Here is a 144179-nt window from a genome sequence, read left to right as displayed (position 1 = left end):
AATGTGAAAGGATGAAGAAACAACAAGAAAAGGCAGGAAGAAAGAGGATGAAAGTGGTTAGGCCTCCAGCTTAACAGACCAGAAATATAGAACTACCAGAAGCATTACAGGGAGGCCCTTATTGATATGAGTGTTATTTCTGAGACATGCTTTTGTCGCTGCTTTACAAACAATACCAAGAAACACTAATAGAAATAACTTTTTGGGAAAGTTCTCCAGGGGCCAAAAGATTTAGAAATATGTAATATTGGAAGGGAAAAAGAGATAACGAACTTAGAAACATTCATCAACAAGATGGAACAGTAAAGTGTGCTACGACTGGTAATTCAATTTAAACAAATATAAAGATCTTTTAAAACACAAGCGATTGAAACAAGTCCTCTACACAGAATCTGTAACCTAGCTCAGTGCAGAGGCTCTTATTCCTTTATTTTATTGATTAAAAAAAATCCCAGAGGCACTAAAACGTACAGTCAATGATTAATGTCCCTCTCAGAAAAAGAAATTATATGGAATAAATTAAACTACTGCAGCAGCAAATTGAAAAATAAGAATGTAAATGAGCTTTGAATACTTAATATCATAGAGAAAAATAGGCAATGAGGCCCAAAAATGATGAGGGATTAGCACAGAAACATGACATTAGCTCTAATGGCAACGAGTAGATTTTCTCTACTGTCAAAATTTAACTGTCGCAACTGATTTTCTGCCAGGTAAATGAAAAATGGGAGACAGTGTGTCACAATCAAAAGCTGTAACCTTGTTCACTAGGTGAAAAATTTGGACTCAGAGCTGCATATCACTACTTCGAGTCTGAAACAAGATAATAGAAAAATAATATGATTTGAAATACAATTATAGGGACTAAGTGGCACTTACCCATTCTACAGTATTGCTGTGTAGTGTACTGTGTGTTTTACAGCTGTAGCATTTGCAGGAATACCAGGAAAAAACTAACTAATAAATAAGAACAGATCGCATTTAGAAACTAAGTGATATTAACCTCTTGTAGCTTTATCCTTTCTTTTTCTTTCAATGCTATATTCATATTGGCACAGGAAGAAACAACCTCTGCTTCAATCCTGCATTTCACATTACTCGTTTAGTTATCCTGCAGAAGAGAGGAAAGGTGTGAACTGCATCAAGCCAGGGTCTCTCAGTTGGAACCTTTAATTATAACTTCACAGTATCAGTTACAGCAACTTGCGCAGATGCTAAAACCGTCAGAGGCTTGGCTACTCTACCTCACTTAATCTGAGCGAGACGCAACGAGACAGTGCTGTACCATCAGCCAGTTCAATCAGAAGCTAGGAGTGCATCAGGGACCAATCATAGCACAAAGCATTTTAAGTCACGTGACCTATAGCTACTTAGCATCCTCCACGAGCACCCATTTTCTTTTTTTGCACTGGCAATATTGTTATTTGCCTCTTTCACCCTGCCGCTTGCAGCCTCTCTCTTTCCGGAGAATATAGTGAGGTCTGTGCGTGCAGAGCTAAAGATGCTATAAAAATTGCTGAGGTATAAAATCGAAAGTGCTCAAGCTGTCTGCGACTGGAATTGCTGGCTGGCTAAGGCCTGTTGGAGGTGGTAAAGGATTCCCAGCCAAGACCTGCTAATGTTGTAAATCAGAGAAAGTTTGGGCTTGTTTGTTTACATATTTCAGGCTTTACAGTGGGCCCACTACAGTACACAAGGAGCTATGCTTGGCCCAGGCTATTGTATGGGTCATAAAACTAAAGAACATAATGGCAGTTTAAACCACCCACTCCTGCACTTGTTCACTTGTAATAGGGTTTTGTTCAGATTGGGAAAAACTTGTGTTACAAGAATAAACAACAAAAAATAGCAACAAGGGATTCTATTAGCTGCCTGGGTAGGATTTTTTTCTTCCACAAATGCTCAGATTGATTAGTTACAAACTGGAATAAAACAACACAACTACTCCAAAAATACATAAATGAACTAAACAGCTGATATTTTGTTAACAAGTCATCTTTGTTTTTTTAGTGCTGGTAATAATTAATCGTTATTTAAGTAATAACAATAAAACCCTTCTTTTTTCTAATTTGGGCTAAACAAAAATGCATAATTTGTCAAAACTTTTCAAGCACTTTCTTTAGACAGTTTCTTAGAAGTCAGGAAAAATCTCTCAAAAACCATACAGAACAGGGGAAAGTATTATAAATGTGTGTGTGAAAGGGGGTGTAATCCCTAGTTGGTTCACTGATATATATACGGCTGTACCATGGTATACAGTATGTTTTAAAAACATCCACTCAGGTGTTACCATGTCTTTCCAGGTGCACTGTGAGCCAAAGCACTTATCCTTAAGAGAGATCAAGCTTGCACGCTATCTTATCAGTGCTTACAGTGGTACAAGTACAGTAGAACTACACTCAGCTGCTCATGCAGACCCTGCTTACAGAAGATCAAACGCAGGTCAGAGACTCCCAGCATACTCCTGCTTATAATCCACACTGGTGTGTCGTCTTATGTATGTGTATAATTGTATGTGTTTGTGTGATAGGGAAAGAGAAAGCGCGAGAAAAGGGGAAAAAAGGTAGTAAGAGAGCTCGAGCACTTTTTTTCGTGTGTGTCAACAGCAGCGGTCTGGTCGTTTTGTGACAGTCATAGGCAGAGCACAGGAAATGTACCACGATGTGGCCAGTCACAGTTGAATTTCTTCAGTGATAAGGACAGATTTTTTTCCCCCTCAGAGGCCTGACAGTTCATCCTTACAGTACCATAATGCATTTTTCTGAGGTTTGATCAGTAAAGCAAAATACACCAGAAAATGTTACACATATTCTAAAGTTACTAAAGTCAGGAGTGGCTTCTTTTTTTTGTTACAAATTTAAATTTTGATTTTGATTTTATCTGGTCTAATTTAAGAGTGTCAAGCCTGACCTCACACAAAGTCATACACACTCACACACACACAAAAGTGTGTGTGTGGGGGGGATGAAGGATGGAGGAAGGTGACAGGTAAACAAATTCAATGTCATATTCTCCTGCTGTCTTCACTGTGCCACTTGGCATTTTAATGGAAGGGAATCTGATGTAACATATAGTGGTAACTACAACAGCAGCCTCGTACCAGAGGGGAAAACTTAACTCCTCAGACCTATGCATTAAACATATTGTAGAATAGAGTGTAACATTTATCACTGTCATTCCTAGAGAGTTTGTGTAAATTTAAATGCGCTCAAGCGTGCTGATTCCCCCCCCCCTCCACAATGTATGCGTACAATGCCACCCCAAAGCCCATTTTCCTGAAATCCCTCTCATTGTTCTGCACGACCATACCACCAAACAGCTATTCATCTTTGGGGAATATGCTGTACAGAAATGTCTTTGTATGTGGGCTTGTTTTTTTCTGTTTCTCCGTTCCATGTTTAATAATGCAGAATCTGTCCACCTAGATTTCATGGTTTAATATAACAAAAAAAAAACTTAAATAAGAAACAAAATAAAATATATCGAACAAGATTATACTTTTATTTCTCAAATTTGAGAGGTGATTTCAGCAAGATAAGTTTAAATGACTACCTGAAAATGAGTTTCTGTTATAAGAAATATTTTATAGAGGTTATGCATTTAGCCATTTTATAAAAATATATGTTATATTGATTTAGTATATTACTGGATTTCAGTTTTTAAAAAATGCCTATAGACAATTAAATAAGGCTGAGGTTTATTCATGACAAGTACTTTTCCAGGATTGTGAGCTGGAGTAAAATGGAACAATAATGCTTTTAAGTGTGGAATATATCGGGACAGCAGTGCACGGAAACACCAGATGACACATGAAACATTAAAATAAATCACCTAACCTTTACAATTTGCAGTGCCAATAACAGGAAAAATGACAGATCATGGGTTATTATTCACTGAGAGATCTTATACATAGTAATGATGTCATCAATAATGGCCACGATATCATGGCTCTTGCAGCTTTTAAAAAACATTTAAGGGAATTACTTTATTTAAAATCATCGGCCCAAGCCCAGGCCTCAACCAGTCAGCTGGAAAAAGGACAGAGTCTTTAAAGGTTGCAAGAGAGACAGAAAGAGAGCCACAAAGAGGGAATAAAGAGTGCTGAGAGAGGACAAAAGAAAGAAAAATGTGTCACGTTAACTTTCTGGTACCAAAAGGAAGGCATGAGTCAATTCCCCACATCATACATCTAGAGTGTTACCTTAACACGTGAGGTTGTGAGAGATCAGCAAACTACAAGTATATTTCATCAGACTAACAGAATTAAAAGAGTTTACAGTCATTTGTGGCCTTTCAGTTTTGGCTAAATGGAATACAGAGCCTGTTAATGTCTGTCTACATTATTATGCTTGTTATGGTTTACTCTCCTTTTCTGAACACAACACATGCAGTTATTCATGTGCTGCATAGCTGACTGCATGTATATACTTAACAAAGGATTGTTGGAATAGATGTGTGAGGTTGCAGTCATGTTTCTAAATTAACTTGGAGGGAATCAGATTTCTACCTTATTTACAAAATCACAAAATAAAAGCATAAATAAGCTGAAAAACGTGCCTAAAATGTTTGCATTTTACTAAATCTTAAATCAAGGTCTACTCATTACCTTTTTTCAAACTTTAAACCACATCCTCACAGTTAATAGTTTGCTTTCACAGAAATTAGATAGCAACGTACATTTATCTCTCTTGTCCTGTTTTTTAAAATTGACTTTTTCTTTTATTACATCATTTAAAAAGCTAAAATTTCTTCTCTACTTTCCAATGACGCCCTACTGATTGATGCCTTCTGTTCACACTGATCACACATTATAGAACACATTACAGCATATTGTGCATTTCAGGAAGGGTCATTTTCAGAAAGCCGTTTACTCTGCCTCTGCAGAAAATCTTTAAATAAATTTAATTGTCTGCATCCACCATCAGAAATGGCTTTATGCATTTTGCTTCATAATTAAGAGCTTTCACATCCATAAACTTAAATCACTGTGCACAGCTGTTGAGGTGTAATTAAAGCATTAAATATGTGAACGATCGACTCCCACTAAACAAGATGACACCCCCGACACAGAACTTAGAGGTGAACCATAAGCTAGCTGGGCTTTTTCTAAAACTAAGACCCAAGCTCCCAGAGTGTTTATCCTGTTTTCCAATTCTCAGATGTCATTCCCATAAATCTTAGTGGTTCGCCTCAGCATTAGTAGCTGAACTGATGCTAACACCATTAGCTGATGATTTAATGACACTGTAGATGAGGACAGTCATCCTCTTTCTATCATTCTTTTTTTTCCACCCTTGCCTCCTGGCTGAAGATACAGTGAATCTGTGTGTTTTTGAGGATGTGGGTGGTGGCAGTCGTATGTCATCTACCTCCATAACGCCAAGGTCACTCCGTTGCATTTCTTAATGTGATCAAGGAAAGTGTCACTTTTGCAGTTCTGTGGCAGTAAATAAGATCTGGCTCTAATTTGAATGTAGTGTACCAGAGGCCCTTTATGGGTTGTTAATTTAGTGTTTAAATACATTTAACAGTTGAGAGAAAGTACTGATTAGACTGGCTCTCCAAAGTGAAGGCTATTTTTCTCTCTGACTTGCTGTAGATTATTATTGTTATGATGTGACAGATGAATGCCAAGACTATTTTGAATTAAGAGGAACTCCAAAGGCAAAGAGAACATTGAAACCTGCCCTTTTTATTAGGTAATTTTCATTAATTCACCTTTAAATTCCTTATTTATTTTTGTTTTAACTAAAAGGTACAAGCTTTTTGCATATACTATTGCTAGGTGTCTCGGTGACCTATACCTGTCATAATGCCAATTGATTATAATAGCTCCAGTTCATTTCATTATTGTATTAATGTATGTATTAATTTATGTATGTATTAATTTATGCACAATGTATTTTTTTACTATGTACCTGCCCATATCAAATACAGTATAATAAACTTTAGTAACGTTCAAGCACTCGAAACAATTAATAAATCTATAAAATTTAGGAAAAGTGGTAGTTGTGCTTAAACACTCAAAAAGTTCATGACTTGTAATGTAATAATAAATGTAATAATTTTTTTCTAAGCTTAAAAGCCCAGTGATTGATGTTATAGTATTAAACCTTTTGGTATCAATTATGTGACCCTGTGTCAATTGAACCAAAATAATTTAAAGCAAATCTACAGTGTTGGATTTGGTAAAACCACAGAATATATTGGATACACCCCTGATATCTCATAGGGATGCCATGATACTAGAATTTTAAAAACACAAAAAATACAAGAAGTACTTAAACCATTTAGAAAGAAAGAAAGCTTTATTGGTCACATACACAATCATACAGAGTACAATATGCAGTGAAATGTGTTGTGTCCGAGCTGCGTTCAGGCTGCAGACATAGCCATGCCGTTCCAGGGCTTGATGTTTGGCATGGGGGGCCTAGCCAGGACCCTTACTGGCTACTGGGAGAGAATCGAACTTGTGATTTCCGCTCCAAAGGTGTGTGGTCTTCCCACTCAGAGCGTTCTCACTCCCGAGGCGTAACATGTCGACGTTTTGTCACGTCCCGCGGCGTTCCTGAGGAACGCGAAAGGAGACCTTCAGCGTTCTTATGGTACGCGGTGGGTTATGGCTGGAATCCAGTGCAATGACGCTCCCGCGGTAATAGACGTTCCAGCCCTAAACCTAACCTTATCCCTAGCCCTAACCATAACCTTATTCCAGACCGTAACCAGGACTTTAATGATGTTAAATAGCGTGTTTCTAAGCGATTTGAAGAAAAAGAGCGAACATGTGTAGGTTCAGTCCAGACGGTTCTCATATTTCCTCTTTTTCCGAGGTCGTCATTTAGGAACGTGGTGGGTAGCCGAAAACGTAATATGGTGACGATTTGTCACCTAGCGTAAAATGTTACGCTTTGGGAGTGAGAACGGGTTGTCCCACTACACTATCCAGCTGCTGTCCAGCTGTCAGCTCCATTTGAAGTAGTGTCATGTCTCTGTTGACTTGGTACCGTCTTTTCATTGCTGATCAAACAGAGTTGCTAAAATAGGTAGCCACTGTTTATGTCTAGTTGCTAGCAGACTTTTCTCTGCTTCAGTATGGGACTTTAGCAAAAACATGACAAGTTTTAGACACAAATAATTTTTCTTATACTGTTAAAGTTACACTCTCTATTAATGTTACAGAAGGGAATGAGTGCTAATGTTAGCTGTTTAGCTCTCACATGACATTGTTTCATTATTAGCCATAGCTATTAGCCTCTGACTTAATAATATAAGCCAGCTATTGGGTAATTACTAATAGTTAAAAGGCTAATGTTAATGGCGAGGTTAACATTTTTGATAACTGCATAATATCTAAATATTGCCAAAACAGGAGCTTTACTGACCTTTAGAAAGTCCTCCTAAAGTGTTGTTTAGGGTTGTGAACATCAACGACTTTGGCTGCAATTGAGGGGAGGGACTGTGTGAAGTCGCAGATGGCACTGTTGGTACTGATTCTGTTGTATATAGCGTTGTTAATCTGAGTATTCGTTTTTCAGACAGTCCTAAAGTCCTCTAATTTTATATTAGTAATGATCAATAATGAATTTGTAGATATTTATCAACAGACTCATCAACAGACTAACATGGCAAAATATACATTTTATATACAGTATATATATGTCTATAGAGAGATAGATAATTGACAAGCTATAAGCCGAAAGAACAGTCAGCACTGTTTGTTGCTCCCTAAGAACCAACCAGGAGCAGCATGATGAAGTCCTTGAGATTCCATTGTCTTTTATTATTTTTCTGTAGCGCTCCACTTTCAACTACTCCCTCCACCAGCTGACAACACACATTGGCCATGAAAGCCAATAAGGCCCGACCAGCCTCCTCCACAACACAGATTTCTCCTGACACCTAATGCCAGTTATGAAATTGGGGGATAAGTTAATGTGTCACAGTACCATTGATTTTTCATTTACTACTTGCTGCCCTCAGTCCCAGAGCCAACCCGGGCCTTTCCTCCCAGCTTCAGAATGAATTACTGTGGCCCCCATCAAAACAGAGGATCGTGGGGTGACACAAGAGCCAGAGTGGGTGTTCATGAAAGGTGCCATACCTGATTACAGATGACTTCATACCATTGTCATGTGGCATACCAGGACTTCAGATATCATGATCAGTTTACCCTGTATCAGCATAGACCAACAAAATGGTCTGCAAAATATATGAATATAGTATATGATACAATATATAATGCACATTTTAAACTTTTAAAATGTAAACTTTGATGCAAGTTATTTTCCCTGTCTGATCTATAAAGTGTGAGAAATTTGAATAGTGTCTATGATATATAGAACAATAAAGGAGGCTGCTACAGTAGGGATAAAATGAGAGGTAGAAAAAATCTGTGGCTGCTCCCTATGAAAGGAAAAATACGCTCACGTAACAACAACATGGTGCTCAATGAGCTATGTCCTCAGTTCCATATGAGATTGGTTAATACAAAAGCTTGGTGGTGAAAAACATTGTCCTGCTCCCAGTGACAAAGACAAAGTGCCTGTGTTTGGCGTATGCGAGTCAAAGGGACAGGTGACGACAAGGAGGGAGACCAGGGAGGGAATTTGAATTTCACATCTAGGAGGAGGCAGCATGTCATTAAAAACCCTAATTTCAGTGTCAGGTAGACTTACAGGTGATCCATCATCTTGTCAGTATAATTTTATTTTATTTCAAAGGAGTTCAAAGCAGGCTTTCCAGACTTTTTAGTTCAGTTTCAATTAGATTTAAACCCAATTAACAGAAAAGTCCCATGAGTGCATTCAACAGATACCTGTTTACTCAAGCAGATCCGGGGGAAAACAACCTATAGTACAACTGAGTGCCAAACATTCAGCATAAACAAGAACGTAAAAATAAATATATAAATTATCCACCAGCACAATGAAACTATAATATAATTAATAGATTATTACTACCTTCAAGTTAGATATGACAGTTTTGCACAGGAAGCTACTGCACTACTCTTCATGTACTACCAGCAAACTGCATATCAGCACCCATGAATGCCATTTATTGGTACATTTCTAAATGTTAACGCCTGTCAACTCCAATCTCTCCGAAGGAGGCACTCGGGGAAATAAAATACATCGGAGGGGACCTGAGAGTAGGACACACGTTAACCCAGATAAGCTGTGACAAAACACCATTACCCTCTCCTGTTCACACAGCAACATACAGGACAGCTAGTAGTCCCCTGTCCCTGAGAGGAATCCATCTAAATGAGAGACAACACACACAATCATGCACACACGTTCATGTATACCATATTGTAAAAAAAAAGATCCATCCTGTATATATATATATATATATATATATATATATATATATATATATATATATATATATATATATATATAATAGTATCTGTAACTACTTCTCAATATCTTTTCAGTTGGGTTTTTGTTTCTTTTAGTATTGTTTTTAATTTGAGATTTTCACTCATATGTAAGTCTCATGCTGGTGGAAGTACAGTAGTATTCAGATTTTGCACCAAAACTAAAATGGGAAAAGTGCCATTAAAAAGTACTGAAGATATATAAAAAAGTACTTGCAATAGAGAAATTGTGTTGTTGCGTATTTATATGCACTTTTATAATTTGCTACTTTAGATTTTGAACTTTCAGAAGAGGTTTTGGGTAATTTACTTGAGATACACTACCATAACAACAAGACATTACAGATATAGTTTTAAATTCCAAAGTTTCTCTAAACAGATTTATTAGAATGAAAATATTTTTAAAGTAAACAATCTTATGCAGAATTATTGTATTTAAGAACTTTAATGTTGTAGCTTGTCAGGGTGAAGCTAATTTACGTGTTGTGTGAATGTGAAAGAGATGTGATAAAATAGAAGGTGTTAAAATTGTATAAAAGTACAGGTATGGACTAATATCACCCAGTGGGCTTGATTTGTACCAATGCTTTATGTTTTCTGACTTTTTTTGCCTTTAAATCTTATAAATTATTCAGAATAAATTCTATATGCTAAAGGCTACAAAATTTCAAATGTAATGTAGAGGATTAAAACGCAACATTAATAGAGTGGAAGAGACAAGTTCTTAGTTGCAATACTTTTAAATTTAGGTATGTAAGTAGTAATATTATGTTATTTTATATGGAATGTGCAAAAAGAGCTTATTCACTCTGTAGTTTCTTTGTTAAAAAGAAGAAGCACAGTTTAATATACAGTCCCAGATCCCCCGAGTGCTGAATGGTGACAGACCTCAGATGGATGTGACACCAGCAGTCCAACCACACTGTGCTCCTGCTAGTGTCGTAACACTGGATATATAACCACTCCCGTCCGTACATCAGGCTGGCTAAATGGACAAAAATGCCAGGGCAGCAAAAAATGGCGAACAAACGCGAGGCTTCATTAGCAGAACCTTCCCGGCATGCTTTGCGATGACAAATGATTGACTTGGAACAATATCTAAGGCGATCAGGATAAAGTACCAGCCATTTCAAGGCTCAGCAAAATTCAAATTCTAATTAGACCTTGCACCACATTCCAAATAAAAATGGGTCCCTAGGTGGTTTACCCAATCAGGTGTCTCTCCCAGACCACTGAAACAAAACGAATAAAGAAAATGATTAAAGCGATAACAAAGGCATAAAATTCAAATTATGGCAGCATCACATCTGGGATCTGTATGTCACTGCACTACCCATTCTGCTCTCTACTTCTTTTTCTCGGACTCTCTTTAACCTGTTCACACACACATACACAGTGCATTCCTTTCTTTCTGCATGAGGGCAACCAAAGAACAGAAAAAAGACAGAGGGTGTGAAAAAGCAGGGAAATTAAAAGGTAGAGAGCGAGATCGCAAATAGGCTCTCAGCTTTAAGGTTATTAATGACTCCTCAAAAATGTGCGACTTTTCCAATCTCTCTGAGAAGCGCTTGAAGGAGCCTGCAGATGAAGCTGACCTTCACAATGTTCTTTGGTCTTTAGTTAAGAAATTCACTCACCATTATGGCATCATTAGGGAAACAAGGATAAAATTACTCCATGGTTAATGACCTATAGGATCCCCACCAAAATTTGTTTCAGATCTAATAAAACTGAGCTTAACACACTTGAATGAATTATGAGGAGTGCTACGCGGGGGTATTAAAATGTGGGGAAATAGATTTTCTGAAGCTAGGAGGACTGGACTTTTCAAATCAGATAGTAGAATGGAATTTTCTGGGCAATAAATTCTACCATGTCTCAATTTCATTTTTTTTACCTCACAGAATTTTTCAGGCTGTGATGGAATCTGTGAGTGGGATGGCCTCTAAAAATTCATTGCCAATTGCCGTCTCCTCCTCTATCCCCTTAAGGTAGATAGATTGATGGATGAATGGCTAAATGGGCAAATAAGTGGAGAAAAGTATAACCGAATGAAAACTCAATGTATGATGGAAATAAATGATTAGATACACATATAGATACTTAAAAAATCCCAGAAGGTGCAAAAAAGAAGATGCGATAAGCTAAAGAAAAATCTCTCTAAAAGGGTATCAAAATCTGCATCGGTGCTTATTATTTTATGTGTTTACATTTTCTCTAGCTTGCCGCTATATTTAGTACATGCCAGGCTAGTCATTAACATAACGCAGGGGCAGTTGAGAGGACACATGGAAACTCATTAAAGAGGACAACATAAAGCTTCAGGCGACTTTGCCTGTGCAACACGCAGCACATACATGCTTTAAAGAGCACACGCTACTACACCCACGAAACTTTGCATGTAATATGGTGAATACTTTTTTTTTTTTAATAAAAAGGCCATTTTAAAATCAGAATTGGTTTAGCATGGTTTGGTTGCAGCCCTGGAGAAGGGGTTTGTGAGCTAATGGCATTTGCTCTCTTTAAACTTTAATCTTTCCTATTAATTCCCTGCAACTGGAGAATGTGCGAGAGTTAATGTTCCATGAACGTGTTTCTCACTCTGCAATCTCTTCAAGCTAATTACCTTCAGGTGCTAAATGGGGGGAAATTGCAATCCATTTGGAAGGGAGAAATTTCACCTCCCCTTTGCCTATGTAACACTGTGGGTGCAGTTAAAAAGAAAGAAAATCAAACATAAGAAGCCAGGTCTAGAGCACATTTAATCAAAAAATGGACACTCAGGCAGAGCCCTGATAGGCTCTGCCATTCCAAGGTAGCTTTGGGAGAGTAAATTGCTTCCTGTAGCTTCCCGCCTCACTGCTTATTTTGCAGGTCACCTAGAGGTCAGCAGGTGCAGCAGTGGACAAAACACTGAACAGATGTTTGATTGACAAAGATCACACAGATTGGCAATCAAAGTTTTCAGATGAGAAAGGAGAGGCTCACTGAACGGTCATTTCATGAAGGAGATGCACAAGAAGTCAAAATCCAAATTAAAAGCAGAGTCACAGATGAATGCGCAAAACAGTAAATCTCACAGAGCGACATGGTATTTGTCAACGACAGAATCAAATACATACTAATGGCTCCGGAGTCAATCACTAATCAGTAAGGCAGGATGAACAGGCTCGTTGCAGACAAATAGCTTTGATAAGTTTTATCTTTTCAGGTCTAGCTTGGAGAAAAGTGAAGAGGAAGTGGAGAGAGATATGGTCAGGCTGAGTGAACAGTGGGGGCTCTTCAGTCTACCCAGAGGTGTCTAGAGCGTGGAGGGTCTCTTTGTCCCCCGTTTGATCTTTGTCTTCTGATGACACAGCAGGAAACTGAAGAAGAAAGGAGGTTCGGACTACTGTCTAATAAACACACAGACAGAATACCTTTATTTTCTGCCACATATCCGGTCTATATAACTGGATACATGGGTGATTCAACCATAGACCTGTATTAGCCAAGCTGTCCTGAACACAGTGTTCTCAAGAGAGCAAACTCTTTGCGCAATATCAACTTTAAGAATGTAACTTTATCATTACCGCTTTGTTTTTGCATTCAGTAAAAAGTTACAAATGAAAACTGTCCGTGCCAACATTTATTGTTTTTCTGACTCATTGCGACAGTCTTTTCATAGCAAGGCACACTAAATGGTATTTTTCAGTCATTAGATACAGTGGCTGTGTTTAATTCATCACTGAAAATATTTTATGAGCATATTTAAGAGATACAATGATTTGTATCAAAAAATGTCATATCTAATTTATGTTACTGACTCCAATAGTTAAAGGGAGGTGATGCCCTGATGTATAACAAAAACAGAAACACGTATATATTTTTTTTACGCTGCCATATCTCTTGTGTGTAATAATAAATGAATTAGTTGTGGGGAGTACTACAAATAGTCCGTGTCTTAGACAAACAGTCATACTGACGGCCCTGAGCTCCCACTGTGTTGAGGAATCTCCCACTAACAGCACTCCCTCCCATTTATCTCAGTGGCTGAGAGAAGGAAAAAAAGAGCGTGGGCTGGGAGCTGAGGAAACATCAAAAGAAGAGCATCCCTGATAACTGTAGCTCTGTTTTTCTAGCACCTAATGAAAAACACTTCTATGCTGGTAACTAAAACCCAAGAAGCTAGATAGCTTATTCGTTTGCACTCTGTGTGGCCTTTTGTTTGATGATTTCATGCAGATTGCTTGAAGGCAAAAGTAAACCCTGAATGGCTGCAGATGTTTTCTTGCGTTTTTATTTTTATTTTTTTTTCTGAATCTCCGTTAGTGTTCATTTTATCTATCTAAAATGCCAAAGCTATTTGGTAAAATCATTAGAGGTGTTATGGTCGCAGAATGGCTCAGTCGAGCAGCATCCTTGTGTAGTGCTGAAAGGTTATTTTCTTCATGAACACTTGAGGGTCCACTGATCCCTTGTAAGTGTCTGTTGGAAAATGCATTGACATTTTACATGAATGGAAAAACCCTCCTCAATAGACTCTCTTTCATTGCTCTTCAGGTTTCAGGTCATTATACCCGCAATAGGGGACCACTCAACCTAGTTTGGTATTACCTCAGAGAAAACCCTTATGCTAGTTCACTTACTCTATTCACAAATTTAGTTTGGAAGTGAGAGATGTAAACCTTTGACCCGAACATGTAAAGGTGTTTGTTTAGTGTAAGCATCAGTGAATATTTCGCAAGATCATAAAAGATGGGCATCACCTACTGTAAAACAAAAAAGAAAAAAACTTTCTATCATATTTGTCAGTGGCTTTAGGCAACTATATATGTGCAAATACTGGGAAAGAATTCATGTGCGTTTATACCTGGATATGTGCTAAGAAGAGTGGGGAAAACAGCAAAATTCATAAAAGACACACTTTTTTAAATAAGGGTCGAAAACAACAAAAATATTTTTTAAAAAAAAGTTTATGTATAAAATATTAAAAATTATAAATGTAAAAATATATTTGATTATAGGTAGATTAAAGTAGATTAAAATTTTGCTGGAGGCCGAGTGCCGAGTAATAATGTAAATGTAAAAGTGCATATTATGTGGACTGGCCCCTTAGACAAGGCTTTATGTTAATATATTAGTAATTGTGGTAATGAGTTTTTTAAATCTTATATGTATTCAGCATCATAATGCACTGATTTGACAAATTTATCATAAAAAATAAAAATTATAAACAGCTACACAAGTCTTTTTTTAAATGTAGTTACTGTGTTATAGTACATTTTATAGGTGTCAATGTCCTCATTCTTTATAGCTGAATTTGGCAGGTGTGTAAAAAAGAAAAGTTACGGCAAAGTTTAATCAAGCAGGGTTTAGATATAGTCACAGGCACCAATCTGAATAGACAAGTCCATTCAATGCAAATGCTGCACCTGCCATGAGTTGGTAAAGCTTTTGCGATTTCAGTGAAAACAGGGTTCTCATCATTTGGAAAGGTAGACTTGCCATTTCACGCACCAGTATCCCAGAAATCCGTAAATACCTGGAGACATTCCTCGACAGGATTAAAATTTTACGATCGCCAGGAAAATGACTTCAGAGCCAAAAAGTCATCCTTTCCCTATCTGCTTTTCTTACTTTGTCCTCCAAATTTTGATTTTAACTGCCTATATGCTATTTCTAGCACATAATGTTTTATCAGTATATACCATACTCAGGAGTGTGAGCATCCTTTCTCCTTTACTGTAAGTAAAAATGTCACATATCTTCTGCAAATCAGTAAATAACTACCAGATCAATTAAGCAAACTATACTTCAGGTGCCCACCAGCAGTGAAGAGAGCTACAATACTGAGATGGTCAGAAAGTGTATGGATAGCAGTTGGCCAAGCTTCCCAGTCCAGTCAGGCTGAGTCGGCTCACACTGATAACGTAGGTAATGGTGTTTCTGGAAGAGTGAGGCCAGATGAAACACACCACACGGACAGATACCACAGGCATACTGGCCCCTTCTGTTGTAAAATTTCATTTTTTCCGGCAGGAAGCCATGAATGCTGAGGCTGAATCCAAATCCGGTTTTCCGCATGTTATCAGCGTGTGGCCCACCAAGTGGTGAGATGGCGGGGGAAGTGAAGGACTGAGGGGGGAGCGAGTGAGGTGCGGGGGGGGGGGGGGGGGGGGGGGTGATCCGCTCAGCCGAGACCCTCCACTTTAATCCAATTTACAGCCTCCCCCAGCAAAAGATAATTACAACCCTTAAACCAGCTAGGAGAGGGGTAGAAGAAAAGGCCTCACTCACCAAAACTGTGCCTCTGGCCCCTGAAGTCTCCACCTAGAGACAGAGAAGAGGGGGGCACTGTTAGCAGGACTCAAGCAAAGGCATTGTGACAAACTAAGAGTGTGTGTAGCTAATGAGGCAAAGTGATTTTTTTTGCAGCAAATGGATGCCTGCTGGGTAGCAGTAGAATGTACCCCAGGACTTCTTTGCTAGCTGATGTTCACCATAGACATAGGGGAGGTATATTTTAGGTTGTTATTTCAGTAAGTGGGCGTGTATCAGTGTATTTCAATAATGCATATTAGTAAATCTCTCTGAAGTCTGTGGTTATCTAAGTCATGCTTGTCTATTTACATGTTATTTTTATGTTTACTTTGCCAAAAGATTCAGTTATTCTTCTTTATTTTGCCGTTGCTTTCAGTGAACATCATTACTTTGGAATGAAATAGTTTTTTAAATGCTTTCAAATTCAAGCATTAATTTCCTGCTTTTTTCTGTACTTTGTATTTGCCACTGGTCTTTGAAGTGAGAATGAAGGAATGGGGTTAATTTTTGCAAAAGAATGCGAAGAAAAAATAATGGAGGGGCACACAGGGGAGCGGAAACGCTGGCCAGTCCTAATTAACAGAAGGAGAGACACTCCCAAAGTCTCCCATTCACAGACTCACAATGGACTTCTCCACCAAGCAGAACCTGGAATGGAATATGGGAGGAGTGAATGGAAACAGGGCAGAAAAAAAAAAGAAAGAGACTAAAGCACTCGTCTCTCTTATTGTATTTCTATTTTATAGCATTAGCCCCAGGCCTAAGGTCCTATAGTCCAAGTTCTATTCACTGAAACTGTGTCCAGAGATTCCCACTGGTCAGTTTTGTAAATATGGGTCCTGGCAGTCCAGTGTAGGCCTCTTTCAAATACTGCTCCATCCCCTCCTCACCCTTTCTCACACTCTCTCTGTCAGGTGCATTAACCGCGGTTAGAGTTAAGAGCAACGTAGCCTATGCAGAGGACAGGCTTATTTTACCACAAGTCAAGAGGGGAGGGGAGGAAAATAGGAGAAGTGTGGACCCACCTGCCACTGATTATCCTCCGAGTTAGAGGGTTTAGTCTTGACCTCTGAACTTCAGAGCTGCCCCACACCACTAATCTGTTAATTAACCGAGAAATACCCTGGAAAAACTTTGAACAGCCATTGTGCATATGCGTGTGTGTATTTAAGTGTGTAAAAAAGGAAGAGAGAGCAACAGAGAAGGAGAGAGAGCCGAGCACAGTGTGGCATGTGCTAACTGTGGGCGTAGCTGGCAAATTCTCTCACTGCTGTTTTACTGGATAAGTAGGACACATCAGTCTTTTTTCTTTCTTTCTTTCTTTTTGTTGTCTGTATCTGTGTGTGTTGCCAGGTTATGGACACCTCCATCCCTTCAGCTTGATAGCACTTCATTTGATTGTACGCAAGACCTCAAGAAGTATCTACAGGGCATTTATAGACTGCATTTTTTTCTGTGACTTACTTTTTGATATATATTACTTATACAACTATACAACTATTATCTTTACATTTTGTAATACATTTGTTACTATGTTTTTATGCATATATACCAAGCTTGAATTTATGTAGGTTGGGATCACATGAAGGTCTTAATGATAAATCTGAGCAGCTACAAGACAAAAAAAAAAAAATCACCATGTGATATTTTCTAATGTTTGATATATTATTGTGATAATCTCTTTGGATGCTTAAATTATTCAAACTACACAACACAAGATTAAGTGTTCATTAAGCAATTGAGCATAAACTGACAGGTAGTGTACTGACTTGCATAAAACAGTGATAAACCCAGAAAAGTGAAAAGGTTAGTTTATCCTTCATCCCCCCCAAATAGGATATAGATATATATGTGTGTGTGTGTGTGTGTGTGTGTGTGTGTGTGTGTGTGTGTGTGTGTGTGTGTGTGTAAGGATGAAGGGTATGTTACAAGTTATGTTTATGTCTGACATATTTTCCAACACTGCAACAGCATATTTCTTATGAGTCCCAGTGGGTCTGTCATTCGACTGTGCATGACACAATAAAAAACATCACTAACTAGCTATAAAGTGCAGCAGGACATAAATAAAACAGCATCTATTAATTCATTTGCAAATGTGAACCAAAATCTGAACCTTCCAGCTGTGTTCCTTTTCACCTGTCCTCATAAAAAAGCCGATATTTAACTGAATTTTACACAATAATGCATTTTATTTATATATCTAGATATATATATATCATGCGATAAACATAGTAGTCCTGCTGTAAACAGTCAAAGGTGGCTTTGCTGGTGTGGATGCTTATAAGTAGGGCAACAAAGTCAATTAGTTCTGTGTTTATTAGTATGTGACAGGTGCTGGGTCATGCAGATTAACTCACAACCCTTGGAGGGATGGGACAACAATAATGGTGAAACATGCCCGTCCGACCAGAAAGTAAAGGTAGCAAAAGGAACATAGCAAAGCCTGCTCAATTAATTATGGGGATTAATGAAGTTCTGCTTGATTAAATGTCAATGGCATAAAAAACGCCTATTTTGTCTCCCCAATGTGACATAATGGACACTCTTACATAAATAATGGAATCCTTCATGGTTATGGAAACTAACCCATTATATGTTATAAACCACTCCTCCTCCTGAACACTCAATCGATTAATTAAAGCTATTGCCCTTGATTATCCAATCACAGGATTCATAAAGGTTTGACCTCTAACCTTCAACCTTCCCTGACTGGAAGACTATTGATTGAGGTGAATGGTTTATTTTCAGCTACTGGAACAAGAATGACTTTAAAAAGAATAGCTGGCAGACTTTCTTTTCATTGACTTCCGAGAACTGTTGTGGCTATTGTTTTTGTACTAAGGTTGAATGAATGGCCGAAACATCAACTGCACCCATTTAGACAACTATTACATTAAATTATTGTCAAAACGAAGTGAGGGATCAATAACAGGCACTCTTTTCTAAAAGTCATTGATGCAAAAAGTACCAATCCTGTGTTTCCAACAAAATAATACCTGGTGTTTTAATTTAATAAATAAGTTTGGTTTATTTTACTCTGTGTTTTGCATTGCTTTTATAGTATGTCCACTGTATTGCTTTGTGCCAGTTTAGTAGCTAATAACACATCTGATGTTTGTAACTGCAATTACAATTTTATACACATAAAAAAAAAATCTGTTCTTCACATCATCCTGACATGAGGCCGCTCGCGACTCAGTGAGGCATAATAAGCTTGGTCAAGATATGGTCAGCCGCAGATTGTCAGTTTCATGGGAACACTGAGGTTGAATCAATAACCTGATCTGGGTTTGTTCACACATCCTTTAAATCAAAATGTGATACACAAGCATTAAATGAGCTCAGCAGGAGTGTATAATTAAAATAAACCTCATATGTGATGAACTTCCATTTATATTAGTCACATGCATGTTTCTCTGAACTAAGTGTAATTATTCATTATCACCATGAGATCCAACTGTAAACAGCACGAACATGTTAATATTTAAACAACCAAAGTCATGACACAAACTCAAAACGTAACTAGATTTGGCCGTCCAAATATCAACTTTTGGGTAGATGGTTTACTAAAGGTCACATGTATCTGCTTTTTTTAAATTTTATTTTAGATCATATCCACCAGGGTGACTAAAATATTAGTTCTACTGCACCAACCCCAAATGGTTTAGAACAGCAAGGATTTGTGTGAACAAAAATCCCCCTGGCAGAATTCGAAACACCACTGATGTGTCAACATATCAAATAACCATTGTGAAATGCCATGGCTGTATTCATTCCTTGTTTTGGTGCTTGTTGAACACGGTGGCGTGGGATTGCTCTCCCTCACCCTGTGGTCTGTCCTCTAGGACGCAAGGAATATAAGTCACTCACTGCACATCAGGCTTTTCCCCCAGGGGCCCTAGCACTGGCAGAGGCAGGTTAACAAACTGTAAAAGCTTCAACTGAGCAGCACACAAACTGTTTTCTCTCCACAAAGGGATTGGCTCCAACAAATGTCATAAGCCTATAATGAGATAGCTGATCTCGGTAGTAAAGAAGAAAAGAAAAGAAAAATGTTTCCCCTCTCCAGTCAGTGGCTATTAGAGTCAGTGAGAGTAAAAAGGGGAAGCTTCCCCATTTTCTTGGAAGCCCTTGGAGGTTGGCCAACATGACAATGCTGGTCAATTAATTGGTGAAAAGTGAAAATCCAATTAATGTGTATCAAGCTGGCAGTTTTGCATGATGATGGCTCATTAGGAGTCCAAGCTGAGGGTGGAGGAGCAGAGAGGTGGAGGGGCTTAAACCCCACTCATTAAAGCTCTGTCTTTCTCAGTGGGGTTTTAGAGACTGACTTATTTATGCAACAGGTTCTAAACACAACCCCAATGTAACGCTCATTTACTAGATTTGAAAGTGCTGAATTCCTAAATGGCATGGGTGGGGATTCTTTGCTTGTTGACATAGCTTCTGTACTTACACGGCCTATATTCATACAGGTGGCAACTCACAATAAACAATTTAAATGCACACACAACGTAATGGTTTAAACAACAACAAGAACAAAAATTGCAAATATTGCATAACTTTTTCAATTTATCCCCTTTTTCAAGCAGTAGTTATACAGAAACCAGTATATACAGCAAATGTACTAAACACACTTATCTACACTCTCATTATAATTTGGTGTTTTTTCTGAACATGTTTTTTAGTCTTTGTTTGTTTAGCAATATCTATCCTAACTTTAGAAGCCGTTTACACTGTGGCCTGAAGCTTTTATTTTCTATGTCAGCCCAGCTTTCAGCTCTCTCTAAAATCTGTCCTGTGTTAACAAGAATAGTAAATTAAATATGTAACATCAGTAACATCCACTACAGTTCAATTCTATAACAGTTACGCACAAGGGGTGGTGCTGAAATACTCTAAAGTAGGTTTTGGCCTCATCAGTGCATCGTAAAATAAGATGATGATGCTCTCACTGCTATTTCTGAACTTCACTATATACTGACAAAATAAAGAATGTGCTCCCATACCGCTGCAGCCAACCCGTGTTTGTGTAGCCTCGGCCTCTATGTGTAAGATTAATACTCTTGCCACACTCTCATAGAATAATGTCACTTTAATCTTGTTTGGGGCGAAATTCGAAGTGGAGTGTGTCTACTTGTTTCCTGAGATTACTTCATCTTTCTTTCGGCAGCAGTGTGTGACTCTGCCGCCTGCTGTCCCCTGGCGTTGGATGTCCCATTACCCTTCACACGCTGCAACTTTCTGCTGTTTGCACAACACTGGCCACAGGACCCAACAGGAGGCCAGTATACTATTGATGTTTTTAGTTTTTCTTTACTAGTGCCAAGCTCTTTTTTTAGTTGGGCTGCTATAGAGGACGATCGCCAGTAGCTGAGACGCTGTGAAAATTTCAGCTGCTTTAAAGTGTTTCACATGTCAAATAATGTTATGTACCGGCTGTTTCTCCTAAAAATTGCATTCCCATCCAAATAAACTGCACTTCTAATAATAGTTAATGTCAATTTTCTAATCAAGCTTCTAACTTGCAGTAGATTGGGAAAGAGTGTAATTTAATCCTAAATCCTCTTTTTCTAAACCTAACCAAACAACAAATAAAAAAAATGTTCTTTCACGTTTCCAGGTCAAGGTTGGGAGAGGGATTGGAGCCTATCCCAACGGTCAAAGGGCAAAAGGCAAAATACAAAATGGCCCTTCAATGCAGGCCAGTGAATCGAAGGGCCAAAACCAAAAAGTATGTGGAAAAATTCAGGAAAGTCCAAGTCTTCCCCGCTCTTTTTCTTTCCTTCTTTCTTTCTCCCTTTTCTTTTCCCCAGTCAAGTCTGTCCCATGTTCAGCAAATGAAAATAAATAAACAATAAAAGGAAAGGTGAATCAAATAGACCAATACGGCAAGGCTGGGATGGTCCATTTTTTTTTTTTTTTTTTTTTGCCTGTCCCGTTGGGCATCTTTCTTTGCCTTTAGACAACAATTCTGATGGCAAAAGAGCCAAACGGGACAGGCAAAAAAAAAAAAAAAAAAAAAAGGAAAGTCCAAGTCTAGTCTTCTGAGTTAAAGTGTTGTAGCATTTGCCTTTCCTGCCACAGCAACCACCTTAAGTGAAGCTTGTCTGTTTTTAATCAGAATGTCTTTGTGTGTTGAAAAAATAAGTAAGCTACCCTGGAACCTTAGCGGAGAATGTTGGGATGTATTTTCATGGGGACAGGGCTGCATATGCTGCTCTTGTTGTCTGTAACAGGAAACATGTTTACCAGGCACAATAGTGAAGCTGTTAAGCAGTGATTAAACTCTGTTGCAGACACGGACAGCTAGAGACACCACGGCCAAGTAGTCATTCCTGTTATACGTCTTTGAAGCACACCTGAAGGGCTCATGTGTAGCTGGTGCATTGTAATATAGAGCCTCTGTGGATGAGTCTGCACAGTCCCACACACACACAACAAAGGGCAGGCATGCAAATGTCTGCTCAGCGCCTTGCGCCCGCCGTCTGATGATGAACTTTACGTCACTTAGACTCGAGTGGACCCAGCTGATCACAGAACTACAACACTGGCGTTACTGTTTTCATTTTGTGAGTGTATATGTTTGTTATCATGGCAGAAAGTGAGAGACATCCACCATAGAGGGAGGTTTGGCAGGTGTATATTTTTGGATTATAGCAGCATAGGTTATAGAAACATTGCGGACTACAGACTTTACACAGACTTTACAAGTAACTGCATCAGTACAAAATCACACAAATGACACTTTTTTATTTTTGAAGTAAATACAGGTGTATGGTTGCAGCTGATGTGATGGCGTTGCAAGATGGTCATGACTCTACTTGCTTTCTGTTTCATACACTAGTAACATTAAACTGAAATTGTGCTAAATATAAAGAAAAGTATTGTGTAACTTTCAAACTGTACAGTTTAAATAACATTTGCTAAACTTATTTTTCCAGTGACTGAAGAACAAACATCTTTGAAACTTATACCTTTAACTTTTTAAGGCAACCCAGGAAAACAGTGAAAAAGCCAGTGTACAGGTATACGGAGCCACAAGGTTTCTTTTTCTGATTCTGAGCCCATTTGCCATTCAGTAACATGTATTTGTGTACTCTTCATTAGTAACTTACAGTAAATATGTTCATTCCTTCCTATTATGTTGACCCCACATTCTGAATGAATGAGCTACACTGAGTCAGCTATAAATCTCTAATGAGACTCAATGTAAACAAGACAATACAAACCACATAAATTCTTTACGCTACAATCAAGCATTTCCACCTTTTACAAACAGACACAAAACAACCTCTGGTCCAATGGTTACAATTAAGATGTTTATTGAATGTTTATGGTCTCCCATGTAATTACCGTGTTTTCAACCTGCTCTTTAAAAACTGTAAATAATTCATTTGTCTTGACTAATACACAGTAGGTCCAAATGTATTTAGATAATTAAATGTTTAATATTCTTGTTAGTGAATATGAGTTACGATTTATGCCAGCAAATGGACAATGCTGGTATCGCCACAGCTTCTTTATGTCTGAGGCAAAGAAACACACTTTGTATGGTAAGCATTGTGCTGTTTGGAGAAGCAGTGTGTTTTTCCCCTCACTTCCTAATAATCTATTCTGTTCAGCCAGCTGCATACATTGACAAATGTTTCCAGCATTAGGTATTTACCCGGTGAAAGGTAATAGATGCAAGGGTTTAAAAATGCCTGATGCAAGAAACAGCAGGCACATTGGCAAAAAATATCACAACAGGAAACATTTGTCTTTCCTTTGCAACAGTCTATTTGCAAAAGACGACTTTAAAAAAAATTATATTACAAAAGCAAAGAAAGAAGAACATCATATAAAATACTTGCACAAAGCTTTGTTTTGCTTTTTCCCCCTTCTAATTTCAATTGATTTTATTTTTTTCACATTTTATGACATTTACAAAAGTGTGCACTGTTTTATTTAAATTCAGTATCTGACAGTATAGAATAGACAGTATCTATTGTGTCCTATAAGGGAAGAAGACTCTACATAGAGAAATGCTCAGTGTTTTTTTTTTTTTTATCGCAAGCTGCTCTGTGGTTCTCTTTGACAAACAAGCTAATACACTGCCACACGTAAAGTGAAACACATCATCTCAATAGTTAAGTTTTTCCTAATCTGTTGATTGTGATTTAGTTGGTTTGTTGTAATTTTTTTTTCTTTTACATCTCTTTCTTTCTGGTTTATATTTGTGCACCTTGTTCCTGGGAGTTAATGAAAGCTGTGACGGTGCATTAATGAGGCTGCTTATTTCAACTGTATTCCACTTCCTCCATTTACCTCCTTCACCTCATTCTCCCAGTCCACATTTCCTTTGCAGCTCATGCATACTCTGTGTCATGCTGTTGCCACTTCTTTACATTTTTATTTCATATCGTCCTGAATAATCTCCACATTTACTGCCTCTGACTCATGTTGCATTCTATAACATGAAACAATCTCACTAATAGTGTTAGCAACATAAATAAATATGATGCTGAATAATGTAATGAAAATAGCTGTCAGTGTTTAAGATGCTCACAATGAGATTTCTGATCATCTATGTGTCTTCTGGCTTACCGTTTATATAATGTGTACTATGTGCTATATTAATATATCATTGACTATTACAAAGGGAGGATTGCCATTGTTCCATCTTTCTCAGTATACTGTACACACACACTAGTGGAGAAACAAAAGGTGTGTATCATGCATTTATATTAACATTATATTCAGAGTGTTTGATTAGATGTTGTCTAAATGCTGCCTTAAAACACTTGAAACAAGTACATTTAATAATGTCATGTGCTACTATCTATCAATGTCATATGTTTTAAAGATTATAATAACTAAGAAGCTAAAAGTAAAAAGCATTCAAAATAAATGTCTCAACAATAAGAGATTTCTTCAAATGCACAAACTCTGCTAACAAGGATAAACACAGTTACTGAATTAAGAATGAAAGAATCTGTTGGTGTCGTGTGCTCGTACTCTCAGCCTGCTGGGATTAATGAATAACCTCAGTAAGAAACGCCTCTGTTCTTAGGCAAGGCAAAATGACCACAGGCAGCCAAAGAATTTGGCGGTCAGTAACTGTAGCTGTTTCCCATACATATATTATTATAGCAATAGCAGCAGTGGTGATTGAATTTCTGACCTTTTGTTGAAATGGAAAGGGGGAGAGAGGGAGCGCATTTCAATTTTTGTTGTGTCATTCATGTCTTAAAATAACTACAGGGATGAAAGATCGTGGCTTGATTCAATTACAGTGCTTTGTAAAGGCTAAAGATTACTGTATTCTACATGGAACCTCACTTGTATCTGAGATAAATATAGATGCCGATATCACACACATGCAGTGGAGTAAAATAGGTTAAGTGAACACTCTTGCTCTTTGGAGCTACTTTGAAGTCTAGAAGTTTTAAATTACAGTATATACTCCCACTCCACAGCTAGGGGGGAAAAATGAAACAACACAGTTTTTTCACCCATAAATAAATCCAACACATGGCTCAGCCACTGACATTAAAGCGTGATGATAGAATGGACCATAAGTCCGAACATTTTGACGACGACAAACCTGACACTCTTAACACTCACCATACAATCCACCCAACACTGGAAAAAGCAGAAGCCCCAAACCAGAAAAGTTTGGCATTAGAACCTGGCTGGACAACTTTGCCAATCAATAGCAAAGTTCACATTAAAAACTGCTGACAGCTGGGGGAGAGAGTTCCCACTTTCATCTAGCGCTGGCCCTCTAGCTAACCTCACCGTCACCCTCTCCCTTTGCAGACCTCTTTATTAATCTATGTCGCATCCCACAGCCTGACCCAAAATACTGCCACATTCTGTTTATCAACAAAGCTTTGTAAATATATATACAGACTATATATAGTCTATAAAACAAAATACTTCACAAAGATGCTTAATTTGATAGCCTTGAACCAAGGACCCTCCAGTTCTACAGAAGAGAGCCCACCCAGCAGCTGTGTCACCATATCAACCTGTTTACTGAAAGGACAATGAGCCCTCTGAATGAAGCTTGTGTGTGTATGACAGAAAAAAGAAGATTTGTTTTCCATTTAAACTTACCTTACTTGTTCTTCCTGTAAACCTCAGTTTAGTTCTTAGCTGGAGACCAGAATATAGAGATAAATACATATAAATAAACTCACTATGATGACTAATGAATAAATACTTTGACTTTAATAGTTGAACCGATTGAACTTTGGTCCTTTGTTCCTTTTTTGTTGTATTCATGATCATGAAAAAAAAACAGAGGGCCCTACTTGACAGTCTTTGCTCAAAGATGAGCTACCTTGAGTTAACACAGGTCTCTGCTGCCCCTTAGGGGTGGAAGGCAAAAAGAGAATTTAAGGACTTCGATTAACAACCAGGGAAGCGCAGAACCAAAATTGTTTTTATGTTGCTACGCTGATTAAATTTCACTTTGAGTAAACTTCAGATCTTTTCGCTCGGGTGAGTGAGGTGTTGGGTGTGAGCATGGCAGGTCTAATCACGTTGATGCTGCTGAACCTCGGCTTTAGTTTGCTGTCTCTCTACCAAACCATGTCAGGGCTAGGGGCAAAGCATTTCTAACATAATCCAGTAAAAGGAGATGTCTGACATAGGAAGTGCTGTAATTGTTGCAATTTCCCTTAGTGGACAAAGTAGTCTCTGATGTACAACAACAAAATTATTATATTTCTCATCCTGTGTATGCACACACTGATTTTCGTAACAACTGAGAGGCCCTGGAGATCAGACTCAAATAGTGCATCGTCACAACTGTGCATATCAAACCAAACACATAATAGAAGAGTCTGCGATCATAGACTGAATCAATGGCTGCTCATCAGAAATTGTTCTTGGCAGGACTGAAAGGAGCTCATGTAGTTCTAATTTTAACTATGAAAAGATGACAGTGTTGAATGCCTGAATGTCACAGAACACCCAACTGGATTTCAGATACTAAGGCAACCACAAGGGTTTTGCTTTCTGTTTTTTGTGGGTCTGGATGAGATCTGCAACAAAGTGGAACTATCTTTTTGGAGAGAATGGATTGGTGAAACCAGTACTGCACACACTTTTCTTGTATGTTAGCAACAGCAGCCCTCTGAGTATTAGCATATGAGTCTCCTAAACCTGGGTCCAATATGCTAGTGTTTAGACAATGTCTGTGCTGTTTGGGATCTCACATGTGTTCTCATGCACAGTGTGACGACAGGACCACAGAAAAGGTTTACAGCTGAAAGCCTGGAGCCATGGCATGATTATTTCCTGAAGAAAAGGTAGTTTGTCCAAGTAAAATGAAGGTTGGCCTACTAGTGTGACTTTGGATTTCTGAAGGAATAATTTATGAGAGAGCTTAAAAGACATTAACCTCCAATTAGGTGCTGTAGTTACAGTATTATGAATGACATAATGGACATAGGTGATCAATGGGCCTTTCATTTTGCCTTTCCAAATTATGTAAGATGATAACACGGTAGTTGTGCTATTTAACGCCGGGGATGGTGACCAAATGGAAGGTCAAGAGGAAGTATATGCAGGGTCATTATATTCTGGTTTTAAGTTGCTTTTTGTGAGTATTAGTACATGCACTTAACCTTCAATCCCTGGGCATAGCCCCTTTGGGCTTGTTACCTAAGAAATATGTCTCCTCTTTTCTCTCCTCAGAGAGGTTCCCATGAAACTTGTCAAGAAGACAATGTAGAGGGAAGTAAGAGATAAAGTTGCAAGGCTTTCTTTCTGTGCAGTGTTTATTTGCTGTGTCAAAAATTGAGAGATTACACCATTTCTATGCAGCAAGGGAAGAATCTGGTCAAGCATTTCCTCGGGCTAAAACCTTCATTTGGAGAGGCAGAGGAGGATTACTGACACCTGCATTTAGAACAAAAATTTGGCCCATTGGCTTTGAGTAGGCAGTCATCATCAATCATTTATTTTAAGTGTGGAGAGGCCATTTCCACTGTAGAGGCTTTATTTTGGGCTGGCATGGTGGAGTCCGCAAGGCAATTAATAAATCTTTTTAAAGAGTTTTTGCAGGATTCCTTTTACTGTCAAAACACTGCAATAAACATGTTATTGAAGATTATTTAAAATCTCAGCTTGATTGTAAGCATTTATTCAAAGTAGATTAATTCATAGGTTAAAATTCATATAATAAAGCAGATTTTTGTTGATAGATGCCAGGTAGTGTTAAGTTTGTATGTCATTTACCACACTCGTGCATACACTGTGCAGCTTTCAAACACATACTGGCATATATTTGATTAACACATGTAGACTGATTCTTATTAGTTGTTGCCTGTCCTGTGTATTGAATCTAAATGCCCACTCTGAGGCAGCAGGGATGGTAACACTAACCCTCATGCTGTCAGCAGTGTGATTGATCACCAGCAGATAAACATCAGATCACTGAGAGAACAGGACAGACATTGATCCCCAGAGGAAGAGAGGACTTGTCACACATCAGCATACACAAACCTCTGTCAAACATCTGTCAAAATACCACAACGAGGACGACAGAGAACTGTACCTGTGTGACTAACATGAGAACCCACGGATGCTGTCAGCTGTTTGGGATGCTGGTTGATGACCAAAAAGTATAACTCCTCACTATACCCCAAACATTATTCTGATTAGAGAGTTGTATTTTTTTAATACCTCACATGCAGAATTAGACAAATAGAGAGTGAGGATACTTTCTAATTTTATCCTGCAGAATAATAGGGGAAACCTCTTCTTGCCCTTAGGCACACAAAACAACAGAAGAGCATGACACATTTCCTGTGTTGTTCATTTCAGCTGCCATAAAGAATCCCCTGTGGCAGTACTGTCCCAAACAGAACACAAAACAAAGCAGGAAATGTGTGTTTTCACTAAATGTCAGTCCCGACTGGTCACATGAAAGTCTTTCACCTGGCTGGGCCCTGAATATGTTTTTCCCGTCATTAGCAACAGACCTCATGCAATGCCATACTTAAGAACAGAAGAAAGAGGGCAAGAAAATCAATGAGAAGTGAATGGTCAGTGCGACAAAAGGGGGCCAGCCTTGCGTTGACAGGAAGAAAAGCATTAGCGCCCTTTATGTGCATGGTGGCGGATTTCCGTGTGCTACACTGTCAGTGTACTTTCCCCTTAATTAAAACAGTCACAAGTTTCATTGAGCGGTGAATCAAAGGGTGGCTACGCCATAAAGCAGATTCAACTCTGTAACCCTGTGTGTGTGTGTCTCTGTGTGTGTAGAGTTTGGGAATCAAACTAAAGCACACAGAGTGACTAGGATGAAGGGGATTTAAGCTGTGCTCATTCCCATGGTCAGTCACTCAGAATTGGTCATTACTGTCCTGCTTGGAGATGAAAACACAGCGATTAAGAATTACTTGCCCATTTCTAAACATCCCCCTCAAAGACAAGAACAATGTTAGGTTCCTTTGACCTGTTTTCTTGGCAGTTCTTTAGTCAAATAATATAGTTGGGTGTATAAGCTGCACATGAAGATAGATAGATAGATAGATAGATAGATAGATAGATAGATAGATAGATAGATAGATAGATAGATAGATAGATAGATAGATAGATAGATAGATAGATAGATAGATAGATAGATAGATAGATAGATAGATAGATAGATAGATAGATAGATAGATAGATAGATAGATAGATAGATAGATAGATAGATAGATAGATAGATAGATAGATCATTTGAATCAACCAAAGCCAATAACTCATTAGAAGTACTAAGTGTGGTTACACAGGTAGGACATTTCTCTTAAACCAACCCCAGAAAGGTCAGGTTGACACTAACATTCAACAGTGAATAGGGTAAAACAACACGACTGAATGAGCAGACTCAATTGAGGGAAGGGAAAATGCTGGCCCTGTTTTAGCCAGTGATGGTGAATTGTCATACGCAGCTGACCCGCACCATTTCATTTCCTTGACAGTGGAGGGGCAAACCTGCAAGCCCCCAATCATACCCTCATCAATTATAAATCATCTAGTAGTTGGATAATTAAAAATGCAACATTATTTTTTTCACTTGAGACAAGGCCTCTAGGATTGTTAAAGAAGGGTGGGATTCCCCTCTCATGTTCTCTCCATCCCACAGTTGGAAAGAACCAAGAGTATGAATTATGTAGGAAGGATACATAATGGCAGAAATTGCTAATCATAACGTATGCAACTCAAGAAGGTTGGACTGGCAGGCTGATTGACAGAGGGGTGCAAAGGAGATGGTACAGGATAAGGTAACAGTGAGAATCTCCAGAATGGATTTGCTTTGGGCTAGCCTTGATGGGGAAGACCCATCACTCAGGGTGTGCTGAGTAGTACTAAACAATGATGGCACTTGGGGTTTGGACAAATGGGAGACTTGAGACTTAAAGAGGACTTAAAATGACTGATGGGATAGAAAAATATCATATATTTAATTTTAAATTTCTTCAAACTTGTGATTTGATGTCATGATGTCATCTTGTCTTGCAGAATAGTTGTAATAACTAAAAATGACAAATTTATCACCTGGATCTGCTTTGCTGAGCTTTATGATAGTTTTAAACTATGCCTAGTTTGTTAGCTGTTCTGCCAGTAACTCCGTGCCTTTGCATCTTATTCAGCCTCGATAAGTTAATAAATACAACATAGTCTACTTTATTTGCTAAGTATCAAATTGCAGGGAAGCATGCTTAACAACAAAGCTGGTGAACACTGTGGTGCTTTCAGCAATTAAAGAGCCAGAGATTTCCCCTTGGGAGGTCATAAAGAGACCAAAAGAAAGGCTAAAAGAGTAAACATTGTACTTCAAGATGTGGCAAATGACAGCCACATGACCGTCAGCATTGCTCTGTCACTTCTCCTTGTGTAAATTACCAAATCTTTGAAAAGAATTTGTTATATCAGTTGAAAAGATGATGATTTGTCAATGTTTTGTTTGCAACTTGTTTCCCCTGCCCCCAAGTGGCTGGACTTATTTCTTAATTTATTTGTTTTTGGCTTAATTAGAAACATTACCAGCTGTTACCAAAACCCCGAAAAACCTGTACTGGGGATTTAAAATCGTAAATATGGCGCTGACAACTTATTATCCAATTATGTGCTGTTACAGGTTTGTCTCTGTACAACACAAAGACAGGATAAAGACAAGGTGGTTTGTTAAGCTGCAAAAATGAAAACCTGTAATGAAGAGAATGGGACAAGTGCAAAATATGAATCAAGCGTACTCTGCTAATCAAGGTTCTATATACATTTTTGCTCTCTAATGGAAGAAAATGGGGTTATTTGGTTGTGAGCATTTGTGCCATTTGTTGCCAGTCCTCCCTGTCACAATGATGGAGTGCCTGTCTGACAGGTGCTGTGATTTCCCTGACCCCATTGTATTCAAACAACACAGACTCCTCACACAGGAAGAGCAGAAGAAACAATACAGGTGAGTCTGGAAGAATTCCCCCTGAGGGCCTGTCCACCTGACAGTTAAAAGGTAGAGGTGTGTGTGTGTGTGTGTGTGTGTGTGTGTGTGTGTGTGTGTGTGTGTGTGTGTGTGTGTGTGTGTGTGTGTGTGTGTGTGTGTGTGTGTGAGCCTTCACACTCAGCAGCCTCAACAAAATAACAAAACATAAGACCCGACTTTTTAAAGGTGTCTTGAAATCCGTTTCCCTTCTGTGACTCCCGTGACGGTTCTAACTCATCTTTATCAGAAGTAGAAGTGCTGTACAACGACAACCTCATGAGGGACTGCTCTATACCGTCCCAGATTATAAGGGGACATGTGTGTTAAACTCAACCCTGCCTGCCCGTCATTATTTGCGGATTAGTGCTGGCCTGCACCCTCTTTGATGTGGACATGTTTCACACTTCCATGCCACTGAGCTCCAGGGATAAGGTGAAGGGAACAGAAAGCCCAACAATGGATTGAGAAAGAGAAGCAGGCATAAGCAGGAGCCTTCTTCTGCTTGTTTCGAAGCAGCAGGAAAACTTCCGTCTAATGAGGAAGATAATGCGTCACAACAATTACAGCTGTACGGATGAGCAGTCACCAGAAAGAGGCCCCACAGACATGCAAATGCAAATATGCCCACATGCATAATAACGCATACATATATGCATTTCCACACTGCTCACACACATATTGTACAGTCGTATGACACCGACACACACACACACACAGAGTCCCATACAGGAGACGCACGTTGATCCTTTGGGGTCTACTGCCCTCTGCAGGACTAAAGCAAAACAGCAGAATTTTATAATATTGTTATGGATTCAAATTTTGGGGATGGATACAAGAGGAAAAACCAAAATAACCACACTGGTCCGGCCGGGTTGAGTCAAACGATGATTTTAATGATCACACGCGTGGGAGATGGACACTGTATGCAGACAGCATCAGATCTCAAAATGGTGGAGCATTGATCAAACTCTTATAGCCGCTAGTGGCCCCCACCTTATCATACAAGCCTAAACATTCACATTCTTTCTCTCACAAGCTACGACCTTGGCTCCTGTGCGATGTGTTCACTGCAACAGATACACATGTGGTAAATGCAGACTACAGATCCCATGGCAGTGCCAGGATTGTGAGTGATTGCTGAAAATGTTGAAATGTACTCACTCACTTTTTATAATTATTTGTAAAAATGTGTACAAATGGTTGATTTTTGTACTGTTTTTATCAATAAATCTCAGCAACAAAGGACATACACCCATGTGTGTTGATTTCTCCCTAAGATGGCAAACTGAAACACTCCAAGTTGGTGACTTTTGGAGATTTGTTTCCCTGGATGATTGAGAATGCATCAAGATGAAACAAAAGGAAGCTCACCGCTTTTAGCAGCTCCCCCACCCCTCATCCAACACCCCCACTCCCCTCCTCCAGAATTCCCAGGTAACAACCCAATTTACATATGAATGACTAGCCAATTTAGCTTCCACTTGCCTGAAGCTAAAGCTTAGCTAAAAGCCTACCAGCCATTTGGCTGCTCTCCGGGTTTTAAAGGTAGAAAAGACAAACAAGGCGATGACTTTCTGCGAACAGTATTTCTTATAACTCAGCAGTATAATGCATCATAAAACAATATCATTCATTCACAATAAATCAGCAGTCTAATGTAATGCAAATCAGTTTAACAAATGCAATAATTATCACCTTCTTCTAATTCAGGAGAATAATGCAAACTAAAACTACATAATAATTCACAATCTTTAATTAGGGGTCTACCATGGCATAAAATAATATTATAATCTCACACTCCCCCTGTTGAGCTCTTTAGAATAAAGAGCTCACCTACACCCTGTAATCCAGTGTGGCCTGGTTCATTTCTTCTCACTCCAGAGCGTTCTCACTCCCGAGGCGTAACATGTCGACGTTTTGTCTCGTCCCGCGGCGTTCCTGAGGAACGTGAAAGGAGACCTTCGGCGTTCTTATGGTACGCGGCAGGTTATGGCTGGAATCCAGTGCAATCACGCTCCCGCGGTAATAGACGTTCCAGCCCTGTATTCCAGCCCTAAACCTAACCTTAACCAGGACTTTAATGATGTTAAATAGCGCGTTTCTAAGCGATTTGAAGAAAAAGAGCGAACATGTGTAGATTCAGTCTCTTTTGCGAGATCCCGAGTTAGTTTTGCGAGATCTCGCAAAAGTCCGTCTTAATTTTTTTTTCTCCCATGTCCCCTGCGGGGCTCCGTACAATGCTCCATCCTTATTTGGTTTGCGACATTATGTTTATCTAGAACTCCACTCTGTCTCTAAATGTTTGAAGAATTTTTCATATTTGGGGTCAAATTTTAAGAATTTGACCATACGTGAAATTTATTGTGTTATCACCCCCTTCGGGGCTTACTTTTCCCAGTGTTGATGATATTCCTCCCTATTCTTTGCAAGTGCCCCCTTTTGGTGGCGAGAAACTGTTGGTGTGGTCAAGTGGGTGCTGTAAAAACAAAAGCTCAGGACAGAACAGTTATCAGTCATGTACTCACACACAAAATTAGCATATATCGAATTTCATATTGATCCTCTGAGTGTAATGGTACATTTTAATTTGAATTTATCAAAGATAAACACAATAATTTTTCTTTGTTTTGCTCTTGTTCTTGTGCAGCACCACCTCCTATCACATGCCCCTGTCGGTTATATCTGTACTTTTCTGAATTATTGACTATTTCAATGAAAGCACCAAAGCACCAAAAGACGGGGACCAGTGTTTATTATTACATATCTCCATTTTGAATGTGACAAGCCTACCATTTCCCTGTTATCCATAGATTTTAATAGAGTTTTTTGGCCTTTTTTTTCCCTCTATAAAAGTTAATTGACTCTTTACAGTGGCCTGCTATGGTTAATAATAACATGTTCAGTCATGAGTGAAATCAACCCTCTTCTTCCCTTTAGCATTTAACATTCCCAACAATATACTGTGATACATTAATCGAAACAAAGCTACTAAAACACACTTTTCTTAATGCAAACATCAGTAACTCAAAATTAGCAACCAAAGGGTTAAGTCTGCAGTTCACACTCCTGTGAAGCTACAGCCTCCCCCTTCAGTCCCTGTCATCCTTCTGTTCTTGCAAAAACAAAACAAAGCAAGACAAAACATCCACCCTTCTTTTACAGGCTGGGTGAATTGTTTGTGGACATTTACTAATCCTAAAGTCAGTACCGTTTTTTTTGTCTCAGTATCAAGTCAGTTAAAACTTTTAGTCGTCAGTCCATCACAGTCCAGTTACATGCATACATCCACACACATTCATACCAGAAGTTGCTGATAATGGAGTCTCACGCGCAACCTAGTTGAGCCTCCATCACCAGCAAGATGACGTCATCATTTTAAAGGAAAACAGTTCCTCGTTTTTTGGACTGGATTGACTCGCTGCAATCCTTTTAGGCTCAGGACTTCTCATGTGATCAATGTCCCATATAAGTGAATCTCTTCCAAGCCCATTATAATCATGGAGAAAAATACTTTGCGACTGTTTCCAGTAAGAATATTTTATAGCGCTTTAAAGTTCTATCTCTCAGGCCTGGATTAAAGAGCTGATTTGTTAAATCAGGAACTCACAAAATACCAAAATATCACCACCGGTGGATCACACCTCTCAGATGTTCTTATTTCAGTGCACTGTAACAAAAGCAAAAACAAACGTAACCAATAAAATACTCATATAATAACAAATACTGGGGCCCATTGCATGTCCAAGCATAAAACCATCTTTCTCTCTCTTAGAGAAAGAAAACAATCCAAACCTCACTGATAAAATCAACCTAGTGTTAAGCAAAACCCAAAAATCAACCAAAACTTCACCAGAAGGTTTTTCTCCCTCCCGGGACAATATTGTGTAGGAATACAGGTACCGTAACTCGTTTTTGCACTAAAAAAAACATGTTGGATTTACTTGATTCAATAGTGGACACTGGTTGCACACAGATGTTTTGCTTTGGCAGAAACTTAAACACCTGAGTTAAATCAACACAACCTTTTCATATTCAGTAAACCTGTGCATGTTGTGTTCATAAAACACGATTGAAACATGTTCAGATGGAGTAAGTTGAGCTCTTGGAATATTTTAATCCTTCACAATTCTGTCAGTTTATTTCAACACTATTCAATAACTTTTATGCATGTATGCCAACAATGTAGGAAATACAGGAAAGCTATGATTTCCTGTATTTGAGGCAGAATTCTTTTGTTCTTGCCCTTGACAGGTTAATCCACAATAAATAGCAATAGCATGCATGGGGTGTGTGTGTCGTTGTCTGCCTCTTATAACTCCACTGATTTTCCTGTAGTTTGAAATCTTATGCGGTGTTGTGAATTCTGTGAGTTCAGCAACTAACCACTCTTATTAGATTATATCGTGTCATCTCAATGAGAACAAATTGAGTTGTTGGATTTCGTACAGATCTTTAAAGCCTGAGGCAGTTGTGTTAAATACACGCGAGATGCTTACGTAAATCCAAGGGCTGGCCCCCTTTTTTTTTTTTTTTTTCAGTGTGTTCCTCCTTCAATTAAATCTCAATCACAAAAATGTGGCGCTCCGAAATAAGGCTCACACCGTTAATTCATCATTTTCCCTCTGTACCACTGCTCCTTATCAGGCTGTGTGAAGCACAGTAAACAATTCAGTGGAGGCCTCAAGCCATAAACAGACATCACGCACACACATTGTTTTCATAACCAAACTGCCTTAGACCTTGTGCCCTAAATCTACACAAATGCCCTCTGGGTGATATGAAATGTATTTAACCAATAAACAATCAATGGCTTCGTGTTGTTGCAACAGATTCTGTATTTGGATGTTTGTGTGCAGCATTTTGCGTGTCAGCATAAGCATTTGTTAGTAAAGCATTCTTCATTGCATCAGCGTGTGTGTGTATCACTCTTCATTGCACAAGCATGTGCGTGTGTGTGTGTGTGTGTGTGTGTGTGTGTGTGTGTGTGTGTGTGTGTGTGTGGATCACTTCTCAGTGAATTGAATCAGCATTTCGATTTGTGCACGTGTGTGTGTCATTTCTCACTCAATCAACAAGTGCATATGTGTTCATATGTGTGTTTCTCTTCATTCTGAGTCAGTGTATGTAGATGTGTGTGTTTGTGTGTTTGTGTTCATCACTTTCCTGTTCTGGCGTTCTGGGTAAACCATGGCCTGAAGCGTGCCCTGGGGTCCTGCCCTCCTCCATTTCAGTCTGTTTGCATCCATTGGTGCTGCTGCTCAAAGTTCTGTCCATACTGGTTCTGGCCCCAATTGAGGCAGTCCTTTTCTCCAGTGTCCTGCATCTTCTCCTTGTTCCGCTCCTCCTTAACTTGACCCTTTTGCTTCTGTAGCTCCTTCAGGGTTTGCTCCTGCTGTTGGAGCTTTTTCGTCAGGTTTGGCGACCTCCTGCTCCAGCAAGCTCCGGCCTGATATCAAGTCCTGTGTCTGGGACTCCAAGCCTGACTGATGGGTTTGATTATCAGCCAGCTCCTCCTGAGCCATGCTCAGTTTCTGCTCTGATGCCTTAAGCTCTTACTGAGGGCAGAAACCTCAGAGTCTTTTCCGTACAAGTCAGATTGAAGTCCATTGATGTTTCTCTTGCTTTGCTTCCACGGCCTTCTGCGGCTCTGCTGTTCGGCTCTTCTCAGAGGTCAGCTCCTGGCCGAGCCCCGACACCTGTGCCTTCAGCTTATTTTCTTCTGGTGCTTTTGTCCATTCTGAGGTGCCTCCTGACCTCAGTTACTCCTCCTGTCTCTGGCACGCCCTTTTTGCCGCCCGATCATCCGTGTTGATCTGTCACTGTCCTGTACAGTTTTAATGCAGAGTTGCTAAGGTCAGCATTCTTTTGCTCGGCCTCACTTTTCATCTGGGCTTAATGGGCGTCTCGTCACAGCTCTGTCAGCTGAAGCTGTCTGGAAATCTCCCCCGTGTAGTGAAACAGGCCTTGGGTTTAATGCTCTCCGTCTCCGCTGCATGAGATCGTTTTCCTGCAGCAGTGTTGACATTTTCAGGTTGTTGTTGTGGGTCCAGCTGCTGTAGCATTTGGTCAGGGTCACATCAAAGATGGTAGAGGAGAGAGCAAAGATGGTAGGGGAGAGCAGGAGTCCAGGTCAGCCTCGGCTTTCCGGGCCGACAAAGCAGCCTGTAATCAAGCATAAAGAGAAAAAACAAAAACAAAACAAAAACAGACGAACAGGAAAATGATGTTGTGTTGGCTGTGTTATTCAGAGAGGGGAGAAACAACCAGGCCAGGCCCTGTGTCAGCCTTCTCTCCCCCTTTTTTTGTTTTTTCTGACCTTATAATCCACTCATGACCCACCAAGTTGACAGGACAACACAGGTACATGTTAAAATTCTTAAGATCATGTTTAAAAGCCCAAAAAAGGAATTTTCTTTCATTCAGTAATCATTTGTATTAATCAGTCAGCAGAAAACATCTCACAATTTGAATCTTCTAACCACTAAATCTGTCGTGTCATCACTGGTTGGTCAGACCAGTGTCTTTTTTTTTTTAAAGTTAAGTTGTTGTCCTGCAACCCAGAGAGTTTATTTGTTAGTAGTGGATAAACTTTATCATTCAACAACAGGTGTATGTTAAGTTTCGCTGCTTTAACCTTGCTGGAAAATCTTCACGTGTTCATGAATGTAAGCTGTTTCTTCATTGCATGTGTGTGTGTGTTGGTAGGTGGGTTATTTTAACTTTTTTCTCAAACAAGGCATTTCTCTAACACGTGCCTTTCTTATATGTTTCTTTGGTTGTGTGTGTGTGTTTTTATTTTGTTTCCCAAATTTTGATTTCCCACCTTAAATAACAGCATTCCATGTCTTCAGCCAGGAGTTAGAGCTTGCTTGTGAGATTCAGGGACACATGGTGCCAATAACAATTCAGCCAAAAACTTGCCTGAAAATTTCCAGTGATGGTAACCGATAACTGGAGGAGAAGATGTCCTTTAAGCTTCTTTTCCGGGTGGGGACAAAGACGTCTTATATTTACAATTACTCTCAGGCCTGACAGATTTAGCGCCTACACAATTTTGACAAATTTAAGTTAACGGGTCCAATCGAAGAAAGTCCAACTTTTTTGTGATCAATTAACCAGTATCTGTCCAACAGTTTCTGGCCTCATCTCTAAAGTCCCTAACTTAATTTAAAAGTGTCCAACACCCAAGGTCCAACCTTTGCTGCCCAAAAAAGCGCAGATACCGTTCCAAACGGTAAAGTGGTCCAACCACTAGTTATTCTGGAGTACCCCAAGCTCCACAGTGACCAACTGACTATCCCTCAAAGAGGACAGGGCCTAGGCGTCCGCGGCCTTGGCAAGCATTACCTCTGAGCACTGCGCTTCTTAGCGGTCCAACCGCCATTCTATAATAATTTATAATACTTTGAAACAACAGTCAACACCCCAAAACAAGTGTATGACTGACGCAGGTCCAACCTGTCTGACCAATGGGGACTCTAACCCACAAAATGACCAATTCCCTATCAAACTAAATTCACTCAGCAGTCCAACTGCTTTAACTTCAATCAGCAGTCCAACTGCTTTAAATACTCAGTACTGTCACTTTCAACGTTTCATTATCATTACTTCAGCTTCAGTTCTCATGAGATTTTTTCATCAAAATCAAAACAGGCCTTCACCAGTAATTTCAGTGAGTAGACTTTAATTTTATCATGTCCAATTTGGCACACTTTGGAAATAGATTCAACAGGTAGTGCCTTACCTTTGTATAAGCCGGCTTATGCCCACTCCCGTCAGACCACTGGCTTGTGCCTGTCCGTTCAACAACCTCGGACCGTCCAAACCTCCAACTTCCACCCCAATACCACAGGACGAGCCCCCAAACTGTTACGGATTCAAATATTGGGGATGGATACAAGAGGAAAAACCAAAATAACAACACTGGTCCGGCCGGGTTGAGTCAAACGATGATTTTAATGATCACACGCGTGGGAGATGGACACCGTACGCAGACAGCATCAGATCTCAAAATGGTGGAGCATTGATCAAACTCTTATAGCCTTTAGTGGCCCCCACCTTATCATACAAGCCTAAACATTCATATGCTTTCTCTCACACGGCGCCTAAGCTACGACCTTGGCTCCCTGTTTATCTGCTCCTACTGAGATGGGGCAGAAAACTCCAGTATGTTCTGTTCTCTTCTAATCAGACAAACAAGGCGATGACTTTCTGCGAACAGTATTTCTTATAACTCAGCAGTATAATGCATCATAAAACAATATCATTCATTCACAATAAATCAGCAGTCTAATGTAATGCAAATCAGTTTAACAAATGCAATAATTATCACCTTCTTCTAATTCAGGAGAATAATGCAAACTAAAACTACATAATAATTCACAAACTTTAATTAGGGGTCTACCATGGCATAAAATAATATTATAATCTCACAATATGTAGCCAACATAGATATATCAAAGCTTTTATTCAACATTACATATCTAAAATTATTATTGCATGTAGCTAAAACAGGAGAATATATTTTAGAATAGGCCAAGTTTATGTTTAGACTGAAATCATATTCATAAGGACTCTATTGCTATTTAGAGGTGGTCCAACAGAGCACCATTTCTGTTTGTGGGCAGGGAATGGTTGAGTGAATCTACCTTGCTGAATCAAACACAAGGCTTCTTTCAGGCACAGTACCTCCAGAGCCATATGAGGGCACTCAGTGTTCCACCCCAACCACGGGATTTATTTACCTTCCAACGACAGGCAGCCAGAAAGAGGAGCCTGAGTGTGCTTAAAGAAAAGTAGGGGTGAAGAAAGTGTGTGCATGAGGGGTGGAGGGGCTGGGAGGAAGCATAAGGATTGTGTGACACAGAATTAAAACGCTAAAAAACTATGTGTCATAATCCTTAAGAAAAAGAAAACTCAACATAGGAACAGAAACAAAACCATGTGATTTCAATTGCGATATGAGTCAAGTAAACTCCCCTATCTGCTGAAAGAAGAACAATTCTCAAAGGAGATGTCTGAAAGAGGAGGAACATGGATAAGAGTTCGAAAAAGTTGATAAGGTGGGGGTGTGTTTCCTGTTGCATTAGCTCGCTCTCCACCCCTTCGTTCTCGAGCACAAGCTGACTCATTGAATCTGTGTGTGAATAAAAGCCACTGTGTGAAATGCTGGTACAGTAATGGCATGACAGTCTGAAGCAAGTGTCACGCTTGAAATTTCAAATGTTAGCAATTAAGTGTGGTAGTAATAAGGTGAACATTAAGGTTGTTATGAATTACAAATATCTAAAAAATAAAAATAAGTGCATCTTTACAAGCTACCAAAACAGAAACTCATTAATAATAATAATATCATTATCACAATTGCATGTTATATTGTAAGGTAGACCGTACAATAATCCATATAGAGAAAACCCCAATAATCATATGGCCCCCCTATGAGGAAGTAGTGGCAATAGTGGGAAGGGAAAACTCCCTTTTAACAGGAAGAAACCTCCGGCTGAACCGAGCTCAGGGCTCAACCTCGATGACCGGTTGAGGGGAGGGGAGGAAGACAAGACAAAAGACATGCTGTGGAAAGGAGTCAGGTCATTAAGATAAGATGGGGCCTGATTATTCAAGACCTTGTATGTGAGGAGCATTTTGAAATCAACTCTGGATTTAACAGCCAATGAAGGGAAGCCAATATAGGAGAGAAAGGCTCTCTTTCTAGTCCCTGTCAGGACTCTTGCTGCAGCATTTTGGATTAACTGAAGGCCTTTCAGGAAGTTTTTAGGACATCTTGATAATAATGAATTACAGTAGTCCACACTAGAAGTAATAAATGCATGAGCTAGTTTTTCAGCGTCATTCTTAGACAGGATATTTCTAATTTTAAAGGTGTTGCGCAAATGGAAGAACGCAGTCCTACATATTTGTTTAATATGTGCATTGAATGACATATCCTGATCAAAAATGACTCCAAGGTTCCTCACAGTGTTACTGGAGGCCAAGGTAATGCCATCTACAGTAAGTATCTGGTTAGATAACATATTTCCAAGATTTCTAGGGCCAATAACTTCAGTTTTATCTGAATTTAGAAGCAGGACGTTAGATGTCCTCCAGGTCTTTGTATCTTTAAGACATTCCTGCAGTTTAACTAATTTGTGTTTGTTATCTGGCTTCATGGATAGATAAATAACAGTGAATATGTATGCTATGCCTTCTAATGATACACCTATAATGCAAACAGAACTGGTCATAGCACAGAGCCTGTCGACGTCCATAAATAACCTTAGTGTGTGAAAAGGACTTGCCATTTATATGAACAAATTGGAGTCTAATAAATAGATATGGAACAAACCATTGCAGTTCAGTACCTGTAATACCTGCAGCATGCTCTAATTTTTCCTTATAGAATATTATAGTCAACAGTATCGATTACACAACAGAAAATGCTTATATTTTTACATTCAAAACATTATATTTATGATTTTATTTAATGCCATTAATGCATGTGGCCTGCTATCTCAACATTTCCCCACATGCAAATGCTGAAGAAATCCAAAGAATTTCTTTTCTGTGCTCACTTTGAGCAATGTGATTGAATGCATTGCAAATTACAGTTAAGAGAACCTAATTGTGTAATTTTACAAACAGAAGTTCAGATCCCAGATCATCAACAATAATAACCCAAATAATAATAAAAATAATAATAACCCAAAATACAGCCTTATAGTATGAGTTACTTGCTCCTCCTCAAATCTGTGTTAGTCTCCAGTTGTCGCACCAACAACCACGAGTAAACTTTCCAGGGTAGGTGGACAAAACCAAGCAAACAAATTGCTTTTGGAAACAATCCATTTATTTTCAGAACTTGCACTCAGTTATAGTCAATAACTTAAATCACTCAATTATTTATTATTTTGGTCATTTCACCGAGTGAGTGAGTGAGTGAGTGAGTGAGTGAGTGAGTGAGTGAGTGAGTGAGTGAGTGAGTGAGTGAGTGCAACCATGTGAATGAACATGATTCGAGTGGGTGATTCATGGTGAAATCTGCGAGATGAAAAATGGGTGGCTGAAAACCGTCTCACATCTTGTGAGGGAATGGTGCATGTTCAGTGATTCATCCTCTGAACATAATAGTGAATCTAAGACCTGAGTGATAGCCAGGGGCTTAAACCAGGCCCAACAAGTCGAGTGTGTCAGTTAAAAACACTTGAAACCAAAGTCAGGAAAACTTTCAAAATATTAGCAATTATAAACACATGGCAAAGTGAAAAGACAAGGTTGTATTTCAGCTCAGTGAGTGTAACTAAGTTGGTCTGAGTTCTGGTCAAAAACACTGGATACCTTGAGAAAACCTGACACATTGCCAGGTTCAACTCTTCAATGACCCATTGTGGAAACCTTTTCTCATTTGCAGGGAAGAAACAGCTGCTGCTCTGCTGTGGAAATAACATCAGGGAAATGATCTGGGAGAAAATCAGCTTGACCAACAGCTGTGCACTCTAAAGTGCTCTCTCTCAGTTGAGATGTGAGGCAGATAGACGGAATGCAGGCCTGAATGGGTTCCCTGTTTCTGCTTTACTCACACTAAGCCTTTAGAGGATCACAGGCAGCAGCAGTGTGTATTTTAATATGCAGCTGAACTACATCAACAATTCCACAGAAATTTGCATTTTGGCCATTTCATTCTCAAACTGCTTCCATTCCAAGCAAAATAAGCTGATCGGATAGTTGGATATCAAAGCAATGACTATAGTAAACATAGTGCCAGTGTTTGCTTACCAATTGCATTCTGTACAACTTACTGCTCTATCGTTCTGTCAAGTCAAGGTTTGTCAAGTTTTCCACTGTTTGGTTAATTCAGTAAAATGTATCTAAATAGAACGCAGACGTTATTTTACTTTGTTACATTGCTGATAACCAGAGGTTTGTGCTTAAGTCAGATTTAATTTACAAAAATGCCAACTTAATACCTGATTCCCCTGAGCACCAAATCATTTCTTGAAATTCAAATATTTATATGCCCCCTTAAATTAGCACTTCAATGGCAGACTGTGCATTTGAAAGAACTACATCTGAGCTGTAAAAAAGAACAATTTTAGTATTTCAGTATTCAAAGAACTAAAATGTGCAACTAACTAAATTAGCCAAAGTAAGGCTTAAGAACAGATTTCCTTTGGTGAATTGACTTAGACTCAAACTTTTTCTGATTTTCTTTGTTTTTTTTTTTTGCCACAACAAAAACTTTGAAGTTATGTTGGCAATAGCCTCTGTTCCTTATTAACCTTTTTGCAATCATCCATAAACAGGGAGAAACTGCACATCTGTATTCCTCCCCACCAAAAAAAAGGAACTGCATGTATTCCCACTCTGAATAGCTGCATTAGTTAAATGCATACTATGTTGCACTGTGACTACACCCACTGTTTGAGCTACAAAATTGGTTGTTCTGGCTTCAGTATGTCACACATATATATGAATTCATATGTTTTTAAAATGAAGGTAAGTGAAGCTCCGTGAAATTCTGAAACATATGCCTTTCACAGCTGCTTCAATGAAGCCACAGTGAAACTGAGCACAATATTGCCATTTATCTGAAGTCACAGTGCTTAACTTCATATTTTATCAAGACTGACAGTTAAGCCAGCACCACCTGGGTTTCACTTAAAGTCATAGGCTGTATACACTCATCAGCCACTTCATTAGGTATATCTTGCTATTACTTGAAACTAGGGCTGTTCGATATAACGATATATATCGGATGACGATATAAAAACGTCTATCGTTTCAATTTATGCTATCGTTTGTTTCGTGGTGTCACAAAATAAACTGTTTACGGCAATATTTTTTCATCGTTTTGATGGTCACTGTAGTGGCTATATTCATTTCTTAAAGTTCTCTCTTTTTCTTATATTTACTATAACCACACTACAGACGGACAAGCGCCTGTCGTTAGCAACAACGACGGTAACGCCATCGCGTGTCCGCTTGTTTATGTTCCACATAAACCTTTCACAATAGAGCTCAAGATCCTGTTAAGACTTTTCAAAACTGAATCACGTGAAAGAGCAGATTATTTACGGATGAGAAGTAAGAAAGAGCCGCCAGGTGCTAAAAAAAAAAACAAACCTTAGACTCAAACGTTAGAACAGGCTTTTCCCCGCAGCACGTTGTGTAATAAATACTCACAAAGAAAACGGCGGCCGTTACAACTTATGTCTAAAAATGTATCGTTTCATGCATCAGTTAAAACACTCGACTCCAGGTACGCGACGCGCAGCTGGAAACACTTCACGCAAGTCCAGCTGCCCGAGAGTCACAGAATTTACAGAAAATGTTACATTTTTGTGATTTATATCGTTATTGGGACGATAGAATTCTTATATTGGGATATGAGATTTTGGTCATATCGCACAGCCCTACTTGAAACTGCTTTAGTTCAATGTGTTATAGATTCAACCGGATGCTGAAAGCATTCCTCAGAAATTATGATTCATATTGCACTGATAGCATCTCATAGTTGTTGCAGATTTCACATCTGTGATGTGACTCTCACATTCCACAGCATACCAAAAGCAGTGGATTGAAATCTGGTGGCTTTAGAAGCCATTTGAGGACAGTGACATGTTAAAGAAACCAGTTTTAAGATGATTTGAACTTTATTACATGGTCCTTCTGTGCTGGAAACAGCCATCAGAGGATGGACACATGGAAGATGGTTATCAATAATGCTCGTGATCAGCAACAATATTCAAGGAAGCCTGTGGTGTTTAAACAATACTCAGCTGGTACTAACAGGTCTAAAGCATGCTAAAACACTATCCCCCACACCATTAAACTGCCACCACCAGGCTGACCCATTGACATGAGGCAGAATGAATTTATGCTTTCAGGTTGTTTATGCCAAATTCTGACCCTACCACCCAAATGTCACAGCACAAATTTAGATTCATAAGATCAGATAACATCATTTTAAAATATTTTTTGCCCCATAGCCTGAGTTTCCTGTTTGTAGCTGACAGGATTGGCATCAGATGTGGTTTTCCACTGTTTTGACCCATCTGCTTAAAGATTCGATGGGTTTTCCACATGCTCTTCTGCATAGCTTGGCTTCAATGAGTGTTTGAGTTACTACTGCTTTCCTATCTGCCTGTCAGCCATTCCCCTCTGGCCTCTGGCATCAACAAGGAATTTTCTTCCAGAGAACTGCAGCTTACTGGATATTTTCTCTTTTTCAGATCATTTCCCCTCAATCCTAGAGATGGTTATTGGAAAAATCCCAGATCAGTTTCTGAAATACTTAGACCAGCATATCAGCACCAACAGCATGAAAGTCACTTAAATCACCGTTCTTCCCCATTCAGATGCTCAATTTGAACTTCAGCATACATAACTAAATGCATCAAGTTGCTGCCATGTGAATGGTCGATTAGATATTTGTGTTAACAAGCAGCTGAACAAGTGTGCCAAATGAATTGGCCAGTGAGTGAACCTACACAGGTCATATCAAAACACAACACATCTTTACAGGGTGGATTCTGCAGGTCTTAATATTTTTGGGTGATTTTATTACTTTGAGTTGTTGTGTGATTTAAAAGAAAACAAAAAAAACCTTACATTTAATGACCAACATAAGAACAGATCAGCTCTCACGCAAGCAACAAAATTAAACAAAACCTACTTGGACATTTAGAGAAGTGAGAAATACTTTAATACAGATGCAGTTAAGGCTGCTGGCTAGAAATAAAAAAAATAAAATAAAAAATAGTTGAGTAGATATTTCATATAGATATATGAGTGTTACTACTTCTCATATATCATCTTTAAATTGATAAATAAATCTTAATTTATCTTCTCTAATCTCAGAGTTTTCAAAAGAAGAACCTATTCTCTTACACGGCACACTGTTGAGAAAATATCAATGCTTGTCATCGAGACACAACATACTTTTCCTGAGTAAGATTTGTAAAACTCTATCACAGCACATCATGTCTACTCGAACATAACTCTAGCAAATGCCTAGACTAATGCTGATGTATAAAAACATGAAACCAGCCAAACTGGGTGTTATTAAGAAAAGGTCTTAGGATCCTCTAAGACAAAATTTCCCTTAGATAACATATGCACATAACTTTCACTTTAAGTTTGTAACATGAAATTCAACCATGAAGATTTAACAAAAATCCTACACAATAATCTGTCACATTTGGCCTTGATATCAATGCTTGTTTCATTTCTAAATGAAATAAAGAGAATGAAACAAAGTTTAATCTTCAGGCTACTCAGTGAACACAGTATGCAAATAAATACTTCCCTTTATCAAGTAGTTTTTCATTATTTCAATGAGGCACATCATTGGCGAGCATCTTACTGTATGGCCTACATGTGAGGCACCTTTGTTTGTATTTTTATGGCACCTTTGTTTAACAGTTTTGATCTGAACAGTAATTGCTTCTGCTGGCTCACATGCACTGCATGCCATGCAGTATTGTGCAGTTTCACAGCTGTATGTTGACCTCCTGATTAATTAAATAATCTATCCTCAAGCAAACTAATGGACTTGTTGGTCAGTGTCGTTTCATCATTCACAAATCTGTACCCGAACAGCTTCATGGTGGGTCCACACACTCTCTGAACTACCTGAGCCAATGTAAAGGGAATTGTAAATCTCCATTTCTCTGCCTGCTGTGATGAGTTCTTCTGAGTGGAGTAAATCCCGCTGGCTTTCTGTGTGGTCTGGGTGTTCCTCAGTATCCACTCCCTGGCCAGGGAACTAAATGGTATCCCTGCAAACTTGTACATCTCCTCTGCCTTTTGCATAGGGTAGAGGGCGATATCCTCATAGCGGACCAGCATGTAGCGGTTCCTGAGCCAGTGAGGTTGGCTCAGTCCAACCTCTGCAGACATCCTAATGTGATCACAGTTTCCTTTGAGCCTCTTCACCTCCTCATCATCTTCGGGCACCTGGCCGTTCTGCGCCCAGGCCTTCCACGTGTGATATTTTGAAGAGAACGCCACCATGCGCGATGCTAAGATAGCTCTTGGATCTCGAACTAGCTGGATAACTTTGATATCCAAGCGAGGGTCCTCTACCAAAGGCTGCAGTGTGTCCAGCTGATGCACACGAACAGTCTTAATGGCATGGTGTTGTTTGGAAAGGCAGGATTCAGATGCAAGAGTTAGGTTCAGTGGCCCACAGCGACGACTCTTACAGTGATACCTAAAACAAGACCATAACGTTTTTAAATGATAAAAAGCATTTTACAAAACTGAATAGTGGGAATATTAATATTTCATGCATATACTAAATTAATATTTTTTCTCTGTTGTCATGCAGAAGAACATTGGGAATATTATTAATAAGGCACACAGACGATAGCTTAGTGTTAAAGTAGTGTCATGACCATCAGGCCTTCCTTTTGCAGCTGCATAAATAAAGATTACAGGCTTGATTAGCAGCACAGGGATTTGTAACTTATACAATACCTCTCAAAAACATCTCTGATTACAGGACTGCAGACCCGTTCTTCACAGAGTGATAAACTAGACTCTCTGCGGAAAAGAGATGGGGTGACATGGTCCTGAGGTGGGGGAGAGATGAACTTCTCAAGAGGTGAGAAATCACACAGGAAAAGCCCCTGGAGTACATCTCGGTAAATTCCCGACAACACTGTCCCATTGTTTGCCTCTGCAGCCGGGGTCAGCATGCGCTCGACATGCCACAGTGGCTCAAACAGATAGAACATGTTCTCCCCGTGCTGGTTAAAAAATTCCCCCACAAATGAGGAACCTGTCCGTGTGGTGGCCAAGAGTAATACGTGCTTACGGCCACCGGCGTAGCTGTATGTCCCCAAATCATCTAGTTCTTCCTCCTCTTCTTCCTCTGAGAAATTTGAGTTATCCCTCTTTGTACCAGAGAGTCGCGACAGCAGCATTTTGAGTGCCATCAGGGAGCCCTTTTGTGTTATGTTGCTGAAATCCTGCTGCTGCGGAATCTGCCTCTGGATCAATCTGTCAGAGACCCTGACAAGATAAATAGACTTCATTATAAAATATCCATTGGCAAACCATAAGGTGTTACATTTTATTCTTTTTTTTTATATATTTTATTTAGCTGATAGTTGCATTTATGTCTGAGTTATAACTAAAACAACCAGCAAGGGTGAAAGCACTTTTGAGGCACAGAGGATTTTTATAAGGTAAAAAGATATATATCTGTATATAGCCTACAGGAAGGCAGAACCCCGATCAGTTATCAGTGACACTGACACATGAGGCCACCTTCCAAAGCATGGTACAACTACAACCCAGTCCTTTCAAAATAAAAGTACATAACAAATTAAAACAAAAGAAATTATAAATTTCCTTCACAAAAACATGACTAAAACACACAACAGTACAATAACACAAAATATTTACAACTGCTAATCCAAGCAAACCTACCTAAAGATCTACCCTTTGGCCCCCAACTTGATTCATAGATGACCGATTCAGAGAAGACCATCTCTGAATCGAGGAGGCGGCCTAAGGATAGATCTTTCACCATCTTACAATGCTGTGATTGCAGCCATTCCCCAACTATCTGTGAATGGTACTCATGGCCATTGATCAATGGCCGCTGATCAATGGGGTTGTTGATCAATGGTCATGACAGTTTGCATATTAATGATCAATGAACTAACCTCACAGCCCACTGTTCGTCAGTGGTGCTGGTTTCAGTCATTGTGCAAATGTATTGTTTATAAGGTTGGGGACACCTGCAGTCCGCTGAGACTAAAGAAGTCACTTGGATGAGTGCCAAAACGTTTCTCCCACTGAAAACGCTACGTCCAGATGAACAGACTCAACCTTTTGGAATTTACTTACCTGGATGATTGAGCATGCATCACGACATTCAATCTGAGTTAATTATGTTCAGCAGTGTCTTGTCCTCAAGTCTGCCTCCTCTGGCCTACCAGCGCTTACAGTGTATATTTTTATATTTCTGTCTATTTGTCCTTCTTTTGTGTGTGTGCCTTCACAGTGAAGTGGCTAATACATTTTCTTGGCAAGCCTCAGATCACTGGTTTGATTCCAGCTGAAAGTGTCCCTGCATCTACTCTGGCGTGATCCCTGTTTGAATTCAGTTTTCTTCCCTTTGACCTAAAAAATGTTTCATTTTTTTTATTTTGACAACCTTGAGTCCTGCTTTTGGCTCCTTACTCTCTACACATCTTGACACTGTACCATTTTATCTTTTTTAGATAGGGTTTCTTATCTATCTTATCTATCTTTTCATAATTATCTTAACACAGTTTTCTCAAAAAAACCTTCAGCATGGAAACAAAAGCTTAATATGATAAAGGCTTGAAACTCTCCCTGTGAGACAACTCACACCTGAGAATTATATCCTCCCCGGCTTTATGCTGCTTTAGGGTTAAGATTATTGTTCTTATGATTGTTAAATCAAGAAGGTGCATTCATCTGAAGCACAGAAACATCTTGGAAAGCACATCTGGGCAGGGCAACACCACATCTGAAGTCTTTACATCAAGGCAAGCTAAGCTAAGGTAGACTGCTGGGTCTTAATATGTATTTTTATTGGTAAGAAAGGAAACACACCTCCCAAAAAGTACAAGATCCCTTTAGCTTTCCTCAGATTTGCACAAATATAATATAAAATTTAGCAGATTATTACACACTCTTCTCCATACTCTTACCTAGAGAGGATGTTGCTTTCCTTTTCAATGATGACCAGGGCCACAATACAGATAAAGACGATTGCATACTTGGTCTTCATTCTTAAGTCTTCCCTTTGCAATGTGAGCTCTACAGTGCTGTTCTTTGGGTCATAGCTTGTCATGCAGAGGCTTCATTCTAAAGAAAGAAAAAAAAAAGACAAATAAAAATAGGATCTTAGTTCTTGTGCTATTTGTCACAGAGCTTCCTTAGTGCTTAAAGACAAACCGAAACATAACCAGTCTATTTTTAATCTCTAACCAATATGTGGTTGCATTTGTGCTGCTCTGACATTTCAACTATATTGAGGTGCTTGTGCAACAGCAACAGCTTTTACAAATTTGTTTGTCTTATTTCTTAGAGCAACAGAAAATGACACTATTGGTTTTCACCAGGATTGGAGAATGGCATAAGTTCAAAGACAAATGTTGGAACAGGCAACAGAGACCTACAGCCGAGGCCTGGGTTCAAATCTGTCTCACTCTGCATGTGTCAAATAAAGGCTAAAAAAAAAAGGGGGGGGGGGGACAAAAACAGGAGGTACAGGGGCTAAAACAGTCTGACTGCAAAGTAGTCCTTTAACACTTAATTCAGCATTAAGCCAAATACAAGACATCGTGGGAAACTGAGTAGAGCTTTACACATATTATAACTGTCTCTGTTGATGAATTGGGTCATCTTATCATCATCTTATCACCAGCATGTCATTCTTAGAAACCAAAAGCTTTCCCATGCCGTGGAGTAACCTTTAAGACACAAGCCTCAGCAGGTTTTCAGTTCAGTAATCTTCAATTCTAACTCTCAATTTTTTTTTTTAAATTTATCAGCATAGACAGCTGGGTAAGTCGGAGCATGATATTTTCCAATTCTATTCAGTGTCATTAGCTAAAGTAGTAATCCTTCCATGCTTTGGGAATATTGAGCTGTGCTGGCATGGATAACAAGGAAAACCAGTTAGGAAGACATACCACACTGGTGTCATAGTGCTCCTCTGAAAACAAGTTAACCATATTGACAATGAATTTTAATTGAAATCATTCAGCACAACAAATTTCTTAACTCTGAATAATGCCGTTTCCGTGTTGCTGAGAAAGAAATGTAGACACGCACGCACATGCCATTTGGTCCTGTCAGGAGAGTGAATAATTTCTACAAAGCATATAATTAAAGGAAAAAATACAATTTTCAAGTAGTTTGTGAAATGATTGTGTGCTCCGTGAGTAAATATCCCCCAATTATCTTAGTTTAATACGGCAAAGCCGTCAAACTGTCAGGCTGAAGCGCTTGAGATGAGCACTTTTACATATTCAAGAGTCACTGGAGCGTTTGGCAAATCTGACTATCTGCTCAGGCAGAAACACACATCACTCTGTTTATCATCTCACTACAAATTACATTAATGGCTGCCTTCAAAGCCTCCGAGCAGCATCTCATGGAGATGTTAAAAGCCAAAAAGTCTCACTGAAAGATTTGCTGTTCCTGCAGGAGTGCAAGTGTAAACAATAAGGTGCTATAGGCAAATACTGAGAGCCATTATAGTTTGCACAGGTGTTATTATTTCTATGTAACTGACTGACTTTAATTTCACTGTTTACCACTGTTTCACACTTGCACCCCTCTATGTGTGGTGTGCTCAACACTATGGCACTGGCAGTCGTTCATGGGGGAGGGGGATTTTAATTCAGTGTAATTTGTACCATCTACTGATCCAGAATAAATACAGACTACTGCATACTTCTGCACAGTATTAATACAGTATATAATGAGCAGGAATCAAAGCATTATTCCTTCATATATTCGATTTATTTAAATAAGAAATTGATATGTGTAATGGAAAGTGGGCTAAACGGAAATGCAGCTTATTGCAGCATATTTCTGCTGTCATCACAGAAAACAAACCGCGCATTTGAGGTTGAAACAATAGGTTAGCAAACTCAATTCAACATCCTTTTTAGCAAAAGGAAGAGGATGTTTACAAGCCCGTGCGATTCGACGGCTCTGCATATGCGCTGTTTAACCATTTCGCGATTTGCAGCCACTAAAATGAGAAGCGGGGATGTTCAGATGGTGTGTCTTACAAACCTTTGTTTGGCCTCTTGGTGAGTTCAAGTGAAATGTCCCTGATTTGTGAGAAATACCGTCCTTTCGTAGCATCCTGCTGCTTTGTCTCGGAGATGGACGCACGGCTTCATTGTACTATCCCCGGTTTCGGGCTGCTCTCCTCCACCAGATGTAGCACAGAGGCTTCGTACAGAAACATTGATATACGAAGACTAAAAAGAGTGACCAGTGCGAAAGCATATGTATATATATCCTTTTTTAAATGAAATCTGACTGATTTAAAAAAGTAAAGCAAAAAGAGAGGAAACGATAAACCGCATAAAAGTAATTAAGCACGGTGTTGCCTAAATATAGTTAAAGCGTAGTATTTCCTCTTACAAAACTTTTTCTCCAACTTTTCTCTCGTGCTGGACACCACGACACGAAGAGCGAGCTGGCCACGCTTCACAGCACCCCTAACTCTCGCCCGGACAGCCTGTGTTGGTTGGCAAGGTCACGTGATTCCAACGAACCTTTCCTATTAACATAACCTCCTGTCAGAGGTAAAGCCTCGTGGCGCTGCGCGAATCATTCATGCTAAAGTGGGCTATAGTAAAACTTATTGTGTACTGAAATAGCTCCTAAAAAATTTAATGTATAAATAAATGTACTTTGTTGATGTTTGTCTTTAAGTTGCAGTCAATGTGGTCATGACATGACTAAGCTGCTCACCACACCGGATCATCTGCCACCATTTCACCCTATCTTATCCTCCTCTGTGACACCAGTCTCCTTCATGTCCTCCTTCAGTATGCATGAATCTTCTCTGTGGTCTTCCTCATTTCCTCCTGCCTGACAGCTCCATTTTTAACATCCTTTGTCCAACGTATCCTTTATCCCTTCTCTGTACATGTCCAAACCATCACAGCATCCCTTCTCTTTGTCTTCATACCACTCAACCTGAACTGTCCCTGTGATATATTCATTTCTAATCTTGTCCTTGTCCCAGTCACTCCCAATGAATGAGCTGAGCCTATTCTTCTGCTGTAGACCACAAGAAAATAATTCAAACAAAGAAAAACGAGAAAGCACTCTTTGCTTTCGATTGTTGCAGTGTAAAATAATTCATTTCTTACAGGTGAGACTTTGCAGATGTACTCCTGTGTATATCCTGCTGCACTGGTTTGATTACTGTATAGCTATATTTGGTAGGGGTAGGTTAAGCAGCTCGTTTTATTAGCATCCTATCTTGCTACTTTGAAGAGCAGTGCTGACCTTTACACTGCAAGAAACAACAGAGCACAGCAAAAAAGGCTTTTTGCAGATGCTGTAGCTTTCATAAGCTATTTATTTCCTGTTATTCAAGCATGTCACAAAAGCAGGTGTGTGTATTTAGTTAGTATTGCCTCAATTTCACAGAGCCGGTCGATTTTCAAAGAACTTGCATGGAATCATAATGCAGTACTGTGTACAATGTACTTTCACATTGTCTGTGGGGTGCTGGTAAACATTGCTATTCTTATTATTGTTACGTGTATGCTGGCAAAAAGGTCCAGAACACATCTACAGATGTGGTTGTATAAGTATATAACAGCTGGATACTCACTACTACAGTTGACCCACTGTTTGAGATAGATGCTTGTGTTTTGTTTTGTTTTTGTTTTGTCTTGTCTCTAAACTGTATCCAAGCAAACGCACGCCAAATAAACAGACCTGTTTATTTTTACATGTAGTGTTTACCATCTGATTTGTACCACTTGGGGGCAGCAAAGTAAAAGCAGAGTATGGAGCAGTGCATCAGAGAGCAAATGCTTAGTTTGAACTCCTCCGTAGGCTCCTGTCAGGGCTTAAAGTGTTTAATTCATTGTGATTTTTTTTTTTTGTCAGATTGCATTGTTATCCTCATTAAACATTTTGGGTTTAAAAGGATCTCAAGCATACCAAAGAATCATATATTTTCATTCCCTGAAAACAACAAACTAGGTAAGCACACCATACCCATATTTTGTGCATTTTTCTGCATATATTAACATTACTTTAGGTTTTAGTTTAATACTGTTGTGAATACTACTTTTTTTTTTTTTACTGATGCTGTTTTCCTAGATATTTTTTCACTGCTAAACCCTCATTTTAATTTAAAAATTCTTTTATTTATTTATTTTTAATGTAGTCAGGACTCATCCATAATATGGAAATAAAATGTTAATAGATTATATATAAACTGCTTATTGTGCAGATGCTAATGATCATTTTAGTCCACAGTTACTCCAGCAGAAAAAAATGTGCCGTGTATTCATTCTGCAGTTTATGAAAATGAAAGGCTGCTAACCTACAGTATACTGTAGATGGAGAGATTAAAGGCATGACCCAGTTTTAGAGTGGACCAGGACTGAAAGCAAACCTTTGGCCTTGGCAAACCACACTAGAGATTATCAATAATAATCCAAAGGGCCAAAGCTGAAGTGGGGAGCTTGAGAACAGGTGCTCTTGTAGTGATACAAGTACTGTTCAGTTTATTCAAAGTTTCCCTTTCTATTTTTGGTAAATCTCCTTTTCCGCCCAGGTAAATACATGACTTTCCTTTCATTTATTTTTTTTAAGCAGGGGGGAAAGGGCAGCTTGTTTTAACTGGAATTTTATCAATTTATGTTAAACATATCAAGCTCTCCAGATACCGTATAAACCCACAAGTTTGTTTTCAGGGAATAAAAATATATGATTTGAGTGTATCTTTGGTATGCTTGAGATTCTTTCAAACCCAACAAGATTAATCCAAAATATTCTTCGTCTTAGTGATAAACATATCTACATGTTCACTAGTCCTTTTTCCAGACTCTCACGTTTCAGAGACATGTACAGAAACAGAGCCAAACTAGTTCTACATGTAGCTCTCTCTGTCAACATCGCATCTTGATAAATGGCCAAAAACGTGTTCTAAATATGAGCTATGTACTCTAATCCTGTACAACAAGCTGAAATGTTCATGGCAGAAACATTCAGTCATATGATCATCATTACATGGAATCTGAAATAAAATGTATTTAAATGCTTCAGCTATCATTTTAATTTTGTAAAATAGTCGGCTATAGTTTTAGTTTGCTTACTTTCTTTTGTGTAAATAAATAATCAGTGTTTTCATTTGGCATTTTATAATTTAGGGTTTATTTTTTGTCACTAGACAGTAGCTGCAATATGTGAAAAGAAAAATCCAGTGTAACTGTAACACTTTATGGAGAAATAATGAAACTTAAAGAGCTTCCCCTTTTTAATACTTGGTTTGAACGATTCTTCATGCAGGTGTTTTTCACATATTCAGAAGCTATAAGTGATTGAATCCATGTTTGACCTTTATTTTGGAAAGAACTCTCTTGCTGTGTTTGCTTCCCTGATTGTTTTGTGATACAACATGTTCGTCTTCTGCTGCTCTTTATTCCTTAAATGTATCTTTTTTATGGTTTCATCTTGATGCTAAATCTTTTATGTTAACACAAACCCATTCAAAAATGTGGTATGACAAATGTGACCCATCTGGAAGCTTATCATTGTCATTTGTTGGCAGCTAGTACAAATGGTTCAGGTTACACTGAGGCAGGTTTAGTCTTAGTGATTAGGCATGGCCCTAAAATTCCTTTGGGCATCCTTATGGTCTGTCACCAACAATCAGAAGCTTATCACATATGTCACAATAATTGAAATCACAATACTAGAAACTATAAAAGAGTGAACTTTTAGCCATACTTTTTACACTCATCATTGGGAAGATATAAAAACCTTCATATCATTCATATGACTATTATTAAATATAAGCACACATATAAAGTACTTGTTTTTGAACCTACATAATGTTACGTGCCATAACTCAGTTGGGCTTTTTTACAACCCCAATGTAAGTGCTAACTGTGCTTCATATTTACATCTGATGTAGTTTATATTACCAGAGTTAGGCTCCATGCATCACATGTGTACAGATTAGAGAACAGTGGTTTAATGCATGCCATCCGTCAGTATTACAAAAATTAAAGCTGGAGGCATGACCCTAAGTACCAACACAGAAGTAACTTGACATGTGACCATTTTCAGTAAGTATATTGTGTAAGAGTTTCAAAAGGCATGAAAATGATTGATCTCTTTGAATGCTGGATATTTACATGCCCAGTCTGAAAGCTTTCATCATATATGCTGAGAATTTAACTGCTGTCAGAGGTCAGTGATATTAAACTGTACTGATGCTCCAGATGTTCTGCATCTGTGTGTTGTGTTTTTCTGAGTGAAAACATTCGTGAATTACGCACACACTTAGAACATGTTATCCACTATAAGTTCTAGGACAAAAGCTCAGATTATATATAGTAGATTTAATATCAGCACGAGACTGGATGCTGAAATGCTTTATTCACGTGTGTAAATCCTCTTTCATGCAAAGTGTTTTAATGGTATGCATAGAAATTAAACAATGCATTTGTATACTTGACCTAATTTTCCAAGTGGGGAAGAAACATATAACATCTGCCAATGAAAAACAAATGGGATTTTTTTTCCTTCTTGTTTTTTGGTCTGCAATTTGAGCTTATAAAGTAGATGGTAGATAGCTATGCAATAGAAATGTGGATATAAAAGGCTATCTATAAACATACATCAGGCATAACACTGACTATCTCTTCGCTTGTTAGGGATACTGTTCCATCCCATATTAAGGAGCAACAGAACATTTTGTCCTAAAAGTTGATGTGCTACAAGCAGGAAAAATGGGCAAGTGTAAGGATTTGAGTTTGATGGCTGGATGATTGGGTCCGAGCATGTTGAAAACTACATCTCTTGCAGGGTGTTCCTAGTCTGCAGTGGTCAATATCTATTGCAGTGGTGAAAGAGCAACAGGGTCATGGGCAGCCATGTGAAGGCTGGGCTGTGTGGTCCGATCCAACAGATGAGCTACTGTAGTTCAAAATGCAAAAAACTTTCATGCTGGTTCTGATAGAAAAGTGTCAGAATACACAGTGCAATACGGTTTTTTGTGTATATATACCTGCAGACTAGTGAGGCCCCTGTAGTGGCCCCTGTCCACCACCAAAAGCATCAACGATGGACACTTCACCATGAGAACTTGCCACGATAATGGAAGAAGGTGGCCTGGTTTGAGAAATCATGTTTTCCTTTACATCACGTGGATTGCCCACTGTGTGTAAATCACTTACCTGGAGAACACCTGGCACCAGGAATAAGGTAAACTAGTAGACAGTGTGATGATTTGGGCTCCTGCCATCCATGTTGACATTACATTCACATGTACCACCTACTTAAGCCCCATTGCAGACCATGTACACCCTCGTACATTATATTAGGCCTCTTTCAGCAGGATAGAGACAGCGAGTTTGAGGTCTTTACTTGGATTTTTAAACATTACTGCACTCTAGAGAACTGAGAAAGAATTATTAGATTATTTGAGTCACTTTAAGTGATGATGACTGACTATTTGGATTAGTGAAAAAATGAATTTAAAACTATCAAATTTGGAAACATTTATGTTTTGTTTGTAAATATTTGTAAAAAAAAAAAAATAACTACCTTGGTAAAAAGAGGACCTCTGGCTAAGTATTATATAACATTTGTTTACAGGAGATTTCCACCTGCTGGAAAATGAGATTATCAATCAAGAAGATTAGCCCGCTTTAGTACTACATGTGATGTTTTTAGTTATAAAAGTTCAACATAAAAGCTACTTGCATAGGTAGTGAGGGTTTTTTATGTTACTGAAACATATGGTTGTAAAGTCTGCATGGCAGATGGTACCCTTGTCCAATATAAACAAATCACTGACTACAGTTACAGTATAGAATTTACATCAAACATAGTTGGTCACAATATTTTACGTAAAATGGTCATTATATTTAGTACGGGGTGGTTACATAGCTGAGACTGCGGTCATTCAGAGCAGATCATAAATCAAAGCTTTAAAACTAAAAAACAAAATTAACATCCTGATCGTTATGTTTCACTGTGACCAGTGATTGTAAAAAGTGCGATAATAGCTTAACTTTTATGAATTATCATTTAGACAACATCAGAATAAAACAGATTTCTGTATATTTCTGGCTAGTAATAACACAATTTACATTAAAAGTTGAAAATGTGAAGAATATAGCTGTACATCTACTGCAAAGTTGTAGATGTACAGCTTTTGCAGACAGAGTCATCTCCTTTGGCCTTTTGGTTGCTAAGGCCCAGTTGGAGACTACGGGGGCCCTGAATCAGCTCTTAAGATGTGTCATTGGATTAGTATGTGAGCATCTGCGTTTAGCCTTCTCCAGTTGCCAGAGAACACCTTGAGAAGTGTAGCTCATGTAGAGGTCTCTTGACGAAGCCGTCTTCATGGTGCGATTTCATGACTTTATTCTTTAGGATGAAGCATGTAAGGATACCACATTTGCTACTACTGTTTGTGTTTGTGCATGCCTGCTTTGGTAAGTTTACCTTATTGTTTGTCTGTTTACTGTTTACTAATCCTGATGCGATCAGATTGTGAATGATATTCAGACTCTGGGCTATTTTATGTATTAATTTTGTAATTCTGTCACTGTTATAAAGAACCTCCGCTCAGTTTTCAGTTTATTTATGTCCTGGGTTTTCCAAATGGAAATATAAGTATTTTTTTAAGATACACAAAATTATTTGCTTGTTTTATGAAATGAGTTTTAAAGCTGATATGCAATAGTAGGTTAAAACTGTTTTAAATAACGGGAATCGTATTACAGGTAAAAGCAGCAGAGATCGCAGGTCTATGTATAGAAAGAGTATTTTAGGAGGTTGATGTAATGCACCTTTAATCCCAGACAAAGTGCAAAGAAAGAGGAGGTTGTGTATACAGTTTACATAGCATTTCTTCTGCCATTTTAGCATCTATAGAGACAGAACCAGTTAAAATTACAAATTCATATCAGTAGTATGTGTACAAAACACTCAGACTGATTCAGTCATAGATTAAGGTTGTGCTTTATTGCCTCCACTCACCGATAGTTCAGGGAGCACAATTTCTTCTTTCAAAGATTATGCCAAATAAACCTGTGACATTTAAATATTCTTTTCTCTGATTTATGTGTCTGCCGGCAGCACAAGCAGATTTTGCTCCATATTTCTACGACAATGGACCCTACAGTTACAATGGAAACCTGGCCTTGTTCAGCCTCTCAGAGGACACTGCTGTTGGTGAGATTGACCTCTGTACTGGGGAACATTTAGTGTGAACAGCTAATAGGACTGTAGAACAACCAATCATCAAAATGGTGTGTTGTGGTGGCCAATATGTGAGAGTCCAGGATGTTAAGTAGTCTTTGATAGATGAACAGATGTTGTGTGGCGTGTATGCACTCACACTAACATGCTCATCTGCTGCTGCCACCTGTTGATGTCAGGGACAGTTTGCTGGCTGCGAATGCAGTGCAGCTGTCCCTCTACACCTTGCATCAGTCTGGATACTCCAAATGGTACTTAGTGTTTCAGCCTGGTTTGTTCCACAGCAGTTGTTACCAAAAGAAACGTACACCTCATAGTAAATGGTTAGAAACTGTGTACCTTTCCACAATTTGTTTCTGTGAGGGGATATTTACTCTTAATAATGATATCTCTCTATAGGTACACAAATTTATCGTCTTAATGGCACAGATCCTGAAGGCCAAGAGGTGAGGTACGGCCTTTCCTTTGATCCAGGGTCCAAAGAGTACTTCAGCGTCGACTCCAAATCTGGAAACATTACATTAGTAGAAAAGCTGGACAGAGAGGTAAACTTTACAAAGATGTACAGATCGACAATTCAGTGTTTTTATAACAACTTGGTTGCTGTATTAACCTACTACTATTATTTACTTAGAAACAAGACTCTATTGATGTTCTTGTCAGCATCACTGATGGGCAAAGCAAGGTATCAACTTTTAGCTCCTTTTAAAAAAAAAGTCAAAATACTAAACTTCAACATGCTTTGTGGTTTTATCCTACTGTCGGTTCTTGCTTTTAGGTTGTGGAAAGAGTGACAATATTTGTAATGGATGCAAATGATGAAAAGCCTGAATTCCAAAACATGCCTGCGATCATTGATGTACTGGAAGTAAGTTAAGCCGAGACAACAGTATCTGTTTCTCCAAGTGAAAAAGGTCTTGTTAAGCTCTAAATGTTACCTTTTCTTTCTTGTACATTGTAGACAACAGAGTCTGGAATCAGTATCTACAAAGTTGAGGCAGTGGACAGAGACACAGGCTCAGGGGGCTCGGTCACCTACTACCTACAGGTATCACTTTGCAGTGGGAAAATATTGCCCACTCACACGCCCTTCCTTACACAACCCCAAAGGGATTTGTGTCACCTCCCGGGGCTCTTTTACTTGTTAGGTAAAATTGTAAACCGCTAAGTTTTTTCAATAATCTGCTTTCAACACTGATGACGTATAGTTGTACTAAGCAGGGGTTACATATATTTTCCTGTGTTACTGTGTATTTGTGCCTGAATATGTTGGTGTAGTTATGAAGATGGGGATTAAATGGCAGTTACATTTGTGTCGGCGAGGGGTGGCTCAGCGACACAATGTTAGTTTGCACTTTGGACTATTAAGAACAAAGAACAGCTGGCTTGGAAGTAGGAGACAGGCAGTCCACATCTGGACACAACAGCTTTCACCTGCCTGCTATGTCCTTGAGCATATGGGTACTTTACATCCAGATGGGCAAAGACTGGATATTGGAATTGGCTTATTTCAAGGAGCTTTTGTATGGTTTTATTCTGCCACCTGACCACTTTTCATGTGAGTGTTTGTTAAAGGGTTTTAAGAGTGCCAGTGACAGGCTTTTGCTCATGTAACCCCTTATTTGTGTTTCTGCGTGTGCTTTTAAAATCATGCATTTGTTCCATTTTCTTTGCAGAGTGCTCAGTCCACTCTGTTTGCCATCGACAGACACAGTGGAGTCCTTCGTGTCAAATCTGGAGAAATGCTGGACTATGAGAAAGCAAAGACACACTTTGTCATTGTTATTGCAAAGGTGCTTGGTGTATTATACTCAAAGATGAACATAAAATCATGAAACATGATTATAGCAGAGGAACATGTAAATTAGCAATTTCTTGATCTAGGAGACTTACATTTAAAAATGCAGATTTAAACTGTTATTACTTTTGTTCTAGGATGGTGGTGGTAGCTTTAATGGGAAGGAGCAGTTTATGTCCTCCTCTGCTACCCTGACAATTAATGTGATTGATGCTCAAGACACTCTGCCATCTTTCATTGGGACTCCCTACTTTGGCTATGTTTACGAAATCTCAGTGCCAGTGAGTATGAAAACGCTCCCCCGGTGATTTTATGCACTGATTTTAGTCTAGAGTTGAAATACGTGGCAGTTATGGTAAATGGTAAATGGCCTGCATTTGTATAGCGCTTTTCTAGTCCATAGGACCCCAAAGCGCTTTACACTACATTCAGTCATTCACCCATTCACACACACATTCACACACTGGCGATGACAAGCTACATTGTAGCCACAGCTGCCCTGGGGCGCACTGACAGAGGCGAGGCTGCCGGACACAGGCGCCACCGGGCCCTCTGACCACCACCAGTAGGCAAACATGGGGTTAGTATCTTGCCCAAGGATATTTGGCATGCAGCCAGGAGGCAGCCTGGGATCGAACCACCGACCTTCTGATTAGTGGCTGACCTGCTCTGCCACCTGAGCTACAGCCACCCCACAGTTAGCACAATGGCTACATTTTTGTCATTTTCTTTTTCGTTTAGGACAACTTAGTTACACTGCTGTCATAAAGCGGCATCATGTGGAATGATTAGGTTTTATATTGGCAGTATAAATAATAACTAACAAAAGAGCCCAAAACCCAAGGCACATCACATCACATAGCTTTAATTACTGGCATTTCACTGCTTTATCACTATTGCAAAATGTCACAGCAGTAGCTCATCACAGCAAGTTTACACAGTCTGACTTTCATCCAAATGAGAATAATTAGGAGTGTGACATTTAAATGAGCCTTTGAAAACAGAGAGAAGGTTAGATTTTGGCGATTTGTTGTGACTAACTGCACCAGACACATGGTGGTTCAAAAAGAGGCTTTTGAAGATCTATTTTTTATAGATGCATGCCACCACCAATTTATTAAATGCAAAATCTTTCTACTTTACTCTCTCTAGGGATCTGAAATATTCACTGTTGAGGCCCGAGATGGTGATGTGGGGAACCCAAATCCAGTCCGTTATTCATTCGATGATGGTGAGCCATTTTGTCAAAGGAAGCTACAATCATCTTAAAATGAAGGGAGAAATATTTATATAAAGGTTCATCCATCTAATATTTTTCACCAGGTGATGACGGTGTTTTTAGTATCAATAAAACAAGCGGTTGCATCACCCTGTTGACTCTCCCCATTTATCTGAAGAGAGAAATCTTCAACATTAAAGTCAGGGTAAGTTGCTGTTCAGTCACCAACTCTGTTTTGCATACATTCTCTCCTATATTATTTTAATATAATAACTGCTTTATAAATCAAAGCCTGATCTTCTCAGACAGCTATTTTCTAAAGACTTGCATGTAAACAAACACTTTGGGATTTTTTTGTACTTCTGATTTTATTTACAAGTGCTTGTGTCCACACAAAAATGTTTATAGACCTAATCAAAGTGCATTGATTAGCTGAACAGTGGCTCAATGAATCTACAAGGAAAATTAGGGGGAAAAACACGATAGTAAAATTGGTAGATAAAATACCCAATCGGCCCATGTCTCTGATTCTAAGAGTGATAAATATACCTTGACTTTTACTCCATCTGTTCAGGCTTCAGAAGTAAGTCCCGAAGGCAGACTCATGGACTATGAGGTCACCACAGTGGTGATCCGTGTTGTGGACCTAAATAACAATCCGCCTACTTTCTACGGAGAGAACGGCCCACAGAGCACGTTTGAGTTGACCATGTATGAGCATCCACCCGAGGGAGAGATCCTCCGGGGGCTGAAAATCACCGTCAATGACTCTGATCAGGTGAACACCTTTGTTGTCTTATTTTCTCTACACTGACTATGACAAGCTTCAAGTTTTCCTTTTTTGCAGGTATTTTTCAACACTCGTACCACTCATGGTTGTCTTTCAAAGGTGCCTTAGCCAGCCAAGAGTAACAATGACTGGTTTTTATGTAATAGCATTTGTTTTCTGTAATAATTATAATGTTATCTAATGAGTAACTGGTTTAGTCAACATCAATCATAGCATCATAGCACAGCATAGTGTTCAGGACAGAGTCTGTGTTTCTGTCCTCATAATGACTTTAATCCTGCCATTATCACAGTCAATCCTTCTAAAATTGCATGAGTTTGAAAGGAATCCAACACAATTAAAAGGTGCTTTCTGTGCCATTTGCCAGCTTACGCAAGTGTCTTTGTGTTTTCAGCTCTGTGTACTTTACGAGCCATATGACTGATTTTCACTAAATATATTTTCTGATAATAATGTTGCAGCGTCAGACAGTATCTTTCTGTGTGAGCCAGAATATTATTGCTGCTACTCATCACTTTTATAAGAGACTTTACTACATGCCTGCTTTTTTTTAGCTCTGAAAATAATGCAGATTATTATGTATTACAGATCTATGCATATGAAGCATAGATCTGATATGATAATTATGTGTTTTTGCTTTTGCAGGGTGCAAATGCTAAATTCAACCTGAGACTGATTGGACCAGGAAGAATGCTGCGAGTTGTCCCTCAGACTGTACTCAATGAGGCCCAAGTCACAATCTTAGTAGAAGACTCTGCTGCCATGGACTATGAGAAATACCACTTTCTAACATACAAGGTAAATTATTTACACTAGCATGCCAAAATATACATGCACTACAGTAGATTAAAATTAGGTTTGAAAAATGCATGTATATTTCTAATATTTTTTTCTTCCTCAGCTCCTTGCGGTTGAGATCGACACACCAGAGAAATTCAGCGCTACAGCGGACATCGTCATTCATCTCCTGGACACCAATGACAACGCTCCCAAATTCTCTTCAGATTACTACATTGCCAGAATTCCAGAAAATTCACCCGGTGGCTCCAATGTGGTCACAGTCACGGTGAGCCAGTCTCTTCATCCTGTCTAAAAATACATGCCATCACCAATGTACGTCACTCAGAGCTAAAGAGGAATGCTGATTTTAACAAAATGCCCAACAGGGCTATTAATCCCCTAAATGTAGACTTTTTGAGCGGGGAGGGTTGGGATAATATGTGAAAACATGTAGATAAAAGCTAGGCGACGTAAGCTGCCAGATGGCTATCACTTTCATTTTGTTGTGTAACACCAAATTCACAGACATGTTTTTTTTCTCTGATGCTTAGCAGCACATGCCTCTACAGCATCAAAATATGTACTGAAGTAAAAGGAACACTTAAGGACATGACGATTTGATTGATACTTGGCTCACATCGTCTTTTGCCCTTGTCTGTTCCTGTCAGCCCCACAGGGGCTCAAAGCAACAGGGAGGCTCATTATTAAATCCTGACCTTGCGTGAACACCACAGGGGTTTGTTGCCTTGATCCCAGGCAATTTCAATCAGATAGAAGAGCAGCCAACAACTGACCTTGGACGCATAGAGACAGTGAACAGGCATCCCAGCAGCTACAGGCACAAAGATTAGCCGATGATGATGATGATGATGTTCCTATGACATCAAAAATCTGTCTTTTTATAGCTGACCCCTGAAACATCATGTTCCAGTTGAGCACATTTTCATTCAGTTTACTGAGTCCATGCTGGCAGACAACACGAAAGTGCAGATTTTTCTTCATTCATGACGAAAACAGATGCAAACTAAAAAGAAAGAGGAAAGAGAAAAGGCAAGTCAACACAGTACTGGTCATTGGCTGTGCTTGAATGACAGTTTAGTGTAGGATAGGTGCTGCAACATATTAAACTCACTGCTGTAAAACTTGCGTTGAACTCAGGTGTTTAATCTACAGCCAAACATGACATTTTATTCTCTATGATCTATCATAGCTCTGTCATTCACTTACACGGCACTATATGGATGAGACAGGGTGCTAAATGTCTATTAGGTTGTGCATTAAATATTGATAATTGCATGGACCCTCCTTCTCGCCTGTGGTTGCTCGGATAGATGGATGGATGGATATTTGTATCTAATGACATATTAAAAATAATACTGTTACAATACTAGAGTAGTTAAATAATTATTAAATAATTACAAATAATTAATGAAAGTATAATTACTCAGTGCATAAACATATTACACTAACATGAATCTGTGTGAACGTGAATTTTGTTTTTGTTTTTCCCATGTGAATATGATGGCTTTTGCTGATTTTGTCTTTACTTTATGTTCAAAATAAAGATTTTATTGACTGATTGATTCATTGATACCTGTCTACAGGCATTTGACCCAGACTCAGGACCTTGGGGTGAAGTTAAGTACTCTATCTATGGATCAGGGGCTGAGCTGTAAGTGCAATAAATGAGCTTTATGTTTTGCCAGTAGGACACAGTAAAAATGAGTCCTTTTAAATGCTGTTGTTCCATTCACATATTCAGATGTAACATCTCTGCAACATCTCCACAAGACCTCCACATATTCACATGCATTGGTGTAGAAAAAGCATTAATTTGATTTTAGAATATATCTTTTAAATGTTCAGAGAATAACTAAATAACTTTGTCGCCTTCACTGTGTCTATTCATCAGTCTTTGGATAGTGATCACAGAAGAATATTTTTAATGTTTATAGTACAAAGAAAAAAGAATATATTTTACTATACTATAGTAAAATATAGTAATCAACACCTGACATGTGGGTTTTTTTCCAGTAGTGAAACCAAATTTTATAGAATAAACATTATATCTAATGTACAACTGTGTCAAGAAGCTCAAATAAAGTATATCTCTTCAAATAATGCACTACACTGTAAGCATACACTGTAGCAAAAACACATCTGCCTGAAAGCTGGACAGATATGTAAGAGCACACTAGTTTTTCATATCACGACTTGATTCTTTTTATTTCCCCTAAGCACCGTAGCCCAGAGGATTTACTAGTGTTTTTCACTTTTTATTAGTTTCCCAGCAGAAATCCATTCTCCAGATCCAAGACTACACAGTTCTTTCTGATATTACAGAGTACTGTATATCCACAGCGTGCATTTACTCACACTTAAAATGCAGACACATCTTGCCATTGGGATCCTTTATTTTTTGGGTTTATATTTATGTTCACTGTCTGTTCAGCTGCAACACAAACCCACAGGCACATGCTGGTAGGAATGAGGTTACCATCTACTTTGGTTGTTCAAATGCAAGGGGAAAGTATTTTTACACCCCTCTGTAGCAATAAATTAGAAGAGATATGTGATGTCACATCAAGGCATCAAGGACAAGGATTTCCAAAATAAGCAGAGGAGAGAGATTTAGCTTAGTGTGTGCTTGTTTAGTCAAACTGATTTTGAAACTGTGTCACCTCAGATTATTCTTGAAATTGCTGCTTTGATTTTAAAATGGTTATGAAGCAATGCATGACCACATGCTTGGGCTCTGCATCTGAAAGAATAAAGCAGTTCATATTGCAGACTTTACACTGTTTTACACTTTGTGGTTGAGCGCTTAAGTGTACACAAGAGTAGACAGTCCTTTTGCCTGCCCGCCCTCGGTCTGCGATAATCCTTTAATGGGATTGGAGGAGAAAATAGACTGCTCTTTGCTTCTGACTAACTTGTGCTGGAACCTTGTAGGACAGCTAAACAAGTCAGTTTGTGAAACAATCTGTATCTTTTACTGTATCTTATCTCTCCAGCATCGCATAATTAAAGAAAATCTGGCACTATAGGTTGAAGTTTAGTAATATGAGGTCTCCATAACAGCATCCTGCTTGTTTGTTTCCCCCAAAAAGTATTCTTCTTATTTCAATTTCATATTTTTCTCCTGGTTGTCCTCACCTCATCAGGAGTGGTTCTGTGCTCCATCAGTTGAGCCTACCCCGAGAGTTTGAGAACCAGAGTTTGACCTCGCTCACTAACACCTCTGAAGTCACCTTTCAAACTTGTTTTATCTTGTCCGTTCAATTTAATGAAAATTTTTGGCTTTACGAGAAGTTAGGGCAACCTTTCAGTGAGACAAGACTCCGAAAAGCATCTGCACGACTTCAACTAGTTCCAGTCTTTATACAACGTTAAGCTAGCCATGCTAAGACTTGCTGTTGCTGCATACTCTATACTCCACTCCATCCATCCTCATCCGCTTTGTCCGGGGCCGGGTCGCGGGGGCAGCAGCCTAAGCAAAGAGGCCCAGACCTCCCTCTCCCCAGCCACCTCCTCCAGCTTATCCGGGGGAATACCAAGGCATTCCCAGGCCAGCCGAGAGATATAATCTCTCCAGCGTGTCCTGGGTCTGCCCCGGGGCCTCCTCCCGGTGGGACATGCCTGGAACACCTCACCCAGGAGGCACCCAGGGGGCATCCTTGTCAGATGCCCGAACCACCTCAGCTGGCTCCTTTCGATGTGGAGCAGCAGCTGCTCTACTCTGAGCCCCTCCCGGATGGCCGAACTTCTCACCCTATCTCTAAGGGAGAGGCCAGCCACCCTTCGGAGGAAGCTCATTTCTCCCGCTTGTATCCGCGATCTCGTTCTTTCGGTCACTACCCACAGCTCGTGGCCATAGGTGAGGGTAGGGACGTAGATCGACCGGTAAATTGAGAGCTTCGCTTTTACACTCAGCTCCCTCTTCACCACGACGGACCGGTGCAGCGTCCGCATTACTGCAGCTGCAGCCCCAATCCGTCTGTCGATCTCCGGCTCCCTTCTCCCATCACTCGCGAACAAGACCCCGAGATACTTGAACTCCTCTACTTGGGGCAGGAACTCATCCCCGACCCGGAGTGGGCACTCCACCCTTTTCCGGCTGAGAACCATGGCCTCAGATTTGGAGGTGCTGATCCTCATTCCCGCTGCTTCACACTCGGCTGCGAACCGTTCCAGTGCGAGCTGGAGGGCCTCACCCGATGAAGCCAACAGAACCACATCATCTGCAAAAATCAGAGATGAGATTCTGAGGCCACCAAAGCGAAAGCCCTCCGCCACTTGGCTGTGCCTAGAAATCCTGTCCATAAAAATTATGAACAGAACCGGAGACAAAGGGCAGCCCTGGCGGAGCCCATCACCCACCGGGAACGAGTCCGACTTATTGCCGGCAATGCGAACCAAGCTCTTGCAACAGTTGTATAGGGATCGAATGGCCCGTAGCAATGGGCCAGACACCCCATATTCCCGCAACACCTCCCACAGGACACCCCGAGGGACACGGTCGAATGCCTTCTCCAAGTCCACAAAACACATGTAGACTGGTTGGGCAAACTCCCATGCACCCTCAAGTATCCTGGAGAGGATAAAGAGCTGGTCCAGTGTTCCGCGACCAGGACGAAAACCGCATTGTTCCTCCTGTATCCGAGGTTCGACTAACGGACGAACTCTCCTTTCCAGCACCCTGGCATAGACTTTCCCAGGGAGGCTGAGGAGTGTGATCCCCCTGTAGTTGGAACACACCCTCCGGTCCCCTTTCTTAAAGATGGGGACCACCACCCCGGTCTGCCAGTCCACAGGTACTGCCCCTGATCTCCACGCAACATTGCAGAGGCGTGTCAACCAGGACAGCCCTACAACGTCCAGAGCCTTCAGGAACTCGGGGCGGACCTCATCAACACCAGGGGCTCTGCCACCAAGGAGTTGTTTAACTGCCTCAGTGACCTCGCCCCCGGAAATTGGCGGGTCATTCCCCTCATCCCCAGACTCTGCTTCCTCCTCGGAAGACGTGTCAGTGGGATTAAGGAGGTCCTCGAAGTATTCCTTCCACCGCCTGACAATTTTCTCAGTCGACGTCAGCAGCGCTCCGCCAGCACTATACACAGTGCAGGTAGAGCACCGCTTTCCCCTCCTGAGACGTCTGACGGTTTGCCAGAATCTCTTCGAGGCAGTCCGAAAGTCTTTTTCCATGGCCTCTCCGAACTCCTCCCACACCCGAGTTTTTGCTTCAGCCACTGCCCGAGCCGCATTCCGCTTGGCCTGTCGATACCTGTCGGCTGCCTCCGGAGTCCCACAGGCTAACCAAGCCCGATAGGACTCCTTCTTCAGCCTAGTGGCTCCTTTCACCTCTGGTGTCCACCATTTGGTTCGGGGATTACCACCACGGCAGGCACCAACCACCTTGCGGCCGCAGCTCAATGCAGCAGCTTCGGCAATGGAGACGCTGAACATGGTCCATTTGGACTCAATGTCCCCAGTCTCCCTCGGAATGCTGTTGAAGCTCTGCCGGAGGTGTGCGTTGAAGATCTCGCGGACTGGGGCTTCTGCTAGACGTTCCCAGCACACCCTCACTACGCGTTTAGGTGCACCAGGTCTGTCCAGCGTCTTCCCCCGCCACCTGATCCAACTCACCACCAGGTGGTGATCAGTTGACAGCTCAGCCCCTCTCTTTACCCGAGTGTCCAGAACATATGGTCGCAGGTCTGCTGATACGATTACAAAATCGATCATCGACCTACGGCCTAGAGCATCCTGGTGCCACGTGCACTTATGGACACTCTTATGTTCGAACAGGGTGTTCGTTATGGCCAAACTGTGATTAGCACAGAAGTCCAATAACAGAGCACCGCTCGGGTTCAGATCAGGGAGGCCGTTCCTCCCAATCACGCCCCTCCAGGTCTCGCTGTCGTTACCCATGTGAGCATTGAAGTCTCCCAGCAGGACAACAGAGTCTCCAGGTGGAGCACCCTCCAGCACCCCCCCCCCCCCCCCCCAGGGACTCTAAGAAGGCTGGGTACTCTGAACTGCCACTCGGCGCATAAGCGCAGATGACAGTCAGGACCCGTTCCCCGACCCTAAGGCGCAGGGAACAAACCCTCTCGTCCACCGGGAAAAACCCCAACGTACCGGCAGCAAGCCGAGGGGATATTAGGATACCCACCTAATATCCCCTACTCTATACTCTTAATCACAAAATCATTCCATTGAATAACAATCACTTCATAATGCACCAAATGTATGTGTTTATAAGGTCACAGGACCAGCTGACAAAAACAATCTGGCTTCTAGAAGTAATAAGATTGATTTTGTGTTAGCTCATTTAAAAATGAGGTAGGTTTTTTCTGGACCTAAATGACACTCTAAAGATTTGGGGTTGGGGTATTAGCAGCCTACATCACAATTATATTTCAAAGCTCCAAAACTCACAGTCTGTGTGACAAAATCAGTGCCAAGATTTAGCAAGAAGTGCAATCCAAGTGCTTAAAACAGATGACTAATTGTTTAGGGGGGAAAAGTATCATATAATCTACAATAACAAATACGTATAAAATGTTCATGGTGCATGGTGTCTTGATATTCATTGTCCAAAGAAGTCAGTTTACAGAAGACTCATCACTGTACACAGGTTCCTGATCAAACCTGACTCTGGGATCATCTACACACAGCCGTGGGCAAGCCTGGATGCTGAGGTCAGGTCCAAGTATAACTTCTATGTGAAGGCAGAGGACACAGAGGGGAAATACAACCTGGCTGAAGTCTTTGTGACTGTGTTGGACTTGAATGACCACTCTCCTGCTTTCTATGATAACTTCCTTGAGAAGACCATGGTGATTGGAGCTCCAGTGAAAATAGAGGTATGCAGCTCTCTTTAAACAAAATGAAACTTGGTAAAAGTGAATATTTTCAGTACCCTTACTGTCTGCAGGCTGTGGATGATGATGCAGAGGTCCCCAACAACGTTATCGAGTATGCCATCATGAAAGCTGAGCCAGAAAACAATATCTTTGACATTAACGCTGACACAGGCGAGATAATGCTGAAGTCCTACATCAAGTCAATGGCCATCATTCAGAACATCACCAAGAAGAGAGACTGCACCTGGTCGCTGGTGGTGCAGGCCCGTGACCGAGGCCATCCATCCCTCACCACCACCGCCGTCGTCAAGATTGACATCACTGAAGCTGTAAGTTGAAACAAAGCAAAAGACCAGCAATATGACAATGAAATCTATGTGAGGCCTTCACGATAAACCCACTAAGATACCAGTTTTTTATGCATCGACATTGTATAAATCATCCTGCACAGTTGCGATGTTAACAGCATGATATCAAACAGAAGATCCACAGTTTATTATTATTTTTATGCACATTCATCAAATTTGAAACACTATACAAAGTACTATACCATAATATTTTAATTTGAGAATGTATAGTGAAATACAAAACTGAATCTCACACAAATGCAATTGTCATGTTTACAGATCAAATCCAGATTTTTCTCATACTTCATGGGCCTAAGGAAACGTCCAGGGACAGTGTTTGGGATTTGTTTGACCATTGTCAGCTTTGCCATTTCACTGACAGTCTTCATTTCAACTGTTATGTACTGCAGCTCTTTGAAAAAGACACGTGTGCAACCTCAGGGCAAGATCAGAAAGATTATAAGGAGGCCTGTGCCATAAAGGAAGCTCGCCTTGAGCTCATCAACACAGCAATACTATTGTTATTAGTATGTGGTACCAAGAATTTGTAGCAATCCGTGTCCAGAGGATTTTATTTCAGAACAAGGCTGTGTCTGTAAAAGAGTACAGGAGCACAATATAAATGATCCTATACAATTTGTTTTACCTGTATTTCTGGTTTAATATGACGCTACGACCAAATTAAACAAATTATTTACGTTTGTGTTTGGGTCACACATAAATTCTCATTTTCAGAGAAATAGCCGGAGCCCAGTTCGTTGTATGTGTGCACATACTTGGTCAATAAAGCTGATTATGATTCTGATGCTGAATGGTCTCCGCTAGTTTCCCAGACAACCTCTCTGATCTTGTCTTGACAAAATATAAGAAGAGCAGAATACTAATTTAATAAAAAATTAGTGAAGCAGGCAACAAAATCAATCGTCCATCAAGGAAACTACATTTAATAAATAAGCGACTTTGTTTTTCTTTATGTCTGTGTAAATTATAATGGCACTAAAGACTTATTTAACACATCTTTTACCAAATGATGAACGCACAAAGTGCAACAAAACATACACAGGACATATTTTTGTGTGACAGAGTATGACTTCACTCCCATGGATGTGAATTCTCCCTGTGCTCTTTTACAGACTCAACTCAAAGGGGGGCCTTTGGGATCATTTTTAATGCAGAATAGAAACAAGCCTTTGCAAATCCTAGGTATGCTTGCTGGTATCATTAGTCTCATGATCATAGTGACAGTCCTCATCTCCACCGCAACATTCATGCGCAACAAAAAGTCCAACCGGATCCTGCCCAATCGCCGTGTGAAGAGAAGGCCGAAGACACAGCACACCTGGCTTTTTAAAAACCCCTTAAAGAGACCCGAAAGGAACGAACAGAAATTTAAGGTTAAAGAGGAAGAGCGGGAACCAGAGGTAATCGTGGAGAATGTCAACCACAACAACAATGCTGGCAGGATTTTGAGACAGTGGCCACCGCCACCGCCACCCTGTGCACCTCCACCAGCTTTTTGCCTCCCGGTGGAGAGGCAGTGGGTCATTCCCACAGTCTCAGCAACCGTGGCACCCAAACCTCTAAAGAAGGCAGTGGTGACCAGGCAGGACTCTGTGAGCAAAGCGCTGGTTTCAGAGCTCAAGATGAGGCTGGAGCAGAAGAGAAAGCCAGATCATTAACACTATTTAATCAAGGTTCTATTTTTACTCTCAGACCTGAGGCCATCTCAAGAACTTAGAAAGGACAGACAATCAGACAGAGTTTCGTTAAGTCCTGTGTGATGATAAAAAGCTCCAGAGCAGCCAGCAAATGAACCTGAAGGTGGGATTGTTCGGTAGACTGATGCTTTCATAACCTACATGAACAGTGCTTTGTGTGTGTGTGTGTGTGTGTGTGTGTGTGTGTGTGTGTGTGTGTGTGTGTGTGTGTGTGTGTGTGTGTGTTGAAATATACTGAAACAAAAAAGAGCTTCACTCCTTGTAAATCAACAACACAATTTTTATTAAAACAGAAAAACATTCCTGGCATGTTTGTCATTATTCAAACCATGTTTTCAGTTCACACCCTTTGGCTTTTGTATGACTCTGAAACAATTAGATCCCCCTTATTTATGTGGTGACACACCAAATTTAAAATTCCTGAACGCAAACCTGGTTTTGGAAATGAAGTCATTCAGAATTCAACAAATGAGACTGTTTGTTTAGGATCTATCCAAGCTCCTTACAAGAGATTTCATGACACTTGAACTCTATGACAAGATCAGCCCAGGTGAAGGAGACCAAGTGATCACATAAGAAGGGCCTTTAATCCGACTCTGCAGGTGTGCTGTACTGTTTGGATCACTGTTTTGTAGCAGCTGCCATATGTTTATTTTCTGGGTTCTTCTGTTTTCTATGTGGCAGATTTGGGGAATTTTCTACTAATAAAAGCACATTGTTTTTCCAAATAAAGGCAGTGTTAGTTAAATAAAGTAATAACACACGTAGCAACATTAAAGTTCTCCCTAAACTATATTATCAAATTATAAGCTGTATGTTATAGATACAGCTCTATTAACTTGTTAGTTTGCAAGATGAGATTACTTTATTTAGGTTACAATTATTTAGAGTTACTTTAGAGTAGAGTATTTCCCCTTCTTCACCAGCAAATTTAACTTTTCAATGAACTGTAAAATTTGAAAAGGCACTTATTGAAGTATTTATAAACGTGCTGATTTAACTGTTCAGGCATCCAGACTGCAACATAGTTAATGTGACATGTATCATCACTACTGGGTGTGCCTGTCCAAAGTAGCCTTGAAGGCACTGACACAAACTTAAACACAGCTTTGATGTCATTAATTTAAGACAAATGCCGTCTTAATGAGCTTGCAAACCGTACTCTACTGCCACTTTCTGGTAACAGTAGAAGCTGCTTAAACTACTGTCCCTGAGGTGAAACACAAAGAAGGTGTTTAAAAATACTTCAAAATGCTATTCTCAACTTTGCAAATGTTCATGTTGCAGCATTTGTTGTGATATTGCCATAGTTCGAGCACTAATAGTCTTGGAGCACGATGAAAATATGAACAACAGGAATTAAAATGAGATGCTTGAAGAAGGCCTGTGTAATATTGTTGTGTACAACAATATTACACATGCGCTGTTTGTTTTTTTTTTGTTTTTTTTTATTAAACCAGATGTTCTGCAAATATGCAGAGGTGGCAAAAGCACAGACATCCTGTGCAGACACTAGTACAGACACTAGTGTTGAAAAATACTCCAGTAAAAGTTGAAGTACTGATTCAACTTCTATACTCAATTAAAAGTAAAAAAAAAAAGTACTGCCTCAGAAATATACTCAAAGTTAGAAAGTAACTCCTAGACCTGTTTTTATGGAAAGCTAACTGGACCTCGTGCCTTATTCATGTAATAATTAAATTAAATTAGTAGATATGAATACAAACTTTATTTCAGTCTAAATATTAATTCTAATAAACATACTCTGCTTGAATCCGTTAAGCTGAACATGAGCAGGAAAAATAAAGGAAAATAATAAAAAATAGCTCTATTTTCTGTTAATCACATGATGATCAAATGAACACAGTCAGGGTTTAAAGTGGGATTCAGCAGGTGGGGGAACCCTAAAATCAGCTGTAACGGCTCAGTATGAGGAAAAAGAATCACAACTCACAATAATTTCTGAGTGCTTCAGTAGATTTTCTCAATGTACAGGCTGTGATTAGCTGACCTGCTGCTCTTTGAGGATGTACACAACTGAATTCAACCAGATGTGAGCAGGTGTTTCATGAGTTGTCCTGGCTCATTTCCATCGTCTACACTGACAGTACACTGTTTATGCTGTCTTTATATTACACCCTATGCAGCTGGTATGCAGATAGAATTTGATGAATGAATCTAGGCATTATCAGCTAAAGTTCATATTAATCTCTAGTACTCTTTATGTAACTTAACTTGACCATGAGCACCACACTCACTGTGCACCAGTCACACACACTTTAAATCCATCACAGTACAGGAAACTAACCAGTTTATCCTGGACTAAACTGCAGACTATTTTCATGCAACCTTTAAGTAACACCGTCAGCCCACCTCATTTTATTTTGCATAATATAAAAATTAATAATGTCACACACAAACAGTTTGTATGTTTGCTGATGTTTGTTAAGCTGGTGGAAATGCTGCATTTGAAATTACCTGCCACGAAATATAACTCCCTTTATGGTCACTCTTCTTCTGTAGGGCTAGCTAGATGCTGAAGTACCGCTACCACAGCTTACCTGTGGACACCTGCAGTCGTTCCGACACCAAAACGCCCAGAAAACAAACAATTTTTAAAAAAAATCACTGACTCACTTTAACCCCAAACTGTGGCACACAGTTTTTTTTGCATCTTTCATCTCTTTTTACCCAGCATCTCCTGGTGATTAATACACAGGATTGCCTTTAATGTGTTACTGCTTAGGCTCAAATGAGTTTGATGTTTGAAGGCCCACAATGACATGAAATTATAAGTCCCCTCAAATGTTAAATCAAAAGTAACAAGTTAAAATGTTAGAAGTAGAAAGTGCAGATATTTGTTTAAAACGTAGGGCTGAAAGTAAAAACGTTTCCATTAAAAAACTACTCAGATAAATTCTACTTAAGTGCAGTAACAAAGTATTTGTACTCTGCAAATATGTAATATACTTTATTATGCTGATACAAGCCCTTTTGCTCTGCTCAGATTCAATGTCAATGTCAGCACTACTAATTATGAAGTTACACTAAACCAATCTCTGGGTATTTGTGTAGACATCAGGCAAACATGCACACTATTTCAGAGTTACATAAAACATGAAATTTGCAGATTACCCTCTCTAATCCAAAAAAACAACTTGTTCATCTTTGCACAATATTGCATAGTGGCCTAAAACGCAAAGTCCATCTGCCCTGATCTAGTTTGAACCGGCAAGATGTGTGTGACTGAAACTGAACATTTTGCAGCCTCACCTGACACATTTGACGTGCTTATGCCTCCAGTACGATGGAGACAAAACTATAATAAAAGAAAATCCACATACAAAAACGGTTTCACTTTTGTTGCAGGTCAGGACACTTAAAGTTTAAAGTTTTTTGAGGATCCAAACTCACATTTTTTCCCCCGTTTTTTTTTCCAGTGTTGCAAGCTGTTAATGCTCTGGAGTGAAATGGGGGAATATGAGGAAAAGCCCAAATGATCATGCATTATGACATGTAAGAGGCAGCCAGGATTACTGGGCTATTTGACAGAGGATTACAGAGTGGAAAGTTGCAAAGAGCATTGATGCTTTAGAGTGAAAGAAAGCATGAAAGGTTCAAAGCACCCACAATATGTTTGCAGCAACAAAAGTTTTAAAAGGTAAATAAAATGTGGGTTTTCCTTACTAAAAAGAAAAAAAGGCTTTTGTGTAGAGGGTTAACGTTTCTTTTATTTATGTTGCTACTGCGGAGGTCAGTAATAATAATGCACTGCTTTAGGCAACATTAGGGCAAGTGGGGAAAAAATAAGATAAAATCTTGTGCTGTTCTGTGCTGAAGTAGCTGAAATTGTGTGTTTATAGAATTCTACATTGCATTGTGTCATGGGCAGTGGAAAAGGATTACAACAAAAAGCAGCATCAATCCCCCACCCACAAATCATATAAAGACATCAGAACAAGAAAGAAAGCAGATGTATCTGTGCTCCAGAAAATGAGAGCTGCCAATCTCAGCCAGTCATTTAAAACCCTGATCTTAAGTGAATACATGCAAACCCCGTCAGAGATGAACTGATCTTCTTGCGTCACAGGGGACAACACATGGAGTTGGAGGAGAGGGTTTGTGTGATCTGATCATAAAGTGACGGCAGGAGGGGATATTGGAGAGGATGCCAGTGTTTGGGTATTATGTCAAATGAACAATGCCATTGGCCAAAGGATATCTGATGTGCCATCTGTGCGGGTTGGTCAGTGCAGATCATGTGTGATACATCGCTGCTGTGTTGCGTGTGTACACAGAAAAAAAACGGGAACTGTGACGTACATGTACAGTGACTGAGATAGGATTTAAAGAAATCAATGAATAAAACTAAACTGAATGCCTTTCAGCACATTATCCACAAAAAGGAAACTTCCTCTCTGCATAACCTAATCCTATGAATGAATTTCACTCAGATGCAATCAAGCGCAATTTTTGCAATTTGATCTTTAAGGCTATGCCTATCTTCAAATATGGAACACACAACTTAAATAATAAAACAATGAGATTCAAATAAACTTGTGTTTTCTGGTAGCCGCAAACTACATAAAACCAGACTCAAAGGTTTTCTCCCTACTTTGAGATTTTCCCCTTATAATCCTGCTTTAGCAGAGCTATAAAAAGGGCTAAACAGACACTGACAACAGACAGTGTGTTTTAAAGCAAAATATATTTTCTGCTGGGTATTTGTAAGAATCTATAGTAACTGACACTAATTCTGCATATGTGCTTGCTTTATGTAAAACCTTTGTAGAATTTATAGAAAATGTAGTAAAACAACCACTTTAGTCTGCACACATGAAACATGTTGAGGTATATATGCACTACCACACAAAAAATGTAACTAGAACATTTTCGATTTACAAGGTGTGAGGTTTTTTCATATAATAACCATCTGTTTTTCTAATTAAAAATCCATCCTAACTTACACTTTTGACATGACAAGAAGAAAATGAGGTAAAATTAACACGCATGTAAATCCATAGAATAATGCTTAAGTGCTAACACATAATAGTTGATAAAGAAGCTAATATCCATCATTGGAGAAGCTGGAAAAAAGTCTTCTTTAGAAAGTCATTTGATATCGTTCTGATTGAAATCAATGGCAAAGGCTTTTTCTTTTCTGTTTCAAATATTTATAAAATGAATTATTACTGATAGTTAAAAATGCTGCATTGTGATAACAAGAGAGATGCATTATACTTCAGTCTGAAAAAAATCAACTTCAGCACAGCCTCTACCCTGGTGCAAATCCTTGACATAACGGCCATCGTTCACATCTTTGCAACAACCTCCTCGGCCTAGAACAGAGGAAGAGATGAGATTTAAAGCAAGGCAGAAAATATGATCATTCCCCTGAATATTGTAGTAATATAAGCCTAACAGCACTGGATCTTGAGCCACTCCTCATTTCTGCATGTTTTGCTAGGATAAAGGGAAAAAAGTGCAACAATTCTTTTAAAACGTGCCCATATTTTTAGAATTATAGTATATAAGACAAAAACAGAGTTTGTAGAGTTCTAACAAGCTTTAAAGTCAATAAAAACCTATACTTTTCAATGCATCTTTAACTCTATGAGACAAGCTTTCTTGTAATTTAATTTAGCAGTCTTCTTTGGATGTTGGCTGCCTTTTGTTCTGTTCTCTGTTCTCTTCAAAAATTTGAGGTCTGGGCCCTAGATCTGCTGATCCATCGACTGATCGACTGAAGGGCCCAATGCCTCACTCAGGGCATGTGTCAGGTCTTTTCTTTTCTTTTAAAGCATATACTGCACAGCATGCCTAGACGTTTTCAACTAATAGCACTTTGAAACTCACCTTGTTGAAGCAAACATATTTTTTATGTCTATCCAACTGTGTTAGCTTTGGCTTTTTTCATAGACTAAAGAAATGGGGGGAAATGATCTGTTTTTGCAACAGGCTGTTCGAAACAAAGTGCCTAAAGATAGAATTTAAAATAGGTTTGTTACTAAGTTGTTTGTTATGTGTAGGCACAAGTGTCTTTATTATGTATGTCTGATTCAGGTCAGTGTTAGGTGGCTTAACACACAAAAAAAAACATTGAAAAAACAAGCCAAATATCGAGAAATAACGGGTGGCTCAAGACTTTTTCACAGTATAGTAGAGCTAGTATTTCTATTATTTATTCCAAAAATAGAAAGTAAGACATTGTTCTATAACAATGTCACTGCCATGTTTTCTGTTGTTGTTTTAACTGAGGGTTTTTTAATATAGTTCAGCTGTGAGTCTGCTGTGGTCAGCTTTGGCCTTATTCAGTCTGTCCTCTGACCTCCTCCTCACCTTCCTGTCTTCACTGGAACCTTTATTAACCAGGCCCTCATCACTGGCGGCCTGCAGACTGTCGAAGGTACCCTGCCTCTCCCTTTCCATGCCTCCTGCTGAGCCTCTGTCTCTCCTTCGGTTCTTCCAGCTCTCCATTATACCATCCAAACAGGCCAACCTGGTGTCAGTGGTGCATGCATACATGCCTACAGGCACTGCCAGCACCATGGCTAAAACTATCACTACTATATGTATCAGCTTCTCCCTCTGTTCCATCTCAGTGATGTCACTTCCTGTTACAAAGATGATGCACTGTTCTGGGCGTGGTGCGTGATTCTTGAGGGTTACACAAATTTCATATTTAGTTGCAGGCATCAGGTCCGAGATGGAGTAAGAATTAATCCCAGGTCCAATGTAGATTATTTCTTTTTTATCAGCATCTGCACGACCAAAGTGGATCGTGAACCAGGTTTCAGTGGGACGTTCTAGGGCAGCGAACCACTCAATGGAGATACCCCGTATTGTTTGCTTGGCGATGCGGATGTCGATGTAGACATTTTCATCACCAGCCCGCGGTACAGCTGGGAGGAGTGAAGACTGGGAGCTTCCTGCAGAGCGCACCTCTAGAAAGATGCTGACGGAGGAGTTTCCAATGAAGTTGACAGCGATGCAAGTGTAGACACCATGATCAGCTGCATGGACAGAGGGGATCACCAGGAGGGATCTGATGGTGTCATCATCCACTCTTTCTTGAGATTCTGGGATGACATTAGGGCTGTTATTTTATGGGAACAACAAGCTTACAGAGTAAAATATTTATAAAAAATTAAAGAACATTAAATAAAATTAAATAAAAAGACTAAACAAAAGTGTCCTGCAACTGATCTTCCACAAACATACATAGAATTAAAGAGTCCTGTACTTTATTAGACAGTCATAGATACACATTGTCTGTTTTTTGTTTTAAACAGTTAAACAGTAAAATAACAACTAATGTTCATTATATATTGTGCAAACCTAAGCTGAAGTGATCATTACCCTGATAGGAGCTAAAAAGTTCAATTTACTGTAACCTGCACTATATTTCCATCTATAACAAATCCCAAGAATTTTGCAACTTGAACAATTTTGTTGTTCTCAAGTCAAAATAGAGGATGGTTTGTTTTGCTTCATCCACAAAATCGAAGGTTTAAAATAATAATTATTCTCCTGTGATCTCACATTGTAGACTGTAGTTATTATACTTGCATGGCTCAATATTGTTATAATGTTTGAGAATATTTCTTATGAGCTAAGACAGATGAATGTCAGCAGCAGAAATAGTGGTGGAATAGCAATGGGGGCAGTAGTGTGATTATTATGAGTTTGCATGTTGTTTGATTGATCTGCAGTAAGCACTCCTCTCAGCAAGTTAAGTCTAATGACATGCCGGTTTATTTAATTACAAGGTGGCCAAACAAGATGGACAGCAGTGTAGACTCTTAATCAACACTGACAGTGTTGTGCAGATTGGGAGATTGGTGGTGCTTACATCACCATGTGCATACATTGAGTTTTAATCCTCTTGATCTTAATAAAGGTTTGCTGCACCACCATTGAAATGTGTGTTTAAGTATCAGATGTGCAGTAGTTTATTACACACTATGGTCACCACACTCTTACCATGAAATCCTCTGATTATCTTCAGACCATATGTCCACCACACTGAAGGGTCAGGCCTTGCTTTGGCGATACATTGCAGGGTGACGTTGGCGCCCTGTGGCAGGCTGATGTTGGCTGATTGGGTGCTGACTTCGGGCTTCATGCATGCCTGTAGCTCTATCTCATGGAAGAACTTGCCCGCCCTAAATTCCGGCCCTGAGCAAGTCAAGTAGGAGTTCATCAATATAATCGGAGGGCTCAGAGACCTTATGAACTCCACGAAGCCCTTTAGGCGACAATCGCAGAGCCAGGCATTGTCGTGGAGTGCCAGGACGACGTTTGGCCCAGATGTTGTCGCCTCCCGCTCCTCCATGTTCTGTAATTTTTGGTAGAGAGGCCAGTTTTGGAAGACCTCCTTCGATATCACCGTAAGACGATTGAAGGATAAGTCTAAGTAAGTCAGACCTGGCAAAAACCTTAACGCATGCTCCGGTAGGACGTCCAGCTGGTTGTGCTTCAGATCCAGGATCTTGAGAGCCGGCGTGTCCTCGAATGCTGTCCATGGTACTGAACGTAGCTTATTGCCTTGCAAACGGAGCTCGGTTAAGTTCCTCAAACCCTCCAGACCCTTTGAGTTTATCAGTGTGATTTCATTAAAGTTCAACCACAAGTTCTCCAATGTCAACGTTTTTGAGAAAACCCCTCTGGGTATTTCAGTAAACTGAGACTTTTCAATTCGTATTTTTGTCAACTCATGTGGAAGGTCTTGTGGTATAGCCCCAAATGCTCTCTCCTCCATACATATTAATGACCTAAGATTAAAAGAAAGAGTTTATATGATGATGTTATTATTTATTGTAATATCTGACTGACTGCTAGGATCCGTCAAAAAACAAATGTTACCTTCTGGAGGCAAATAACTATATAACTATGTATTATAACTATATTCTGTATCACTGACTCGTATACACCCACAGACATATAAATAAAACAGAAATCGCCAGGAGGACTGAACTACTTGAAACCAGTTCTTACCTTCCATGTCTGTCTTCTACACAGCTGCACCCGCGTAAACACTGAGAAAAAGTTTCACAAGCCTGAATGTTTATTAAAGCTATAACAAGCAGGTAACAAATTATGTCCATAGTCCACAAAAAAAAAAAAGATCCTGAATTTGAGGGCTACATTCGTGCTCCAGACATGCCGAGTGCGGCAGACCAGAGAAGCCTATTAAGCTTAATCCCTGACGTACAGTGCAGGAAGAAGTGACATTTAAATCTTGGGCAAGACACGCACGATTAACACTTAGTGTCACTAGGTCTGACCCACTGTGCCTTTTAGATAGCTCTATATTCTGATTAGTAAACTATAAATAGTTCAAAGTTTGATATTGTCCAAGAGATTAAATATGCAGATATATAAACAAAATATTTTTTAATGAACTTTGTAAGTGAAGATTACAGAGACCCATAGTATCTCAGAACCAAAGTATGGAGACTGATTATTATTGTGAGGTGAAGTAGAGTTATAAGAACACACAATATCACTCAAGTACATGCAGTATAAAAGTTTATTTAACTATATTCAAATAGGTAAGTATCATTGGAACGAACAGATCCACTTTTAATGGGGTAATGATGCCTCTAGGTGGCACAAAATAGTCACATGGAAAGATTTTAAGTATGTGCCTCATTGGGGGAATATAAATGATTTAACATTTCCTTTTTGCACCATCTCCACCCTATTTACATTGTGTCATAGTTCAGTCCTTCAGTACTTCTCTCCAGCTCCAGCTTCTCTCCATTCACCAGAGAAATGAACCATGCCTATGTGTATATCTTCTCTCAGAACATATGACAGATATATACAGAGGCACAGAATTAACTGCATATGTATATGTGTACATAATCTGATAAAGTATTTACAAATCATACACATACATATATGATATAAACAATGGATTGTCTACCATTGACTTCCCTTTAAATTAAATTGGATTGGAGAGGTTTCTTCGCTGGGCCGTGCACGTGAGGTGGAATAAAACTTTAGTGTTTGCTGTGCTCTTTCACTTCATGCATCATGTTTTCTTCTTACAGGCTTAGTGATAAAAAACATTCTTTTAGACATAAAAGCATGAGCGCGCTTGCAGTTTAATATTAATGGATGAATATGCGTGTAACAGTCCAGTGAGTTTCACTACATCTGCAAGAAACATGAAATTTTCCAGATCTACGCAGTTTCCCAAATTCTTTAAACTGATATTTCCATTATTGTGCAGCGTGCAAAAGTCCGTTGATAGAAGTTGGCTCTCTGTGGCGGTGGAGTTGGTGGCATTATCCAGCGAGGAGGGATGGGAGGGGGTGTATGGGAGCGCGTTACAGGGGGACTGACGTCAGGATGCTGCTGAGGGGAAGAATATGGGTAATGCTGGGGATACGGATGTGGGTTGAGATGGGGATGAGGGTGCCGGTGGGCATGTGAACGAGTTTTGGGGTTTGGACTGTGACGTGAGTGTGGGTGAGTGCGGGGAAGATGACGTGGAGCAGGAGCCGGAGCTGGAGCATGACGTCAGCAGAAGTACTCATTAGGCTGTCCCTCTATTTTAGCTGTGGCCTCGGAGTCCAGGCTGGAGCGGGCTGACAGCAGCCGGTTGGACTCCTCGGGATTCAGTCTGTTCAAATACTCACCCTCGAGCCCTTTGGCCTTTGTGCCGGGTGAGAGTGTTTCAAATGTAACATATGAATCTTGGATGTCTTTTGATTTCTTTCCCCAGTACTTCTGAATGCGTCTCTTCAGCGCCCCGCAGCATACAATAACAGTGAGCGGGACTGCAATGATACAGGCCACTGTGATCACAATAACATTAATCAGCTTCTGGGTACCAGTAGCACTAGCTGCTTCATCAGTGGAGAATATGACACACTGCTCCTTCTTGGGGATCAGACCCTTCACACACACACAAGCAATGTACTTGGTCCTGGGCACCAAACCATCGATGGTTACACGGTTCTGCCCAGCTCCAACATTGATCTTTCTCATGTCCCTCTCTCCAAACACTGCATAGAGCACACTAAATGCTGTTGTGTTTTTGGCTTTAGGGGCTCTCCAGTTTAGAGAAATTGTATTGTCTGTGTCCCCTACAACTTTTACTGAGCGGACCACTCTGTCCGGGTCCTGCTGTAACGATGAGGCGTTAGCTGCCAAGTTACTTAGATTAGTCTTTTCCAGATCCAGCAGTGCATCTGAGTTGGGGGAGGTGGCAGGCCCTGGGGTGGCTCCTTCAGTCAGGCTGTAACTGGATAGTCCAGGATCAGGCCCAACACCAGGCAGGAGGCCAGGATCCAGGGCCGGCAAGGATGAAGGAGCAGAGGTTGGAGCCACATATCTGGCCACCAGTTTCTCCTGGTAGGCAGCTTTGCCCATTTGGTTTGGTTTTTTGATTTTGGGCTTCTTGTCATTGTTGGTTTGGTTCCCCTCTGGTTTTGGCGAGTTGGAGACAACGAGGGAAATGACAGCCTCTGCATTCCCTGCGTAGTTAGTGGCCTTGCAGATGAATTTACCTGAATCACGGTAGGACACTGCTGGTACACTGAGGATTGACCAGGTGATTCCTTCCTTTGAGGTTTCCTGCTGGACTGTAGTGGCAGAGATGGAATAACACAGTTATAAAATAACAACAGAAGAACGATTTTAAAAAAAATAAAGTAATTTGACACCGGAGACGTCCCCTTTGACAAATGTGAAAAGAGACAACAAGCTGGTGATTACACAATGTTGCATTGATGATCAGTGTTGCGTAACTCACTGTGTTGGCAATAGATGTCACTCAGACTTACTAACTCCACTCGTGGCTCTCTATTTAATTAACAGCAGCAATACAGAGCACACAAAGTCATCTTATCTCATCTATCCAAATAGCTGCTGACTCACCTGTTCCATTGAGGGCTCGTCCATCTGCCCTGCGCCATGTCAAGTCTGGGATGGGGACGCCAATGGTCCCACACCGGAGCAGCACATTGTTTCCAACAGCGCTCCTTACTCGTGCCACAGCTGTGTGGATACGTGGAAGCTGACAGCGGCGAAGCTCTGCGTCGCTGAACAGGACCCCCGACACGCTCTCCGGAGCTGAACATCGAAGTCTCGTGTCGATGAAAGCCACTGAAAGAGTCGGAGACTTCTGGAACTGGACCAGGTCATAGAGCCGGCAGTCACACACCCAGGGGTTGTCATGGAGACCTAAGGGCAAGGGTACAAGTGAGGCTACAGGAGGAAGACAAGTGTCCAGCTGTGGACGAAGTGATAGACCAGCCTACAGATGGTTGGTGTGGATGTAGGGATGTTAATCCTGTAAGAGGATTAATATTTAATTCATAAACTACATCATGGCCATGACTATGGCAATGATGATGATGATGATGATGATGATGATGATGATGATGATGATGATGATGATGATGATGATGGTGAAAATTGACTAGAGATCAAGATCAAACTTTGCTGTCATTTCACACTCCCTACAAGAAGATTATAAGAAGACTCGTTGTTGATCACAACACCTCCACCAACAGAGTGCATAGAGTTGTGTGTATTTTTATATATATACAATTTGAACTGTGTTTTTCTTTTTTCTTTTCTTTAATAAAATGTAACTTAAATCCACCCATTATAAGAGATAATGTTTTAAACAAAAGCATCTTAAATCTGCTATGTTACACTCTAAAAGCATGTAATAGATGTCAATATACAGCCTGTTAATATTAGTTATTAAATATGGAATCTAAAGATGAAATATCAAATATTATAAGAGCTTCAGAAATTATTATTGAAATTGTTACCTTCATATTAAAGACAAGATGTTACTTTTTTCCAATGTTACTTTTTATACAATATGTTTTTACTCACCAGAAACAGCTGTTGTTGTCAAATTATATATTGCTTATGTAAGCTTAAGATGCTTTTTAAAAAAATTAAAAAAAAAGTTGCTTTGCAAAAAGTTAGCACACTTTCATTAAGCTCAGAAGAAAACAATGCACCTAAAATGCACTTTAAAGGATTTAAATGGAGACTTGATGTTAGGATGAGCACTGCCTCTCACCGAGTATCATCTTGGAGCTGTCTGGCCCTTGTGCAGGCTTTGCAGCCAGCCAATTGGACAGCACTTCTGCAGGTAGGGTCACCAGACTGTTGCTGGACAGATCCAAGTAGGTGAGGTTCTTGATGTACGTGGTGGCCTCCGCGGGCAGGGAAGTGAGCTGGTTGTTGTGCAAATCGAGAAGTCTGAGGCTGGGCATATCCATGAGAGATTCCCAAGGAAAGGCGGTAAGGGCATTCCCGTCCAGCCGAAGCTCTTCCAGGTTATAAAGCCCCCGGAAACTGTCCGGGTTCAAGGCGGACAGCGTGTTAAAAGACATCCACAAGAATTCCAAACTGGAGAGGTAGTTGAAGGCTTCGCTGGGTATCTGCTGGATGGATGTCTTCTCAATCCGCAGCTTGGAGGTGTCAATAGGAAACCCGACAGGCACGAGAGATATATCGGGATCATTGCAAATCACGCTCCTAAAAGTCGGAAAATATTTGAGTTAACTTCACAAATTGCATTTGTGCATAGTTTACGAATCACTAAAACTTTAAACTAAATCGACAATTAATGACAACAAATGTGTATTCAAAAGTTCACAAGCAGCAAAAGTTATGTGGATAATGATTTTTTTTTAAAAAACTTATTCCCCGTCCTACCAAAACACAAAAAAGCATAGATGAAAGCCTGAAAGTGCCTTTGAAAGATAATCCCGCATTAAATAAAATTGGAGCGGCATGCACTCCCTGAATTATTTTTTGTACACGTGTTCACCTCTGTGCAAACATCTGTCCTCATATGATGACAAAATGCATCACTGTGCAAAAAAACAAATAAAACAAAACAAAGAAACAAACACACAAAAAATACCACACAAGATACATTCATTTCACTTTGGGCATCCAACTTACCTCGCCTTTGATCCATCACTCAGGTTGTGGTAAAAGCAGCTGCACTGCGAAGGGCAGGCGCTCACTGGGGAAAAAAGTTGACCCGTGGCCACGTAGAGCCCCAGCAGCAGGACGAGGAACATTTTGGCCAACTTTTATGCATACGCAATTTGCCTACATGCGCCCACTTTGCGCCCACTGAAGTCAATCAGACTATTTTTTTTCTCTTTCATTTACAGGAATGTCATCCGTACGGCGCTGTCCCACCGCTTCGCTGCCCCATAGTGATCAGACTACTATGAGTCCCGAGATAAAAAAGGATAGACAAGGATTAGTGAAAAGGCTGGCGTTCGTTTCATCTGGATGCGTATTGCCTCCCGGAATCGGATAGGCTGCGCAGAGACGTCCCTATTTATTACCACAGAAAAACACTTCCGAAATGGTCATAATCCACTGTGATGTTTGCTTTTTTTTTCTTTGCCTCAAATGTAGCATGTTTATTTGAGCCCTGCCGTGACTGTTAATCTGGGAGTGGAGTGGACCGTGTTTTGCCACAAGGTGGCCCCTATATCATACCCTATTGCTCCTACGTCGGGACCTGTGCGCAGGGAAAGTCCTCATTCAAAGTTCTATTATTTATGCATCTTTTTCACCTGGAGAATTAAAATTAGCACAAAGATCTTTTATTGCTTCTATTTACAAGCAAATTGAAGCAATAACGGGGGTTTTCAAATGCATGTTTAGGTAAATAAATTCCTACAAATTCGCATCAGAATATATCACTTCCCTCACATCAGTGATGTCATCAATGTAGCTACTTTTATATATATATAAACTAACTATCAACATGGATCCAAGTAGTATCAACATATTTGACATAATAAAAGAATAGAAGAAAAATACTGTGTTTCCAAGGAAGTTTGAGTGAAAGAGACTCCTCCTGGCCTTTAGATTTCACCTCAGTGACCTATTTGGACTCATTCCCACACTAGTAGGTAAATACCTCCAATTGTTTTCCATTGTAGGTAAATACTACACATTGGTTGGCACCTGCCCTGCATTCCCTAAGCTTTCATCACACTGGAAACTAAGCATTACAAGTCTTTAGAGTGTTTGGCAACCATCCTTTTCAAATTTAATCCACATTTTATGTCATAGCCAGGTCAGAGCAGTTAGATTTTAAAGGTTTGATAGAGCAACAAACCCTATAGATTGAAAATAGATAGACAAAGAGTGTGTGCATAAGATCAAATAAAAAATAATTTTTCATTATGGGACACACAAAATACATAAATACACTCTAAATGGATGCACACAAATCAGGGCAAAAGCATATGGGTGAGAATTTAGAGTATTTGTGAATCCATCCATGACTATAGTGTTTTTCTTTGTTCATTGTCCTCTGAGACCTTTTGAATTAAAATCTCTTCAATTCGCAGGTTATGGTTTAAGAATTGCAGAGGTCTGTTCTGTGGCTGTGAAAGTTGTTAAGCAACCAGAGTGATCACGTTCCCCTGTGCTGAAAGGAGAAATATTCCATATTGTATGGCAGGCAAGTAATCTCATTTCCAGAAGCCAGTAAAGCCGTCTTTACATGTATGAACCAGAGACATTCTTTAAGATGCAATCTCATACTTAGTGTGCAAAAAGCATTTGCTTTATTATACACTATTATCAACGTCAAAAGAAGTAATGTATAAACACCCTCAATTGTGAAAGGATTAAAAAGGAATCTATATATCTAATACATTACATAGCTACACAGAAAGTGTCATTTGCAAATAACACCTCTTGCACATTTGGACTTCATTATGAGTTTTTTCAGTAAGTAGCACGTTTTTTTTACATTACCATCTGAATTTATCCAGATTCTTGATCCTTATGAGACTTGGAGAGATCTCTGTCCCCTCTCCCTATATTGAAACCTGAGGAATCCACAGAAGTCTAGGGACAATAGCATGATTTCATGTAATTTCCACAAATGTTGATCAATAAAGAAAAATCTGAACTTGACTGTTAGTGTTCACAAGTTTTTGTCTTGAAGCACACAAACCCACTGTGTGCTATATTGTTTGTTTGTTTTTTATGCTGGTCCAGTTTTTGTTTTTATCCTCTATCATTTTAGGCACCTTGCACAGCTGATTTAACCACTTGATGTCAGTCTGTTGATCAAAATCTTTGATTCTTTGCACACAAGAACAAAAAATTATAAACAGAGATACAGAACAGCAGCACTGGCATGGCTCCGCTGTAGAGTGCTTCCAATAAATAATTGGTTAAGATAGCTTTACTGAATTGCAACACATTGCACACACAGGCTGCAAAGCACTGGTGTGAAAACGGTAGTCTTAATCTTAATCTTAATTTTGAATAATGTGTATGAATGCAGATAATAGCAAATGCCCACAGACATTTATCACTGTGTATTTTTAGTATTATGGCTTCAGTTGTACTTTTTAGGCTTTTCAGTTTTAAATCTAAACACTGATGCATGGGGAATGCAGGTGTGGTTCTGATTGGCAGGGGCATTGTTTTGCAAACACTTGTTGTGCCTCCATGAAGCAAACCTGTGTATATACACGGCTGTGGACTCGGTCAAACCCGAGTCTCGTCGTTTAACTTCAGCAGCCGCTGCATCCTCACCGGGACACCACAACACAAAGGCTTGTTGTGCAATTAATAGAAGGCTTTATTGTTGCGGCGCGTAAATGCGCATTAAGGGTTATGTTCCGCGTTCATTAAGACATTCCTGCGCGGATTGGGGCGACAGAGAGGCTTTACATAATAAACTGCAAGCATTCACGTGAAATGCCCCTTTAAAAGCCGGCTCTCTTCGGTCACACCGAGGGGCATCGTAAACAAGCGGAACGAGAGGAGTCTGTGACAGCTGCACTTTGGTGTGTCAAACCAGGCTTCAGGATGGTTTCTTCGTACCCTTTACCGGAGGGCTTCTCCGAGTTTGATGTGTTTTCCCTGGGATCTTGTCTGCTTGTGGAGGGTAAGTTATGTCTTGGAATTCAGCCAAATACTACGAGGACTTTGCCTGCTGTGTTTGCCATTAACCTACGCCAGGACATGTCTCCTCCCGGTCACTGACACGGACCCGTTTCTCTGTAAACTTGCAAAATAATGCTTACTTATGGTCTAAAAACAAAATAAAATAAAATAAAAATGAATGCGACGAATTTCGCCTGAGGTGTGAGCTATTTCGCACTGATTTGCATTGTGTGCGTTTTTTGTTCCCCTTCCCCAAAGGTCTGCTGGGCTTCTTTCTAAATGCGGTCACAATGCTTGCTTTCCTCAAAGTGAGAGAACTGAGGACTCCCAGCAATTTCCTAGTATTCAGTTTAGCAATGGCTGATATTGGCATCTCCATGAACGCCACGATCGCCGCTTTCTCCAGCTTTCTGAGGTGAGTGATGTAACCACCCCTTTCATAATGGACATCGAGGTCCATCCGCATGTGGGTGGGATGAAATGTAATGAGAAAATAATGCCGGTGACAATAGGCTACTGCTGGCCACCTGTTGTGACGAATCATCTGTACAGAGCTGTATAATCGATGTAGAGTGGTCCAATTAAGGCTGTACAGTGAAGAGGGTCAGTACAGAGCATATTCAAACTGCAATCAGGAAATGAGACACGTTGCTCTCAGTGTTCACCAGTTCATGGATTAAATGTTATACTAGTGATTTGTTTATGTATTTTACTAAAATTGGTGCTTAAGGGGTTTCTTGTGTCAGTCAACTTTGAATACATCCTCTGTCTTTAGGTATTGGCCTTATGGCTCTGATGGATGCCAGACTCATGGTTTCCAGGGCTTCATGACAGCTCTTGCCAGCATCCACTTTGTAGCTGCTGTTGCCTGGGACAGATATCACCAGTACTGCACCAGTAAGTCAATATCTGGCTGATGATACCAAATGCAGTCAACTTTTCCTCTCCTATGTTGCACAAATGTGCACATAAATCAGCCAAGTACACTGCTGTCTTTAAATTTTCTACAGACAAAATAATGAGACAATATGCAAATAAATAGCAACCTGAACAGTTGCTATAACACAGGCTGACACCTCTGTACTAAAACTGCAACCTGGAAGGCTTGAGTGTTAACAATAAGTCCTACACCTTATTTTTAAACATCATTACCAGGGTACATGGGCAAGAGGAAATGACTCAACTCAAATGTCCCTTGGTTAGTGCAGGGTTTATTACACTGTTGTTAACTCTGTTATAACTGTTGCAAACAAGCAGCTCTAGTTAAGATATTAGTTTAGCTAAGAATGCACATTTGTTTCTTAGCAGCAGTGTGACATTTAAAACAGAAACAAAATCAGTAGCCTACTTGAGTATGCATTCATTGTGTTGCTGGTGTTTAGACTAGTCATAAAGAATATTGTTCTTCCCAGGGACAAAGCTGCAGTGGAGCAGTGCCATCACTCTGGCTGTGTTTGTGTGGCTGTTCACTGCCTTCTGGTCCGCCATGCCCCTCATTGGCTGGGGAGAGTACGACTACGAGCCCCTCAGGACTTGCTGCACACTGGACTACAGCAAGGGAGACAGGTACCATATACAAACATAATTTCTGCACAGTGCTTGCAAGATAAATATATGTTATTTTCACTTTTTTTTTAACCTGCTGTGTGTGTCTCTGTCCATAGAAACTACGTGTCCTACTTGGTTCCAATGAGCATCTTCAACATGGGTATCCAGGTGTTTGTCGTCATGTCTTCTTACCAATCCATTGCACAGAAATTCAAGAAGACAGGAAACCCCAGAGTAAGTTCAGTAAATTAAATTATGCACAAACTTTAGCAACATAAGATTAGAAGAAGATGTCTTTTGCTGGGGAAAAAGGTGTTGTAGATTGCACTGATATCCAGATTCACTTTGGAGTAGCAAGAAACGCATACAGAACAAATCCAAACAAGTTTAACTGAATTTTGGGAATTACTCCAAAATCAAAGAATCTGACATTTATAAGAACAGATGCATAAATCCTCTAAAATATGTAGTCCTTGTAAAGGCTCTCTATGCTTTGAAGTTGCCCACTGAAAGAAATCAGAGGGATTCTCCTCAACCTAGCATAAGCACAATAGCCTCATGTGGCCTTTATTCAGAGACACAAAACAGTGTGTGAATGAAGAGCATTTACGCTGGGATATATGTAGGTCATTACCACAGGGTGAAGATCAGTGGCTTTAGCTGGGAATGTGGGTACTGGTGTGCAGTGAGAAGAACAATGTTCATTAGGGGAGTTCTGGAGGGGTTGAATCAGGTGACCCGCTTTGTGTTGCATAAGCTCATTACTTACAGTCATCCGAGCTGGCTGGAGGGACACTTTGATTACAAACACAAACTGCCCAGTAGATACACCCAGTACTCCACCAGAGAATAGAGATGGCACGATACCACTTTTTCATGTCCAATACCGATATCATAAATTTGGATATCTGCTGATACCGATATGAATCTGATATAGTGTGTTTTTTAATCAATAAAACTGTTTTTTTAAATATCTTGCTGCTTTTTGTATAAGTTCATACTCAAGTTTAAAAACAAACAAAAACTAAAGCTATTCTGTTATACCTGTATGCAAAAAATACACTACACCCAAAATATTTCATAGTTCAGCAATACTGATCAATCTAATAAACTTAAACCTACTCCATCCTTGCTATTCTGGTATTTTAAAGAGTAAGCAACCTAACTAATAGGGCTCTAAAACTCCCAGCAAAAAAAAAAAAAAAAATAGGGAACCACCCACCCTCCACCTCATGATCCTTAATTGATGTAATCAACTTTAATTTGATGCAATGTGGGGGAAAAATGCACAGAAATCAATTATTTTTCAAGAATAATTAAATAGATTCAACATCTTTCTTCAACAGAACTGCAGACTGCACAGATGGTACCTTCCCAAAGGAAAAAGTACTATAGCTTACTAGGGTATATTAGACTTAATAGTTACTATGTACAGTAATGGACTTCTATAAATTTTACATCAGATTAAAACTTTGGTTGTAAGATTCAGATAATTATTTATTAAAAGCTGGACATTTTAAATGAGAATAAGAAAGAAAAGTATGTCTTTGTGCCCCCTTTCCCTGTTCATGCCCTATCGGCCCCCCTGGCTAAACTTTGCTAGATCCGCCCCTGCACAGTTACCAGCCGTCAGCTGCGTAGAAAAGGATCCTGGTGTAGAAAGTAATATTAAATAAATTCTAACAACAGCTTATCAAGCTTAAACGTGCTGCTGTTGTTCAGCCGCTGGTTTCCTCTTTCTGGCGCGAAGTGAGCGATAGACAAGCAAGAGAGATGGACTCGCGACAGAAAAGCCGATCAGCTGATCATTGATCAGTTTCATGATTTCATGATTGAAGTAGCAGCAGGAGAGGGAGGGAGAGAGAAGAGACAGTCGCTCCATATATCGGCTGTAAAGCTTAACGCGGGAATGCTTTACAAACATTCAGAGATGAACTTACACACTTGCTTTACTTCTCTCTGGGATAACTTCCTCGGAGATGAAATGCCAGATTGGTAGGCTATACACACAGCCGCTCTATCACCTGAGGCATACTGCTGCCACGGTTAATGATCCAAGTTATGCCTTGTCGCAAGTTTTGTGAGGTGCTTTTTTTTATATTTAATGGATCGATTACATTTTTTATTTCTCTCCGATATCCGATCCAATTTACGTCAGTATCTGACCAATACCGATACTAATATTTGGATCGGTCCATTTCTACCAGAGAACAGTAATTATGTAATAATCAAACAGTTTACAGTCAAATTATTAGAAAAGGGGGAAAGTCTGCATTAAAACTTGGAAGCAGAACAACGCCTAGGAATGTGACACAACCTAAATTAAGGAGAGAAAATGGTCACAAATAATTTGGGGTTATCTAAAAGAAAACTCCATCTTGTAAATGTGTAATCAGTTTTACAGAGCTGATCATTATCCCTTCTGGAAAGGTTCAAGCATAAGCAAATGTCAGTGTTTCTTTTCAGCTACTTACAGATGATTAAATATAAGTATGTAGGGAATCCCCGATATATGTGGATGGAGTTCGGAGATTCTTTTCACAGTCTCAGCACCACACAGATTCACCATGGTGCTAGACAACGCTCTGTGCTAGAACACTTGGACATTTTGACTTTAAGTGGACTCGTATGTCATTGAGGGGTTTTTTTTCTTTTGGTTTGTTTGTATTAGAAAAACACAGAAAACAGTAGTTTGTGAGCCACAGATTTATCTGCCAGGCACAACAGCAGTAAGTGCCTGATCAGGATTTAACAGACAGTGACTTTGTGTACTCTTCCACAGCTCAGACAGATCACAGTTTCTTAGCTATAGTTCCATTATAGCTGTTGGGACAATTTTATTTAGTTTTTTGTAAGCTTAGTATATTTGCTGTTATTTAAAGTACAGCCTGTTTAAGTCAGCAATATTTTTTCCGTCTTTTTAGCTTTAATAATAGAGACTTTGTGGTACTGTGCAGTGTTTACATGTTCTTCCTGTGCTTTTGTGGGTTCCCTCTGGGTACTCTGATTCCCTCCCATGGGCCAAAGAGACGAATGTTAAGTTAATTGGTGAGTCTAAATTTGATGTAGGTGTGGATGTGAGCATGAATGGCTGGCTCTGTGTTAGCCCTGTAATTTGTCTGGCAGCCTGCCTAGTGTGTATTGTGTGTCTCACCGGCTCACCCACTGTCAGGGGTGATACAGAAAATAGATGGACGGATGGGATTTTTATAAGCTTAAATCAGGCTAATGTCCAGCAAAAGCACTACAGTGCATATGGCTTTATTTTGATAAAGTATCATTAAACACAGAGAATTTTGTCTATTCTTGTCTGACTTGGTCTGATTGTTATCACTTCTTTATTTCGAGCATTTTGGAGTCTTCATCTTTCTCTGGGGATAAATTAAACAATCCTCTATAAACAAAACTATTTTATTTACCTCATGAACCTAGAAGCAAGCTCATTTTACTGAGATAACATTAACACTCAGTGTAGGACGGTCTTTCACAAACACACATTTGATAAAATGGCCTCAAAAACAAATTGTTTATAGAGGTTTAGCTAATTTAATGTTCCCATTTGAAAGTCAGTTCATTCAATTCTACCAAATTGGTAGCAGTTCACCTAGATTGCACTGCCAACATCGTCCTCATAGAGCCTAAAGTTTAAACCTGCTTTCATACAAAAAATGAAAGCCCACAAAATATTTGAAAATCACTAATGTACTCTGATTGCTTGGCACCTGTTTTCAAAAGATTACTATATCACAAATCAGGAGCAAAACAAGAACTTATATGTCTTTATAAGAGGCAGCTGGTTGTGATGGTAGCCCAGTTAGTTGGGTGCTGCTTGAAATGTGTGAAATCATTATGGAGAATTTTTTAAAGCTGCTTTGGTGCATACAGAAATGTGTTTTACTGAAATTTAACACTTTTTTTTATCTCGACCCCAGCTATCAAATTAAATTTTTTAGAAAAAAAGTGTTCGGACTTTCCTTTTACAATGGGTCTTTAAGGACTCACTGTCTGGTTTCCCTATGGACGGTCTGTTTCCCAGGCAGTACAAACTGAGTGTGTAATAATAGCCTATTAAATAAGTAAGTAAATATTTATTTATAAAACATCCTTCAAGATAAATATCACAAAGTGCTTCACAATGAAATCATATGTTTTTCATCCCACTTTTAAATCAAACATAAACCCCGGTTTTTCATCATTTCTTATGCGTAGCATACATTTGTGGAGCTCTGTGAACAGAGTAAATCTAAACTCAATCTGTGCACACAGTAACCCAAAAAGTTACTATACAATTAAATGACCAAAAAGTGACAAATAGACATTTGTATGCACAGTAAGCAAAAGTGTTCAGTTCTGTGAGGTCAAAAATCTTTTTTTTTAAGGTAATATAGTGTCAGTGAAACGATGTTAAGAAAACTAAAGCTACTTATAGGTAGGAATTGTGAAAACTATATGTAAATTTGTCAGTGCTGCTTTGTATGTGTGAACTGAATAATGTCTGCTTTCAGCCTTGGATTACACAGACCTGCCCTCTCATTCACCCACTCAGTGTTTTTGTTTTGTAGCTTAGCATTGATGATCTTAGCACAAACTCGTTTTCACCAGGGCATGTGACTTGCCTCCAAGCAGACAACCTCATGACACAAAGCCTTTTTATCACCTTCACTCTTTGTGGTTTGCTAATCATTTTTGTTCTTATCCTCTCTTTTTCCCACTTTTCATTCCTTTGCACATTAATCCTCCCTCCACTACCTATTGTTTCCCCTCCACAGTTCAACCCCAACACTCCTCTGAAGACTATGCTGTTCTGCTGGGGGCCCTATGGGATCCTGGCTTTCTATGCTGCTGTGGAGAATGCAAACCTTGTCTCACCTAAGCTCAGAATGGTAACAACTATCATTACATACTTTGGCACAAAGTTTTTCTGACTCCACTTAGTAATGCATTAAAGAAATACAGCTTAGCTTAGCTGCTTGTTTTTGCATGTAGTTCAAATGTACATATTTAATATAAAACATTTGTTCCTTGAATTTAAAGAATTCTGCCCTTTGTTACAGAAGACATGCAAAGCGCCATGTAGAGTCCAAAACATGAATAAACAACACAAATTATTTCCTAATATTTCTGCTAAGAAAAATCTAATTGACCATAATATTTGGGTCCTGTCTCTGCAGATCGCGCCTATCCTGGCTAAGACTACTCCCACCTTCAATGCCCTCCTGTACGCACTGGGAAATGAGAACTACAGAGGCGGCATTTGGCAGTTAATCACCGGGGAAAAGATTGATGTGCCTCAAATTGAGAACAAGTCCAAATAAACTGAGCATGCAATAATTACATGCATTCTGTCCTTGTGGTTTCTCGCAGGTACATAGATGTTTGTGAGTGTCTGTGCATTTTGTGTGTCTTGAGCAGTGGTAGCCATTGCACCTGTTCTGCTCCCCGTTGTGTCTGCAGTTGTATTTCTAAAATGATTGTCACATTACAAAATAAACATATGAAATAACAAGTACCTCCTAATGGACTTTGGGAGATCAGCAATAGTTTATTGTGCTGTTTAATAATATACAGTTCCATACACAACAGCAGAAACTTTGGGCTTGGCTACTTCTGTAACCACATGAATTTCTCTGTCACTCAATTCAAATGTGATTTGTTTTAATTTTGAGTTCAGAATTAAACATATCCATCCATTCATGTTAATCCAGTTAGTTTTAATGCAAACACTCCTGCAGAGCAAGTGATACACAGAGCAAATATGACTATTTATTCTTTTACAGACTCTGCTACAGCAGCCTGGGATATTTTAATCATTTTTCACTTTGCTTATAGTGCAAATGTCCTTGCAGACAGCAATCAGAGCATTTTCTCCTTACTAGTTGCCTATTTTGCTATCTGGTTGAAGATGAAAGGCTCTTAAATAGATTAATTCAGCTAAAAAAGAGACATCACAGTCTGACATTCAGTTTCTTAATCTTTATGGTGCCTGTTAATGAAATATGAAAGCGCATTCAGGCCACTGATATCCCATCATGTGTTGCAGGGTTGTGAGTGATCTCTCTCACCAGGATGGAAGTGCATTAATCCTCTAAAAAAAGAGGACCATTCTTGAATTCACAGCCCCCACAACACTCTGCCTGTAGATCGACTAAACATGCTTCTTTCCTCCACGCCAGCATCTAAAGTTTGCTATAACAATACAATATCACCAAGAACTGAATAAATCAGTGTTATTTACTGAGGCGAATTCATGTCTGGTCCAGAGTGCTCTATGAATTAATGTTCAAGGAACATTTCACTTCATCCATTTGACTTCTGCATATCATGAAATTTGTTTTTACTTTGATGTTTATGTAAAATACACCATTGTTTAAGCACAACATTGAACAATACACAGTACCATACTGGTTATTATAAAATGACTATTTTTTTTAAGTAGGTTTCAGAAACCACGTACCACATTCTTATGGTTTTCTTTTACCAACTGTTGATACTCGTAATATGAAATGCTAAAATGTATAACACACGTAAACTTTTGGAAAACAGCAGAGTGCTTCAGAATTTAATATAAAAGTTGTTTTAAAAAGGATATGTTTTTAAAGATGAGGAATACTTTAACAAATCATTTTTCTGTTTTATGTTACAACATAAAATACATTTGTGGTCACAAATCATTCACACTCATCATGGACATGAATGCCATGATAATTCTGGGCTTTTAATTATTTCTTAGAACTGTTCATTTTCCCAGATGGAGTCATTGGAGTCAGAAAACAAGAATTTGGTGCCCACGTTTCAAAGTACTTTTATTTTTCTCCAATCCGCATACACACACCCCGACTACTATTTGGTCCTTTAGCAAGTTGCACCTCAACCAGATGCTTTTAGCAGCCATAAACAAGCTTCTGTATAATTGTGGTTTAATATTTGATCACTCTTCTTGGCAGAATTGGTAGAGTTCATTTTAATTAGTTGGGTTCCTGGCACGAATGGATTTTATGCACAGTCCACAAATGTTCAGTAGGGTTGAGGTCAGGGCTTTGGGAAGGCTGTTTCAGAAGTTTATTGTTAGCCTAATTTATTGATTCCAAAATCAGTTTTGATGTGTATTTGTGACTGTGCCAAAATAGCTCAATCTTTGTCTCGTCTGACCATACAATTAAACTTTTCTCCTGAAGTCATTTGACGTATTAATTGGGCAGATCCAAATTTTAGTCAAGATCGAAGGTGTTGAGTTTGGAGCAAGGGCTTTATTCTTGTTGGTACCCTCAGTTTGCTCTCATCTGAGGGTGACAGTTTGGATTTTTTACCAGTACTTGGCAAAGCGGTGACACATTCGAATAACTTATCGTTATGTACAACTAATTGAACTGATTACTGTGGACTGGCAGGTGTTTAGAAATGCCTCCAAGAGACTTTCCTGGGAAAATGCAATGAATGAAATAAATGAGGTCCTTTCAAATCTTAAATATTAGTTGGTGGAATTTGAAAGACAACAATTCTACTCTACAATGTATACAGTAGATTTTGTATAATGACCGGTCCCTATAAAATCCTATAAATACTGGAAAACATTGTTTTTGTGTGGCTGATGTAATGTTTATAATTTGCAGTCATCCTGATTAATCTAAAACAGTGACAACATGCACTCAATATCCATTCAATAATCAAATAATAAAGAATTGCAGATAGATAAACTCTCTTGTCTTTTCTTATCGTTTTATTCATGTTCAAAAAGATTATGATGCTTATCTAACAAATGTAAATTACCATTAATGACTGACAGTCCTTGTGAGGTTTAAATAGCAGCTATGTGTGCAGTGCTGGAAACCTCTTTCTCTTGAATCTTAACTTGAGAATTCAAATGAAAAGATGCACAGAGCAAGTTCAACACTTGGAATCAGCTAAACAAGGAAAAAGGATTTGCCTGGTCATGAAACTGCTTGTCCATGAATTATCCAATTACTTTTGACCCTCTGAAAATATGGAATGATGTGTAAAGGGGGTTGTAATTCCTAAAAAACACTAATTCCAAATTTTTCTGAAAAGCTTGAATTAATATTGAAACACTGCAGGTCAATCACATCTTGATTGTTTGCTTTAAAATCCACTGTAGTTGTGTACAGGAGGTAAACTATCAAATAAAATTCACCATTATCAAAAATAAGCATCAAGATCTAACTGTATAAAGATTTGATGTATACAGTATGTATTGTTGCGTGTATTTCTACTCTTCAGTATCGCTATTTGTACTTGAGTTTAGCTCTGGGTATTTCTTCCTCCACCGGATGTGTGTCAGGGTGATTACACTGTAGTATTCATTCAACCAGCATTGTGGACCTAACACTCAGTGGATGTAACATACAGTAGAAGCCCCCAGTTGGTGTTTTTAAGCAGATTAACTGATGACAGTCTGTCAGTTGAGTGTGTTGTTGCATAATTAAGAACTGCTGACACATGTGTCATCAGCAACTTTCTCATTTATTGCAGGTAAGTCAACCATTTTCCATTAGAAATTGGACATTTATGGTTCCTTGATCTGTACTTGAAAAAAAGGACTATTTCTGCTAGATGCAAGAGTCCTCTAGAGATTATTTTAGTAATTATCAACATAAAATAACCACCAGAGCCTTAATGACATGTACATTGAAGTGCCCGGACACTGGTGGGCATATGGAGCTGTCATCTGGTAGGAAGGGTTATTCTGACCCCACTTCCTGAACCGCTGCAGGCCGTTATTAACTGCCAACATGAAAGGATCTGTTGTTTCAAAGAGCATTATGCAATAAATAATTAGAAAGTCAGTTCACCACCAGAGTAAAATAGTAGTAACCCAGCGCTTATCATTTCAGCTCCTATCTGGTATCGCCATAATTTCTCCAGGAATCAAAATAGTGGAACATCTTCAACTCAGCAATTTTAAGTAAAATGAAAAGTACAGGAAGCTTATATTTTCTAGATAATAAAATATTAAACAAGAAAAAAAATAAGAAAATACTTGTTTCTGTGCAGTATGTTATCCCTGACTATGAAGAATTGCTGTGAAACACTTAAGGATAGAGATAAAATCTCGTTAAAGGGTTTATTAATAGCTAATCATGAAGTGTCGTCATATATTATGTCTGCAGATTAATTATTTAAGCCACACTGGCCAAAGATTTACTTCAAATAGCTGCTGGATTATGTTATACTCTGAATCCAAATGTCTGGCAGCAGAGCACGGGTAGCTTTTTTTTCCATCGGCTTTCCTTCTCTTACAATCAAAAATATTCAGGTACTTAGAGTTCACTGAGGATTATGTCTGGTCAACCAATGAAGTTTTCATATGGGTTTTTTGAGAGGATTACACAGGAAGATGACTACAAGTGCTGGAGAAAAGGTGGGGGGGGGGGGGGGGGGGGCGCAAGGAGAGTCTGGACTGTTCGAGAAAGAAAGAAGTCATGAATCAGTGTTATAAAAAAATAATGTGGAAGATTGGAAGGAATACGATTGCAAGTGTGTGTGTGTGTGTGTGTGTGTGTGTGTGTGTGTGTGTGTGTGTGTGTGTGTGTGTGTGTGTGTGTGTGTGTGTGTGTGTGTGTGTGTGTGTGCCTGAGGCCCCCAAAACAAGTCTAGGTAGCATGTGATTTGTATTAACTATATTGTTTGAATGGATCCTGTAGCCTCAAGCACAGACTGTTTTTTAAAAAAGAAGGTGGTTAATGTCTACAGTTTTTGATTAATTATTTTTTGTTGATATTATAAAAACCTCAGCATTTACAAATTAGTCAGTTAATTCCAGTATTTTATTTATATGTGACTTTGCCCTAATTACCAAGTATCCTTCTGTGTGATACACAATCATGCTCACTAGATTTGCAAGGTATATGAAAATACAGCACTCCACCTTCCCGTCTAAATATGTTTACTACTTTATCTCAAAAACCCAAATGCAAAATATCAGATTTCAAAATGGGACTTCACAAACCAAAAGGAGACCTAGCTCTATTTCATACACAGTCTTAGTCAGTCTTAAATCTTACATCAGTACGTCTTTATAAAGCTGGACCTACAAACTGACAAATTGCTAACAAAAAAAAGTAAATTAGCTTGATAATGGGTAATACTTTCTATTAATATAATATTAATATGTTTATGCTAGCCTTTTATCATTGGCTTCTACCTCCTACCTTAATAATAGACAGCTAATGTGGCTACCAGGAAATTGCTAATAGTCAAACAGCTGAGTTACATTGAACCTTAAAGCAGATTCGAGCACAGCTTCTTATTTTTTATAGACAATGCTTTGCTTAACAATGATTTCACAAAGATCAAAGCGCTGTAAAGAGAACTATACAGGAAACCGAGCGAGTGCAACAGAGGCAGAGGTGTGTTATTACATGGCTTTGGATGACGGTGATTACTGTAACATAGCATATTGGAAAAACAAAAATATCTAAAATCATTCATAACGATAATTTATAATGAATTTATAATCAATCTTTTTTAAAAACATACAGGTAGTAATTGCTGCATGTGTGACAATGTCCCACATTCAGATTGGTCTGCCCATTATTGAAAATGTGTATAAAAATAAAAACAAGTGTTTAATAATGTTTGTTATATAAATGAATAAATTATACATTTCAGCAGGTTTAATTCAAAATATTAATAAAGTAAAAACGTGCAACAGGCCCAGTTGGTCTTATTTTAAATCCTTTGGTGAGGAGGAATGAAAAGAGAGACCCAACCTGGGGTGCTAATTCCTCTGCCACCCTTTTTAATAGAACCAGAGAGGGATTTCGGCTCCTCATGACTGACCCCAGGCCAGCCGAGCACAAACACAAGATAAAACATCAGTCGGCTGCCTCAGGTCGACCAAACTCTCTTGACTGTCAGTGATCTTGACTGTCAGATGTGGAGCCGATTATATAACCCTGACAACATGAGACTGCACACGCACACACACAATACACAGCAGCACAAATGTTCTTGTTGAGCAGCCACAGGACAATCAATGGTAATGCTGAACACAGCTGCTCCTCCAATCAGTTCATTGAATTTTAGAAATCCCACTATTTGTACACAGTGTGATTTACAGAAAATGAATGGACATGTGAACACTATATTCACGTTCATCTTACCAATAACAATGTACACATAGCACATTACATATTAGCAAAAACATATTTGTTTTGAAGAAACCACATTTTTACAGGATTAGTGTTTCACTATAATCTGGATTAAAGAGGGGCTGTGCATCACTGCTCTTTAGAAATCACTATTTTAAATCATTAAACCACACACTTTGACCAGAATAGGATGTACCGGTCTGAGGCCACTTCATACTTCACATGATTTACATTTACACGACATATTAAATATTTAAGTTTATCAAACAGATTCAAATATTAGACAAAGAAAAAACAAGTAAAGACAAAAAGCAGCTTCTAAATGAAGGTACTTAAAATTGCTGCTAAGAGTGGCCCAACCAGTTATTAGGTTTAGTGAAATCACTTTTTCACACAAGGCCATGTAGGTTTGAATTTTTTTTTTTTCACCTTAATAACAGACTGCTTCTTTTTTGTATGCTGGAGTTTTAGCCTGTATTTTCGGATGGCACGGTGTTCACAGACAGTGTTTTCTGGAAGTGTTCTTGAACTCACACAGTGATTTCTGTAACAGAAACAGGGCAGTTTTTAATTCAGTGGGACCAGAGAGCCCAGATATCACACAGGCATCCAATTTTGAGTTTCGGCCTAGTCACTTGCACACAGAGATTTCTCCAGATTCTTTAAATCTTCTGATGTTGTGTGCGGTAGATGACAAAAACACATTTTTACATTGAAGAAAATAATTCTGAAAGTGTTACACAGTTTTTTGCAGATTGATGAACTTTCACCCATCTTTACTTCTAAGAAACTGTACCTCTCTAAGATGCTCTTTTTTAAAATCTTTTTGACACATGTTGCTGTAACCAAATTGAAAATCAGTTATTTACTATACATGAAATAATAAAACGTCTTAGTTTAAATATTTTATATGTTTTTTTATGTTCTATTGTGAAGTGTGGTTTATTAGATTTGCATTTTTTATATACATTTTGCACAGTGACCCAACTTATTTTGGAATCACTGTTGTATACTTAATTTCTTTTTTTAAAGTTCTCACTCTTCATTGGTGCACAGTGTCTTCTACAGCAGCCACATAGATGAATCACACTCTACTACATAGACCAACAGCTCTTACTATTAATTTGACCTCAGTTGTATTTTACACATAAACATTAATTTTGGCCTAAAGCAGCAGGCCAGTTTATGCACAACATCCAGTCATCAGTTTTTCTAACCACACAGGGCCTGGACGCCATCGCAGTTGACACTGGGCAAGAAGGTGGACACACTGCACAGGTTCCCAGTCTATCACAGAAACAATCCATTCACACACAGAATCACCAATTAGCCTAGCATGAATCTCTTTGGATATCTGCATGGACTGAAGGAGGTTTTAGCACCCCCAAAGAAAGGCTATTCTATATCACTGAAAGTAGTATACCCTGCTTTAAATACAAATGAAACTTTGCATTTAGCATTTGCTGATTTCAGTTTCAGTCTATTAAAAAGAAACTAATATTATAACCATCAGTGGCGGTCCTAGCCTGTTTTGATCGTGCCTATGCCATTCCCACTATGCGCTGGCATGACGTCGGGGCAGCACGAGTACGAGCATTTTTGTTTGTTTGTTTTTTGTCGATGCCCGTGATGCCGCCCCCCACCACGATGCCGCCCCGCCCATATCAAAAACCGCTATGGATAACCATTTAGCTCCACAGGGGTTATTTTTGACCTTTCATAATGTGTGCATTTGGCCTCAGTAGCTTTGGATTTTGTGTGGCTGCTAGAAATTAATGCTTTGATAACTGCTCGAGATTACATGGTGATCTTGAATCTCCTGAGCAAATCAGATCAGAGCAGAGTCACTGGGAAAACAGCAACAAAAAAAAGGAAAATGTTGATCCCCTAACACAGCCAATCCAGTTATGAGGTCTGTGCTGGCCCTGAGAGGACATTGCACTTAAAACAGATAAAGATGGGGGTGATTGACAAAATAAGTAAACACAGTTAACTAAGTTTGAAATCTGTATAAACGGTTTGTGTTTATTTATCTGCCACTTCTGTGTGTAACTGTGTCTTCATATGTTTCTGTTTATGCGTGAATGCTAACAGACGGAGTGAGCAAGAGGACGTCAAGGTCAAGAGCCCCTTGGGAAAACCAAAAGCCAACTCGCAGTTTGGCCTTCATGACTGTGCATAAGCTTTTCCGCTACAGTATGTTTACCGAGGGAAATAAATGTGATTATCGAGGCTGTTCTCTCATTAATGTGACATAACATGTGGTCTAAAAATAAAACTAATTTTGAGCTGCCTTTTTGTCAGATTTGTAACAATTATTAGTCGGATTTAACATGCCTACGTCAAATCGCTCGGGGAAAACAACGGGATTTAATTCAAAGAGGGATCAAGTAGAGTGTAAATTAAAGCTAAATTTATTCTAACTTCAGCTTAGAATACTTGATCATACTCATTGTTTCCTTTATGTCTGACGGTCTCACAAGTGTTTAGATTTTACACCGTTGCCCTACATTAGTCATAAAAAATTAGGTCTTTGAGGTCTTTTGGGTCTTTTTATAACAACAGAAAATTAGGGAACACGTATCAACTGGCAGCTAAACTTCATCAAGAACAAAAGATTTCTTTCTTCTTACAGATGTTAACATCAAGAATCTTTGAAGGGTTTTTTTACTATCACACACGACGATTCGTTTAATTCTTTCAAGGCTCATGAATCCACCACATTTAGTCAAGTCAAGTCAAGTCAAGTTTATTTATAGAGCACATTTAAAAACAACCAAGGCTGACCAAAGTGCTGTACAGTAAATACAGATAAAAATACAATAGAACACAATTTCGTAAAACACCTCGCTGATCAAATAAAAAATAAATAAACAAATAAATTAAACGTTTCTAAAAGCCAATGAAAAGAGGTGAGTTTTAAGAGCAGTTTTAAAAGTTTCTAGGCTTTTGGAGAATCTGACGTGAGGAGGTAAACTGTTCCACAGTCTGGGTGCAGCCACAGCAAACGCCCTCTCTCCCTTTGTCTTTAATTTATACCTGGGAACATCTAAAAGCATGCTTTCTATTTTGTTTCATTTCAAAGTTGTTTAAAGAGAGGACAAGAGTGTTGGTGGCTTCTACTTTTTTCTGACTTTTTAGGTTTACTGTGTTTTTCCTGTGCGTCTGGCGCTTAATGTCATAAAGACTTTTGAAAATGTAAAAACATAGTGCACATAGTGAAATATGAGTTTATGATGAAAATTATAAAGAGCAGGAATGAGAGAAAACATTGAAGTAATAATAGCAGCGCTGCGGGGATATGAGGACATCTACCGGCTGAACAAATGCACAAAGGGCAAAACACAGTAATCACAGTAAAGATACTAATAAGTAATAACTGATTGATAAACTTATCAAAACACAATCTAGCTAGACGATCCTCATTGATTATATAAATATAACTCACAATCAAACCATAATGTAGCATAATCATTAAAAAAACAAACACAAAAACTGATTTTGCTGTGCAGTTATAGGTTGGTCAAAATTCACATCTCAGGTTTTTGTTTTTCATCAATTCAATCTTCCTCCACTAGATGTCGGCACAACTCTGTCTCATTTCCCAGGTATGTAGCTTACTACAAAAGCTGACAAATCAAGTTGTATTTTACACGCGAACACATGAACACAGTATTTGCCTCTCATTGAGTGAAAAAAACAAAACAAAAACGGAAATGAGTTTGAATCTACTTCTACTTCTTTAAATCCCATTGTACCTGCTTTCAGTTTCTTAGAAAGTATAATAATAAAAGTATTAATAATAATGAAATTGTGTATCATGACAAAACAAAACGACATGTGACTCCGATAACTGATTCATGAAAATTCTCTGAAGGGTAGACATCTGTTGAAATGAATTGTTTTTCTCTCTTTATTAGAAAAAATTGCTGTCACTGAAAAGTCCTGCAGTTACTGTTTATTTCAGCCTCACCACTGGATGGCAGTATCTACTTTTAAAAAGTCAGTTCACTCATTTTATTCAGCTTTTCTGTCGTTTCATGACGTACTGGGGTTTTACTGATGTTTTTTAAAGTTTGCGACTCTCTCTCTCTCTCTCTCCCCACACACCCACACACACACACACACACACACACACACACACACACACATATATATATATATATATATATATATATATATATATATATATATATATATATATATATATATATATATATATATATATATATATGCACAGTCATGAAGTTAGCTATATATATATAGTTAACTATATATATATAAACTACTGGGTTATAGCAGTGGTTAACAAAAGCGCATTGTTTAACTGTTAAAACGCATTGTTTTAGTGTCGTGTTCTGTGGAGCTGTCCACTTGATTGTGGTGCTGAATGGAGGGTGGGCGGGGGTCATTTTAAAAACTACAATTCTGCATGTTTCTTTCCTTGTATGGGTACTGCTGCTCGTGATCGCAAATGCATTCCTTGCGTTACTGAATTCAGAATCAACCAGAGAACTGAATATGTGCTCCTCTGTATGTCCGATTAGAAAAGTATTCTACTTTTAGCTTTGAATCAATTATAACCGCTGAAAATCTGGTAAAAACTGTTTAACATTGAGAAGGTTAAACTGAGCCTTTCAAGCAACTCAGTGGACAGCAGTGCGCACTCGGGATTTTATGTTTAATTAGCATAAAAGATCTGCTGGAGAGCAGCAGGACTGTGCGTCACAGCCATTGGCGAAGGTGGGAGGGGGATACCTATGGGAGCCAACAAAGTGCAGTGTGTACTCCTTCCTCCGCCGACAAAAAACATCTTGCCTGATGCGAAATGATGACTTAGCTCACAGCGTTACAGGTGACCGGAGACAGCTGGGAGTGTGTGGGTGCCGGAGGGGCGCAGCAAACGGACCTGAAACAGCCAGAGCACTGATGGAGCCGGCACTGTGAGGAGTGGGTGAATCCCCAATCTGGGAGTGCTGCCCGGGGCAAGCGCGTCACCTGAATGACGGGATATGAGACAATGAAGCAACTAAGGACGGCGGGGATAAAACGAGTGCAAGTCACACAAGTGGAAACGCGTGTGCGATGACGAACAGCGCAAGCGACAGAGAAGAGGTAAAGCAGAGAAAAGTTACTTAGTTAATTGGAGTGCCGGAAAAGAAAACACCATTTTTAAAAGAACATACACACATGTGCCAAGTGTGCGTAATTCTGTGAAAAGCAAACTGAGGAAGCAGCATTTCTTTTTCAAAAGTCAAGACTTGAGTCAGAAAAGGATAAAATCATGGAGCCGGAGGTGACCACAGAGGGCCGGGGCGCTAATATGGCACAGTCTGCCGCCTCCAAATTGTCCCAGATGGGTGAAAGAACTAAACAACTGGGCAATGTAATGCAAGACCCAGAACGACAGAAACGGATTATTCTAGTAATAGTCTGCATAGCACTTTTATTAGACAACATGCTGTACATGGTAATTGTGCCAATTATACCCGATTACCTTGAAGAGCTACAGAATGCAGCGGATCAAAGCCAAGCTGTTGCAACCAACTCCACTAATAGCACCCACAAAATCACCAAGGGGAACTTCGATCTGCAGATAGGCGTTCTTTTTGCCTCTAAGGCCATCCTGCAGCTCCTGGTCAACCCGCTAAGCGGCACGTTTATAGACAGGGTCGGGTATGATATCCCGCTCTTCATCGGACTAAATGTCATGTTTCTCTCCACTGTTATTTTTGCCTTTGCTGAAAACTACGCGACTCTCTTCCTGGCGCGCAGCATGCAAGGCCTAGGCTCTGCTTTCGCCGACACATCCGGGATCGCTCTGATCGCAGACAGGTACACAGAGGAGACAGAAAGGAGCAAAGCGCTGGGCATTGCCTTGGCTTTCATCTCTTTTGGGAGTCTTGTGGCGCCCCCGTTTGGAGGGGTCCTCTATGAATTCGCAGGGAAGTCGGTGCCCTTCGTGATTCTGGCCTGCATCTGTCTCATTGATGGCATATTATGTCTGACTGTGCTGAAGCCCTTCTCTAATCGTGAGAGAGAAAACATGCCAGTTGGTACCCCCATATACAAACTCATGATTGATCCTTACATAGCTGTTGTGGCCGGTGCTCTGATCGTTTGTAACATCCCCCTCGCTTTCCTCGAGCCCACTATAGCCAACTGGATGGAGGACACCATGCATTCCAGCCAGTGGGAGATCGGCATGACATGGTTCCCTGCATTCTTTCCTCATGTCCTAGGTGTGTATCTCACTGTGAAATTATCAGCCAAGTACCCCCATCTGCAGTGGTTTTACGGGGCTATAGGTATGGTATTTATAGGCGCAAGCTCGTGCACAGTGCCAGCCTGTAAAAACTTTGGACAGCTGATGATTCCGCTGTGTGGCATCTGCTTTGGAATCGCCTTCGTGGACACGGCACTTCTACCAACTTTGGGTTTCTTAGTGGATGTGCGCCACGTGTCAGTGTATGGCAGTGTGTACGCGATTGCAGACATCTCCTACTGCGTGGCGTATGCCCTGGGGCCCGTGGTGGCCGGACAGATAGTGCACGACCTGGGCTTCGTTCAGCTCAACTTGGGCATGGGGCTCGCCAACGTACTTTACGCACCGGCGCTGCTCCTGCTGAAGAACGTGACACAAATGAAGCCTTCTTTCTCCGAGCGAAACATGCTCCTAGAAGACGGTCCAACGGGACTGTATGATACGATTAAGATGGAGCAACGAGAGAAAAAGAGAAAGGGTTTGTGTACAACGATCGACGAGAATGGCATTGAGACCTTTGCTCGGCGCTCTTATTCAGAGGAGGAATCCTCTGGGGGAGAGTATGCGTAAAAGACCTTTAGCTGGGTGTTAAACTATCCAAGTGCCAATGTAGAGTTGTCTGTATCATGTCCGATTCAATCAATTCCATAACACTATTATGATTGTGTAACAATATCAATTATTTACCGCTTCTGGTGACAAGTTCTCTGGGTTTTGTCAAATCGAGTAGGTTAAAGCTTTAGCAGAAAGGTACTCGCTTGCGTTTCTTTATTTAAAGGTAAGATTCCTGTGAAAGATTTTGCTGAGATAAATGTATATTCATTAAGAGTGTTTATCATTGTATCGGAAACTGACTCATATCGTGTTCAGGGATTGTGCAAATGTGTTTGAACAAAAGAAGAAATGTAATGCGTCTTTATCTGTAATCTGTATTGTATGTCAAACGGCATTTGAGAAAGGTGGGGAAAAAGGTGAAATCTGCTTTTGCGTTTTATTAATTTTTTTCTGGAATGCATAGGAATGTATAGCCTCACTGTATGATGATCCGCGACTGTACATAAATGTATATTCATGTACATAATTAAATCATCATCATGCGAATGATATTGTTTACTGAAATGGTTTATTTAGGGCACAAATTGTAATTTTTATTCTGAAATGTTATTTTCCTCTATAAATGGAGATAATATATACTTAGAAAGTTATCGCAACTGAAGAATGATATTTAAATGTGTTGTTAAAACACGAAAGTGTCTCATTTAAAGATTCTGACATGTTTTGCCCGTGGAAACAAATTGGTTTGAAAAAGAAAATCTGAAATTAAAGTTTTTAAGGCCAACATATTTGTGGTGCTCTGATCCTTGACCGTGAATTTCAAATAAAGAGAAGCATTTGATTTTACAGTGAAAGTGTAACTGAAAATTTCTGGGAAAATGTCATTGGTTCAAAATATTAATAATTTCAGAGGGTTTTATGGTTTATATGAATAATAGGGTCTATTGAAGCATCTTGTTGGTCACACAAATATCTGCTCATAACGTTAAATGGCGTCATCTGAATCGGTCAGGTGCAGTCAGGTGAAAGGAGTCGTGCACCTAAACTGTTCTGCGTGTAGTGTTTGTAAATTTTGAAAGCCAAAGGGGGAAAAAATGCGTCCTAATTGTTTTCCTGCAAAGTGTTTCAGCATCTGAGGAGCTCAGATGGCGTCTAAATAAGGTGGGGTGAGCATGTGAAGTGCCAAATAAACTTCCCGGCGAATAGCAGGACTTCTGGGAGGAGCCTGGCTGTCAGGAGGCTGAGGTACCCTCTTTTAGCATCTCTCCTGAGCCAGCCAGGGAGTTGTGCTCATGCCATGTAGGGGATTGAAAGATGCTTAAAATGAAGGATCGAAGCAGTGACATTTTAAAGAAATTCTGTTATAAACGGATTCAAGTAAAGATGGACCAACTAAAACTACCTTCTTGAGCTCCAGGAAGAGAGGGTGTTTTTTCCCTCGCTGGTGAGTAAAAAATTCAGTTGCACTCTATTTTTTGTTGTTCTTGTTAGTTTCGCCTTAGTACTGGGAACATGTTTTCATCAAATGTGCAGTTTTGTAAGGCAATTTTCTCAATGTTATAATCTTGAAGAAAGTGCGCATTTGTATATTTCTGGCAGACAGAAACAGTCTGATCTTGTATTTTTCATCAACTTTCTGCGTGCATCATAATATTTTTCATCTGCAGATGAAAACTGATGGTTCTTAAATTGTTCTTCAGATGTCTTCATGGTTCTTTAAAGAGCCATCATACGTCAAAGAACCTTTTTATTTTGTGGATGGTTCTTCAGCTATTACAAATGGTTCTTTAAAGAAAAAAAGGTTCTTCATCCTTAGCTATCTAAGTTTGATGGTGTAAAATGGCATAAATATTTATTCACTATAATGAGGGTGTGAATTATACTGTGTGTTTTGTTTGTGTGCATGTGTGTGCGAAGGTGGAGGGCGGGTTACCTGGTGATTACCCTTTAAGAGCAGATGGTAGGAAACTGAATATTCAAATAAAGCTAGAAATACTTGCTTAAAAATATACTGGTGGCAGGGGTGGGGGCCAAAGCCTAATGAACACACTTATCAACACACTTACTTAGTTTTGGCAAAGCACACTGCTTGGGTAAATGATCTGAGTACTTGTTCATCACTGAGCAATTTATTAAAAATGTTTTTGAGCCGAATGACAGGGAGAGAGAGAGACGTTAGAACACGTTGTACTATGGCAACCTCCCGGGAGCGGATGGAGGGGGTCAGTCGTTGGGATGTGCATGCGCAGGCAGATCGCGCGAGCGGTGTGCCTTGAACTTTCTAAGGGAAAAACACTTTCTCACGACCGGTGACAGCGAAGCGGATAACAGTCTTGAGCACTTGCTGGTCTTTGAAGATCTGGATTCTGGGACTGTTGGAAAAGGTAAAACATTTCCACTTTCCACTGAAAGAAATGGTTCTTTAAAGAACCATTGTTTGAAAGGTTCTTTGTGGCACCAAAAAAGGTTCTTCTATGGCATCAGTCTAAAGAACCACTTTTGGTTCCAGTTGGCACCTTTATTTTTCTGAGTGTGAGTGTGTTGGTTTCCGATTGTCACTGTGACTGACATTTATATTAATAAGTGTCGACTTTAAATAATGACTGTAGATTTTGTTTGTGGACAGAGAGTTCCTCTTGTGACTCCACCTGCTTGATTGCCCGTCTACACCGCCAACATGCCAGTTTTCGACCGAGACGCCTCCGAAGATTCAGGGGGCCGAGATGTAATTACATCTTCCATCTGCCTTATAAGCACACCGTATATGTTTTTCTCAATTCTACAACAGATAAATTTACATTTTACGATTAAAGGTTGCAAAATCAAATAAGGTCTAACAACATTTCAGGACATAAAAGTGGCTTTCAAAGGATTACGCTGGAATTCATGGGCAATTTAATTGGAATTTAATTGGAATCTCATCGATTCCTTAAATATTTGCTTAATAGCATGCGCAATCCTTGCATGGGGAGACTTACGTCATGTTTAGTCAAGAATTTGGAAAAAGGAAAACTGGTGATGAGAAGTGAAAGCTTTTCATCCCGCCATGTTCTCCAGGCTCTGCCAAAGCTGCCGGTGCCCAACCTGAAAGACACACTGGACAGATACCTGAGGTGCATGAAGCACCTGCTCACAGAAGAACAGTTCAACAAGACGCAAAACATAGTGATGCAGTTTGGAGCCCCTGGAGGAGTGGGGGAGCTACTACAGAGCAAACTCACGGAGAGGAGCGAAAACGTGGCAAACTGGGTAAATAAAAAAGACGTTAATTAATAAATGAAATATATGTATTTAAGAAACAAAACTGTGTTTTGGATGCTTATACGTTTAAAAATGTTAAAGTTTTAAACCAAATCTTGAAGACATTACTGATGTCGATAAACCTTTTAGAAAGATTGTGAAGCATGATGCTGTTTTATCTGCTTTTAATGGTCCAGTCCCTTTTTTTTTTTTTTTTTTTTTACCTACAATCCTGTTTGGTTTTTGCTTTTTGTTTTTCCACCATAGGTTTATGACTACTGGCTGAATGATATGTACCTGAACAACAGACTTGCTCTACCTGTCAACTCAAGTCCTGCAATGGTCTTCCCACAGCAGAACTTCATGGCTCCTATTGACTCTTTAAGGTATGCACACCTGAGACGAGTGAACCACAAAAAAAATCTCATCATTTGATACAACGGGACAGACGAAGCCTCTGCAATCCACTAGTAGACAGAATCCTTTCTTCACTGGTGTAGAAACAGTCTCTGAAAGAAAAAAAATATCTAATTGCTCGTGTTACAAGTTGTAGGTGATTTTGGTTATTCCAGCACAAAGACTGACAAATAATAGTGAACTGTGAGAATTGCTTTTCTACCAGATTTCATTGATTATACAAATTTGAACACTTCCCTCTTGGCTAGACACTTTCAGAAAGGGTCATTACTCAGAATGCCTCGAGGTCGGAAAACTGTGGTTTGGTTAACATGGTATTGATCTGTTACCGGTTCCTTAACCACATGATTTACATGAAGCATTTATGTTGTTAGGTGTAATGAAGCTACACAATTAATCAAGAAAAAAAAGTGTGGTGGCAAAAGAGTGACCAAGTACAATGTGTGTGTTTTGTGAAGCATTAAAACTGAGCAAAGATATTCTTTCTAGATTTGCTGCACACTTAATATCTGGAGCTTTGGAGTACAAGACTCACCTTGATGAGTGAGTTAACATTTAATTCAAATTGTCATAAAAGAATATTCTTCACTTTCAGTTCTTGTGTAGAGAAAAAGCCTGAAAATGTTGTGTATGTCTGCGTGTAGCCGTGACCTGCCTGTGGACTATGCCCGGGGCCAGCTGGCAGGAACGCGTCTGTGTATGGAGCAGTATTATCGTCTCTTCACCTCCTACCGTCTGCCAGGACCTGAGAGGGACACTCTCGTAGCACAGGAGAGTAGCGTGATGCCAGAACCTGAACATATCATCGTGGCGTGCAAAAACCAGGTCAGACTTGGAGAAAACAGTCCCAGGGCAAGAGCCATTTCTTAGTTCTCCACCATATTACATGGTCTTCATCCAACGAGAGATTGGTTAGCATGTAACACAGCACATTCCAGATTTCTCATAGATATGCATTACAATTTGATTGATAGATTGAATCTTTATTTTGAACATGTTGAAAAAGTACAACAACATAGAATTAAAAGAGACAAATGAACAAAGCAAAACAAAAGGAAAACGAGCAACCACAACTACAAATAACTTTCATGTTCAAAAAGGAGCAGGAAGAAGCATAAGCTTATTTAATCCCACCCCTTTTCCACTATCTAGTAATCAATAGACTACAGAAATACCTCCTTGCAATTACATTATATGTCATGTGTATTTTTTTTATTATTATTCTTTATATATATATATGTTTCTATCTATCCATACATACGTATATACACATTTTCAATAACCCCAGTAACACTTCAAAGGATACACAACCTACAGATATATATATACACCCATACCAACATACCCGTGCACCCACACACACATGAAAATATTGGACAAGAACACCCTATCCAATCTTTACCTCTTCCCTGTACCCTGTAAAAACCATATCCTTAAACCGCTTTTTAAACTGTGCCATGCTCGGACATTGCTTCATATCTTTATTTAGTCTGTTCCACAGCTTCACTCCACACACAATTTTGTTCTTTATGTTGGAATGCTAATGAAAACAGAACAGATCACTTCACAATAGGGGTGACACAGTGGTGCAGTGGTTAGCATTGTCACCTCACAGTAAGACTGTTACTAGTTTGAACCTACTGTAGTAAGAAGAAATTCCTTTTGATGTAACTAGGTCGGGCTTTTCTGTGTGAAGTCTGCCTGTTCTCCTCATGTCTGTGCAGATTTCCTCCCACAGCCCACAAACAGATTTGTTAGGTTTGGTTGTTCTAAATTGGCTGTCTGTGATGGAAACTTGATGTTTACTTGAATTAAGATCATCACATCCAACTAGATTTAATAAAGAGTGTAAATAAACTAAGACTTTATTATCAGTTGAGCTAATTCAAACAGCAATTAGGAAAGAAAGAAAGAAAGAAAGAATGAAAGAAAAACGATTTTATAATAATAATGGATTGCATTTATATAGCGCTTTTCGGGGCCCTCAAAGCGCTTTACAATTCCACTATTCATTCACTGGTGGAGGCAAGATACAGTTGTAGCCACAGCTGCCCTGGGGCAGACTGACAGAAGCGAGGCTGCCATATCACGCCATCGACCCCTCTGGCCATCACCAGTAGGCGGTAGGTGAAGTGTCTTGCCCAAGGACACAACGACCGAGACTGTCGAACCGGCAACCTTCCGGTTACAAAACAAACACCCAACTCTTTGCGCCACATCGCCCTTATATCATGTGACCCACTATTTGTTACACTTGCACAGTTTTTCTGTGGCTTTAAACTGCTTCTGTGGGAGTCATACCATCTGTGCAGGTACTCCTTGTTCTTCTTGTTCTTTGTGGCTCTGGCTAAGTTTGGGGCTCAATGCTGCTAAAAGAATCACTTAGATGTTATTTCACAATGTCAGGAAATTCTGAAACAATGCATATGTCCACATGATTAGGAAAGTTAGTCAGTACCAAAGATTCCTAAAACTTTGTGGCTAATCTGAACCCTTTGTCCAGTTCTTTGTGCTGGATGTGATGATCAACTTCCGGCAACTGAATCAAAGAGATTTGCTGACTCAGCTGGAGAAGATTGTCAAGATGGCTGACAACGAAGAAGAGCAGCTCCCTCCTATAGGGCTTCTCACTTCAGATGGACGGACAGAGTGGGCTGAGTCTCGTAGTGTACTAATGAGAGGTACATTTCAAAAGGGATTTTATGTGGACTGCCAATAAAAACTCTCTTTTATATGAGGTGCCTCTCAGATGGACTTTTGTTTTCCTGTAGAGTCTACCAACAGGGACTCGCTGGACATGATTGAGCGTTGTCTGTGTCTCGTCTGTCTGGACGACGCAAGTGGACCTGAACTTAGTGACACCAAACGAGCCATGTTGATGCTGCATGGAGGTGGATTGACAAAGAATGGAGGCAACCGCTGGTATGATAAGCCAATGCAGGTAAGTGAACACATTTATCAACAAAAAAGGTTAAATTAATGTTTGTTTTATTAACTTTTTGTACATTCTGTGTGGAGACCAAAATTCTGAGTGATATTTGTTATTAAGGGAAAGAAAACTCTGAAGAAAACGTGGGAACTGTCTAAAATAACAAAACCCATGTAATGATACTGAAAGATAAGATACGATAAGATATCTGGGCCCTATTTCAGGAAGCCGGTTTAGTGCAAACTCTGAGTAAGTATACCCTGAGTTAACGAAAACTCTGGGTTTTCGGTTTCACAAAGCGAGTTTAGATTAATTCTGAGTGAGTTACTATGACGACACACTCCGTGAAGCTAACCTGCCCCCTAGCAGGTTTACTTCAACTAACCCTGACTTTCTCCGCCTCTTTGTCGGAAACCTGACTGTAGGAAGTGTCAGACATGGCGTGCTCCTTCCTTGAAGAGCCAGTAGATGTTGAAGCCCAAATTCTCCACAGAGCTCTCCGCCGGGAGAGAGTGATTAGAGCGCGTTTGGACATTTTATCATTTCCTGATGATTTTCTGTGTGGACGTTACCGTTTTTCAGCACAATCTATAATTTATTTGAATAACATCCTCAGGCCTAATATTGCTCATGTGACACATCGCGGACATCCTCTCAGTTCTGTACATATTATTTGTATTGCACTTCGGTTTTTTGCAAACGGGAGCTTTCTGTATAATATTGGTGACGCTGAGCACGTTTCCAAGGCTACCGTCTGTCGGGCAGTCAGGAATGTTACAGTTGCACTGAAACGTCTCGTGTACTCGTTTGTGGTGTTCCCCGGTCATAGACCCACAAGATTTATCAAAGAGGGATGCCACAAAATTGCAGGTATCAGGATGAATGAAACTTAATTCATGATGTGGTGATACTTGAACTACTACTTAAATTTTACATTTATTCTCACGGTTCCCAGGCATGATTGGCTGTATAGATGGCACTCACATTCCAATCATTGCTCCTTCAGTAAATGAAGGAGACTATGTGAACAGGAAGTCTTTCCACAGCATTAATGTACAGGTACATAGTTCCCTGTAGCATGTCAAACTAACAAATTATTTCATTATAGTAATGGATGCTAATTTGTGTTCTCTGCACTGTGAAGATCATATGTGATGCTGCCAACATTATCACAAATGTGGGAGCCAACTGCTCAGCCTCTGTGAGTGGTGGTGGTGGAGGACACCCACCTGTTTTTCGGGCCTCCGCTTTTTTTCTGTTGGCTATAACGGGTCGCATATGAGCATACAGAGTAAGCAAATATGTACTTGTAATGTGCTCAGATAATTTCAATAAGTGCTTACAGAAAGAAAATTAATGTAGCCTCTAACTGCAATCGATTTACATCGGACAAACAGACCAAGCACTATGGCTCATAATACAATTACACCTCACCTGTTTGGACTATATTTTTATATTTCATTTTTACTTGCTGCCAGGAACGTTTGGGGCCTGTTGGGTTGCACCTGCGCTCACATCACATCACAAAATCAAATGTATAAAATAAAAAATGAAATATAATAAAATAACGTGTTAAATGGGTGGAAATCTCTAGATCAATGTTTAAATTAACACTCACGCATTGACTCTGTCGGCTATGTTTTGCCATGCATGCTCCCTTTCTTTTGCAGCTGAGGCTGTGTTACTTTTTTTCCACAAAATTTGCATGTTATCGGCATATGCTGCCATCAGAATTTCGGCCTCAAGCGCTGTAAGATACATTGACCGCGCCTTCTTTCCCTCCGTCTCCATGGTGACTCGCTTAATCTGTGCTCCACTAATCAGGGCTTTATGTATCCTCGTGCGCGCGTTTAACTTGGGGTTAAAGCAACTCCGCGTTGACTGAACTAATTGTTATCAGCCTTTCTGAAACCGAATATTCCGAGTTGGACAGTTCGGGGTTACTCAACCCTGAGTATCATTTTTCACTCAAGAGTTTTCTAAACCGGCTTCCTGAAATAGGGCCCTGATGTCCAAAGTGAACAATATTTTTGGAGATAATTTATTTGAATTTCAGGAGCAGGACCACACCTCTACGCACGCCCCTTTCAGTTCTCTGTCAGCCCAGCAACCACCACCAGTCCCCACTGAGGCCCCAAACCACGGCCTCAACTCATGATCAAAGCCATCTGCCATTATCTAATAGAAACACTGTCAAATCTTAATGAGGAAGTTTTTTTGCCTTCTTAATGAGGAAAATTAAATGAACAAATTCATGTTGATTTCTCAACGCATTAAAGGATATAACTAACCAGTTCCATGGCCAATTAAGGAAATGCAAACTAAAAGTGGACGTTCCACTGGATTTAAAGCCGTCATCTCACAAAATGGCAAAATAATTTAGTTTACTCAGGATTTTTTCACTTTAGGGGGTAATGTATGGATGTAAGAACATGTATTTGGAGCAAACAGTGCAGAGGTGCAGCAATCAAAAATTTATATTATTAAACATTTCAGTCCAACTCAAGAAAACAACCCCTGAAAACAACCTTTCTGTAACAGTTTATTGTAGGAGCTGATGGCTGCTGTGGAGTCGTGTGTGAACACTCTGCATTTGAAGGAATTGTCCTTGTGCAGTGCACAGAGTATCTCCTCAAATGCATGTGAGAAATGACACACATCTGATTTTGGAAGTGTGCAGTATATATGAGTTACATGTTTTAAAATAAGACTATTATAAATAATTGCTCCATTTATTTCTACTCATAAGGATTGGGAGTCCATCAAAGCTGGTCAGAGCTGCAAGTGTGAGCGAGCTGCCCGCGCCACGCAGACTCCGCTGGAAATGCACTCCTGAAATTCACAAGCTCATCACATCTGCTGCTGATAAACTCCAGAGGTGTGGTTTTCTTTAGTTCCTTGTCATTTGAAGAGATTAATTAATATGAGAAGCACATGATTTCAATAAAATGTATTCTTATTTTGTCAGAATGGTAAAGAATCTGGATATAAATGTCCACAAGTTCCATGATTACGGGAAAGGGTTTATCAAGAAGCAGAAGATGAGTCCAGATGCCTACATCCAGCTTGCTCTTCAGTTAGGCTTCTACAGGTAAAAAAAAAAAAAAAAATAGTCATCTTACAGAACTGATTAAACTTACCTACATTTTGTTCTCCCTGTACATGACTGCAGGTGTCATGGCAGACCGGTGTCCACCTATGAGAGTGCTTCTCTACGTCGTTTTCAGCAAGGCAGAGTAGACAACATTCGCTCAGCAACACCTGAAGCCTTTGCCTTTGTCAAAGCAATGACTGAAAGGAAAAACAGCACAAGTGTAGGTTGTTTTTATGCAGAAACTAAAGTCATACTGTGACTCAAATAAAAGCTGCTACAGGTTTAAATTAATTTTGAGTGGCTTAATCAGTTTGAGGTTTTTTGTTGTTTTTTTTTGGGGGGGGGGGGGGGGGTGTTCAGTAATGCTATTCTGTTTTCTATTGGATTTTGTCTTGATGTATTCAAGCATGAAAATCTACTTACTGTAAATTAATGACCTTAAAGACTAAGCACTGACTGTCAGTTGTTTACTTCTCCAGGACACAGAAATGATGGAACTGTTGAAAGGAGCAATAACTGCACAGACCAGTTATACACGTCTGGTAACTATTCTCTTCTTCCAGATTTCTATGACAGAGACTCACATTAAATAAATGCAGTAACATACTTTCTATTTTTCAGGCTATTACAGGGATGGCAATAGACAATCACCTACTAGGGCTGCGTGAAATTGCACATGAAATGAAGATGGGGAAGCTCGAAATGTTCAAAGACGAAGCTTATCTTATCAGTAATCAGTTCATTCTCTCTACAAGTCAGGTATGTGCATGTAATTTTGGAATAAAATGATTCATATTTTAAAATTCAGTTCAATTCAATTATATTTATACGGTGCCAATTCACAACAACAGCCACCTCAAGGCACTTCATACTGTAATATAAAAAAATATATATATACCATGACATGATCCTCTGTGAGCATGCACTTGGTGACAGTGGGAAGGAAAAACTCCCTTTCAACAGGAAGAAACTAAAAGAAAGTGGGACAGCCATCTACCCTGACCTTTGATCTGTATTAATACATCGTAACACTGCAGTTACTATAATGGTTATGCCCTTCTTGTTTATTCTTTATAAAATTTCTATATTGTAACACAAAAATGGTAACTGGTTGTTTGAACGAAAACTACAGTTTAGGGTTTCCTTGTAATGAATGAGGAAAAACATAATAACACAAATCAGTCTCACTACCTACCTAAACCTTTCCTAGAGCAGTATTTCATCACACCAGTAAAGCTTCTAGTAGTTTAGGACTGAAGCATTTACTCTTCCCTCAGGTTCCCACTACTGTTGAAATGTTCTGCTGCTATGGACCCGTGGTTCCAAACGGATACGGCGCGTGCTACAACCCTCAGTCAGACCATATTATCTTCTCCGTGTCCAGTTTCCATGAGAGCGAACAGACATGTTCAGCAGAATTTGTAAAGTGCTTGGTGCAGGGACTTCGGGACGTAAGGGATCTGTGCAATAAATGCAACGCTGACTGCGCTGCCACAGAGGAAAGAAAGGGCCAGACACAGAAGGCACACACACAGACCGAAACAAAGTGGGAGGAAAAATCCCCCCAGAGACCATCTGATTTGACTAAAAACAAGCAAACAGTCCCACAGGTTCTGGTGAAGACAACAGACCAGAGTAGCGTGGAGGCCCAAACTCAGACGCTACCACACGGAGAGGCACAGCCGCTGAGCAAAATTAGTAAATCATAGAAAACTGTCAGTGCCTGTGGTAATAGTGGTGATGTGATATTAAATGTGTTTTTCTGTGCTGCAATAATGTATTAGTAAGTCAATTTTAAAATATACACTGTACAAACTGTGATACAAAATGTCATGTAGATATTTATTGTTGTAGAAGATGCTTTTTCCAGGAATTGAAATGTGGCTACTACAGGATACATGTAGCTGAGAGTTCGTGCCAGACGAATGGGTAAACCTGACATGAATCAGCCAAAGAAAGAAGTTTATTTATTGCTGACCAACAGGTCTTAGAGTAAGGTTAGTGGGAAATATTGAAAAAAAGGGAAACGAGAGATGCAAACACTGGAGGTTCATTCGTATTATCACATCTCTGCATCATCTTTGCCGTCAGTCAGTTTGACAAAGCAAAAGCAGGCTGTGAGTTATGCCAAACGGCTGATTGTCTCACAGTGTCAACCTGCAAATTGCATGCTGCTATCTAATGATTTTCGGAAGACCAGAAAACAGCAATCTTCTCCTTGTGTTGTCTTCATAAATTCTTGTGTCTGTTGTACCAGTACCATGTGCCAATACATCTGCTCAAAAAACAAAGTATCCATTTATAAAATCCTCTTCATACTGTTCTGTACTCCTTATACTGGGACTCACACTGTGCTTGTGTACATAATAAATCCAATGTAGCCGTCCAAGATTTTATAAGGATACTTTATAGTTAGCTTAAAGAATGTTAAGTTGAACCAAATGTGTAAAGTTTTGAGCAGAATATTTCAATTAAAAATTAAGTTATTTATTTTTGTATCATATACAAATATATCTATATATATATATAATGTTATAGAGAAGTAATCTGAAAAGTAAATATATAAAGGTTACTAACCAAAGGTGTTCACTGTATTGATGACTGTCAAAGTACTGTAATTAAAAGGCGCTGCTAATGAATAAAAGGAACAATTTAAAATGGTATCTTGCTATTAAGAGTTGAAGCATATTTCATGTTTAGTTATTTTTTTTAACCTCATATGTTTTATTATCACATGCACTACACTGCATGACAAGTTTCTCACATGAAAATGGCAATCATTTTGACCGTAAACAATGATCAACATACAGTCAGGTCCATAATTCACTGAACAAGATACATTTTTGCAGTTTTGCCTCAAACAATCAAGACGTGATTGAAGTGCAGAGTTTCAGCTTTAGTTCAAAGGGGTTTCATAAAGATTTGAAATAACTGTTTAGGAATTACACACATTTTCATACACAGTCACCCATTTCCAGAGACTTCAAATTAATTGGACAATGGTTTGTTTAGCTGATTCCAAGTGTTAAACGTGCATCGAGTAGCTTTACACTGGAATTCACAATTCAAGTTCCAACGGGGTGTCAATATAAGTGAAACAGTCCATCATCAGGCTGAAAAACAAGAAAAAACTATTGGAGATACTTGAAAAGCTTTAGGATTGACCAAATCAACAATCTGATATAGTCTTTAAAAAAAAGGAATGCACTGGCCAACAACACAAAAAGGCCTGAAATACCAGAAGCAATAACAGAATTGCATTTCATTGGTTAAAAAAAACCCCAACAACTTCACAACATCTAACAAAGTTAAGAACATTTTCAAGGAGGTAATCATTATCAAAGTCTGCAATAAAGAGATGCCTTCACAAACATAAATATAAAGGGTTTGCAGCTAGTGGCAAACCACTAATAGTTCAAATGATGACTTCAGATGATCTCCATCCAAGTGCTGAAACAGTCTTGATATTTTGTAATTTTGTCTAATCCCCTTTGAGACCTTGACAATGGGACTGTGCATAAAAGTATCTGTTATTCCAAAGTAGCTAATACAATATTTTTGTCTCTAATTTAAAAGCAAAAAGTCTGCAATTACATTACATATTGATTGTATTGATAGTGTGATGTAAATTTACTGTTGTGGTGTGCACAGGCAGAATTTGAAAAACTGTGTCTTTTTCCAATAAATATTGGACATAACTGTAACCATAAATGTCCGCTGTTAGACCCAAAACTCAATCCTCTGATTTCATCAATTCAATTCAATTCAATTCAATTCAATTTTATTTATATAGCGCCAAATCACAACATAAGTCGCCTCAAGGCGCTTCATAGATACAGAGAAAAACCCAACAATCATATGACCCCCTATGAGCAAGCACTTTGGCAACAGTGGGAAGGAAAAACTCCCTTTTAACAGGAAGAAACCTCCAGCAGAACCAGGCTCAGGGAGGGGCGGCCATCTGCTGCGACCGGTTGGGGTGAGAGAAGGAAGACAGGATAAAAGACATGCTGTGGAAGAGAGACAGAGATTAATAACAGATTTGATTCAATGCAGAGAGGTCTGTTAATACATAGTGAGCGAGAAAGGTGACTGGAAAGGAAAAACTCAATGCATCATGGGAATCCCCGGCAGCCTATGTCTATTGCAGCATAACTAAGGGAGGATTCAGGGTCACCTGGTCCAGCCCTAACTATATGCTTTAGCAAAAAGGAAAGTTTTAAGCCTAATCTTGAAAGTAGAGATAGTGTCTGTCTCCTGAATCCAAACTGGAAGCTGGTTCCACAGAAGAGGGGCCTGAAAACTGAAGGCTCTCCCTCCCATTCTACTTTTAAATACTCTAGGAACAACAAGTAGGCCTGCAGAGCGAGAGCGAAGTGCTCTAATAGGGTGATATGGTACTACAAGGTCATTAAGATAAGATGGGGCCTGATTATTTAAGACCTTGTATGTGACGAGCAGGATTTTGAATTCAATTCTGGATTTAACAGGAAGCCAATGAAGGGAAGCCAATACAGGAGAAATATGCTCTCTCTTTCTAGTCCCTGTCAGGACTCTTGCTGCAGCATTTTGGATTAGCTGAAGGCTTTTCAGTGAGTTTTTTGGACATCCTGATAATAATGAATTACAGTAGTCCAGCCTGGAAGTAATAAATGCATGAACTAGTTTTTCAGCGTCACTCTGAGACAGGATATTTCTAATTTTAGAGATGTTGCGCAAATGGAAGAACGCAGTCTTACATATTTGTTTAATATGTGCATTGAAGGACATGTCCTGGTCAAAAATGACTCCAAGGTTCCTCACAGCGTTACTGGAGGCCAAGGTAATGCCATCCAGAGTAAGAATCTGGTTAGATACCATATTTCTAGGCTTTTCAGGGCCGAGTACAATAACCTCAGTTTTATCTGAATTAAGAAGCAGAAAGTTAGCGGCCATCCAGGTCTTTATGTCTTTAAGACATTCCTGCAGTTTAACTAATTGGTGTGTGTTATCTGGCTTCATGGACAGATAGAGCTGGGTGTCATCTGCATAGCAGTGAAAATGTATGCTATGTCTTCTAATGATGCTGCCTAAGGGAAGCATGTATAATGTAAACAGAATTGGTCCTAGCACTGAACCCTGTGGAACTCCATAATTAACCTCAGTGTGTGAAGAGGACTCTCCATTTACATGAACAAATTGGAGTCTATTAGATAGATATTAGAGCTGGACGATATATCGAGTTTTTAAAAAATATCGATATATTTTTATACGAGATATAAGATGTGACAATATCCTTTATATCGATATAGTCTATGTTACGTTATAATTATACTTGTGGAGCCGCAAGTTTGCCTCTCTTTCGTCCACTTTCGTCTTTACGCAACGTTACTCGGCCTCCCCTCCTCCCCCATCGCTTCACCTGCAGGAAGCGACAAGATGGACACGGCAAATCTCCGTTAACGAGTTACTGCGCATCGCCCCGTGCGTGGGGCTGGACGGCGTCAACGTGTTAGCTAGCTAACCACGCTAACGAGCTAACCACGCTAACGCCATGCAGCCCAGAGGTGCTGCACGGACTAAAATCCTTTCATTTTCTCAAAAGTTGACAGCGCGCCTTATGTATGAATTCTGGTTGTGCTTGATGACTGCGAACCGATTTTATGTGGAACACGGCGCTCAGCAATCTGTCAAAAAATGTTTTAGTACGACTTTGGTAAGCTACGGAGCTGCACCGCTTGATGGATTGTCGGAGCATTACGGCTGAGCCTCGCGGAGTGATACGTACTGTGCTTCAACGTAATATTACCCTACTGTGTATAAGGACCATAAATGGCACCTGTTAAGAGACGTGGTTGCGAAGCGGATTTCAAACTCCAGGCTCTCAGTCACGCAGTACAAGTTGGGAACAGAGCAGCTGTGAAACTGTCTTTGTTATTGTGCTCAGCGTCTTTTAGTTTACATTTTGACTGCACAATTGTGAGCTTTTTGTTATGCACAAAAACAACATTGTTTTCTTTTATTTATGGAGCATTATTATTTAATAAATGCTCATAATTTATTTTTGAGTAAATTTTATGTACATCTGTTCTATGTTAATAAAAGTGCCTGTGTGACATCTGGGACACAGCTTTGACTAAGAACTCTCTTTTTGTTCTTACTTTATGGCTTTAAAAAAAATATATCGAGATATATATCTTATATCGCCATCCAGCTAAAAAATATCGAGATATGAATTTTGGGTCATATCGCCCAGCCCTAATAGATATGATACAAACCACTGCAGTGCAGTACCTGTAATACCTACAGCATGTTCTAATCGCTCTAATAGGATATTATGGTCAACAGTAGGGCTGCTCAATTAATCGAATTTTAATCACGATTACGATCTGGGCTTTCAACGATCATTAAAAATGACTGAGCCGATTATTAGCCCCTCCCTCATTTATCCGCGACACCTTAAAGGCCGGTCCGTGAAAATATTGTCGGGCATAAACCGGTCCGTGGCGCAAAAAAGGTTGGAGACCGCTGATTAAGAGGACCCGAGGGAAGCTCGGAAAGCTAAGCAGAAGTTATTTGGAGAGTGACTGCTGTTGGTTGAAAAGAGAGGTAAAAAAAAAAAAACTTCAGTGGTGTTGCACACTATTTTATATTATTTTTTAAAGTCATTGTTAACCCTTTAAATCCGGTCAGAGCAGCACGCTCCGTTTTGTGTAACTATTTTTAAATCCCTGTAGAATCTGAACCGCGTAAGCTAGCGCAATAATTTGTTTTGCATATGAAACCGGAGGAGTTGTACTTACATCTTATGCCATCAGCTTGTCCTCGGTCACGGTTTCCTTCCACATATAGCTTTGCAAAAATTGCATAAAAAGCGCTTGCAGGAACAAAAACATAATATTCCAGAAACACGCTTTGCCGATCCGATCAGCTGTTCATAACACTTCCCACAGTGAAACAGACGTCAGCGCGAACTGTCGCATGTCCGCCATTTCCTGGCCGAAACCGGAAGTGACGTCATTTTCGCGGAAATGTAGTTTTTTACTTGTAGACCTTAAAAACCTCTACTGGTCATGTTTGGCTTTTCTGAATAGTTTCTGGGATGCTTAGAACTCGAATTGCACTGCTGGAAATAGTTTATTTTGATGCACATGCTGTTTTCTTTGCAAATTTGCATCATAGGATTGGTTTTTTTTTTGTTTTTCCTGCAGTGTATATAAAAATTGGTGTATCTCCAAAATAAAACTATGGAGACACTCAAAATAAATTTCCTGTTGTTGTAAACTATTTTTTGCAACTTTTTTGTATTTAAAGTTTTGAGGGATAAACCTCTTAAATTTCTCCAAGTAGAAATATATGTAAAAAAACAAAACAAAAATGATTTTCAATTTTTTTGTAGTTTATTGCACTTTTTTGCAATTAATGTAGTTACTATGGACTTAATGCATACATATTATTAAAATATGGGCTATAACAGTTATTTAGCAACTTGAAATGCTCCCACAAATGGCACTACAACATGTAAAAAAATAATATAAGCTCTGGCGGACTTGGTTCTATAGTAGGTCTTAAAGGGTTAAATAAATATCGTCAAATAATCGTGATCTCAATTTCAGTGAAAATAATCGTGATTATCATTTTTGCCATAATCGAGCAGCCCTAGTCAACAGTATCGAATGCTGCGCTAAGGTCTAGCAGGACAAGCACAGAGATGAGTCCACTGTCAGAGGCCATAAGAAGATCATTTGTAACCTTCACTAAAGCTGTTTCTGTGCTGTGATGAGCTCTGAAACCTGACTGAAATTCTTCAAATAAACCATTCCTCTGCAGATGATCTGTTAGCTGTTTGACAACTATTCTTTCAAGGATTTTTGATATGAAAGGAAGGTTTGAGATTGGCCTATAATTAGCTAAGACTGCTAGGTCTAGAGATGGCTTTTTGAGTAAAGGTTTAACTACAGCTAGCTTGAAGGCCTGTGGTACATAGCCGATCATTAGAGATAGGTTGATCATATTTAAGATCGAAGAATTAATTAATGGCAGGATTTCTTTGAGCAGTTTTGTAGGAATGGGGTCTAAAAGACACGTTGATGGTTTGGAGGAAGTAATTATTGAAGTTAACTCAGAAAGATCAATTAGAGAAAAAGAGTCTAACATTGCCGGCAATAAGTCGGACTCGTTCCCGGTGGGTGATGGGCTCCGCCAGGGCTGCCCTTTGTCTCCGGTTCTGTTCATAATTTTTATGGACAGGATTTCTAGGCGCAGCCAAGTGGCGGAGGGCTTTCGCTTTGGTGGCCTCAGAATCTCATCTCTGATTTTTGCAGATGATGTGGTTCTGTTGGCTTCATCGGGTGAGGCCCTCCAGCTCGCACTGGAACGGTTCGCAGCCGAGTGTGAAGCAGCGGGAATGAGGATCAGCACCTCCAAATCTGAGGCCATGGTTCTCAGCCGGAAAAGGGTGGAGTGCCCACTCCGGGTCGGGGATGAGTTCCTGCCCCAAGTGGAGGAGTTCAAGTATCTCGGGGTCTTGTTCGCGAGTGATGGGAGAAGGGAGCCGGAGATCGACAGACGGATTGGGGCTGCAGCTGCAGTAATGCGGACGCTGCACCGGTCCGTCGTGGTGAAGAGGGAGCTGAGTGTAAAAGCGAAGCTCTCAATTTACCGGTCGATCTACGTCCCTACCCTCACCTATGGCCACGAGCTGTGGGTAGTGACCGAAAGAACGAGATCGCGGATACAAGCGGGAGAAATGAGCTTCCTCCGAAGGGTGGCTGGCCTCTCCCTTAGAGATAGGGTGAGAAGTTCGGCCATCCGGGAAGGGCTCAGAGTAGAGCAGCTGCTGCTCCACATCGAAAGGAGCCAGCTGAGGTGGTTCGGGCATCTGATAAGGATGCCCCCTGGGCGCCTCCTGGGTGAGGTTTTCCAGGCATGTCCCACCGGGAGGAGGCCCCGGGGCAGACCCAGGACACGCTGGAGAGATTATAGCTCTCGGCTGGCCTGGGAACGCCTTGGTATTCCCCCGGATAAGCTGGAGGAGGTGGCTGGGGAGAGGGAGGTCTGGGCCTCTTTGCTTAGGCTGCTGCCCCCGCGACCCGGCCCCGGATAAAGCGGATGAAGATGGATGGATGGAGTCTAACTTAACATCAATGGTACTAAGAGTAGCTGTAGATAATATTACATCTGTGGGATGATTACTGGTAATTTTTTCTCTAATGATAAAGATTTTATTTGTGAAGAAGTTCATGAAGTCATTACTAGTTAACGTTAAAGGGATTGTCACATTTGTATAGCAGATTTTTCTTTACAGCAAATTTTACAGCAATGTTCCTTTTGGAATCATAACCTCTTTTAGAAAGGTTCCACTTAGCTTCTTAACAAAATCATTTATTGAAATACATACTGACCTTAAGAGGCTCCTGCAGGCAACCAGTTGATTTGAGCCGAGTTTATGTAGTGATCAGTTGCTCCAGACCATTGTATGGTTGGGCCATCCTGGAGGAGCTACCTGTGCAACCTGATTGGGTTATAGGTAATATCTCTTGATATCAGCAGTGAGAAGGACAGCAGCAAAAAGCAAAACTAAAGAAAAATCAGCCCAGATCAATAACGGGATAATTTCTTTGAAAAGTATGTATGTCTTGGTGTGAACATTTGTAATAAACACTGATCAGCAGTGAGTCTGCGGTGGCGCAGAAACCGATGGTTATAGATTGCTTCTCTTTCTTTGATCTGCCCACATAGGCTAACCATGTCAGCAATTGATGCATATTGAATCAGTTACCCAGGTGACACACAACAAACAATGCCAGCAAATGCGCGGGTCACACTTTGCTACGGACCTTATAAATCCAGCGGAGTAATACAACACAGGACCTTCCGCCTCCAGGGTCTCCAGGGTCTGTCTCATATCCCAACACGTTCTCACTCCCAACTCGTCAAACGTGTGACGCATGGTCAGGCTCCCTCTGCTTCACTTATGGACGCGCAGGGTACCCTCCTCGCGTCGGGAATTGACGTGAAGGGTCCTCCGATTGAAGAGATTGCCGCGGAAGTGCCTGTTGTCGGTATATTTAGACATTTTCCAAATAACATTGTAGTGACGTATACAGAACACAATAAATTATATAATGTAAACAACTACCTGAAAAACAGGTAGAACGATACTTTTGTATCGTTTATTGCATTTATGGAGGGAGTGATGTATGCTGGGTAATGGCACAGCTAGCTACTGGGTGACTTTATTCACCCGCTTCGGCTGTTATCAGTCCATACAATGGGCGTTATTAGCACAAATCAGTCCCATAGATATGGGCCATCTCCTGCTGGATTTTTCAGAAGGTTGTTCTCATCCATCCAGATGGAGGATCACTAACAGGAGCGTGGGAAGACTCCAGAATCCACTCTGGCTGGAATCCGGTGGATATGCAGTGTGTACAGGTAAGACCATTTAAACGGACAGCATTTATAGAATGACTGTTAAAAGTCAGCGAGTGTCAGTAATGTTAACGTGGTTATCTTAGTAATACACAGAGTGCTAATATAACAGCTTTAAGATGCATTTGTAGATATTATTACGTGTTTTACCGTCTTTATGGTGCTAGCTTAAACGTTAGCTTATATTGGAGTAAAGCTGTTACTGTTTAAACGATGTTAGCACAGAAATATTAGCTTCTGTCATGACTGATGAAGTTACTAGTTAATAAAGTTTTCAGTAAAGTGTTTAATCGCAGCCACAGATTGACAGCAAATATCTCGATTAGCTTCAGTGCATCTATAATACATATGTGCAAGTTTCAGTGCTTCGTTTAAACTGTATGATACTTATACTGACCCAGGGTCAGTGTAAAATACAATCCTAGCTGTGTGAACAAAGCCACTGTAAATTTAATCCTGCATGACAAACCTCAGAATGCAGGTTATTATTACTCTTTCCTGCTGGCACACCTGAGAGTCAGCTAGAAACTTACAGTGACGTGGACATCATGCAAAGACTGCCAGACTCTGTAATACTGTGAATGATCAGTGACTCAAGTTATCACTAAACTTTAAACGGCACCTCTGTGTCTCTGTGTGCTGAACATTTAGGATTGAGTCAGGCTGCATCAGCTGAAGCTGTTATTTGTATATATCAGTATTTTTTATTCAGGTGTGGGGAAAATACGTAAGACTGCAGTGAAGCGATGCACCAGATTAATCCCTGGCCAAAGGTATCATACTTAAATCAGACTACTGATCCAGCCACATCAGCCTTTTGTGAGGTCTGTTTAAAGTTGACTAAAAGTGAACTGCAGGTTCCAGAGAGGTGGATTGTGAGCACAGAAACACATGTTCATACATACAGCTGCAGCAAACTTACATTAATTTTAAATAGATTTGTTACTCTGATGTCTGTCTCTGTGTTAGTCCTCTGACAGACTGGTGACCTGTCCAGGTGTGCTCTACCTATGACTACTGGGACAGGCTCTAGCCTTTTTAATAGAAATTTTCTGTTATTCTCATTTAAAATATTTAAGTGCTTATGCATATGCTTAGTTGTGTTATAGACTGTTCAGTGAAAGTTTCTAAAACTAGATGAACGTACTTCAGCGTCAGCAGTTTGAGAAAACAACTCCCTTTACAGGTGCTGATAAGGCCAAGGGCACAAAACAGCATAACCACTGATCCGTTGAAGTGTGGTAGGGTCAGTTTGTAACTTCCTCCCTCTTCCTTGGAATGCATAAAGGAGGAGGAGCACCACTTCTGTGGAAGCGCTGACATGACTGAACTGTGATGTTTGATGTGTGTTGGCGCAGTAATAAATAGCTTGATCACAGCTCTTTCTGTGTTGCAGACTTTATTTAAAAAATTCCACGACACCTCCCACCCTCCCACTGTGAACCTGAATTGAATATTCAGAAGACATTTGTTTAAATAGTTCTACAAATCTGAGCTGTTGGTGTGTCCTTGGATTGTGTGGTAATAATATTAGAGCCTGCAATCTTTCTTACTGAATCTCTACTATGAGTCATGTTACCTGAGATTAATTCTATGTTTACCTGTCAGCCTGGACAAATGTGCTGTGTGAAGGAAATTAAATTAAATCAGATCTGAACTGCGTACATTTAAGGAACCTGTTCATATTTAATTGAAATATGAACTAGTGATTTTTTTGATTGCTGATTCCAAGAGAGTCTTTGTGGAAATCCTGTTTGGCTTTTTGTTATTTTAATTCTCTTCTCTGTTTTCCAGAACAGTTCTCCACAGTCACTGTCCACATGGGTCAGTGGGACCAAGAAGCACTCTGCTAATGTGTGGACTCTGACCAGCAACATCCAGCAAGACCCAGACAGCGTTTTCTATCTCCCAGCAGGAGTTTTTTGTTTGTCTGTGACTGGAGAGTCAGATTTTTGTTGAGCTTCACACTTGCAGAGTTAAGTCAGTTTGCAGAGATCCCTCCCACCCTGGCTTTTATGTGCTAGATTTCTTATCTGAAAGAGTAATATTTCAGTGACTGCTGCTTATACCACAGGTTAATACACGCTACTGATCCCTGATAGGAGAATCATCAATTTTGGCAACAAAGAAGCCTGGTGGATGTTTGTTTACAGTCTGATGATGGGACATCATGCTCTGCATCTTCAAAGTTTGCCTCCTCATTATTATTCATACCCAGTAATGTGAAGTATGCTTATATCTACTATAACTGAACCAACCTGGTGCTCTTCATTTATGGAGGCTGTTGAGTCTGAATGTTGGATGTTGTGTATCTCGTGTTCTCTGGGCTTTGTTGTCCTCAGTCTTTTCGCAGGATCAGAAAACAAAACCAGGAGGCGCGTAAATGTTTCTTCTCCATGATGTTTCTTCAAATGTTTCTTCTGGATGATGATAAGACTGTGACACGGGATGCCACCTTTGGTCTTGTGATGAAGCAAAGCTCAGGAAGAAGTGGGATTAAATGGTACCCACATGTGTGCTGCTGAGAAGGATGTACAGGGGCACCTGCAGCCAAATCCAAGCTTCAGGTTAGTTGTAGTTGCAGAACGCTATAGACTGAGACATCTAAGGCATCAAATGTTTGATTAAACAGATGAAAAAGAGAAGTTTCTTCCCTATAATTATCACTTCTTAAAATCTGTAGCAACTTCAAGTCTGTCAGCGTGCTGAGCATGCTCAGAATGTGACAATATATTTTTGTTCAATATTTAATTTCTTTCAGTTGCAATTGTTAAATGAAAAAAAAAAATTCTTATAATTTAGCAAACTAATTTATCAAAAATATATATACATATATCTGTATTAGTTTTAATGAATTAATTTGACACCTGTATTGAAAATACCATATTGTATTCATACAGAATCAGTATGGTATCATTGTTTGTCTGCTCACTGATTGTTGAAACTAAGAGCTAGTTTGATCTGTTTAGATCTAAAGTATCCAAAGTTGAGCTCTGATGTTTCTTCACCCCTGTGTGTGTGATATGTGATTTCCTACATGCTGGCAGAGCAGAGCGGCAATTTGTGCTCACAGATGGTGACAGTGTGGAGAGACGGTGGTGTTTCCTCAGAAGAACCAGCAGAGTCACTTGCTGACTGATGTTCATCTGCACTGCACAGAGGAAATCAACTGACCGAGGTTTGTCCAGTGACGTGTTATGAAATGTATATTTTTTTTATGCTTACAGATATGTTTTTCTTGACAGAGGCTCTGCAGAGGTTAGACAAAGCAGAGAAAACATGTGCTTTACATTTTACTGTGATTTATTGAGATATTTGTTGCCTGATGTTCAGCAGGAATGCAGAAATAGAATCAAAGGGAGATGTTTTTGATGTTTTTGTAATGATGTAAGTAAATCTTTAATATTATTTATTTGCTTATTATTACACTCAACAAAAATATAAACACAACACCTTTGTTACTGCTCCCATTCCCCATGGGATGGACGTAGAGACCTAAAATTCATTCCAGATACACAATATAACCATCCCTCCCAAACAGTGGTCACAAATCAGTCCAAATGTGTGGTAGTGGGCACATCTGCTATATTGAGATAATCCATCCCACCTCACAGGTGTGCCACATCAGGATGCTGATCTGACATCATGAGTAGTGCACAGGTGTACCTCAGACTGCCCACAACAAAAGGCCACCCTGGAATGTGCAGTTTTGTCTCACAGCAAAATGCCACAGATACCACAAGCAATGAGGGAGCGTGCAATTGGCATGCTGACAGCAGGAATGTCAACCAGATCTGTCGCCCGTGCATTGAATGTTCATTTCTCAACCATAAGCCGTCTCCACAGGCATTTCAGAGAATATGGCAGCACGTCCAACCGGCCTCACAACCGCAGACCTCGTGTAACCACACCAGCCCAGGACCTCCACATCCAGCAGGTTCACCTCCAAGATCGTCTGAGACCAGCCACCCAGACAGCTGCTGGAACAATTGGTTTGCACAACCAAACAATTTCTGCACAAACTGTCAGAAACCGTCTCAGGGACGCTCAACTGCATGCCCGTCGTCCTCATTGGGGTCTTGACCTGACTCCAGCTCGTCGCCGTAACAGACTTGTGTGGGCAAATGCTCACATTCGATGGCGTCTGGCACGTTGGAGAGGTGTGCGCTTCACGGAGGAATCATGGTTCACATTGTTCAGGGCAGATGGCAGCTGAGAATGTCCCAGTTCTTGCATGGCCAGCATACTCACCGGACATGTCACCCATTGAGCATGTTCGGGATGTGCTTGACCGGCGTATACGACAGCGTGTACCAGTTCCCACGAATATCCAACAACCTCGCACAGCCATTGAAGTGGAGTGGACCAACATTCCACAATTGACAATCTGATAGACTCCATGCGACGATGTGTTGCACTGCATGAGGCAAATGGTGGTCACACCAGATACTGACCGGTTCTGGGTCCCCAGACCCCCAATAGCGCAAAAAACTGCACATTCCAGGGTGGCCTTTTGTTGTGGGCAGTCTGAGGTACACCTGTGCACTACTCATGATGTCAGATCAGCATCCTGATGTGGCACACCTGTGAGGTGGGATGGATTATCTCAATATAGCAGATGTGCCCACTACCACACATTTGGACTGATTTGTGACCACTGTTTGGGAGGGATGGTTATATTGTGTATCTGGAATGAATTTTAGGTCTCTACGTCCATCCCATGGGGAATGGGAGCAGTAACAAAGGTGTTGCGTTTATATTTTTGTTGAGTGTATTTATTGAGTGTTTCTGAGTGAGGGGGAGAGGAGTCATCATCCAGGTAAAGTGACGTAGATCAGTGGATACACTTGTCTCCCCTTTAAAGGAGACAATCCAAGTCATCCTTAAATGTTAGTGCTTTCAAATACACAAACATTTTTAAAGGACAAAAATGAACATCCAACTTTGACTGTAATACAAAATAAATCTTTGCATGTGTGTTTTCAAACTCTCAGATGGGCAGCATATCTGTCTTGGACTGTCTAACCTGCCGGAGCAGCACTGAATGACCACCACACATGAGCAAGTTCCTGCAACATTCAGCATCTGATCCTTCATCTGTGTGCTGCTGCTTTTGGTAAGTAGAGTTACCCAACTCCAGTAACTCTAAACACATGCCATCCATTTCTAACGGCCTGGTTACTTCCTGTCAGTTACTTTAGAAACCATGTGGTCATCTGACCTAACACTGTTTCTTCTTCTTCCCCTTAATGTTCAAGTGTTACATGTCAAACAGCTGGAGAGGAAACTACACCAGTGTACTGAGATGTTTCACCAACACGTGCCAGATGCTGTTCCTTCATGGTGACATCACCAGAGACAGCCCCACCCACCTCAGGACCTCGCCATTGATCATGATGATTATAATGATGACAGCGAGCGGAACTAAGACTGTAAAAATCCACGACCAGAATTTTTCTTTCTAATTATTAATGAATACTGAGAGCCTCTTTCTGTGTTTTGTCTGTTTTGGGGTTGTTTTGTTTTTACCTCATTTGTTACTAACAATGTTGGAAAGGCTGTCAGCTGTGTGGGGGGGCTCCCTTGTGGCGAGAGAGCACAGTTGCACTATTGAGCACATGTTCCAGTGATCAGAGTTGGAGCTAACACATAGCAAGAGTCGCCTGGCAGACTGACTCTGCGGGGGATGTCTACACACGGTGTGAGTTGCGTGCGTCGCTAAAGAACTGTGAGTAGACGTGGAGCCATGCCTGAAAAGGACAGTTTTAGTCTTTTATGCCAATTAGACATTTAGTGGATGTAGAAGGAGACTGAAAAGATTCGGCATGAGCCCCCGCATCCTCAGGACCTTCTATCACTGTGCCATTGACAGCATCCTCACTGGATGCATCACCACCTGGTATGGCAACAGCACCGCCTACAACTGCAAAGCTCTCCAGCGAGTAGTGCGGTGCTCTGAACGGATAATTGGAGGTGAGCTTCCCTCCCTCCAAGACATCTACAGGAAGCGGTGCCTGAGGAAAGCGGGGAGGATCATCAAGGACTCCAGTCACCCCAGCCATAAACTGTTCAGACTGCTTCCATCAGGAAGGAGGTTCTGCAGCATCCGGTCCCGTACCAGCAGACTGAGAGACAGCTTTTTCCATCAGGCCATCAGACTGCTGAACACGTCATAGACACCTCAGCTGGAACTTCAACATTATGCACTCCACACTGTATATAAATGCCACTTGTTTTGCACATATTCAACTCTGTATATTTTATATATTTTATTATTATTATTATTTTTTTTTTTTTTTTTTTTTTTACTATTTAATTTGTAAAAATGTGTATACACACACACACACACACACACACACACACGTAGGAAAATATTTAGTATACACATCCAGAAATGCATACACTATTATATATTGTACATATATTTATTAGTTTCAGGTTGGCCATTCTTGTATTTTGCTCATTTGTGTTGTTGTGTTTGCACATCTCTGTTGCTTGTGGGGCTCGCACACAAGAATTTCACTCGCATGTGCTGTGCCAGTGTGCCTGCACATGTGATGTGACAATAAAAAGTGATTTGATTTGATTTGATTTGAAGTGCAATGTGTATCGATCTGTTCGCTATGTGGCTAGTTCATGCTACTAATGCTACCTGTTATGCTACATACCTGCTAGCTGTAAGCTAAACGATTTGGTGTTTGTGATATATCGTTGTTGGGTGTATTGGCAATCAATGTCATGTACTGTAAGGGTTTGGGAGTAGTGTATGAAACTCGTGCATGTAGATGTTTGTAACCCAGTGAGTTTACACGACTCAGTAATGCACTACAACATGTTATTGTTAATTGGGATTTATCATTACTCTGTTAATCACTGAGTTGATCAAAAATAAATCAATAATAAAAGATAAATACTATAAATATAAGAATAAAACCCAAAGAGTATATTTAACACCCCTACTGGTTAGGAAGGAACAAGCCCCGCCTTCCCCTGCTCTGTACCGTCACGTGCTCAGACACAGAGAGAGACGGAGGTGCACGAGACCATCACTGATTTTCACCGCCAAGCTTTTCGCTGGAAAATAACTATTAACTTGATAAATTGAGCAAATATCCATACCGGAGATCTGCATGGACCTTGGAGAAACGGACCTGATTTATTGTGAACATTTCGGACCTTGAAACCATCGCGATCTGCGCGGGAGCGGATGAAGTGGACAAGATCCTCTCTGAGAGTTGAACAAGATCCTCTCTGAGAGTTGAACATTAGAAGTGTGCTGGCTAGGTTTTTTTATGGGATCGTGAGACCTGGATCTCTTCCTGACGAGGAAGATGGCGAGCCTTTCCCTTTGAACCGAACCGAACCACAGCCATTCTGAGTTGGCCCAGAAGGGCAGGTTGCTCTTCTCTCACGAACAATTGCAACAGTGCGGTAGGACGAAATCGCACCAATCACAAACTTTTGACCTGTTGGATTTGACTTGACTGAACACTGACTATTAAGCCGGCAAGACTGACATATCTGAGCTCAGATAGGATTCTGACTGTTATTATTATTGCTGTCACTGTATTTTATTTTATGTTTTCATTCCTGTTCATAAAATGCTGTTAAATTGTTGCTAAATAGTTTAATACAATTCATAGCAACTTTACCTGTGGCTCCAGTCATTCTTCTCCACGCAACTCCCTTTATCCCTCCTGCGAATCTAGCTATTGGCCCATTCTCTCCATCTTACTTTAATTTCCCCTACCCTATCCTGTACTTGGCTACAGAAAGTGGCGAGCCAGCCAGGAGGGTTTGCAGAGTTGTTAGTCCCCCCAAAATTTAATAAAACGATTAAGAGTGCCTGGAGCTTCACAGTGACTTGTATTTTTTTCTACTGGTACTTTTACGTGTCCTAACCATGGAAGTTGTGAAAACAGAGAATGTTAAAGTTCAAAATGCTGTCTTGGTCAGTGGTTTAACTAACACAGACATTGATAAAGAAATAATTGAGTTCTTAGAAGCTTTCGGTCCTGTCAGTAGGCAGATTAAGCTACCAACTGGTGGTCAGATTATTGTGGAATTTCAACATGAGGCTACTGCTAAAGAACTAGAGAAAAGATATTTGCCTTATGACAGACCTTGCACTGTGAAACCTGAAGTTGTCTATCACGTTCGAGACCTAGCCAGTGCGTATAGCATTGAAACCAGCGCATCAGCTACTGTAACTTACCTGTCACAGCTTAAAGATGTGGCAGCACGAAGCAACCGATCGTTTAAAGACCTTTTGATGGATGAACTAGCTAAAATTGGGGAGTCATTGGGAGGGGATGTCCACACAGTTGAGCCTTCCACTGAACAAGAGCCAGTGCCCCACAGTGATGAGGCCCTACCTTCTTCTCCTTTAACACCCAATAGCAACCATGTAAGTGCCTTGAATACTCACCCACCGGCAGAGGCTGAGAAACAAACCCCTCAGATTCCCACCAACCTTTTAAGCACACCTGAAGTGCAGCGGGTTATTGTAGAGCACATTGTTAAAAGCAGTGAAGTCATTCCCCCACCAAACTCGCAATACAGACTGAAACCTTTTTCAGGGAGAGTTCCACGTCCTCCTTTCGAAACTGACTATGACACTTGGCGCAGCAGCGTAGAGTTTTGCTTGACTGATCCCTCGCTCACCGAAACTCAAGTTGTGCGAAAGATTGTTGAAAGTCTTTCATCCCCTGCAGCGGACCTGGTGAAAGCTCTTGGTCCAAAAGCAAACCCCAAAACTTACCTTGAACATCTTGATTCTGCCTATGCAACTGTAGAGGACGGTGACGAACTCTTTGCTCGCTTCTTAAACACCAATCAGAATGGAGGTGAAAAACCCTCACATTACCTGCAAAGATTGCACACAGTGCTAAACCTAGTCATAAAAAGAGACGGAATTGCTTCTAGTGACATCAATAAACAGCTCCTGAGACAGTTTTGTAGAGGGTGTTGGGACAGCTCATTGATTGCAAACCTTCAACTTGAACAAAAGAAAGACGACCCACCTCATTTTGCAGAGCTACTCCTCCACCTACGCACCGAGGAGGACAAACAGGCAAGTAAAGCAACCCGCATGAAACAACATTTGGGGATCCAAAAGACTCGTGTTTATTCTAACGTGCAAACCACACGCTCTCAAGGTAGGAACGATTATGAGCATGAAATGGACAGCAATTCGTCTGACCTCCAGAAGCAAATTGCTGACCTCAGGTCTCAAATCGCACAGCTCAGAGCTGATAAAACAGAGAAAAGATCGCAGAAACTTCAAAAGGAAGCAAAAAGGAACCCAAGTACCAAAACTCAGAACAAGCCGGGACAGATACCACAAATTGCTGCAGTGTCAGCCAAACCCAAACCTGGATACTGTTTCAAGTGTGGAGAAGATGGTCATATCGCTTCCAGCTGTAGTAATGATCCCAACCCAGCATTAGTAGCAGCTAAAAGGAATGCCCTCAGACAGAAGCAGCGAGAATGGGAAATATCCAGACCAGTTGATGAGTCATTTAATTTAAACTAGAAGGAGCCCCTGTCGCGGGACAGATGGGTGCTAAATCTGAACCAAGTCCCACTGAGAAAAAGATAACAAAAGCCCAATGTGAAACAGCTAATGTTCACTCAGTGCCTAAACTTCCCAAAAGACTTGTGGGTAGAAAATGCACAGCCAGAGTTGTTATCAATGGCGTTGAATGTAGTTGCTTGCTCGACTCAGGCTCTCAAGTAACCACTATTGCCAAATCCTTCTATCAAGAACACTTACCTGATCATCCTATAAAACCCATCAGTGATCTCCTAGAGGTCGAAGGTGCGAATGGTCAGACAGTCCCTTACTTGGGATACATTGAGACGAGTATCATGTTCCCCAAAGATCTCGATCAGTCAGAGCTTGAACTATCTACTCTTGCCTTAGTTGTCCCTGACATTCGCTCAAACTCAGACACACCTCTACTAATTGGCACAAATACACTTGACCCCTTATATGAGCATCTTTGTGAGAACGCCTTACCTGACTTTAAGGTACTCCCTTATGGATACCAACAAGTGCTAAAGACATTAGCATCCAGAAAAAGACAAAGTGACAGTGGCAAGATCGGCTTGGTAAAACTTCAAAGTAGAACCCAAGAAGTCCTTCCCGCAAATCAAAAGCTACTAGTGGAAGGTTTTATGCATGCTAGCCACGCTAAGCCTGAACAGTGTGCACTTATTGAACAGCCCACTACCGGCTCCCTACCTGGTGGTGTGTTTGTAGATTGTTGCCTTATATCTCTGCCAAAGCACGGACCTTATAAAGTTCCTGTGTTGCTGAGAAACGAGACTAACCATGACATTACATTGCCCACTAACTGTGTAATTGCTGAGCTAGTTGCCCCTGACTGTGTCATGCCATGTCCTGAGCCTGAGAAAGGCGACCAAAAGGTGTCTGCAACGTGTAACTCTCAGCAGCAGACTTCAACCTCAAGACCCCCTCTCAGTTTCGACTTTGGTGAATCACCACTATCTGAAGAGTGGAAAGAGAAGATAGCTGAAAAGCTAAACACCTTCTCTGATGTTTTCTCACACAATGATCTTGATTTTGGGCATGCCACACATGTAAAACATCACATCAACTTAAAAGATGAAACCCCCTTCAAACAGAGATCTCGCCCGATTCATCCCCATGATTACGAGGCAGTTAAAAAGCACTTACAAGCCCTCTTAGATGCAGGCATAATCAGAGAATCTGAATCTCCATTCTCATCACCGATAGTGGTGGTCCGCAAAAAGAATGGTGATGTGCGGTTATGCATTGATTTTAGGAAGCTTAACTTGCAGACCATCCGCGATGCCTATGCCTTGCCAAACTTAGAGGAGTCATTTTCTGCTCTTGCAGGATCTCAGTGGTTCTCTGTGATGGACCTTAAGTCAGGGTACTATCAAATCGAGATGTGTGAAGAAGATAAGCCAAAGACGGCCTTCGTGTGCCCCTTCGGCTTCTACGAATTTAATCGTATGCCCCAGGGAATAACAAATGCCCCAAGCACTTTCCAAAGGCTTATGGAAAAGTGTATGAAAGACATCAATCTGAGAGAAGTGTTAGTCTTTTTGGATGATTTGATAGTCTTTTCCAGTTCCCTTGAAGATCATGAGACCCGACTCATTCATGTTCTTGAGCGACTCAGAGAGTACGGGCTGAAACTCTCGCCCGACAAATGTCGTTTCTTCCAAACATCAGTCCGTTATCTAGGCCACATTGTATCTAGAGACGGCGTAAAGACTGATCCCGAAAAAACTGAAGCACTCAAGACTTGGCCGAGACCCCAAACCTTAAAAGAACTCCAATCGTTTCTTGGTTTTACCGGTTATTACCGGAGATTTGTCAAAGATTACTCAAAAATTGTCAAGCCCCTCACCTCCCTCACAGCTGGCTATCCTCCGAGACGAAAGCATAGTAAAAACCCACCCAGTGATCCAAAGTATCTGAACCCCAAAGAGCCCTTTGGTGATCGTTGGGGACCAGAGTGCCAGAAATCGTTTCAAACTATTATTGAAAAACTCACCACCTCACCAGTCCTTGGGTATGCTGATGCAAAGCTACCTTACCTGGTACACACAGATGCCAGTACAACCGGACTTGGGGCAGCTCTTTATCAAGTGCAGAATGGAACCACACAGGTTATAGCCTATGCAAGTCGTGGTCTATCCCGTAGTGAAGCTAGATACCCCGCCCACAAGTTAGAATTTCTAGCTTTAAAGTGGGCCATAACTGACAAGTTTCATGACTATTTATATGGAAACACATTCACAGTCATCACCGACAACAACCCATTGACTTACCTTCTGACCACAGCAAAGCTTGATGCCACGAGTTATCGTTGGTTGGCTGCATTGTCCACCTATAACTTTGACATTAAGTACAGAGCTGGGAGACAAAATCTTGATGCAGATGGACTATCTAGGAAACCACATGACAAACCTGAAGACGATCCAGTTTTTACCCAGGAATGTCAGCGCATTGATAAGTTCAGATCCCATCTCTTGTCCTCAGTCAAAGATGTCGAGCTCCAACTTCAATCCGATACCGTGATGGCAGCCTGTCAAAGATGTATGGCTATGGATCAGACTGAACCCTCTTGTGCTCTAGTCCAGTCACTTGCCATGTCTGCAGGTGCCATTCCAGACATGTTTCAAGAAGAAGGCAATGATAACAATCTCCTAGCCTTACCCAGATACACCCATACTGATCTTGTCAACCTGCAGAGAAAAGATCCAGCCATTAGTAAAGTCATCAAGCTGCTGGCAGCTGACTCACGTCCACCAGCCGATACTAAGTCTGAGTCTCACGATGTTCTCTTATTTTTAAGGGAGTGGAAACGTCTTGACCTCCAAAATGACTTACTGTACCGGAAACGCCAGTTGGGGCCAGAGACCTTGTTGCAGTTAGTCCTTCCTGATTCCTTACGCCCTACAGTTATGCTTAATCTTCATGACAACATGGGGCATTTAGGGGTCGAACGCACACTGGAACTCATTCGGTCACGTTTCTACTGGCCAAAAATGGCAGTTGATGTCGAAAAGAAAGTGAAAGCTTGCGAGAGATGTGTCCGTAGAAAAGCCCTGCCAGACAAGGCTGCTCCTCTGGTAAATATTAAAACTTCCAGGCCCATGGAGCTAGTCTGCATGGACTTCCTCTCAATAGAACCAGACAGTAAAAACACTAAAGATGTCCTAGTGATCACGGATCATTTTACAAAGTATGCTGTGTCCATTCCAACCAAAGACCAGAAAGCCACCACCGTTGCAAAGAACTTATGGGAGAACTTCTTAGTTCATTATGGCTTTCCAGAGCGACTTCATAGCGACCAAGGGAGAGACTTTGAATCGCGTACAATCAAAGAACTGTGCTCTCTGCTCGGTATCCGCAAAGTCCGAACAAGTCCTTATCATCCTCGTGGCAACCCTGTTGAGCGATACAATCGCACATTACTCAGTATGCTTGGTACCTTGAAAGACACCGAGAAACATCACTGGCGTGACTTCGTAAAACCACTTACTCACGCTTATAACTGTACAAAAAATGATGTAACAGGCTATTCTCCTTATGAGTTAATGTTTGGTAGACAGCCTCGCTTGCCCATTGATATTGCCTTTGGCCTGCCACAGCCAAACAAGCCACAGTTGACTCACTCTCAATACGTCAAGCAGTTGAAAAGCTACCTCGAACAGAGCTACGAAATAGCCATCAAAAACTCCCAGAAAGTAGCAGACAAAAACAAGAAACGGTTTGACAAAATCATCCGTGAATCCACACTACATGTGGGAGACAGAGTCTTGGTTCGAAATCTCCGCCTGAGAGAGAAGCACAAATTAGCGGACAAATGGGAGCAAACAGTGTATATTGTTACCAAACAAATGGAAAACTTACCAGTATACACTGTAAAACCAGAAAACGGAGATGGACCCAACAGAACGCTCCACAGAGATCTGTTACTTCCCTGTGGATTTCTCTCACCAACAGAGCATGAACCCGAGCGAGTCACAAAAACTAACAGACCACGCACAAGACAAAGTTCAGCTTTGGAAGTTGACTCCGACCAAACACTTGAGGAAGAGGAAGATGAGTTTTATTACCCTGAACCTCCACAAGTGAAAGACAGACATTTCTACCAAGTATGCGCCATGCCGCCAACACAAGGATTCAAACAAAACAAATATCCTGTAAATGATGACGAACAACCTAACACATTACCGGACATGACAGACTTACCTGAAAAGGAAACTGAGAACGAAACTGAAACATACTTACCTGAAGGCGAAATTGGAAGTTCAACTGACACCAACTTACCTCAAATGGACCGTGAAACAGACCTACCTCAGACAGAATGTGAAAGTGAAACAAACGTATCACCAAGTGAAAGTGACACAAGCCTACAAAATAACACACCAAGTGAGTCTGAAACAGACACTCGAAAAGACAAAAATGTTTTGTCGACCAGTTTGTCAGATTCACCGTTGTCAGAGAACTCAACTCATCAACTTTCACCTGAAAGACAAGTTGAAAACGATGATGAACCTGAAACCTTGCAAACAGAAACACAGATCAGAAGATCTGAAAGAATTCGCCAACCATCCCAAAGACTCACTTATCCTCAGCTAGGTAACCCACTAGTAACAGTGGTTAAATCACTCTTTCAAGGATTGAACAAAGCTTTCATCGACTCCCTTGCTCATGATGTTACCTATTCCACCAGAGCCATGCACGGGGACGTGCATGAGATTTAAGAGGGGAGGATGTAACCCAGTGAGTTTACACGACTCAGTAATGCACTACAACATGTTATTGTTAATTGGGATTTATCATTACTCTGTTAATCACTGAGTTGATCAAAAATAAATCAATAATAAAAGATAAATACTATAAATATAAGAATAAAACCCAAAGAGTATATTTAACACCCCTACTGGTTAGGAAGGAACAAGCCCCGCCTTCCCCTGCTCTGTACCGTCACGTGCTCAGACACAGAGAGAGACGGAGGTGCACGAGACCATCACTGATTTTCACCGCCAAGCTTTTCGCTGGAAAATAACTATTAACTTGATAAATTGAGCAAATATCCATACCGGAGATCTGCATGGACCTTGGAGAAACGGACCTGATTTATTGTGAACATTTCGGACCTTGAAACCATCGCGATCTGCGCGGGAGCGGATGAAGTGGACAAGATCCTCTCTGAGAGTTGAACAAGATCCTCTCTGAGAGTTGAACATTAGAAGTGTGCTGGCTAGGTTTTTTTATGGGATCGTGAGACCTGGATCTCTTCCTGACGAGGAAGATGGCGAGCCTTTCCCTTTGAACCGAACCGAACCACAGCCATTCTGAGTTGGCCCAGAAGGGCAGGTTGCTCTTCTCTCACGAACAATTGCAACAGTGCGGTAGGACGAAATCGCACCAATCACAAACTTTTGACCTGTTGGATTTGACTTGACTGAACACTGACTATTAAGCCGGCAAGACTGACATATCTGAGCTCAGATAGGATTCTGACTG

At 40.0% G+C, this 144179-nt stretch overlaps 7 protein-coding genes and 2 long non-coding RNA genes across 14 annotated transcripts; 5 read left to right on the top strand and 4 right to left on the bottom strand.

Moving 5' to 3' along the window:
• Positions 1 to 45546: 45546 nt before the first annotated feature.
• On the bottom strand, positions 45547 to 52409 carry chst3a (carbohydrate (chondroitin 6) sulfotransferase 3a). The gene is made up of 5 exons (XM_026191028.1): positions 52296 to 52409; positions 51939 to 52100; positions 49838 to 49994; positions 47625 to 48161; positions 45547 to 47358 (listed from the first exon to the last, which is right to left on the bottom strand). The coding sequence occupies exons 3-5, from the start codon at positions 49978 to 49980 to the stop codon at positions 46662 to 46664; spliced, it is 1377 nt and encodes a 458-aa protein (XP_026046813.1). The 5' UTR covers positions 49981 to 49994; positions 51939 to 52100; positions 52296 to 52409; the 3' UTR covers positions 45547 to 46661.
• Positions 52410 to 58165: 5756 nt separating this feature from the next.
• On the top strand, positions 58166 to 72844 carry cdhr1a (cadherin-related family member 1a). 3 transcript variants are annotated; one of them, XM_026191016.1, is made up of 17 exons: positions 58166 to 58354; positions 59001 to 59096; positions 59523 to 59668; positions 59758 to 59808; positions 59902 to 59991; positions 60085 to 60171; positions 60800 to 60916; positions 61059 to 61202; positions 62074 to 62152; positions 62245 to 62345; positions 62715 to 62918; positions 63576 to 63728; positions 63832 to 63996; positions 65315 to 65382; positions 70351 to 70579; positions 70651 to 70908; positions 71206 to 72124. In XM_026191016.1, exons 1-17 carry the CDS (start codon positions 58276 to 58278, stop codon positions 71404 to 71406), a joined length of 2268 nt encoding a protein of 755 aa, XP_026046801.1. In that variant the 5' UTR covers positions 58166 to 58275; the 3' UTR covers positions 71407 to 72124. The 3 variants fall into 3 exon arrangements, with proteins under 3 accessions (XP_026046801.1, XP_026046799.1, XP_026046800.1); XM_026191014.1 differs by having other exon boundaries at positions 58168 to 58354; positions 72060 to 72844; XM_026191015.1 differs by lacking the exon at positions 60800 to 60916 and having other exon boundaries at positions 58169 to 58354; positions 72060 to 72844.
• Positions 72845 to 76351: 3507 nt separating this feature from the next.
• On the bottom strand, positions 76352 to 81836 carry lrit2 (leucine-rich repeat, immunoglobulin-like and transmembrane domains 2). 2 transcript variants are annotated; one of them, XM_026189006.1, is made up of 4 exons: positions 81642 to 81836; positions 80628 to 81418; positions 78984 to 79723; positions 76352 to 77983 (listed from the first exon to the last, which is right to left on the bottom strand). In XM_026189006.1, exons 1-4 carry the CDS (start codon positions 81749 to 81751, stop codon positions 77957 to 77959), a joined length of 1668 nt encoding a protein of 555 aa, XP_026044791.1. In that variant the 5' UTR covers positions 81752 to 81836; the 3' UTR covers positions 76352 to 77956. The 2 variants fall into 2 exon arrangements, with proteins under 2 accessions (XP_026044791.1, XP_026044790.1); XM_026189005.1 differs by having other exon boundaries at positions 76352 to 79723.
• Positions 81837 to 82162: 326 nt separating this feature from the next.
• Positions 82163 to 86940, bottom strand: lrit1a (leucine-rich repeat, immunoglobulin-like and transmembrane domains 1a). Its single transcript, XM_026190245.1, has 4 exons — positions 86595 to 86940; positions 85702 to 86162; positions 84537 to 84842; positions 82163 to 84241 (listed from the first exon to the last, which is right to left on the bottom strand). The coding sequence occupies exons 1-4, from the start codon at positions 86714 to 86716 to the stop codon at positions 83175 to 83177; spliced, it is 1956 nt and encodes a 651-aa protein (XP_026046030.1). The 5' UTR covers positions 86717 to 86940; the 3' UTR covers positions 82163 to 83174.
• Positions 86941 to 89299: 2359 nt separating this feature from the next.
• Positions 89300 to 96458, top strand: rgra (retinal G protein coupled receptor a). Its single transcript, XM_026191105.1, has 7 exons — positions 89300 to 89571; positions 89829 to 89985; positions 90346 to 90467; positions 90983 to 91136; positions 91235 to 91352; positions 95888 to 96001; positions 96290 to 96458. The coding sequence occupies exons 1-7, from the start codon at positions 89493 to 89495 to the stop codon at positions 96431 to 96433; spliced, it is 888 nt and encodes a 295-aa protein (XP_026046890.1). The 5' UTR covers positions 89300 to 89492; the 3' UTR covers positions 96434 to 96458.
• A 10584-nt stretch (positions 96459 to 107042) lies between these two features.
• On the top strand, positions 107043 to 109849 carry slc18a3a (solute carrier family 18 member 3a). Its single transcript, XM_026190348.1, has one exon. The coding sequence runs from the start codon at positions 107511 to 107513 to the stop codon at positions 109059 to 109061; it is 1551 nt and encodes a 516-aa protein (XP_026046133.1). The 5' UTR covers positions 107043 to 107510; the 3' UTR covers positions 109062 to 109849.
• Positions 109850 to 110318: 469 nt separating this feature from the next.
• On the top strand, positions 110319 to 121216 carry chata (choline O-acetyltransferase a). 3 transcript variants are annotated; one of them, XM_026191096.1, is made up of 15 exons: positions 110319 to 110490; positions 111673 to 111771; positions 112104 to 112295; positions 112554 to 112672; positions 113193 to 113246; positions 113348 to 113528; positions 115207 to 115384; positions 115475 to 115644; positions 118174 to 118274; positions 118382 to 118510; positions 118601 to 118723; positions 118805 to 118946; positions 119206 to 119268; positions 119348 to 119485; positions 120004 to 121216. In XM_026191096.1, the coding sequence occupies exons 2-15, from the start codon at positions 111724 to 111726 to the stop codon at positions 120433 to 120435; spliced, it is 2070 nt and encodes a 689-aa protein (XP_026046881.1). In that variant the 5' UTR covers positions 110319 to 110490; positions 111673 to 111723; the 3' UTR covers positions 120436 to 121216. The 3 variants fall into 3 exon arrangements, with proteins under 3 accessions (XP_026046881.1, XP_026046882.1, XP_026046880.1); XM_026191097.1 differs by lacking the exon at positions 110319 to 110490 and adding an exon at positions 110804 to 111430; XM_026191095.1 differs by lacking the exon at positions 110319 to 110490 and having other exon boundaries at positions 111543 to 111771.
• Positions 121217 to 121653: 437 nt separating this feature from the next.
• Positions 121654 to 128601, bottom strand: LOC113035040 (uncharacterized). Its single transcript, XR_003274274.1, has 3 exons — positions 128545 to 128601; positions 128110 to 128219; positions 121654 to 121839 (listed from the first exon to the last, which is right to left on the bottom strand). It is a non-coding gene; the product is annotated as an uncharacterized LOC113035040 (long non-coding RNA).
• Positions 128602 to 131999: 3398 nt separating this feature from the next.
• On the top strand, positions 132000 to 134971 carry LOC113035254 (uncharacterized). The gene is made up of 3 exons (XR_003274330.1): positions 132000 to 132317; positions 134134 to 134255; positions 134398 to 134971. It is a non-coding gene; the product is annotated as an uncharacterized LOC113035254 (long non-coding RNA).
• Positions 134972 to 144179: the final 9208 nt, after the last annotated feature.

This window comes from Astatotilapia calliptera, chromosome 13 (genome assembly GCF_900246225.1).
Source record: "Astatotilapia calliptera chromosome 13, fAstCal1.2, whole genome shotgun sequence".
NCBI classification, from domain to species: Eukaryota; Metazoa; Chordata; class Actinopteri; order Cichliformes; family Cichlidae; genus Astatotilapia; species Astatotilapia calliptera.
The sequence above is the reverse complement of the archived record's forward strand: the minus strand, read 5'-3'. Positions and strand labels throughout refer to the sequence as shown.

Coding starts and splice junctions, on each gene's coding strand:
- chst3a (XM_026191028.1), bottom strand. CDS start 49,980: ATGACAAGCTATGACCCAAAGAACAGCACTGTAGAGCTCACATTGCAA. Junction 48,162..49,837: donor GAAAGCAACATCCTCTCTAG/GTAAGAGTATGG, acceptor TTATCTTGTCAG/GGTCTCTGACAGATTGATCC. Junction 47,359..47,624: donor ATCAGAGATGTTTTTGAGAG/GTATTGTATAAG, acceptor GTCTTGTTTTAG/GTATCACTGTAAGAGTCGTC.
- cdhr1a (XM_026191014.1), top strand. CDS start 58,276: ATGACTTTATTCTTTAGGATGAAGCATGTAAGGATACCACATTTGCTA. Junction 61,203..62,073: donor TTTACGAAATCTCAGTGCCA/GTGAGTATGAAA, acceptor TACTCTCTCTAG/GGATCTGAAATATTCACTGT. Junction 62,153..62,244: donor CCGTTATTCATTCGATGATG/GTGAGCCATTTT, acceptor ATTTTTCACCAG/GTGATGACGGTGTTTTTAGT.
- lrit2 (XM_026189005.1), bottom strand. CDS start 81,751: ATGGACATAATTTGTTACCTGCTTGTTATAGCTTTAATAAACATTCAG. Junction 81,419..81,641: donor GTAGAAGACAGACATGGAAG/GTAAGAACTGGT, acceptor TTTTAATCTTAG/GTCATTAATATGTATGGAGG. Junction 79,724..80,627: donor GATAATCAGAGGATTTCATG/GTAAGAGTGTGG, acceptor ATGTCATCCCAG/AATCTCAAGAAAGAGTGGAT.
- lrit1a (XM_026190245.1), bottom strand. CDS start 86,716: ATGTTCCTCGTCCTGCTGCTGGGGCTCTACGTGGCCACGGGTCAACTT. Junction 84,843..85,701: donor CAGCTCCAAGATGATACTCG/GTGAGAGGCAGT, acceptor CCTTGCCCTTAG/GTCTCCATGACAACCCCTGG. Junction 84,242..84,536: donor ACGAGCCCTCAATGGAACAG/GTGAGTCAGCAG, acceptor CTGCCACTACAG/TCCAGCAGGAAACCTCAAAG.
- rgra (XM_026191105.1), top strand. CDS start 89,493: ATGGTTTCTTCGTACCCTTTACCGGAGGGCTTCTCCGAGTTTGATGTG. Junction 89,572..89,828: donor ATCTTGTCTGCTTGTGGAGG/GTAAGTTATGTC, acceptor CCTTCCCCAAAG/GTCTGCTGGGCTTCTTTCTA. Junction 91,353..95,887: donor AGAAGACAGGAAACCCCAGA/GTAAGTTCAGTA, acceptor TCCCCTCCACAG/TTCAACCCCAACACTCCTCT.
- slc18a3a (XM_026190348.1), top strand. CDS start 107,511: ATGGAGCCGGAGGTGACCACAGAGGGCCGGGGCGCTAATATGGCACAG.
- chata (XM_026191096.1), top strand. CDS start 111,724: ATGCCAGTTTTCGACCGAGACGCCTCCGAAGATTCAGGGGGCCGAGAT. Junction 112,673..113,192: donor GCTCCTATTGACTCTTTAAG/GTATGCACACCT, acceptor TATTCTTTCTAG/ATTTGCTGCACACTTAATAT. Junction 118,511..118,600: donor GCTGCTGATAAACTCCAGAG/GTGTGGTTTTCT, acceptor TTATTTTGTCAG/AATGGTAAAGAATCTGGATA.